Below are 144,179 nucleotides of genomic sequence, written 5' to 3' on the forward strand. Positions count from 1 at the left end.
CTTTGTATACAAATTAGTATGTTAGTATATACAGTATATCTTTTTTGTCACTGTGTTCATAGTGAAAGCATTTAAGACAGTGTGTTTTCCCAACTCGTCCAACAGATGGCAGTGTAGTTTTATACATTATTCTGATCAGTTTCACAGTGGCTATACAATCACCAGTCTTTTTAATTGGAACACCAGTACACCTACAACCAGTTTGTGAAATTCCCAGGAGATCAGAAGTTTGTAAAACATTCAAACCTTCCGATCTGGCAGCAACAAACATGCCACATTTAGTCACAGAGATCCGTTTTCTGCAGTTCTGATGTCTGATATGAACATTAACTGAAGCGCTTGGCCTGCATGATTTAATGCCTTATGCTGCTGCCACGTGATAGAAGAATAGATTACATCATAAATGAACAGGTGTGCAGGTGTTTCTATTAATGTAGATGGTGTGTGTAAGTATACTGTAGCATCATTAAAATTAAATTTACTGATTTAATTTATTTGATAATTGAAAATGTTACATTGGCAATCTGATTAGATGCACAAGAGAAAGGAAGGTTGGCCTAAAGTACTCTTTTTAGGTTCTAGGTTTGCTGAAGTTGTAACACTATTGTGATGCGTGCAAACATTTTAACAAATTTAACAACATTTAACAAACATTTAACAAATGTCTCTATTAAGGTCTGTTACTATCCAACTCTAAACAGTATTGAAGGAGTAATTTGAACCAGAGACTACAGGATATGGATGAAGCTCAAATAGTGTGTTATTTTTGTTCCGGTAAGTGCCATGACCTAATACTGGATTACTGTTTGAATTTTCTAATCATTTAGAATTGTGTGTGTGTGTGTGTGTGTGTGTGTGTGTGTATATGTTTAAATAATAATATATATATATATATATATATATATATATATATATATATATATATATATATATATATATATATATATTGCATCAATTCCTAGCAAAGGCATTTAATACAGTGCTTTTTGTTTTTTTACACTAGTCAAACTGATTGTAGTGTAACACTTAACTACTTTTAAACACTTAAACTAGCTCATCTGGCAGCAACATCCATATAGGCGTATATACGTTTGCTGAGCCTGCAACACTACAGTAAAAAACTATAATCAAATAATCAGCTCTGTCTTTGTGATTAGAGCAGCTTACGATTTGCTCTGCTGAAGTCACACACAGTCTTTTGGCCTAAAGGAAAAAAAGAAGTGTCTTATCTCATCTTTTTTAAAAGGATGCTAGTTGGAGACAGATTGTGTTGTGATAAGTGAACAAAACTGTATGTATGTGTTAGTTTACAGAGACACACAGAACAGGGCATCAGCTTCTCACTTCATAAGCAGCTTTTAATTAACTTCAGTTTCTTGCTGTTAATAAAACAGAAATCTGCATACTTTTTATCTGATACAGAGTGCAGATACTTTCTATTAATGGACATCACAACAAAATTCAGAGTTCTCAAGGCTCTTATTTAAACAACAACTGTGCAAATTAATGGAGAGTGTGTTAGAGAAGTGAAGAAATGATGCAGTGTTATAAAGGAGGAAAAGAGAAGGCCAAGGAGGAGGTTTATGTATGTGGTGAGGGAAGACATGCAGGTGGACGGTTTGAAAAAGATGGATCTACAGGACAGAATGTTATGAAGACAAATGATCCACTGTGGCAAACCTTAATGGGAGCAGCTGAAAGAAGACATTTTTTTCTGCTTTTCTCCCTTATACGCAGACCACACAGCCATTTTATATAGTACAAAACCTTTATTCCTTTACAGGAGAGATGTACAAAAATAGAGTCTACATGATGTTTTACAGTGAAATTGAAGACACAGTTGAAAAAGAATAATAATAATAATAATAATAATAATAATAATAATAATAATAATGGCTTTGCATATTAAACTGAGTTATAATAATAATAATAATAATAATAATAATAATAATAATGGCTTTGCATATTAAACTGAGTTTTGATGCATTACAATATAAATTACATTACATTATCCGTGTGTGGATAAATCATTTGTTTTGCATTGTGGTGCTTAAAACCTGATACGAACACATTGTTCCTTTTCTTAACTGTGTCAGTAATGTTTTTTCCCTTATGTATATTTACAGTCCTTAAGAAAACATGAGTAGTAATTTTAAAAACAGACAACTGATAAATTATAAGCATCTAATAATTATGGAAACAAACATACAAATATAATGATAAATAGATAAGTTATATCTAATAAACCTTTCTCCATAAATAAAGCAGGGGATGCATAGCATCCAGTGGAGAAGAGGTGGGCATCATTCAGACTGTTTTGACACAAGAACAACAATTAGTCGTGCTCAGAACAATCCAAAAACAACGAGCATGTCAATTACATCATCCTTTACACGTTCACAGGATCCACTCTCACCAAAAGTATTTTTAAATAATTTCTTTAATTAATTAACTTATTTAGCCCTGTAGCTCCAGTGTAAAAACAGAGCAAAACTTTGGACATTTGTTGACTAATTTGATTTAAGGAAAATTCTGTGTACATTTCTTTTTAGACCAATTCTTTTAAAACGGGATAGAAAAATGTAGAACGCAGCACAAATTCTAACCTTCAGCATGCAAACAAACCTTACATGCAAATAAAAGAAATGGATAAGGTTTCTTCTCATGGACCACCTATATGCTTTAAGTTATAATACTGTTATTACAATCCCTTGTTTTTAAAAGGACATTGTGTAAATATATATATATATATATATATATATATATATATATATATATATATATATATATATATATATATATATATATATATATAATTTTTACAGTGTAATTAGAAAATGTAGCTATATTCTTTATAAGCAAATTAACATTCTCGAATATATAATCAGACTGGATGACAGCTCATTTGCATGAAATTAAACTTTTGCTGAATGTTTGTGGCTGATCTGTGTCACAACCTTCATGCACCACACAGACCAGGCAAATTGGACCCATACTGAAAGTTGAAGCCTTCAGTGATTCTGACATTTGAGACTTCAGTTGTGCTCCTGAAGCTATGGAATAGTTCACAATATGGTGAATGGAAGCAAGAGTGAACTGACACACATTGGTAAAAGCAGTATTATGCTGACATATAACAATTGAGTCAACGTTGCTTGGATTTTTCTTTTGATGTCTATATGTTGGACAAGTCTGCATGGTGAGACCACCTAATCACATCTTTAGTTTCCAATTCCCTTCATGTAAATGTAAATGGTTTATATAGAAGTAAAGCACCACAATGTGGATATAACATGAAGAGAAAGTGAGCATGGCTTGTTTAATCGGTGTGTTCCGACATGAAATGAACAGTGAACATAAAATACTGTCGGTATGCAAATGCTGTTGAAATTAGATTTGCATTCAGCATTAAAAAAAAGCTTTGCTTTAAACTATGAATGGGTTGATGACACACCCCTCACTTGTTACAGCCTCATCAATCCGATATCACAATTAAACCTGTTCAAAAACATTGGAGCGGAATAACATTAGGTTTAGTAATATTGATAAACAAATATCTCTGACTTTATTTAACTTAGTTTGTTTCAACTAGCACAAATCAAGTCATGTTTCTACTGACATACTGACTACTCAAGATTTTTATAAATATCCTGAATGACAGGTACACATCTCTGGGACACGTTCTTATTTTACCATGAATAATAGTAGTGACACAAGCTATAAAACAATGATCGAATTTTAGTTTAAATTAAATTCTTCAATTATGCGCTGAGGAATTTCCTTTCCTTCGAGGTTAAAAAAAACAAATAAAATCACCCAAATTAAAATTTTATAGCTGCATCTGCACAATTAAAAAGTGAACTGTGTCTTTTAGATACACAAACTAGACAAGCCATGTAATGCTTCATTTTGAACATATGTATATAATGCCTATTGGATGATTTAACTGTGAACCTGAATTCATAGTCATAGACAAACCTTTGTAGAAACAAGAAAAAAAATATAATGCATATCATAATTAGATCCAAAGCTGTTACAATAATAAGAGAGCTGTGATTAAATAAAATCAACAATGCAGAAAAGCCACTGAGGTAATAATGTAAGGAAATAAGTATGTTACTGGTGCTTCAACAAGTTCATTGTTATCAAACCACCAGAATCAGGACTGACCTTTAAAAAAATAAAATAAAAAAATGAGTAAAATATTTGCTAATGTAGCAATACGTGAGCCTATGCTGATGTGCATCCTGGCTGAGGTGAAGAAGAGGCTGCATGTGTCTTCTAAAAAGCTGGACTCATTTCAAAGTGTAAACCACCCAGACGAATAGCATGCTTTAGCATACTCTACATGTTGCATGTGCTGACATGGTAGAGCTGTCCTCTAAGGTTTCTAAAATAAAATAAAATTTGATGTGTTCTTATTTGGGTCAACATTTAATACGTTTTACGGTTCCTGGATAAAAAGGTTAGGCAATTATCACGATAAATATGTAATATCATGTTGAATATTTAAAATCAGCCCATGTCTCATAAATACTACAGACATATGAATGACTGTTTAATAACTTAATGACAGAGGCTGTTATTTTATGAAGGGAAGGTGAAATGTAATATACTGTGTGTGGTGTGTGTGTGGTGTGTGTGTGTGTGTGTGTGTTATTCCACAGTATAAACCCTTCTTCAAGTCTGTGGTTCCTAGTGTCCAAAAATATACTTTTCAGTACATTTTTTCCCCGTTACTCTTAAGTACAACTCTTTTTGATATATGATGCGTTTCATATTGCATTCTCAGGTACTTTCTCACATGAATCAGTTCATATTCCATACAGTATCAGATGTGCATCCTTTCCACTGTGACAGGAAAGCACAATCGCTTGCACCATCATTATTATACCTTTATCTTCTCTGTTGCACCTTGTTCATGGCACGTAAGCTGCATCTGTCGCATTGCTCCTTATAAAACAACCAGCTCAGCTCTCGATCTGAGGTGCCAGAAGAGATAGAACTTCGACATATTCTTGTCTTCGTCCTTTCTAGAGTTTTTTTAGTTTGTTTTTTTTAACTTATTTCCCAGTTTTGCCCAGCTGCTCCTCCTCTCACCCCACACAGCTGCAGTTGGCTGCTGAGAGCCACCGGATGGTCTGCCAGTTTGTTTGGGTGTCCATGAAAGACACTGCCTCAAAGCGTGTAGGCCTGCAGCATGGATGAGTGCTTACATCACGGCCCAAGATGTTGCCCTTCTCAGTCAGAATTTTAAGCGCAATGTCATAGTTCCTTCGCGAGCTCATGCACGTCCCCACACAGTATTTAAAGAGCACGATTTCGTCTGAATCATAGCCGAGGCCCAGGTCACGAACACGCATCTGTTTCTTCTCAAGGTGACAGTCCTGCTTCAGATTTTCTCGCTGACGCTTACGGTTCTTGCGTTCTTTGCGGGATTTTCGATAAGCTTCAGAAACATCTGCTAGAGATCGATGCCATCTGGCCCTGTATTCCTCTCCTTCCTCTGCCAAGGATGGATCTATATATTGAAGGAATGAAACACAAATGGTTTAATAACACCCCAAAAAGTTTTCGAAAATCAAAAATGGTCTAAGCCTTTTAAAGTTTTGCTGTACGTGTTTTTCCTGAAGTGTACATGTGAGGATGCACAGGAAAAATTGTTTTTTAAATCGTAGATGAAATTATATTAGTATTGGTTATATGGGTATTATTATTAAATGTGCAGTATATAACAATGCTTTTTGTATCTGTAAAATCTCATTGTCTGTTTATACTTAAAATATTCCTAAGTGCATGTTCCATTGATATATTTTGATGTTGATGTAAAAAGTATAAAGGATGCTGAAGATATTAGATCTTAGATTAGAGCTTCTCTTTTATTTTGTTACATAACGAACTATATAAATTCATAGATCACATAAAGAAATCTAGTTTTAAACACGATGGAAGTTCTAATGTTTTTTCCCAGTCCAGCATTTTTTTCATTATTCAAAGTATTCATTATTTCACTACTTAGATACCAAACCTTTTATTTTACATCAACATTTTTTTATTGTATTGCAGTTTATAACATCTTTTTTTAAATGTGCTTAAAATATTTGCACAATTCTGTATGTAATTAGAAGCGTGAGTAATGTCTGGCCATCTGGGATTTTCAGGCATTAATAATTTATGGACAGCGGCATACAGCAGAGGAGAAATAGTGAGAGCAAGTCAAACTATGCATGTCAATGACATGAAGACATGAATGGTGAAATTCACACAAGTAGCCATGTTGTGTCAGAATAAGGAATACATCTTTATTCATAAAATTTTTTTATATTGAGCTCAAATGATCTGTACCCTCAGGTACCATATATTCTAGGGCTGCACCTACCAATTATTTTAGCAATCTAGTATTCTACCGATTGGTCCAACTTTTTCTTCATTAAAAAGCAGTATTTAATATAAAAGGAGAAACTAAAATAAAATAAACAAGTAACTTGTTTCCTTTTTAGAAAAATTTACATTCGTATTGCTGAAATCGCACACAAGAATATCTTTAAAAAAAAAACTAAACTTGTTTGGTGCATTTAATTGCCATATGACATAAAAATACAAATATATAAATTAAAATGTTTTATTTCAAATTACTTTAAAAAAGTAAACACACTGTATGGTGTTTTATTTTAGTTATTTTTTAATTTTAAAATTATCCCAAACTTTGGAAACTTTCTGTTGTGTAGATATTTGGTCAGCTTGTGATTCACGCTTCCACAGCTAATATGTGTAGAGCATAAAAGTAAAATTAGTGTGAAGTTCCAGCACTTAGCAACTCTTCCATGGAGGACAACTATCTTAATGTCTGATATAATAAACCCCTCTTCTTGCTGAGAATTCACATGCTTTGAGGACAAGCCACATCACGCTTTAGCACCTAATGACAGGAGGTTAAAACATCGGTAGCTGAGGACAAAACAGAAATATGAATCAGAATTCTCCCCAAGGCAGAAATCTGAGTAATTTGCTTTCCAGAAGCAATCCAGAGAGCAATTTGCTGTGTCAAAACCTGTCACAAACAAAATTCAAGTCATTCTATTTATTCTTTCTGAGAATACATATATATTTAACACTGAATACATGACATATATTGAATAATATAAGGCACTTCGAATAATATTGAATAATATAAGGCTGACTATGGTAGTTGAGGGTTAAAGATCTAATTTACCTGCTTACATCATTGTTATGTATATAGATCATTTTTACAAATCAGCTCTACAGAAATCTGGATATACTGTAGATGTAGATTTCTAATTATCAGACTGTGACGGTGGAAGTGAAAACCTGACATTCAGGGGTTCACATTCAAGTAACAACAGCAACGACATAAACTCTGCAGTCCAACTCTACACAAAGTCCCCATGGTGGCACCAGAAAACAACAGTATAAATCTTACATGAAAAATGCACTCAGGTATGTACGCATTTACTAGAGGATCAATCTCACAGGGCTAGTGGCTTTCCAGTGTCCTGGCAGTGTTCCTTTCAGATCTAAAGTAAGCCCGAGGACAGGGAGCGGCACAGGAACTGTGTAATTGCCGTTAGAGAGATGCAGCTTAGAAGTTTTTGTGTAACAATTATTGTTTTTTTAATACAAAATTAAGAAATCTAGCACAGAACACAAAGTACTTAACATCAAACAATTAGCAGGAAAGAGAAAGCTTTTACAGGTCAATCAGGTTATTCTCTCTCCTCGTAGCTTGCTGCTGCTCAGCTGTCTCACCCTCCATCTCACCCTCCGTCTCACCCTCTGTCTCACCCTCTGTCTGGCTCTGAACTTGAACTTAATTCATAATAATTGAAACAAGGTATTTTGTTATTTTTGTGACAGTTTAACAACTAAAATTTAAAAATGTTTGGAAACATTATGAAAGCGAGTCAAAAGTGTACATCAAAGTACACAAGGGTGATTTATTTTTTTTGCTTAAATGTTTCTCTTTGATCTCCCAGGAGAGACATAATCCTGATTCTTGGCTGAGTTTCATATTATTTTGTAATATATTAGTAATAAGACTTAATGAATATGCCCAAATAATTATCCTAACCCAAATGCTAAATGTAAAAGTTAACCAAAAGTTTAATTTCCACCTAGTGTACATCTCCACCAATGCCTATTAAACACACATTCATTTTAGTTTGTCCAATATACTTTGACATAATTGTACAGAAAAGTAAAATGCACATCTCTTCGAATATACACTAAAATGTTTGTTAAAAAAAACAGAAAACTTTGGCAGTATATTTGAATAAACTTATTTAACTTGGTAGCTCTTAGCTACAGGTCGACCGATGTGGGGGGGTTTTCTTGCCAATGACCGATATTCTTTTTTCCCCCCTTCATCTCATAAAATGTAATAGTTAACAAATAAGACATGATACAAAAATTAGTTGCTCAAATTAAACATTTATTAAACAACACAAGCCTTTCCAATAAGTGCACTTGTTACTAGGTTTTGGTCCCAGAGCCCACGTGTAGCCTAAACTACAGCTGGTTGAAGGATCTTTAACAAAACAGATCCAAAAACTTCTTCTTCTCTCTTCAAAAATGTTATTCTCATTCTCTCTCTCTCCAAATGTAATTCTTATTCTCTCCAAAAATGTTATTCTCATTCTCTCCAAAAATGTTCACACTCTCTCTCTACAAATGTTATTCTCATTCTCTCTCCAAAAATGATATTCTAATTCTCTCTCCAAAAGCAGTACCATATATAACCAAAGAAATATTAAAGGCTAGATTAGGAACGAATGATAAGAACTTAAAGCCCAGGACACCCCAAGCTGACGCTCTGCCATCGGGGAATGTCATTGGTGTTTTGAGTGTCGGTTGGCTTTAGTTTTATTGCTCGGACGGCATCAGCTGTTTTTTGGCATTTCTGCATGTTGAGCAGCGAAGCTCGTAGGCCAGAAAGAGAACGCTGATTAGCTATTTAGCTTAGCTGATGCAATTCTTGCTCTTGTCTATGCAAATTAGCAGACATGATTGAAAAGGACTACAGGAATCCGTTAGTAACGATCGCGGCAGGTGGAAACGCTGCTTGCTTTATATTTTCTCAGTTGTAGCTCTTCTGGTTTCCCTGTTTGGATGTGGAATAGAGATTACTGCCCCGCACGGTTCGGTGTGTCAGATGCACCCGCCTAATAATCAGCCTAATTTGCAGCACAATTGGCAGATGCCGATTAATTTGAAAAATCGGCCCGAATGATCAGCAAGCATTTTCAGATTAATCGGCAAAGGCCGATTGTGCTGCAAATTAGGCTGATTCTCCACCTCTACTCTAAGCCCTGTGTGTGATTTAACTGAAATCAATGATAAAAGGAAATATAAAATACTGGGGCCTTTTGTTTTAAAAGACAGGAGAATTAAGCTCAGGTCTTTTTATGTTTAATTACTTTGATTAGAAACAATTAAAACAACGAGGCGATACCTAGGGGTGAACCTGCTTTTAAACACTTCCTTGGTCTAAGCCCATAACCTTTAGATATTATAAAATTCATAGTACCTAATCCGTGTGGCTAGAACTCCCTTTGTCCTGCGTCTTAAAATGGAAATACCACAGAAAAGTCGTAAATAATGTCTATAGAACTTGGAACTAAAATTAGAGTACCCTCACAAACATCTGACCTGACTCAGAAGGGAACACAATGTTACATTCATACCTTCTTATCATAATCTGATCATGTTTGAATGATTTAACATATTGGCTAACAGCACTGAATGCCGATGGCAACAAAACAAAATTGTCAACAGCATCAAAGAACAAGATCCGTTTGAAAGATAACAATCATGCGGTTCAAAACATGGGTTTCGGTTACCTAGGACCACCTGGTCTTTTTGCAGGCCCTTGTAATGTAACTAAACCCAAGCATGCTGCACTGTTTTTTTTTCCTGAGATTTCCACACAGATGAGTCACCAAAAGTGGTGGATTCATGACATTTATATTCAACTCTTCAGCAGACATAATTTACCATAAGCTGCAGTCTTTACATAGTTTGATTCTCAACCGCTGAGTGACCTTACTGATATACAGCGTATTTATAGATCTTTAGTCATTTTACATTACTTAAACAAATTGGTGTAGTTTCCACTGCAGACAGGAAGAACATGTCCACACACATTCTTAAATCCAGTTTTGAAAATCAGCCCGCCCTCTAAGAAATTCGGAGTTTAAGTTAATCAATTACATGTGTATGGTAGAGCTGTAGAGGTGGAAAGTGACAGTTCAATTTATGAATTTATCAAACAGAAAGTTTACAAAGTTACAAAGTCTGCTTTATTACTTGCACTTGCTTAAAGTAATTGTACTTATTTTTTAACTTTTTTAATTCAGAAGAAAAAATCTCTACCTTGGCATTCATCATTTTTATCATTGGAGTTATCATATCATCATCGTAGCGCAATAGACTAAGCTGCCACTCCTGGGGCTTTAACAAGATTGTAAGTTGCTCTAGGATAATTGTAAGCCACTCTAGGCAAAGGCGTCTGCTAAAAGAGGCCCTAATTTACCATCAGTAACTAGTAACAGACAGTATATTTGTATACTTATAAATCAAGCAATACATTTACCAGAGTATTAATTCACATCACATATTTCATACCACTGTAGAGCTAGGCAATAAGACAATATGATCTTGCAAATGATTCTGTGAAATAACATAAAACCACGGGTTTTGTCAAAGCCTAGTGATGTTACTAATGTTTAAGAATAGCATGATAGCAATTATTTTAGTTGTTTAAGGTGGTACAGCTTTTCTGCTAGCACTTTAAAATAATATACTACATAGACTGAGCTAAATACAGTGCATTCAAAAAATATTCAGTATTTTCGAATCGATGTTGCAGCCTGATACTACAATCAAATCCACTTGTCTTTCCTCATTAATCTACACTCAGTAGTCCATAATGACAACATAAGTAAAAACAGAGTATTAAAAATGTCTAATTTATTCAAACGAATGTACATAAATATTCAGACCCTTTACTCTTTTCACTTTCTCAAAATCGGGTACCAAGTGTAGATTAATGAGAAAATGAATTTAATTATTGAAGTATTTGGCTGTAACATAACAAAGTTGTAAATACTGAAGGGAGTCTGAATACTTTCTGAATGCACTGTACTGTAAAACATATGTATTCAAAAATACCTTCATGCATTTTAATATAATAGTATTTTTTGCTGCACACCATTAATATATGTTAAAAAAGTAATACATAGTGCATTCCTTATACAATATTAGGTACAATACAATATAATACAGTATGGGGTGATTGATAAAAGCCTTTTACTTAAATACTGTACATACATTTTCAGTTGTTCAATGCTTTCTGAGCAAATGCAAGCTCTGGTAAAAAATAATAAATAGTTTAAACTCTCAATAAAAAAATGGAAAATCCAGAAGCTTAATTCTCCAAATGTAAAGAATAATAAACAGTAAGCATCTAAATGCCTACCATGTGAGTGTCACAATGTTCCACCACCCCAAAATACAAAAAACTATGATGATATAGAGGGTGTGGAAGTTTTTGCTTAGACTTGGGCCTTACCATAAAGTGCAGCCCATGTTGGTCGTTGTTCTTTTTGGGCCATCAGTGTAGTGGAGTGTGATTCTTCTCTCTCCTCCGCAAGTCTTTTCCCATCCACAATCTCCAGCAGACACACAGTCATTAGGAAAAATACCTGTAACCACATGAAATTACACATACATATGACTGTATTGGAAAAAAAAACATTAAAACCAGAAATAAACAGATGAAACAAAATATTTATGGCATACGACTACACAGTTGGGATGTATGAGTATAGCAGGTAGCATATTTATGGAACCATCATGCCTCTAATGTTTAGTCAGCTAATTGTTAAATTTTTAGCAGGTGCCATTTTTTTGCATCTGAAACGTTCAAATGTTTAACTTTTTTAACCTAAACAAACATTTGATCAACAAATAGCACAACTTAATTAAACTAATGATTTAAACTATTTTATGACAGCAAAGTAGCACTGATTATCACTGTATTGTTTAATGTTTTGATTTATTATTGTTTTATTTTTGGATTTCAATTTAGCAGCTCATATAAAAAAAATATATCACCAGCTGCACAGCATTTTTGTTTTTCCTCCCGCAGCTGGAACAATTTTAGAGACAAAAGATGTTGTCACTGCAGTGTGATTGTAGTAAGTTCAATTGGATGTGGACTGAAACCACCTCTCTCATATTTACTGTGTTCTCACCTCGTTCGACATACTATAACGAGATGTAAACACTGCCTTTCCAGCATTTGTATGTGATAGCAAGTGCTGTGTTCTTTTTAGTTTTTTTAAACATGGAAGATCTTGGATTGCAGCTTGTACCATACAAATAGTGATTGTCATAAAGTGTTCTTGATCATATTAGCAATATTAAAGTCAGTCTGGCAACCTGCCCACAATATTACAAAAAAACCCTCTTAGAACACTCTTGTAAAATCAGCTATAACAGTTATATGCAACACGATACTAGACAAGGGTTTACTCCGTCATCATGAATGACTCAATCAGTTTATTGTGGATTAGGTACATGATAATATCTGAGTAAAACAGAGTATGAATTTCACAGAGTGTAGAGTGTACATAAAAAACAGAGCAGCTCTGTATTCCATAAAATATAGTCGGTTTAAAGGCAGCAGCCCGGCTAACGTATCGACAGACAAGGTCAGACAGGAGAATCCTTGGACTATGACGTTCGCAGATGATACTGTGATTCGTGGTGAGAGTAGGGAGCAGGATGAGACGAGCCTGAAGACTTGGAGGTAGGGAAGGCAGGAGAAAAAGAGAAAGGCAAAGGAGGAGGTTTATGGATGTGGTGAGGAAAGACCTGCAGGTGGTTGGTTTAAAAGAGGCAGATGTAAAGAACAAAGCGATATGATGGATGAGGAAGAAGAAGTCAAGCTAATATAACACTAATAAACTAAATAAAGTTCCTGAAAAGAACAAATGTATAAATAAACACAAAAGCCTGATTAGCTATAATTCAGGGCAACAAGCTTTAAAGTCGAGCTTTAGAGTAAATCCTAAATTACTACACAAATATTACATAATTAACAAATCCTAGAATAATTCAAATAAATAAGCCAATATGTTTTGTGTGGACCGATGCTGTAACCATAGAATATATAGGTTTGATGTGAAGCTTTTGCCCTGCTTGTGTGTGGCAGTAAAAAAAACAAATAATAATAATAAACAGCCCAACAACTTTTTGGTGTTATCCAATAAACAAACTGTTTACACTTTTGTTAGACTTTACCACTGATATCAAACTGATGTTTGACATGTCGTCTGGTTTGTGTTTATAGGTCTCTCCTCATTCAAGTAAATAGTAGCCTGATCTTGTATGAATAGAATTAACTGTCTAGGACTGCTGCCAAGGCCACCAAGTAGACATGCTTTACTTCTGCCAAAATCACCTTACTAATGTTTACATGACACTTACTATCTTGTTCTGCAGTAAACATTTGCCTATTTTGTTTTCCCACGTTGTGGGACATTTTTTCCACTATCACGTTAATGCACTGTTCGAGCCTAATCTTCTGTTCTCATTTTCTATAACTTTGTTTTATTATTTTTCTTTCAACTTTTCTGAATTTACTAATTCAGTCTGCAGGTGTTTTACAATAAGGTACAAAAGTTTTCTTTCATTTCTTTTTATTTTAATTTGTATTATATAAGTGTGTTTAGCTGATGTGAAGAATTAGTGAAATATCAGCATTGATTCAGACACTCTCCATCTCCATCTGTCTTTATTTGGCTTATAATTTCTTTATATGGCCAAAGCTTCCTGTCCCTCTGTTGATCTTCAACTGATTGTGTTCACCTGTTGTTAATTTCTCCCTTTAGTTTTTCAGAATTATATTCTTTGTGTTTCCTTATGTGGTTATGAAGTTGTGCACATATATGTTTATGTCACAAAGCCATGTGTTTTCTGGTCTTATCTTTGCTTCTATCTCCTTATGTTTCGCTTTTTTTCCGGTCTTGATCCTGGCCTGTTTATCTCTGTTTTTGCCAGTGTGTACTCCTTCCTAGTGAACTGGTGATGATTATTAAAACAGATCTAATAAACATGTTTTGTGTAGGCCCATGTGTCTCTCCCACATCCTCCCCTTACAACAGGTACATTACACAATCAAACCGGTCTGACAGACTATAGAATTCCTTAATCCTCCTTAAAAAGGATTTAACTCATCTCTGATAGCATGGATATGATGAATAAACATAAAATGTCTTAAAGGCACAGCTAATACTTTGATCATTTGTTACATGCACCAGTAAAATTATGATTTATAGCAGTTTTCCTTGCAATTCTTTGTGATAATTCCATCATTCGTTCAGCATCGTTAACCGCTTTACTCTGGTCAGGGCTGTGGTAACATTCGTCTTTTTGAATGACATTCTGGATTATTTCATGACATGCTTGGTTGGCATGGGGCATGTTTTTAGGTTTGGAAGGCTGCCACTTTGTGCTGCCAAAGCATGCAGATGAGAAATAATGTAAAGAATAATTATATTATGTTTTATTCATATGCCACCTGTGAGATCAATAACCAGAAGTAGCTCTTTCACATCAAACCCAATGCTTCACATCCGTTGAAATAACTACACAATAACTAAAAACGTACCATTGGGTCTTTTACAGAAAACAGTGATATAGAAGTGATATACGTATATATTTTGTATAGACGACAGTAGTACGACACATACTGTGTATACTGATGAACCACACACTAAGAGAAATGTCTCAGTGTTCGGTTCCTGTTATTTAAAGTAAGCAGCACGCCGCCTGATTAGCCACAAAAAATTAGCCTGATTAGCCTGGTTCATCAATTCTTTTTTAACATAAAGTGTACTGCTCAGCTTACTGTCTGGAACAGAAAATGCACTGCTTTAGCTAAGAAAATCATTAGCTGTTCTTTACACCACTTGCCTACACCAAAAGCAAGGCCACCAACATTGCAAAACATACTGATCTTCCATGCCACCATCACCAGACTTGACAAAAAGACTACTCAAAGTAGTTTATTTTCCCCTCAAAACTAGTCATGACCATTCCCAACATTAAGCTTCGAATCATGCATACCATCACACACCCGCACTTAATAATAATTCTAAAGACTGTATTGTGGCATTACAAAAAATCTAAATTTGTTATTATGCACATTGCTCCTATTTTTTGCCACTGAGACAAATTCTCTCTCATACTACTGGAATGGTTTTTTTTCCATTTAAATTACTTTGGTCTACACCGGTACACTGGATTCTAGCCATGCTTCTCTGATGACACAAAGCAGTTCACCTCTTCTTCCATGCCATATATTCATTCACTATTCATAATTCATCAACAGGGTCCGGATCATGAATCATGAATCCACTCCTGGAAGCACTGGATGCAATTCACACTGTGAAATACATTCATCTATTTTCTAAGGGGCAGTTCAGAATAGCCTATTACTCTACCTGCATGAGTTTTTACAGTGAGAAGTAACCAGAGAACTGCACACAAACACGAAAACATGTGAAACACCACACAGATAGTAACCTGAGCTCAGAAGCAAGCTGGGGTCCTTGGAGTTTTGCAAGTGCAACACTACCTGCTGCACCACTGAGCCACTCCTCATGTCATTTCATCCATCCAGTGCTGTTCCGTTGTCCGTTTTATTCCGCCCTTTGTATGACTCCTGTGTGTTTATAGTCATGTTTTTAATTTCTTTGTGTATGCATTGCCCTGTGTATTTATTATCTTGGTTTAATTTTTAACACCTTTTACAGATATTTACTTTTTTATATTAAGTATACTAAGAACTTTCTTAAGGCACTGGGATGTACCATTGTAAAGTAGTGAACTACATGAACGTTGAATAAACTTGTTGCACACTTGTTGAGTTGCTACACTATACCATGTACACTATGAGTCCAGGCTCCTTCATAATTACTTAACTAACACCCAAAACCCCTGTGTGTGTGTGTATATGTTGAGTCAATATTTCAGAGATTGCATGGTCAAAAGGATGTGATATGCAGGGGACAGGAAACACTCTGACCCCATTATAACCCGGCAACAAATTGAACAAATGAGTGTTTTATACATATGACATTATTATATGACTGTATAAATACTAACCTTCCAGTAGGTCAGGTGACACTGGGCAGATGCTGCAATGGGATCCTGCTGATTCCACCACCTCTTGCCATCTGAAACACAACAACGGAAACATGTTATACCACAATGCATGCTGCTAACCAGTTCTGTGGTTGCGTGATATTTAACACCCCAGATACTGTTAAAAAGCATAGGAGAAGTGATCGAACTGTTAGTTCTGTGTTCTGGAGGAGGCTGCTAACAGGATTTATGTGCATTGTTGGTGAGCCTCATGATTTTACCCAAAATTTTTGTATTTTATTAAATTGTATTAAATGTTATAAAGTGTAACAATATTACAAACAATTACTGGAATTATTATAATGTGATTATCATAAAATGAATACTGGCAGAAGCCGTCTGTTATTCAGTACACAGGTAGTCCTCTACTTACGTTGGAGAGGAGTCAAAATTGTCATAAGTCGAAGATGGTGACTGTGACAGTTTTTCCTGCATCAAGCTGATTTATATTTTTTATTTTTTTGCTCTAAACTGATGACTTTCCTCTTCTTTTTTTCACTACAAGCAGTAGACATACTTGTTGATGTAAATGGTGAGTTCTCCACACTCTCTGAGGTAAAGTTTGATGTTCCTCAAGGATCTGTCTTAGGCCCTCTGCTTTTCTCTTTATATATGCTGCCTCTTGGTGAAACATGGGATTCGCTTCCATTGCTATGCTGATGACACACAGCTGTATATTTCAGCAAAGCCAGATGAAAGAGATCAGCTTAACAATGTTGAGAAGTATGTAAAGGACATTAGACAGTGGATGCTTGATAACTTTCTTCTGCTCAACTCAGATAAGACGGAAGCACTTTTACTAGGACCACATGCAGCTAGAAGCAAACCTTCCGATTACGTAGCATCTCTGGACGGTGTTTCTGGTTCAGCATGTACGGCTGTCAAAGACCTTGGTGTTATTATTGACCCTAGTTTTTCCTTTGAGGCTCACGTGAATAATATTACCAGGATCGCCTTCTTTCACCTTAGAAATATTGCTAAAATTAGAAATATGTCGTCGTTACAGGATGCAGAAAAACTAGTTCATGCTTTTGTTACTTCTAGATTAAATTACTTTACTGTCCCCGCTTTACTGTCTGGGTGTGCAAATAAGTGCATAAATAAGCTTCAGTTAGTTCAGAATGCAGCAGCAAGAGTCCTCACTAGATCTAGAAATATGACCACATCACCCCTGTTTTATTCAGTCTACACTGGCTCCTGATTAAATCTCGCATTGATTATAAAATACTACTACTGACGTATAAAGCACTTAACGGTCTCGCACCGCAGTATCTGAGTGAACTTCTGTACCAGTATGATCCTCCATGCCTACTTAGATCAAAAGATGCTGGCTATCTGTTGGTTCCTCAAATAGTGAAGACTACAGCAGGGGGCAGATCTTTCTCTTATAAAGCCCCACAGTTATGGAACAGCCTTCCAATCAGTGTACGGGACTCAGACACAGTCTCAGTGTTCAAGTCAAGGTTAAAAACATATATTTATTCAGTCAAGCCTTTGATCAGTAGATTTTATTTATTTTTTTCTTAGGTAAAGGTTTAGATCTGGAGGGAACATGGATATAGAGTGTTTGGTGAACTGGGATATTTGTATGCTGTCGTCCCCTCACTCTCACATGTTCACTCAGGTTTGTTGACGGTGGTGTGGTGGGTCGTCTCTTATCCCAGAGATCCCTCATGTCTGTATTACCTTCTGGTTCTCCCTTTTAGTTATGCTGCCATAGCGAGTCTTGCCGGAGTCCAAACTGCACAGTGACATTAACTTTCATACAACAATAAGGACACTTAATAATCCATATCCTTCTCTTCCTGTCACCCTCTTTTCTCTCCCTCTCTCTCTCTCTCTCTCTCTCTCTCTCTCTCTCTCACTCGGTCGAGTTAAACTTGCTCCTGAGGCTCCAGTGACCATTGTTCCTGCCCCTCTCCCCTCCATGGATCTTCCCACTTCGTCCAGGCCTGCCTCTGGATAGTGTTCTCTTCGACTGGAGGCCACTCTGTGCAGCTTGGGACAGTTTCTCATCAACGCCTTGGGTGGTTCCATGAAATTCCGGAGTAGGAACGGGCGCTTTGAGGATGGATTGGACTGTAGTTAATGTCAACAGTCTCCTACACTGACTCAGGACTACAGTTTGCTTCTGATCACCATCACTGTACCCCGCAACATTGTATATCTGCTTCAAATGGACATTCGGTGCAACCCAGATGAGGATGGGTTCCCTCTTGAGTCTGGTTCCTCTCAAGGTTTCTTCCTTATGCCATCTCGGGGAGTTTTTCCTTGCCACAGTTGCTCATCAGGGACAAACTTACTTACAAAGAACATATTTACATTCAATCACCACATTATCTGTGTAAAGCTGCTTTGAAACTGTTCATTGTTAAAAGCGCTATACAAATAAAAATGAATTAAATTGAATTGGGTGCTTGGAAGACATGCTTTAATCTCTAATATTGCTGTTTGAAACAGAAAAAAATACACACTGAGACAACTTTACGTCGACCGCTGGTGAGAGTAGGGCATCTCACCAGCCCCAGTTTCGTACATCATACGTTGCTGCCTGTGACTTTTACGCAAAATGTAAAATATTTTTACAATTTTGTCATATCGCTATCGTCATCGTAAGATCGAAAAAACTTAAGTCGAACCATCGTAACTCTGGGACCATCTGTACATCTAAAACAGAGATACAATATACAACATGTATATTAAACATGTTTATGGTGTATATGAATATAAATAAAAAAAAAACAGAAGAGTCAAACACCCACTGCTTTAATTACCATAAGGCCAGGGTTACACTTGATGTGCGACTACAGCTACAATATGGGCATTATGGCATCACATGCTCGCCTGTATACATTTGGCACATGTGGAGAATTTAAAGCGCTACTATGGTGCTGATCAATGCTGAACCATACACGTGCACTTTAAAACTTTCTCCTATTTGCAGAACAGGATAAACAGTGAACATGACAGGAATCTAGAAGTCTGTAATAATTTGAATCAATCACATGGTATATTTTTCTCATCCTATCAAAAGAGTAAGTGACGTGTCACTGCATTGCACATTTAAAAAATTTAAGATTAGACATAGTTTAATGCTCATAAATGATAGCAAAGTTGAGTCAAAGAAACAGCCAATAGTTACAAAAGTCGTCTGTTGTTTGCACACAAAAAATCAAGTCTAACTCCTGCTTAAGTCCAGAAAATAACCGAACAATTCCCAGAACTTTAGATAACAGTGTTTGTTTGATCTATTTAGACAAAAGTAAATTCGCAAAAAAATGATTTTTTTTTTTTTGTTCTCAAAAATTATAACACAGCTCTGTGTATCTTTAATTGTGCTTTTAAATCCTGTGAATTCCACAGCTGTAGTTATTTCTTTCACCAAGACTGAATCAGCAATGACTGCAGCAGCTGTGGATGTGTGCTTGCCATATTAGCTGTAAATTAATGGTATTAGGTGTAATGTCCACATATTTGGCAGATTCTGCACAATGTATCTTTCTCAGCCATCAACTTCATCAATTGCAATCAGCATCATAGCATACCAGGAACCATGTTCACAAATACTAGACTTTAAAAATGTATGGGAAACTTCTAATACCAACAGAGCTTCTACTGAATAAAATGCTATAATATGACATATTGTTGCTGCACTAATAGCTGGACATGTTATTGGAAAAAAAAAACTAATTAATTGAGTGTGTGTTTTAGTAAATAAGTCTGGTGAGAACATGTTGTGAAGGGTGAATAAACAAATGAGTGAGGTGACCCACAATCTAAGACAGCTGGAAAGTTAAAAAGTTGAAAGATTGTCTGCTGTTTTTCCTGAGCTCTTCACCCTCCAGAAATGTGTTTACTTTGAACAAAAATTTAATTACAAATACTGAAACGTGAGTTACAAAATTTGTATTGTATGTCTTCTGTAAATCAGGGCAATACTCACATAAATACATTACACCCAGACACGTGTGTGAATGCTGTAACGTGTGGCATCGCAGGAGATTTAAAGCATGCTGCAATAAAACCATTTGATAACTCAAACAGGAAGAGACATAAATAGCAGTGTATATCAGCAGAGATAAAGTGTGATGAGCTATCTCAGGCTTTAAATAGTCCATGTTGTTTAGAGCAGTGTTGCTAAAAATACCATGGTGCTGCAGAAATCTAGAAAATATTCAAAAGTTTCACTGGTAGCAGCAGGTAGTTTGTATTATTGCTGTTATTGCTAGATTTGTTACAGGTGCATGGTTAAGATCCATCTCTCTTAGATGTAGATATACAGTGCCAAACAAAGTACTGTATTTGGAGCTTAACCTGAAACCTTCACATGAAGAGAACTCTTGACAATAGTCCAACTGAAATGAGGATAAAAGCAGTAAAAAAAAAGGGTGAATTGATGAAGACTCTGCACCTAAAACCTTTTATAGAGTTTGAATTGAAAATGACATTAACAACTATTGAATTTGTGCTTAATGAAATCTTAGTCAGTGATAGCAGATTGACTGTGATCACTGAGTTGGGGGGCATTTAGCCTTTGGAAATCTTTGGAATTATATTTATGGCATTTGGCAGACACTCTTATCCAGAGTGGCTTACTGTAATCTCATTTATACAACGGAGCAGTTGAGGGTTAATCATTTCCAAACAGTAATTAATGGTTATTAAATGATCATTGCTAAATGATGAATCATTATTACATTGTTTATTTTTTACTATTTTACAATTTAAGTAACAGGATTGTACAATCAAAGTGGCCTTATCATTCAGTAAATCTACACTGAAAATCAGTGGTGGGTGGTCAGGGCCAGCAAAGCCTTCTCTGCTGGCCTAAACTCTATCAGAAGCACTGACCTACATTTACAACCTAAATTCTAATATTTGTTCGATTAAATTGTATTAATTTATTCCCAACAGTTTATTTTCTTCATTTCATAGCGTTTCTCTTGGCTGCACTGCTTCCAGCACGTGCATGTGGATGTTAGATGTTTTGTCCAGATTTCAGCCTCTATGTGCTGCCATGTCAATCTAATCTGCCCAGGGCCTTCAAAGTCTGTACTCCATATTCACCTCACAGGGCAGCTAGCTGGCCCAGAATAGCGTCAGCATTTTTCCATCCTCTGATTGGTTGGTCAGAGGGAAACTGTTACAGCCAAGTTCGACTGGCAAAACACATCTGTAGCTCTGCACACATTAATACATCTGAGTTAAACTTTTTATGCTTACGGAGAAGGAGAAATTTATTTGGTCTGGGACATACTTTAAAATCTATTTTCAAGAAAAGCTAGACATCGTGAGGAGGGCCAACCCCGAAGCTAGCTAGCGTGTCTCAGCCCGGGAGAGGGTATGTTCGCTACGAACGAGCGGTACCACTGGATTACAGCCTCTGAGGAGCGGTACACATTATGAGTCTGCATCTCTGGTGTGTAGGTTGTATTTTATTTACATTTTAATGTTTTTGTCATGTTATTAGACAAATATTGATTCTGAACTGCTCCAGATGATGTAGGTGCACAGTTGTGGTTGTAGTGTAGCGGTTTGGAGTCTTAACTGGGTTTCTTGCTTTAGTAAAATGGTATTCACCCTCCATATGTGAAATGCCTCTCTCTCTGTAATGCTGCGCATTGTTATATTGCGTTTTTGTATAGTATTGATGGTTTCTATAATACTTGTATTAGGAGGTGGATTAAGTCGGGTAAGTCCTCACTGAAGGTCCAGGTACCAAATGCATGGCCACCACTGCTGAAAATAAATAAATAAATAAATAATAATAATAATTTTATTATCATTTATTCTACTTATCATCTTCTATCAACAATTCTGATACAATTCCATGATTGGGATGCATAGATTATATTAGTTAGGTAGTAAACTGACTAGCTAGGCTACAAATAATTGCCTAACAGCCCCAAACACAACACATTTGTGATACTTATAGATGTTTACGTCAATGTGACAGCATGTTCACTGTCCAACTTTTTACCCCTACATATGACGGCCCTTCTTAGTTCACACTGCAGAGTGTAGTCTATGCAGGAAGTGGGGCATACCCATGATCACTTTAAAAAGGCATGAAGTCAGTGTCTCCAGCCAGTCAGAGCAAGTCTGATGAGAGAAATAATCCTGGATGGTTCAGCACTGCAACCAATGAAAGTAGTGAGGAAGTGGTTAGAATCGCTGCTTACTGCTGACTATGCCGCTGGTGTTTAATCCTTTTGCATACATTTTTATTCAGTGTGTTTAATGTGTGAAAAGTCACCAATACAAACTCCTCTTGAAAACAAACTCTGATAACAGTGATTCGGATTCTGAAAAAGACTTCAGCATGAATTATTTATAATTATTTATAAATTATAATTGTCTGATAAATCTTGTCAGGGTTTGTTAAAGAATATTTGTTACAATAGATATTCTTTTGTGAAACTCCAGTGCGACAGTTTAGAGTTTATCGAGTGGTGTAAAAGGTGGACCAGAGTCTTGTTACAAATCGTACTGTAATCTAAGCCATGTGACAGACATGTGAACTGGGCTCATACCATTACAAATACTACAGTTCCCCTGAGATCTGAAAACACACCGAGACAAGGATACAGTATCATTCCTACCCAATTACTCACACACTCACACACACACAACCATTTACACACCTCAAGATGTAAATGGCTTTAGGCATTATGATAATTGACAATTTTTGTGCAAGTCAAAACCTATAGCGAGTACAGGTGGGAGGGAGACATTAGGAGGGGTTAATTTTGATAACAACTGTCATTATCAAAGCACTGTTCATGTTCGACTCATGTTCGAATAAACGCAAAATAACGGTTTACTGCTTTTTAAAATACTTGATTTACTTTATTTAACTATATTACTTACAGATGATATTAAACATAAGAACAAACATAAGAATATATTAGTTGATTTAAGAAGATAGCTACCATTATAGATGAGTAGATTATGTTAATGCACCATGAACTTCACAATCATAAAATGATTGTGTTGCAAATGTATAAACTGTTTATTGTGGATTCAATTTAATCATGAATTCGGGCACGCACAATTAACAATTTACTCAGCATTCGAAAAAACAGGTGGTAATGACTCTGATATGGTTACTAATGGTCTATTAACTAATGCAGCAAATAATGTGTAATTAAACTGTGTGTTTGTCTATGCAATACTTAATGACATGCTTTATGGTGTGTTTAATCACTGTATCCTCAGAAAAGGTGCACATGCTTAGTTTCTTTACATGGAAGCGTAAAGGAGAAGGAAATGTGCCAGCATATGCTGTTTATTTACCAACAGATGGTCTCCATTAGATTACCCCACCCTGATGTACATAAACAACATAGACACAGAGGGAGAGGGAGAGGGAGAGAGAGAGAGAGAGAGAGAGAGAGAGAGAGAGAGAGAAAGAATGTATTACTGTTTCTCTAACTCTGTATGCTCATTTGTAATTTTGCACAAGGTTTTTTTGCACAAGTGCCATATTCTTTTTCATATCAGATAATATAATAAGTAGTTGTCTGTAGCAACATGCTTTTGATGATGTCTTTTTTTGCATTTTTAAGTGTTGTTTTACTGCAGCCTTGAACAAACACACACACCTGACTCTAACACTCAGCACTCAGCCCCTGGAAGGCTTTGCCCTTTCAGCTCTCTCAGTGTGCAAATCATAAAAATTTGCTCTGTGTAAACTTGTGTGTTATAAATGTACAGTGACACTTCATTATAAAATTAGAACATTCTGAAGGAATGAGCCCTTGTGCCTAGGAAGAGATCACCCCATTCAGTATACGGTAAAGGTGATCAGTTGGAATACATTTGTATTGATTTACAGTGGCTCGTCTCTATGGGGAAATCATAGCAGCAAAATGCCCCCTACTGCTTCACAGAACCATCATGGAACTAAGCGTGTTCTCTACTTTTCCAAATGATGAGGCCTCTGGATTCCCCACTAAGGATCGTCTTTTGCTATGACAGCGCAGGACCAGATGTTCAGCTAAACTTCTGTTTTTTTTTTTTTTTCCTGGAAGAATCTAATATATCCATCTCTCCCATACAATGTGTTTTTTTTCTGATGTTCTTTCTAATTCAGTGAACAAATCTTCTTTAGACACTGCTAATGGACTGTAACGTGCATGCATGAAGATGCATGTGTGTTTGTGTGTTTGAGACGAAGTAATCGGTCATTCACGTAGGAGTGTGCGAGTCTCTGCAGACTCTGTGATCTGTCAGCGAGACAGCACTGAGGACGCAAGTGTCCTGTGCTCAGACTCTGTGTGTGTGTGAGAGAGAAATGAAAGAGATTAAGATGCATTCTTGCAGTTGTGTGTGTTTACTCTGATGCGATCCTGGAACATTCCAGTGTTGTGTTTGTAACACGCAGACTGAATGCATGCTCCTCTGACTGCGAAGCCCTCTGACATTTGAGCAATAACAGAAAAACAAGGTGCTTCCATACAAAGCTGTTAAAACTCCTTACCAACAACCTGAATGTACAATGTTCTCTGCAAGTGTGAACGAGTGTGTGTTCACATGTGGCACTGTTTAGTGCTGATGAATAAAAGCTGCTGTTGGAAATGCTCAATATTTAACGGTCTATTCTGTTAACAGGTAGCCACATGGTGTTTTACACAGAACTCATAATTACTTAAGAAACATGGGTGTAATTGTGCAGAAATATTTTTTATCTTATCTTATTTATGTGTTTTATTATAGCTAAGCTGATTAAAAATTGTTTCAGTGTGTAAGGTTTACTGATTTTTACTATCGCATCATTATCATATTTGGAATGATGTAATGGACATTCGGTGCCACCCAAACGATGATGGGTTCCCTTTTGAGTCTGGTTCCTCTCAAGGGATCTTCCTCATACCACCTTAGGGAGTTTTTCCTCGCCACTGGCTCGCTCATTAGGGATAAACTTATAGGCACTAGACATTCTTTTATACAACGTTATAACCACTTTATCTCTGTAAAGCTGCTTTGAGATAATGTCCATTGTTTAAAACACTATACAAGTAAAAAAATTATCGAATTGAATAATGACGGATAAGTCGGTTCGTGTGCAAGTGTTTCACAAGTCATTGTGGATAAAAAAATAATAAAAATAAGCCTGGCCAAAGGTGCCAAACAAACAAGCCAAAAAAAATTGGTTTTGCATTAAAACCTAAAGCTTGAAACTAGTAAGCTAACAAATTCACAACTTCATAAGCATACAGAGTATTTCTAGCATCAGTAAATCGGTCTGTAACTTTTCTATATTACTATAACTGGCCAAATAGATTAAATAGAAAAAAAAGCTAGTAAACCAGCTAAGCTAATTTGGATTTACTATAAAGAGACAGAGATTTGTCCACAGGTTTGGCAATGTATTAGGGATTGGGGAAATGAGTAAAAAATCTTACCTTGTAAAAGACATAATAAGAATCTGGCTGATCCATATACTGCCAAATTACCACCTACTGCACTTGCACAGAAAATGCAATTTGATTGACATGGCACATGATCAATCGTACACCTTTTGCTGTAGCCTGTCACCAAACAAACTTTTTGTTTTCGTGCCACTCAGTGCTTCAAACGAAATTTTAAAGAATTTATTTAGCCCAGTGAATAGTTCTTTCTAGCTGTCCCTAGCAACACTCAGATATACTCAGTTCTCACATGACTATTTGTATAAAGCTGCTTTGTGAAATTTGTTTAACATATTATACAAATCAAACTGTAATGAACTGTATATCTATTAATTTATCTTCAATATTTAGATCTGGAACCTATTTCATGAATGCTGCATAAAAGACTGAAAAACAGTCTGGATAAGGCACCAGTCTTATGCTGGGCAATCATGCACACCCCAGGCAGTTTGGAGTAGCCACATATATGTATGCATGTTCTGGGGTTTTGGAGGGCAACAAGAAATCAGTGTTTAAAGCTGTGTTGTAGAATTCATTTATTGAGCAGATTGCAAATGTTTGTGTTACACATTGAGCCATTAGGCGATCGAATATATATTTTGCAAGATAATGCATTCTATGTGAATGGGACAACATAATTAGTTGTACAATTGCATCTGCAACTGCATCTGTTGATATATAATCAACCAGCCTGCAAGATTGGTTTCCTCCTCAAAGGTTTCCAGTAAAGACAACAGAGAAGCGCAATAATGAGCTCCACACCGACTAAACTTCACAAAGACTCTTCTGAAGCACACTTTATTCCGTTAATGCCAGAAGTGTTTAAAGGTTCTCTGTATATGCACACAAAGACGAATAAACACAGAATGTCACAGCGGGGAAAAATCTTTTCCAGAGTAACATCTGTGTGTAAGATTGCTCAGGCAACTATCTCGACAGAACTAAATATATCAAACCGGGCCCGATTTAGACGCACAATTTGGATGACGCTAAAACTCTAGCTACAAGCTTCCTGTTTTTTGTTAGATACATAGATCTAGTGCGATCGAAAATTGTAACTAAAGGGAATGTAACATTTTTTTTATATTTGATATCAGCCAAGCCGTTTCTTTAAAAATCAGATGTCAACTTTTTAACTGTAGAGTAAATAAATTGAACAACATGCAATTTAGCAATAAATATTATCACTCTTGATCAATAGCAGCTAACTGTGAAGGACAGTATTTTTTTTTCTCCCTTTGCATAATATATTTCCTGTTAGAGTAAATACAAGCTGTTCATTAGTTATCTCTACAAAAAAGGGGAGAAAAACCTAGCTCACACTCATCACGCATTTACTTTTGAGAGCTTTTTATTGGTCAGTAAACGTCAATGTGAGCACATTAATGGCCACAGATTTATTTTAGAACTGATGCAGGCTAAACAACACTTTTACTATAAAAGTGTGTTTAAGAAGCGTCATCTGTCTCTTGCCACTTTTGTAACACCTGTACGAATGCTGCTATAAGACATTAATGCATTTCAGAGCCTGGACTTTTTCTGAGGTGGCAATACCTATATCCTGTCTACTGCTACATAAATATATTTCTTTCTAGCCACTGAGCCAAGCTGATGTTGTAAACATAGGAGTAGGCTAGTGTACGCCTGCTCCTTAACATGGCACTATATAATCAAAGGAAAGAAAACACACTTGCAAAACACAATTACTAAGTTATTATTAGTGTGGCAAACCCAACAGGATTCCCTAAACACACCCCTGGCTTGATCACAGCCAAATCCGCCATGAGTCCATCACAGTGAGAGAACCTCTGACTCAGAGTGAAAGCACTCACAGATACTGGCTGACTTTACATCAAGCTGAAATGAGGTTATGTTTTGTCCAGTGTTAGTTATCACAAAGACCAATGCAACCTGAACACAGATCAAGCAATACTGATCACAGCATCCAATACAGCATTGATACAATACAGCAATGTGCCTATATTAAAATTCCACATCATGACGATGAGGAACGCTTATGAGGAAGCGTCCTTGGGTGTCTTATTTTTCTTTCATTATTTACGACCAGCAAAGAAAAGATAGAAGACATACAGTTAAATGACACAGCCAAAGCAGTAGTTCATGTTACACAAAACTTTTTTCTGGGATACACAATGATCAGGTTGCCTCCTGTCTTTATGATGCCGACCAAGTTGGACAGACTTCATTTAATGCTCTGACAACCTGCTGTTGCTCGAAAAAAACTGCCAGTGTTGAAATGTACAAACCAGTAGGACATGGCTAGTGCCTATTTTTGCTTCAATTAACGTTTAATAAACTTTTTATTTATCTTAAAGTCTAATGTCTAAAATATACAGTTTTGTACTAATACCTGCATTTAAATAAAAAATTGATTTATTTCAGGCACTGGTGAACTGAACAGAAAGCTGTGAGGGTCAACACCTGGGGTGGCAGATTGGCCTCTGTGGTATCCCTGAACAATGCTTCATCCGACTCTGCTCCAAGGGCACTGTATCTTAGCTGCCCCTGAACTCTGACCCCGGCTTTTTGGTTTATGCATAGCAAAGAATTTCACTGTATTGTATTTGTACATGGGACAATAAGCAGTGCTGTAGTCAGCAATTAATCCTACAGCTAAGAACTTTTACACCGCACACATAAATTTCCTCAGGTCAGTCTATAGGCCGTTGACCCCTTTCCAAATCGGCAGAACTCCGAAGCACATGTGATTCAGAGGGGCGTTTTATGGTCCCTTAAATGGAAAACATCTACCCCAGGTCAAAAGCATGCACATAAAAATCTCACTTCGCAGAGCGAAAGGTGCCGCTCTGTGCGTGTTGATTTGTTCCAGCTCTGCGAAACCAAGCGGAAAATGAAGCGGTGCACCTGGACACCTGGAGTACGAAAAAGCAATTCAGCATAAAAATTCAGCGTTCAGCTCCGCCGCTGCTCTACCAGTGCATGCAAAATCACAGCCACAGAGCTTTTGATCATCAAAAATAAAACCTCACATATAACACAAAAAGTCACATTCAGTTAAAATTGAAGACTTCTTTTTCAGTCAAGCGGGCAAAAAAAAGAATAAAAAAATGCATGCAATCTTTAGTCCTTGATCAAGATCTCATGCACCTGTGCTACATAATGACAAAATACATGAAGTGAATCATGCAGCTATTTCATATCAAATTCTGAACTTTCTACTTTGTGTTTTGTTTATTTTGAGCTTTCTCTTCATTTTCAGTAGCTGTCTTTACTATCTACATTAAGTTTATGTATTTATTTATCCAAACTTCATTGGAAACTGTGTCGAGTTTACACTGTAGACATAATGAAAAGGAAAGGGTGGGGAGGGGGGAATAGATACAGTATAATACACTTTGCACAGACTCTAATGAAAGTGTATTAACCGCAAAGAAATCAAGCCAAGGATTTCATCATTTCCACTCTGTAGATAACTCAATGAAGTGCACGTAAAATTGATCATACATTTTTCTAGTTGATTTTCTAATATCCTACTCGACTTTACACGTTTAAATATGTTATGTAAGTACTAGGCTATAATACACTGCTGTATAATATGGTTATGCATTTCACCCAGGTGTATTTAACTGAAAATATAGTGTATACTATATTAAGAAACATGTTGTATATGGAATATTAGGTGGACAAGTCTAGTAATAAAAACACTAAGCTCCAGTAATTAAACAATGAACTAAACCAGCCTGGGAAAATTCTTACTTAATAATATTGATAATAATAACAATGATCAAGTCAAACACTACAGAATTGTATCCACTGATAGTCAGATATGTAGTGGTTTTATAGTAGTAGGAGTGTGGCAGAAGAGTGCAGTAGAACTAGTTGTGTGTGTGGTGGTACCTTTTCTGCGCCCTACTCGCGCTCCTCTCATGGACCTGCGTGTAAAAACGCACTTCTGCACGAAATGACAGATGCGAACAATCCGGACAAAATGAGTCCCAGACACGTTTCCTTCGGCTGATCCGTCTCTGCTTCTTCCCTCCAATACGGTGGCATAGTTTTATACTCCGAATCCCAATGAGGTTCCAGCGAATCTATGGACCACAGAGTGGGGAAAAGCTCAGTGTAGAGCACGCGCGCGGACACAGACCCAGACACACACACACACACACACACACACACACTCATGCACGCGCGTTCAGCCAAAGTCCCACACACTTGCAGCCCAAGTCAGTATCAGTGCAGTAATAATGTGTACTGGAGGCGCAGGCTGGCCAAATTAGACTAACAAACAGGGTTGCCACGTTGGATCCGATTCCCCCTGTAAAACAGGCTGTTACTTCACCAACTGTAAATGCATTTATTACAAGAGAATAATAATATTATTATTATTAATAATAATAATAATCAATTAGTTCAACGGGCTTATGTAACAGGGTAGTGAACAGATTTCTCCCTGAGCTGTGACACTGCTGAACTCTGCTTCTCTCCACACAAGGACACATTCAATAGAACAGCCCCACTATAAGACATAACCTATAAGACATAACCATAACATTATGAGCAGTGAAGAGAATAACACTGTCTCGTCATCTTTTCTCCTCATCATGGCACTTCTTAGTGGATGGGATATATTACGCAGCATGTGAACATTTTGTCTTCAAAGTTGATGTGTTGAAAGCAGGAAAAATGGGCAAGCATAAGGATTTGAGCATAAGGGCCAAATTGTGATGTTCTGATGACTGGGTCAGAGAGCATCTTCAAAACTGCAGCTCTTGTGGGATGTTCCTGGTCTGCAGTGGTCAGTATCTATCAAAAATGGTCCAAGAAAGGAACAGTGGTGAACCGGCGACAGGGTCATGGGGAGCCAAGGCTCACTGATGCACTTGGGGAGCAAAGGTCACCAGTGTTCCTAGAATTATTTTCTACATTTACATCCCTGGCATTTAGGAAGACGTCCTTACGCAAAGCAACTTGAAATTATCTCATTTTATACACCGGAGCAGTTAAAGGTTAAGGGCCTTGCTCAAGGGTCCTGCACTGGGAGCCTGGTGATGCTAAGATTTTAATTCAAGGTCTTCCAATCAGCAGTCCAACATCTCTACCACCTCCCCATTTTTGGATCCACCACAAACTAATAAATAAAAGGACACAAATCTGTGTACATTCCCACCACAATCAACTATGCTTTCAATCAATAATATGTATAATGATTAAAAAACATTTGACATCGACTTTCACTATGTTAATATCCACCAGCTTCGGTTGAGCCAAATGTATTTGAAAGAGGGATTTTCTGCAGCCTGGCAATCTGAGCAGGATCCAGCCTCTTTCTGTGCAGGACACTTTTTAATGAAATAATTTCTAGAGAACAGAGTTGTCAGAGAGGTTGCTCGATACTGTAAACTTGTAGCAATATTTGTTCAATTTCACATTATATGACATTTTCATAAATTACTACAATTAAATAATACAAATTTATACAATTAATGCTGGGAAGTGATTACTTTATGGGCAGTAATGCTGTTTGTTAAGTAGCTTCAAAGTTGCAGAAATAAATTCAGTAATTTGTTTTCCTGCTAAAAACTTGTGCATTCTTGATGTCAGAAAGGAATAAGGAATTTCTTGGTGTTCCTGTGTATATTGGACCATGATTAATCATTGTCCACAATTGGTTGCATTTAAAAAATTTTTTATGCAAAATTCACATAGAGCAACGTTTTACTTGACAAGGAATAATAAGTACAAAAAACCGACAGTCATCAACTCTTCAGATTTGGTCTCATTTGCAGTGCAAACTGCTGTAGTATAATATTAGGAAAAGAAGAAAAAATATTATTTGTATTATTACTATGGTGTGGGATTTTGATACCCCAGATGGCATTGCTTTTCAATATTCTATGAATGATGATGATGATGGTGATGCAAAATTTTATTTAACTGCTGCAGCTGCAAAAAAAGGAAAAATGTGGACAAACGATCATTGATCATTCTAAACACACAACTTCTGCCATAACTGATACCATTCATCAATACACCATAATAATAAGTATAGATAACATTAAAAAATTGCTATTTACCCTAGCATCATCTAGATAATTGTAGATCGTCTGACTGGTTAATCATAATAGTGATCTCTGACATATTCAAGCTAAAGTTATGTGTTTCATAATAAACCTGGACTTCAGTCTGAATGCAACTATCATTTTTCTTCTACTTCTTTGGTTTCAGTACCATATTAGGATAAAAAAAGAGCGTGTCAAAAGTTTTAGTTTCTAACAGACAACGTTCCCCACAGGATGCATTAGTGGCCTGGCTAAACTTTGCTCTCGGCTAACCTCCTCATGTAACTGGAGCCGTTTGCACTGGGCACCCTCTCATAAATTGATTATTAGTCCTTACAATTCAGATATAAACCAGGTGAGTTACAGAGATCCTACAGGCTATAGGATTTTCATATAAAATTATCATAACACAAAAAATGATGAATTCATTTGCAGTCATGAATGAACTTAATGTGTTGACTAAATAGTACTTTTAAAGAAAAAAAGCTTATACCTGGTGTCAGGCCAATAAGTCCTCAGGATGAAGATTTTAAGATCTGACCATTTGGCACAATCATGTCATGTATGTTATACAGGATACTGCTGAGAAATGTTCCTGGTTAAGTTATATCAGCCATGATATTAAAACCACCTGCCTAATATTGGGTAGGTCCCACTTGTAGTACCAGAACAGCTCTGATTGGCTGAGACTGAGACTCCACAGGACCTCTGAAGGTGTGCTGTGGTTTCTGGCACCAAGACATTAATAGTAGATCATTGTGGAGCCACATAAATCAGACTTGTTTGTTCAGCCCATCCCACAGATGCTTGATTGGATTGAGAGGCAGGAAATTTAGAGGCCAAGTCAACACTTTAACCTCTTAGTTAAGTTCCACAAACCACTCCTGAACCATTTTTGCAGTGTGGCCAGGTGAATTAGGAATACTGGTGCCATGAAAGGGTGGTCTGTCACAATGTGTAGGTAGGTGGTCAGAACCAAAGTAAAAGCCACATGAATTCCAGGACCGAAGGTTTTCCAACAGAACCTTGCTCAGAGCATCACACTGCCCAAGCTGCCTTGCCTTCTATCGTTTGTACATCCTGATGCATCTGGAAAGTTAAAACATAAAAAACAACATTCAACTGACTGTGACCTCTATTGTTAAAAAATGACCTCACCTGTAGATTCTAGAAAATATTTCTGTATCATTTAATATATATGAACTATAAAAAATAAATATATTTTAAAAAAGGGCTTTTTAATTTCTAATGACCTTCAATGGGTTATTTTAATTATAAATAAACAAAAAAACATGCATCATGGACAAGGATGTCCATTTGTAAAATCATGAAATAATCTGCCTGTCAGAGAAAAAGAAATGTGACTTCAAGGTTAAAAGCTAAAATAATTGGCCAAATTAAGGCGTTTTGTTCTGTCAGTGATTATGTCCAACAGTACATACCACTGATACTCCCAATTGCTCTATCCAAACCACTGGTGATGTGAAGGACAAATAAATAAACAGTCCAAGTGAGGGCTGGTGAAATGCTCCAGTGAACCAGTGACGGTTTTCCCACTACCAAAGTGGAGAAATCTTTGGACTTGCAACTTATCAAGATTGGCATCGGATCAAGGTGGTTTCAGAGCACGATTTTCTTTTATTGTCACTGTGCTGTATCTTTGCCTAAGAGTGCAGAACTTCTGAAACAGTATGCCAGAAAGAAGATTAAAAAAAACTCTCGCAGGACTACAATGCCTTCTTTGGGCAGAGCTGCTTGAGTGAGCGCTGCTGAAGCTTGACCCTCCGTCACGCTCTTGACCGAATGCTGTGGACATGTACTGGGCTAGAAGAAGAGGAGGAGGAGGAGGTGTGTGTGAGTGGAGAAAAGCTTAACCACACAAGGCCTGCTGTTGTCAGAGAGAAGCTCATTGCTGAGATATACATGATAAAGTACATTTGACCAAATTAAATGCATGGCTATGTATAGTTAATCGTGTGAGAGCTGCAGAAGGACTTGGGTAAGATTACCCTGTTACACATGATGCTGTGATTTCTACTGTGACGTACCAAATGAAATATATATCTATTATTAGTGTTTTTACAGTGTGTATACTTTACAGTAAACAAATTCTCCAGCATGTACATTCATTTTAATTTTAAGAGTGTGTTAGTGTTGATTGATTCATTCATTCAGCTTTAATAACTGCTTTATTCTAGTCAGCTTTGTGTTGAGATCGGAGGTTGGGGAGGTGGTTGCTTAGTGGTTAAAACATTGGACATTGAATCTGAAGGTCATGAGTTCAAATCCCAGCCACACCACACAAGCTCCTGGGCCCTTGACCTAGGCCCTTAACTCCATAGCTACTCAGTTGTATGAATAAGATGAATGGACAAGCGTGTCTGCCAAAATGCCATAAATGTAAATGAAGCTTATCTGGAAACACTGAGAGTGAGCTGGGGACTTCTGGATGAGACATCAGTCTATTGTAGGGCCTACTGTGGGTGTACACAAGCACACACATTCACACCAATTTAGAGAGGCCAATCTCTTTATCAGGATGTTTATTTGACAGGTGGAAGGAAACTAGGGAGCATATGAAATGGCATTTATAAAACCCATCCTGATATATAAAAAACATATTAGATTGAAGCCTCAAAAATACGGAGAAATGACGCCTATGACTGACAGCTCAAAATTGAGCTTTGAACTTTCATATATTTAAAACCACATCTTGCAGCTATATTATTCCTGCCAGCAAACCCACACAGAATACAAGCAGAAACAATGAGACATGCTAGACTTTCCTCATGGAACTTGTTTCGGTGCACCACAAAGAAAAGAAAGGCCGTAAATCACATCTAAGTTATTATTTTATTAGTTAACAGTTAAAGGCTGACTTCTATCTGAAACACATCCATCCTTATCTCCAATCTCGCCACACTGTTTCTGTCCACAATAATATAATCACCTGGAAATCAAGGCAACAGTCCACATAAAACATGTGAACCATACACGCTCAGTCTCTTTGGGACAGAAAATATGCTCAGGGCGATGGAGACATGTTTCGTCTGTCTCTAACACAGTAATGCACTGTGTGTGTGTGTGTGTGTGTGTGTGTGTGTGTGTGTGTGTGTGTGTGTGTGTGTGTGTGTGTGTGTGTGTAAGAGAGTCTCATGGAATTTTTCTCATCTGGGGGAAAAGAGTGCTAAATAATGGTGATAGCAATGAATTGTGTATAAGTCTGTTGATAGCGACCAGATTTGGTTGCTTTTTTTTAAGCTAAAAACAGCCAGTGATGTCTTTTTTTTTCCTTTTCTAACCTAAAACGTATTTTGTATTTTCCAAAAAATTTAATCAATTCTATGATTGTCATTCTTTCTGTCATTTGGATATGTGGGTTTCGCTTATTACTCCAGGTGGTTACTAAATGAGGGAAACCTCTATCAAGTTCATCTAGAAGTATTATTGTAGTTTTCTTCTTTTTTTGTATTTATTTTTTACTAATGGTGGTGTTATTCAAATTAATGTTGGTTTGAAGAACACACAGTAAATGATGCCTACAGACATTTCAGAGATGAAGAAACTTCAAAAGACCCTAAATAAATTGACAAAATATGCTGCAAAAATATCACCATTTTTTCCTGGCATTTCTAGTGGCTTTTTACCTGAAGTGTTTAAACCAACCTGGTAGGATTCTACTGCTGATTGGATGCTCCCTAAGTTGTCTGGAAAAAGTGTGTGAAATACATACTGAAACTGATTTTGTGTTCTGATTTTCACCAGCAAAACTACAGCCTGAAGGGTTTTAGTCGATACTGAAACCAAAGCTGCATGTTAACGCCTAATGGAGGCATTTTTCCCCGTATTGAAATAGATTGCTAACCAATCCAACATGCAATTTCAGTTCTTATTCTCAAACTGGCTTCTGTCAAAATGATTTATATTCAGACATTTAATATTCAGCTGAAATAACAAGCCACTTAGCTCGTAACAACCTGACTTGGTGTGAAGGAAATTTGGTCCCTGTGGTTTGGATCACAAGGTAAAAGCTGGTCATTGTGTTCAGGCAGCTGTATGGAGGTGAGGCCTGTTGCCAGACTGATTCGTGCTTTTGCGACAATGGCTTCATATTTCATAATACCAAAAATCCTGCTTGGAAAATATCTATTTATTAAGCTGAAACAATTGAAAAGGTGTTTCTACAAGTACACAGCTCTTACAGCCAAACACTTAAACTAAAACACTGACTTAAACCAAATTTTAGCATTTAAAAGCAATTACTTAAGAAAAAGAAGGAAAAAACCCAGTAAAGATATACAATATGCATGTGGTAATTGGAAGGGCTCACTTTTCAATGAATCTCCCCATCAGAGTGTGTCCATGACCTGGGAATTGACCCTTAGCTCCAGGTCTTTACCTCCTAGGGAGCTCCATGTGTGTGTCCTGATAGTTCCTCCCTGTGTATTGCCAAATGTATCTTTTTTAAATGAATAAGTGAGTTAGAAGTCAAACAGGAGACTGTAGTGAAGAACAGGACCCTTTTTTGTAATTGTACTCAATAGGAAAATGACTGGTATCTATTATTTTGTTAAACACACTTAATACAAGTAATTAATTAAACAATGTGACTGTTGGTCATGAACTATGGATAAACAAAATTAGGATGAAATATTCAAAGATCAGAAAAAGACTAGTGTACCAGTTTGATGTCATAAATCATAAATAAATTATAGGTCATATTTTGTGCATTTATATGTTTATATTTATATGCTGGTTTGTGTCACTAAAATACCCTTAGAATTGTCATTCAGATTGTACTAGACTGTAATTACTCTGTAGAAATGAAATAACCATGTAACTCAACAGATATTATTTATGAGGTCAAAACAGGCTTTTTTTTTAGAACATTGAATACATATCAAATGTTAAAAATACTCAAGAAATGTACCTTTTTAAGAAACAACAAAGGTCATTTTAAATGTGATGACTACAGCACATCTTAAAATCTGGAACAAGGCTCTATGTGTAGCATTGCGTGTAGCATTGCGTCTTCTTTTTACCACAGTCTTTATACATTTGGGAACTGAAGAGATCGGTTTCTGTAGTTTTTGAAGAAGAATATTGTCCCATTCATGTGTGATGCAGGATTCCTTCTGCTCAACAGAGTCTTCTTTGTCGTATTTTTTGCTTCATGGTGTACCAAATGTTTTCAAATGGTAAAAGTTCTGGACTGCTGGCAGACCAGTTCAGTACTTGGACTCTTCTGCTTTGAAGCTGAGCTGTTGTAATAGATGCAGTTTGTGGTTGAACCTTACTTTGTTCAAATGTGCAAGGCCTATCCTGAAAAAAAAGTCTGGATATAAGAATGTGTTGCTCTAAAACCTATGTATACTTTTCAGCACTGATGGTGCCTTTGCAGATGTGAAAGCTCTCCATTCCATAGGCGCTAATGCACACTCCATACCATCAGAGAAAACAGCCATTCTCCACTTTTGTCTGGAGGATGCAGCATACTGAGCACTTTGTTTCAGTATTTCTGCATCATGCATTTCTACGATCATGTTCACATATAGCTTCTTCTTTGCATGATAGTGCTTTAACCTGCATATGTGGATGACATGGTGAACTGCAGTCACAGATTGTGATTTCTTAAAGTGTTCTTAAAGAGTCCATGCATTGATTTTCAAAATCATGCCTGTTTTTAATGCAATGCCGTCTGAGTCTAAATGATATCAGACATCCAATAATTTATAGATTCTCCGAATCTTTTAATAATAATACTGTAGATAATGATATAGTCAAAGTCTTTGCAATTTGATGTTGAGGAATATTATTCTAAAATTGTTCCACAATTTGTAGATGCAGTTTTTTGCAGACTGGTAAACCCATCTGCCCATCGTTACTACTCAGAGATTCTGCTTTTCTGAAATACTATTTTCATATCAAGTCATTTTACTGACATGGCTGCCAATTAATCTAGCTAGTTGCTAAATGTTCCTTCAGCTGTTTCTTTTCAGTAACACTTGCTTTTCTAGCATTTTGTTTCTAAATATTTGACATGTTTAACTAAGCTAAAGTATAAACATTTCACATTTGACATTTCTATGTTCTATTGTTAAGAAAATATGGGTTTATGAGATTTCCAAAAAGAATTAAAATTTTCGATTTATCTGACAACAGAACAGTTTTTCACTACTGCATTATGGGGATGTGGTACATTAGTAGTTAAGGCATTGAACTTTGGAGCTGAAGATCATGAGTTTAAATCCCTGTTCTGGATCGAGCAAGGCCCTTAATCCCATAGTTGCACATAGTTGTATGAATGAGACAAATGTATTTTGTTCTGGATAAGGGCAGCTGCCAAATGCCATAAATGCATTCTCTTTTTTATTTAAATTTTTTTGTTTACTTTTTTTAAATTAGGGTTGAAATCATTCGGACAGGTGGTTTTCTCATTTCATGTGATCCCACTGACTTCTGTGAAATCTCTTTTTTTTCCTTTTAACTGAAAAGTTTTACTAAATAAAAAGGTGATATCAACACAAATTGTATCAGTAGAAATAAACTGGTCGATGTGATCTGAATCAGCTGGCAAGTGCTGGCAAATTGTAATGACCTCTGCTAATGCGAGAGGCTGTTAGACAATTATGGACTCATTACTTTAGTCACTTAATAGGCAGACAGACTATGATGTGACCACCTTGGCCTGTGTTTTAGCATGTAAATATAGCTGGTTTAGTCTATTAGAGAAAAACAAAATTCTCAGGTTTCTCCAGGAGAACTTATGCATTAGAGCATACATGCATTAGAAATGTTTTTTATACAAACCTAGTTGCACGCTTTGCTAGTGAATCGTTTAGCTTATAAACAGTCTGCATGCAATTAATTAGTATTTATTGATGGAATGTGCATCAAAAGATTCCCCCTAAAGAAACAGCACTTTTATTTAATGCAAACTAATTAAAGTGTTTGTGGGTGGTCAGTGCTGGTCAGCAGACTCCCTGCAGTCTCCATCGTTCAGATGTTCAGATATCCTGGAGAGAAGGCCAAACTAGTATAGGATGCCTCTTGCGCTCTGAATTCCTGAAAGAGAAGATACAGATTCCAAAGTTGATTTATTCAAATAGAATTTCTGTGAATCCACACAAATCATATCCCGTGTTCCAGTATCGCTTTAAAATACAGTTAACATTTAAGAAAATAACGATAAAGCAAGACCGATGCAGCTAAAGTATTTTCCACGCTGAATTTCCTTCATTGCTTACTAGCAGAATAAAGTAATTCAGTGCCATCTGCTGTTATCAAGCAGCTCAAATCCATTTCCATTTTCTCAACCTTCAAGACAAATCCCATACTTTACATAAGTGCTGGGTTTTTTTTATAATTATGATTACTTGAGTAATTTTTGATTATATGTGTATATGTGAAAATGAATTTCAGCAGATTTTTGCATATAAATTCAAGTGAACACAGCTGTCATCATGCAAATTATTTATGTATTTTGTGCTCACATCTGAGAATAAATGACAAAAATATTAATGAAATAAAAAAAATTATAATGAATAAATACAAAAATATTTGGATCATATATTAACAAGAATGAACTACATGAAAAAAGTTATTTTACACATTTTTTTTCCATGTAATTCATTCATGTAAAGTTCATGTGACTTTTTTTTGTAAGCTCTCAATACCTTCTGGGACGTTCTCCAAGAAGTCTGCTTCACTCTGCCTTCTTGCCTTGTTACCCCGATTCCCCTCCTCTGAATCCCCGCTGATATATTTGAAGTGTCGTGAAAATGATCAGGTCATTTCAGGACACAGAGCTGATATCACCAATCTGACACACTGTCCTAGAGAAGCACCTCTACTGCCTAAGACAGCTCACCTTTGCTGGATCATCTGATGTTTCCAATCCACGCTGTAAAATGTGTGGACATCAAACACTTGTAGATTTTTTGCATATTACAGCTGTTTATTTACTTATTTAATTATGTTTTACTGCTGAGCTGAGTAACATTATTAAGCTTCACTAATCAACATGAGAAGAACATTTTGTGTCTGGTTCCTCTCAGGGTTTCTTCCTGTTCTTCCTCTTGCCTTTAACTTACACATTAGAAAGTTTCCTTTCCTTTCCTTTGTGTTAGACACACTAAAAACGATTGAATCCAATTAAATTGGAATTAGTTCAAATTAGGAGGACATGCAAGTTCATATTAGAATCATTAGAAAATACAAGACATTAATATCTAGCCAGGATCTAAGCTAGTTCAAGGATCCACAGAGTGATCGAGGATTATATATAGTTATATAACAAACAGAAACACTACAATTAGTCTTGAGTTGATTCCTGGATGATACAAATTAAAGCAGTTTGTTTAAACCTAGTAACTGTGTTGCACTCGTGTACATGACTTTTCAGCTAACACGGTTTCATGGCAATGTCACAGGCAAAGGACACAGTGGCCCTTCTTTACAGTTAGGGTCCTTCATATATTTTGTGTCAGGAGCAATCAAGGCACCAAGCAGTGACTCCTGCACAGACACAAACAAATCTCCAGATAAAGCCTCCAGATAGAAAGACACAGTGGACCAAAACCAGTCCAACTGCTCCTGAAAAACAAAAGAACGACAGCAGAATGCTTTGATGCTAACTGGCCACCTACATGGACACACACCTGCTGATGGACAAGCCCCTGCCTCCCCACACAATGATGTCAGAGTTCCCATATTAGGCTCATTGTAGAGTCTGAATTTATCATAGGGTGAGGAGTCATTTTAGTTCGATTAGTGTACAGTACACCACTTGATTTGCATTTTTTCGCTATGTGTATATATATATATATATATATATATATATATATATATATATATATATATATACAGTACAGATCAAAAGTTTGGACACATCTTCTCATTCAAAGAGTTTTCTTTATTTTCATGACTATAAAAATTGTAGATTCACACTGAAGGCATCAAAACTATGAATTAACACGTGGAATTATATATGGAATTATATACATAACAAAAAAGTGTGAAACAACTGAAAAATGTCATATTCTAGGTTCTTCAAAGTAGCCACCTTTTGCTTTGATTGCTGCTTTGCACACTCTTGGCATTCTCTTGATGAGCTTCAAGAGGTAGTCACCTGAAATGGTCTTCCAACAGTCTTGAAGGAGTTCCCCGAGAGATGCTTGGCACTTGTTGGCCCTTTTGCCTTCACTCTGCGGTCCAGCTCACCCCTAAACCATCTCGATTGGGTTCAGGTCCGGTGACTGTGGAGGCCAGGTCATCTGGCGCAGCACCCCATCACTCTCCTTCTTGGTCAAATAGCCCTTGATGCCTTCAGTGTGACTCTACAATTTTCATAGTCATGAAAATAAAGAAAACTCTTTGAATGAGAAGGTGTGTCCAAACTTTTGGTCTGTACTGTATGTACACTATTAGATTTTTCAAGAGTTTCAAATGAAAAGTCCGGACACACATTTTTACACACATTTTCCACATTTTCTGTATTAAACACATATACATAAATATATATATATATATATATATATATCATATAGTTTAGCTTCTTCCTAATATACACATGCATTCTATGTATTGCAGCCAGGGAGCTTTTTATTTGTAAAATTTCTGCCAGAACATTTTCAACTTAATATTATTCTTCAGTTATTGTGCTTTGGATTACTGTCCATCTAAAGTGGCTGATAATCAAGAATAGAACTATATAATAACTGACACTGGTCAGTTGTGCTTGCCAGCACTGTAACAACAAGGAACAAGAGGTCACAGACCAGGGGGCCATGCTGAGGACCACTGATCAAGACATTACTTCATAAAGAAATGTGATGTGCTGAGTGTGACAAAAGAAAGATGTCAAAAACTTCTATTGTAATGTGGATGAATAGAATAGAACTTAAGAAAAGAATAATTACAAAAAATGTTAGAGAAAAATGAATATTAAAAAGAAAATACATTTTCTACTGAATATAGAATGATGGGTCCATGTACGAGTATAAAATGCTTAAAATCACAATTTCTAAATGAAATGTACTGAATTCAGTTCTTTATCGGTTGTAAATGGGTTGTCACAGATCAGTGGCTAAATCAATCATAAAACTACACACCTCTCACTCCTCCCTCCCACACACACACACACACACACACACACACACACACTCAGCGTGCACTCAGGTCAAGGCTCTGTACTGAAATAGGATCCACCTGCTTGTTGTGTCCATACTTCAACTGTCTCTGATCTCACACCACTTTCTATATCAGTATATTATTTACTGCAGACGACACTCTGGGCACATTAAAGGTTTCATTAGCTACAGAGCACGGAGAACTGAAGGGGAAGAAGAGGCATGTGGAAACAGCGGTGTTGCGTGGTGTACATTCTCACCCTTGGGATTTATGTTCACACCAAACCAACAGATTGTTTTACAATTTCATATCCCGACATCACACACCCCTGGTTTTAACCAACACCTGTGCATGTTACAGTACACAGTTACGTTAAATAATCCATTGAATAATATGATTCAGGATGCAGTTGAAGGAATAATTCAGCAAGATAATTTTCCCATTACCCCATTACGTGTCTTGTCTATCAGCCAAGACACGTTTGGGCTTTAAAGTTGATTAGCATCGCATTGGAGCTTCAAGGGCTGTAGCTTACAGCTCGAGGGAGTTTATATATATGTATGTATAACACACACATACATTCATTAACACACATGATGCTAAATTAATGTGTACATGTGTGTGTGTGTGTGTGTGTGTGTGTGTACACATTAAATTAGGAAACTGTACATTCAATTCAGAGTTACAGAAGTAACATTAGCCTGGGTTTCCACTGCATTAAACCTGATTGACTTCCCTTCATACACGACACATACACATGAGCATGTACCAGATCCTGCTGAACATAGTGATGCTGTGTGATGATCTAGACAAGCATTTAGCATGATGATAAATTCATCTATGTGTATGTGTGTGTGTGTGCGTGTATGTGTGGGTATATATATATATATATATAAGATTTCTTGCAAATAGGAGCAACAGAAGTAGATCAGGTTTAATGCAGGCTAATGTTACTTCTGTAACTCCGAAATGAATGTACAATTTTTATTTGACTTACACTCATATAAAAGGTATCAATAATAAAACTTAACAAAATGCAGTGTCCTTTACATTACAACTCTGGACATTTCTGACAATCTGTCACAAACTCACATTACAGGATTACTGTTTGCTTTAATAATATTTAGTTAAAAAAAAAAATGTAAATTTTATTTCATTCATATACATTTCCAATTCATTTTTATATTACGTTTAACAATGAACACTGTCTTAAAGCAGCTTTATACAGATATTGTGGTGATACAAATGAATAAGATGTTCTTTATCAGTGTAAGTTTGTCCCTGATGAACGAGCTGGTGGTGACTGTGGCATGGAAAAACTCCCGAGATGGCATAAGGAAGAAACCTTTAGAGGAACCAGACTCAAGAGGAAACCCATCCTCATCTGGGCGGCACCGAATGTCCATTTATTACAGCCAAACGATGTTGAGGTAGAGGAATGGTGATCAGAAGCAACCTGTAGTCCTGAGTCAGTGTAGCAGACTGTTGACATTAACTACAGTCCAATCCATCCTCAAAGCTGCTGTTCTTCCTCTAATTTTTAGTAAGGCAGCACCTATATTGCACTTAAAATGCAGTCATTCTGATACTTGCCCCATATAGCAATATTGGTAATGCTTTTATAAAGCTTTTATATAAAGCTTTGCTACCACCTGAAGAAGTATTCAGTTATTCAATCAGCTAAATAATTGTTATATGGCATTATATTATACTGCAATTGGATTTATGTGATTGAATTGAAATGTTTAACCAAACACTCCACATTTTTGAAAGCGCATATTATATATATATATATATATATATATATATATATATATATATATATATATATATATATATATAAAAAAACACACCGACTCTGTGTGTGTGTCTCACGTCAATAACAAGCCATTCACCACGTTTATGAAAGCCTGACCAGTGAGTGGGTATTTGAGTTTTTGAGTAAGACTAAACCGACCACATACACACACACACACACACACACACACACACACACACACGCATTATAAACAGTACTGTGCTGTTTTATGCAGGTGTGAGAGAAAGAATGCCGTAAAGTAAAAAAGCTTTCAGAAACTGAAATATATATATTTTTTTTTATCAATTACCAGAATAGAAAGAAAATCAACAGGGGAAAAATCCAAATTAAATTAAAATATATGGTATGATGCACCTTGCCTGCAAAACTGTAGCAATTCTTCTATGTACACTTGCACACTGATTTGGATTTCTATTCTATTCATTTTCTTTCCATATTAACACTTTCTCAAATTACAGCAGTTGTTCAAAAACTGCCAAAACATTTGCACAGTACACACACACACACACACACACACACACACACTTCAGACAAGAAGGTAACAAATTCTTAATACTTTTATTGTAATTTTTCCATATACTGCACCAGACAGAATCACAGGCTGAAGTGAGAGAAATGCAGTGATTTCCACTCTGTAACACAATCCCAGTTAATCCTGCTAGAGCATAGCAAAGTACACTAAGGGAAAAAAAGTCCTGATCATCTGCGCTGTAACACTTAAGACTGCAAAGAAAGCAGCCCGATATTGAGGTGAACACCATTAAAGCTCCGTATTGGATGGAAGTACAACACATGACAGTGTGAATCAAAGAATCCAACTTAAACATTGCATCCATAAATTAATGGTAATAAAAAATAAAAAACACAGACACCCTCTTGTGTACACATATGGATGGCTGCAGGGACGGTTAAGTGTGAACAGAATCTGTTGTGTTTCTCTACTACAACAACCCCATTTCAATCAGTACTATGCAGGTTTTTGTGTAACCTTGTTTTGTATTTACACTATTTAATGAGCTTAACCCACCACATAACAAAGTGCATGTTTTCTAAAGAAGTTTTAAAATGTTTTAGTGTGTAACTGAAGTGGCCCTATACAACAAACTGAAAATCACTTAATGTAAAAGAGGACAATATAATTCAAGTTTCAACACTCTTACCACAGTCCATACAACTGATTTCTAGAAACTAAACTGCCTGTTTATCTTTCCAACCGAAGATTTGTTTAAATATACTCACCATTTACAGTTGGTCAGCCTCCACCCATTCAGTCTACAGCATGTTGGCCCCACCCATTCCAACTTGGTAATCTATTTGCTATTTCTGTACCTAGTCTAGTCATCAATAACAATTACAAATTAACATTCGCTATTGACTTTTCTTTAAATCCTTGTAATCTATTTCACCAGAAAATGTAACACTTTTTAGCACAAATGTTGAAAACGAGTTTCTGTTTATGTAGATAAAATACTATATATAGGATATAGGACCTTTTTTTTGTAGTATGCATAACCTTCTGTTTTACTGCTGTATTAAAGTTGTTTTGTGGTCCCTGCAGCCATCATTGCTTAACACAGCTACTAATAAGTGGAAAAACTCATTAAAAACAATGACAATCATTTTGCATTAAAAAAAAAGAAGAAAATTATGATAATTATATGCATATTATATATATATATATATATATATATATATATATATATATATATATATATATATATGTATGTATAAAACCGGGAGATTCTGAAAGATTGATATAGTAAAAGTAAGTCTTTTTGTGTCTTACATACTAGTGTGTTGACTGTAGCCTCAAGAGTTGCAGTGGCTGGACTGTCAGTATCCGTGCTGAAATATCCGCTGAGCGAATACGTGAGTTCCGCACACTCAGGTGCTAGGTAGAAGTAAGTCAGTAAAGGCATTTCCATTTTTGTGCAGGTGTGCAAGAGACTTTTAAATCCCATTGGTCAAATCCTGAATCACACCAGCAGCCACCAACTTCTGCAAAAACTCCTTTTCTTTTGATATGTTGTGTGTCCATGACTGCAGAGACAAAGGGAGAAAAAGAAAGAGAGAAATGAACATTCAGGCCCAACAGTGTGGCAAATGCTATAGTCTAATATGCTTCTCTGTTCACTCGGCTCTGCCGTCAGGTCAGTCAGCTTTATTGAAATGAGTGTGTACTGAATGTATACACATAAACAATGGGAAAACTGATCGCTCTGTCTAAAGTAAACATGTTACTGGAGCTGGGAAACAGCGGAGACATTATGACCGGCTCTCTTTGTGCTCTGCGGGCTTTTAATGCTGGACACGAGAGACATTACAAAAACACATTACAGGACAATGACGTGTAGAGTTACCTCCTCCGTGGGAAAAGCACTTACAAGCAGATTACAGAAAAGGCAGGTGAAACAACATCTACAGTAACAGTAAAAGTGAATTTAGATAGAGTTGGACACATTTTGCTGTTCCATTATAGAAAAATGCAGATCATTGGAAAAATCTTTGGAAATGATGTACCCCAAACAAATACTTTGTAAAAGCCTCTTTTGCAGGATTTGTGAATAAGTCTCTATTAACTATTTGTTATTTCACTCAAATAATATATTTTCAATTATGAAATATTAGGGTTTCCCCCCCCCCATAAAGGTGCGTAGACTTTTTATATCGACTGTATATGGTCTACCAAACAGTAAATACTTCAAGAACTGTAAATAAGGCGAAAGAAAAGAGCTATAAATCTGCATTTTATATGTTGTGATTATAATGCTTTTATGGATAAAGGCTTGAAAGATGGCATACGTGACAGAGGATCAATTCAGGGAGTGCAGTGTGGGAGATTGGTGCTTTATTACAGTTATACCTCTTACTAACTACTCAAATCTGAGAGTGATGCCAAAGTACTGCACAAAATAAGAGAAAGAGAAGCACAAAACTGCACTTTAGTAATAACACAAATTGCCATGAACTCGTTGATTATGTTAAATGTTTCAAGCGAAAAAAAAGTAGATGAAAGTGGTATTACCTACACATCATGCATATTGTGTGTTTAATCACACTGGTTATCAAAGTGAAAATTTCATTGGGCACCAAATGTTTACTGTGTATGTGCACCTCATATCTCTCCCACACACACACACATGATTGACAGCTTTGGAACAATGATTCTCTTAATAATAAATGTTTGGAGGTGGAGGGGTGGCAATGTCTCTGCAGACTGATGGGTCACTGGATTCTGACTCAGCATTGACTGCTGCTGTGACCTGGCTGTGGAATGCAGTCATAGTCTCATTAACACACACACACACACACACACACACACACACACACACAGAAAAAAGTGTGGAGTGCATTACATCTTTGATAGCAGACATCTTGAGCTTCTCGTAGTAATGCAGCGGTGAATGAGGGTTGTTCAGGTCGTAGCCGAATCCAGCCACTGCCACCTCATCACAGTTATGCAGTGCCATCGTGATCGCTACTGTCCCCAATGTCGGAATATTCTTAAAAACATACACAAACATTTGATTAAACACTGGATTCATCTCTTAAATGTTTTCAATTGTTTAATTTTTGAGTTTTAAACTGCAGAAAAAAAAGCAATGCAGATTTTTTTGTGTGAAAAAAAATCTCAATTACTTACAAATTAATGCTGCTTATCCATGCATTTTTTAGTCTTTAAATACAGACTGATGCATAGCACAGTCTTTAAAATTAGGAATGTTTGCCCATATTGGATTCTTTCAATACTAATAAAATGAAATCTAAATGAATGACATGATCTTAAAAAAATAGCCTCCCCTCACCCCTCGACCCATGTGGCCATTGTTGCGTGGCAGACCGATGAACTGAAACGCTGCCTCCTGAATAAAATACGGGTTCAGTATCCTCACTTCTGCTGCATTTCTGGGCACGACACGCGCCACTGACTTCCAGAATCCATCTGTCCCACGCTGAGACCATATAAGAGACAGTGATGGTGAGGGAGAGGAAAAGAGAGAGAGAGGAAGAGAGACAGAGAAACGAAGAGAGAGAGAGAGAGAGAGAGAGAGAGAGAGAGAGAGAGACAGAGCAAACAAGAGAGTGAGAGAGAAAGAGTGTGAAAAAAAAGAGTAAATGAAAGAGACAGACAGACATCAAGAGAGAGGAAGAAGTAAAAAGAAATTTGGTAAACTGTCAAAGATCTGTAACTAGGTAGAGAAAGGCGAAAGCGCTCCACAAAAAAAAGACAGAATGTGACAGAAAAGGAGTTAATAGAAAGGAAAGGAAAAAGAAAAAAGCAGTCGAGAGGGTTTGCATATTTACCCGTTTTACTGGCTATAGCATTAGTATGATTGATAGCATTCATGCAAATAAAGAATTGGGAAGGAGAAAGAATTGACACAAAGAAACAGATTAAACCATTTGAGGGAACGTATGTGGATGTGAGAGAGAGAGAGAGAGAGAGAGAGAGGGAGAGAGAGAGAGAGAAAAAACGATTCGTTACATGTTCATCTAATTATATTATAAAAAAAAAAATATACACATTTTTGAAACCAAGTATAATTTATTCGTAACATGTGAGTTGACTGGTTTCCTAATTCCCCTTTATCACACCTGCTCTTTTATACCCGTGAATGAGTGTTCAAGGTGCCAAGACTCTCAGCTGTGTAAATATGCCCCTCTGCCTGCCTTTGATGAGCAGCACTGAGTATTTCTGACCCACTGCCAAAAGCCAGCTCACCTGTCCATCAAACAGGCTACTCATGTTCCTGTTCATCAAACAGCTAACTGAAGTGTGTCCCGTAATTGAGAGCTACTCAAAAAAGATGGTTTCGGGTTCGCCTTAAATGAAAAAGCACTAAAAAAAAAAAAAAAAAAAAAAAAAAAAAAAAAAGGAAAAGTGCTACGCTTTCTGAATGAGTGTGAATAATTCTCTTGTGTTTTTACAGCACTTCCCCTCTGAACATGAAGCTGGTTCACGTTTTGATTAGGATCATAAATCATTTATACGGACAAAACAGAACAGAAGCATCGGCATTTGAACATGAGAATCGGATTGAATTCATAAATCCATACAACAGCTCGAACATTACCAAAAATTCTTTCACAACCGTGTGACAAATTGTTCGGTTTAAACATCCACACCTGTACCTCACCCCAACACTGCATCAGGGAGTCAGAGATAGGAGTCATTAGCATCCCAGCACACAATCATACATTTAGGAATGAATCAGTTGTCGTGTATTTTTAGACGACTATAGAACGATTAACAGGTGATATACTGTGCAGCCTGATGAGTGATTCTACACCAGTCTATTATTAATATGAATAATGCTGCTTTGTTTTTATTATTTTATGATGGACTACATGCATTCAACACTATGACAAGTTTCCATTTCAAAACACTGCATCTCTCGCTTTCCCACGCATTCTCTACATTCAGCAGTACAGAAAGACTCGTCCTTCAGGTTTCCCCAATTATTATTCACAGATCATAAAGGCATTTATAGAAGTTATGTATAAACACAAAATAGGTATTTTAATATTTTTGTAGAGCTACCTTTGTGGTACATGCATGACAAAGCATACATTTTGAAGCCTTTCAAATCTTTAGGGAAAGCAAGAAGTTTTTACATATCTGATGAACATTACTGACTTTCAACTTTGAAAGCTCTCAGACACTGACTTCACTGACGATATACCGCCCCTGTCAGTGCAGTCAAAGAACTGGAAACTCAGGTGCAGCTCTAAGAAAAACATGGAAATGTTTTGTGCAATAAAACCCATAATTGCTAAATAAAAATCGAGATTTTAAACACTTAACAGTAGGCACGTGATGAATAAAACAAGGCTGGGCATGCTATTATAAGAAAGTAATTGAGGGCTGTCTGGTTTTATGTGGCCTGGCACAAAGCAACTGCCAACACCTACCATTTATAAATCAAAGATAAACATGTGGTACTTTTTTTTTATTTGGTTAAAATTACATCCACAAACAAGTAAGTTCTTATCATTTTTTTTGAAAGCCAGCCTCTTATTTTTTTTTTCTGCTCTGTTTTTACATTAGTAAGACAAACTGAACATGGCTTGTCATGCTTCCAAGAAACTGAAAAGCACAAAGTCTGCTGTCCTGAAGAGAAGACATCCTGTTTTGGAAAATACCTCTGACCACAATGGAGAGTCATTCCAAAAACATGAAATAATCATCTCTGAAGCTTTATGTAAATATCAAATGCATGTCGTGAAATCCAATTAAGTGAAGTATCTGCCATACAAGTCCCTAAGAATCAGTAGTTACTACAGAAATGATAAGATGTTAGGTGCTGTTGTCTTGAAACTAGCACTATTGTCCATGCCCTGTCATTATAGAAAATTATTCAGATTAATAATAATAATAAAAAAAAAAAAAAAACACACCAACCGATCTGATTAACATTTATTTAGCAAAACAAGATTGGATGGATATTGTATATAATGGAAAAAAATTACTTTCTTCCTACAGCTTCAGAGAAATTACATTTTGGACTAAGTGGGTTGAATATGAAAGGCAATTTTGCCCAGCCTTTGTGGAAGTATAGGACAAAATGTCCTTTAATTTTTGAATAAGGAATATTATTATTAATTCCCTTGCACACTTCACCCCTATTACCTATTGGAGATTATGCGTTTTCCTACAGCCTCTACTACATCCTGATTACATACAATAAACAACTTTTATTAAGGTAGTATAATTATAAAATATATCTGTCCCCCCTCAAGAAATTATTATCTTTTCCTTTTTATTTATTTATTTATTCATTCATTCATTCATTCATTCATTCATTCATTTGTAGTTTGTTTGCATCATGTACATATTCTAGAATAAATGAAATGGGGGAAAAAATTAATTCTATAAAATTGTACAGCAGATAAGAATGTTACTATCTCTGTTTGGGAATAGGTATAGCTGTTTATGTTATGGCGCTAAAAATAAAGACCTTAAATAATAATGCACTAAAGATGCACTAAAAATAAAAAAAAGAAAATCAAGAATTCAACAAATACTGTTATATTCGATAACAAATGAACCCAAAAAGAACATTATATAAAAGTAATTCATTTCTGCTACTGTTCGTATAAACTCAAGCAACAGAAACGTACAACCTATGTCAAGCCAGGAGTAATGTCTAACCCATGCCATTGTTCAGACACAGATGGCTGTACAAACTGTTATTCCTATAAAAGCCTACAGTAAAACAAGAGTCGCTGCATTATCATTAATTGCACAAGACAATTCAAGAGGAGTTCAAAGGGCTAATAACAGAAATAGCAGACAGACAGATAAACACATTTGGCTACTCAAAGCTTTGTTAACCAAGAATCTAATTAAAGGTCGTTTACAAATTGCAGTGTACTAACGCACGCATTTTCTCCAGATGAAACCAGATGTGTGGGTTTATGGAGGAGACTTGAATGAGTAGAAAAGATCATGAACAGGTGAAGGGTTGTGAGTGGAAAATGTGATGGCGCTGGAATGGATGAAAACAATACCGGCAGCAGTGTGATGGAGTGGCCTTTTACAAACAGCCGATGAAAAACAAGAAGGGCAAACAAAGTAGTGAACCGCAGGAAGCCCCTGTATCAATATCATTGAGGCCATTAGAGTAATCAGGAGAGGGGGGTGACGTGCAAAGCTACACTGCTAAAGAGGAGTTACCTGGATACCTGCACCTATGCCGCTTTAAACGGCCACAACAAGGTGACAAAATTCTGGATAGATAGAAAACAATTAACTACAAATACGCCATAGGGTTTGTACAAAACAGAAAACAACTGTATCCTAGCTTAGTGTTATACTGAAAACGGAAAATGACAGAAAACACCTTTATTCTGGTAAGTTGAGTACTGAAGCACAGTCCCATCATCGACATCTATTAAACTTTTTCACCTTACATACTTTTTCTCCAGGTTTATATTCATCGCATGCGTCTAGCCTGTGTAATGTGCAAAAAAAACAAAAAAAAACAAAACAAAAAAACAAAGCCATTTTAATTATAATGATCGAAACATCATCCTTACGTTTAATTAGTTCATCTTCAGCTTTACTGCTTCTTCTGCAATTCAGTTTAAACAAAAGGTGCCACGTGTTTGGAAACAGAAAGAGTAAAATCTCCTCTCATTCATCCTTATACATGCTTGCCTTGAAGCGCTTCCACTATGCCTTCATTCATCTGCAAAGAATTCTTTCCTTGTCACATTTTTATGTAATGATGCTGCCCTCTGATCTCCTTGCCTGATGAGGGCGTGGCTTCAGAGTTTACAGAGGGAGCTGCAGAAGAGACGTCTGCCCTGTAACAATGACTGCAGTCAGTAAGAGTTTATCTCGGCCCGTATCAGCTCTCACAGTCAGTTCTTCATTGTCAGGGACAGAATCTCTTTATAGTTAGGGGTTTGAGGAAGGGGGTGTGGTGGGGTGGGACCTCTTCATCCCACCTTTCACTTTACTTTTAGTCATGATGCTCTCTTTTCAACACACCAATGTCGACAGGAAATCTGCTTCTTGTGATCTAAATGTTTTCTTCATTACAGTTTGCTAAGGTTAAAAGTACACTAATGGTGGATGCCCTTTATGGGTGTAAAGCAGGTTTTCACAGTTTTTATTCCATTCCATTCATATACATGTGAATGCTGGAAACTGGAAATGGAAGCTTAATGCAAAAAGTTTTTGCATTTCAAGCTTGATGAACTCTTACTTAATAGAAGATTGACATGTCATCTTCTTTTTAGAAAATTCAAGATAGAGGAAGGACTGATGACAGTCGTGTCATAGCATTCAGTTTTATATTACACAACATGATAAGAAAAAAAGGGTTTTTAGAAATTGTATGTGATGTAGTTAGTGCCAGTGCTTAGAGGATTAAGGTGACATATGGGGTTAGTGTTGGGGTTCAGAGAAAAGAGCTTGAATGAGGTCATTTTGGGAGCTAATAGGACCTGTTTTGGGATGGAAATTAGTGTTGTGGGGATAGAGTAGTGTGTGTATCTGTGAGGAAGAGATGTTGGGAATAGAGTAGTGTGTGTATCTGTGAGGGAGAAGTGTTGGGGATAGAGTAGCGTGTGTGTGTGTGTATCTGCGAAGGAAAGGTTTTGGGGATAGAGTAGAGTGTGTGTGTATATCTGTGAGGAAGAGGTGTTGGGAATAGACTAGTGTGTGTGTGTGTGTGTGTGTGTGTGTGTGTGTGAGGCGAGGTTTGGGATAGAGTATATGTGTGTGTGTGTGTGTGTGGGGGCGAGGTTTGGGATAGAGTAGTGTGTGTGAGGGAGAGGTGTTTGGGATAGAGTAGAGTGTGTGTATCTGTGAGGGAGAGGTGTTGGGGATACAGTAGTGTGTGTGTGTGTGTGTGTGTGTGTGTGTGTGTGTGTGTGTGTGAGGGAGAGATGTTGGAGATAGAGTAGTGTGTGTATCTGTAAGGGAGAAGTGTTGGGGATAGAGTAGTGTGTGTGTGTGTGTGTGTGTGTGTGTGTGTGTGTGTGTGTGTGTGTGTGTGAGGTGTTGGGGATAGAGTAGAGTGTGTGTGTTTGTGTGTGTGTCTGTGAGGGAGAGGTGTTGGGGATAGAGTAGAGTGTGTATCTGTGAAAGAGAGAGGTGTTGGATAGAGTAGTGTGTGTATCTGTGAGAGAGAGAGGTGTTGGGGATAGAGTAGTGTGTATATTTGTGAGGAGAGGTGTTTGGGATAGATGTGAGTTTGTGTGTATGAGGGAGAGGTGTTGGGGATAGAGTGTGTGTGTGTGTGTGTGTGTGTGTGTGTGTGTGTGTGTGTGTCTGTGAGGGAGAGGTGTTTGTGATAGAGTAGTGTGTGTGTGTGTATATCTGTGAGAGAGGTGTTGGGGATAGAGTAGAGAGAGAGAGAGAGAGAGAAGAAGAGTGTGTGTGTGTGTGTGTGTGTGTGTGTGTGTGTGTGAGGGAGAGGTGTTGGGGATAGAGTAGTGTGTACATCTGTGAAGGAGAGGTGTTTGGGATAGAGTAGTGTGAGAGAGGTGTTGGGAATAGAGTAGGGTGTGTATCTGTAAGGGAGAGGTGTTGGGGATAGAGAAGTGTGTGTGTGTGTGTGTGTGTGTGTGTGTGTGTGTGTGTGTGTGAGTGAGTGAGTGAGTGAGAAGTGTTGGGGATAGAGTAGTGTGTGTGTGTGTGTGTGAGGGAGAGGTGTTGGGGATAGAGTAGAGTGTATCTGTAAAAGAGAGAGAGGTGTCGGGATAGAGTAGTGTGTATCTGTGAGAGAGAAAGGTGTTGGGGATAGAATAGTGTGTATATTTGTGAGGAGAGGTGTTGGGGATAGAGTAGTGTATATCTGTGAGGGAGAAGTGTTGGGGATAGAGTAGTTTGTGTGTGTGAGTGTCTGTGAGGGAGAGGTGTTTGTGATAGAGTAGTGTGTGTGTGTGTGTGTGTGTGTGTGTGTATCTGTTAGAGAGAGGTGTTGGAGGTGTTTGTGATAGAGTGTGTGTGTGTGTGTGTGTGTGTGTGTGTGTGTGTATCTGTTAGAGAGGTGTTGGGGATAGAGTAGTTTGTGTGTGTGAGTGTCTGTGAGGGAGAGGTGTTTGTGATAGAGTAGTGTGTACATCTGTGAGGGAGAGGTGTTGGGGATAGAGTAGAGAGAGAGAGTGTGTGAGGGAGAGGTGTTGGGGATAGAGTAGTGTGTACATCTGTGAGGGAGAGGTGTTGGGGATAGAGTAGAGTGTGTGTGTGTGTGTGTGTGTGTGTGTGTGTGTGTGTGTGTGTGTGTGAGGAAGAGGGCCATCACCACCGAGGTTAGATATTTCCAATAAATATTACTGCGCTAAAATTGTGCCAATGCCTATGTCCACCTGTTCATGTCTTATGTTACACATAAGAGACAGCAAGAGAGACAAAGAGTACAAAAGAGAAGCTGTAGCATGTCTGCCTTTTCAACAGCTGCAATGATTGAAGACAGTGGACCACACAGGAACCTCTCTAAACAACCTGAATCCATTCAACCCCCTTTATAGACCATCATTTTTAAGTCAGCCATAAAGCCTGTCCTTGAGAGTTTTTCCTAAAAGTTTCCAATTGTCTTTTAGTGTGCTCCTTTATCTTCAAGATGAACGTTACTTCTAAACTATTTGATGTGAACAGCAGTGAAAGTAGTGCAATCTTTCAGGAGGAAGGGCTTTTGGAAGGGAGCTTCTGCAGATGATTGAATTCTGATGACTGCCAGACATCACATCCACATTTACCTTTTTATCTCCTAATCATCCTCATCTGTTTTTTAAATAAAATAAAAAAAACAATATATTAAGCTTTCAAACTGGAATACATTAAAACCAGTCAATGAAAAAGTTCCACTCCATTTCCTGCACAAATAACTCTTCTGATTACAGTATGGAGGAGGATATGAATATACAATGGTTCAACTAGAAGGTTAAATGGGAGAGGGCATTCTGAAATGGGTGAGGACGTCCGAACGGAAAACAGTTATCTCATAAAAACGCTTCATTTATTCGGCATTCTTTCGGCTGCACAAAAGCAAATCTTTGTTTAATGATGGCACTTTAAAGAAAAACAACGACTCGTTCCAGTAAATCGACACAATGCATCAAATTTGGCATTCGGGTAAAACCGATGTTGGATTGATGAACGTTCTAGATTGGTTGCATTCCAAATAAGCAGCTACATACAAGGGCCATGTCAAAATAATGCACTGCAACACACACACACACACACACACACACACACACACGCGTGCACGCTCCTTCTTCTCCCTGGAAACATGTATGAAAGTTTCGGTGCAATTGAGGATAATATAATTTGAACGTCTTGTATTCAGGGTTGCCATACTAAAGCAAGTTAATTGGTCTGAGCTGTAACCGACTACAGCTACATTCAATTTACCATCCCAAAACACTAAAGCTATTTTAATTGCTCTTAGGGAAGAATATCCACCCAATCTTGCAAACAATGTATGTAAGACATACCTCTTTGCTCTAGCAAGTGTAATAGTAGATGAAGCGCTGACTTATCTTATTGCTCTCTTAATTGAAAAGCGCAGTAACCCATGTGAAGTGCTGTTAAAAAGCTCTATGAATCTGCCCCACTAACCTTATCAGATTATAGCGATACTCCATTTGTCTGGCTCGTATTAAAAGTTTTTCTTTGAGCTGTGTGTGGGCTTTGTGTGTGCTCACTAAAATGGCCCAACCTCTTTCGGGAGACCCGCTCCTTATCCCAGCAACTTTATCTACTTAATTTACAATCCTTGCTGCCATTTGATGAGTCTGTGTTGTTGTTTTTTTTTTTTATTCAAACAAAAGTAAAAGATGTGTTTGATCATCCTAAATAGTCACATGGTATATATTTCCATTACTGTAACTAAATTAGAAAACCCTCTGGCTGAGCAGTGTGGAAGCCTAGCATTTCCCCAGGTCATGATCAAATCTGCTTCAAACATATCAGAAAAAACCCCTAAAGATGTGCAAGATTTGAGGCTAAAAGTATGCGTTCAACCAAAAACACACAAACACACCGTTAACATTTTCCAATACTATCTTAAAGATATAGAGAGACTATTTTTCTTTTGATTACGGATAATTAGGTACAGTGTTAAGTGCCTGTCACTACATAGTGGCAGTCACATATTAGTGACCTCTTAAAGTGCAGTCACACATGCCCCGATTTATCACACCAGGTACACTACAGATTTTCTTCTATATTATACCTCCATCATGTGGGAATATCAAAAAACAGAAGCAAGAAAAACAAAGCAAGTTATATGTATGTACAGGTACATATTTCTTCATCTACAGGTAAAAAATGAATTGAAATAAAAAAAAAAATGTAATATGAAATATGGGCTAAACGCTTACAGAAGCAAGTCTTTTTAATAGACAAGGGCCAGGTTCCAATTTTGTATAACAAAATTGCTTATAAGTAATTAAAATAAAAAAATACATTATTGCTGAAACATCTTTGGGATCTCTATGACTGTCATGAGAGTCTTTTTCGGTGAGAATTATGACATTGCCTTCTCTGTGAAGGAGACATGCAAAAAGCCTCCACAGTCAGCCAAAAATAAAAACACGTACCCGTCATTATGACGCTACCTGAATACTTTGTCTATACAATACATTTGCTAGCTGAAAATGCTGAATACAGAGGCATCCTTTGGTTAAACTGACACTCGGATAGCAAAGATATTCTGAGGTGTTAATGATGTGTGTGTGCTGCTGCAATAACTGTTTAGCACCATAGGCTTTCTGTCGAATTGGTATCATTTTTGATGCGGTCATGTCGGATACTTTCTGAATTTTTAAAGGAACAGCAGCCAATTTGAACATAACTCTGGTTTCTTTTGACCGCTATGCAGAATCCGTCTTTGGACGGATAATTAACTGGAACGGCGAAACTTTCCGTCTTTGGCGAGCGTGATAGCCCGCAGACAGCTTCGCTACAAAATCTCCCTGTGACAGATCTGTAATTACTTCATTGTAAGCATGCTGGCACTTGTCCTAGATGTTTGAGTGGAGCCCTGAAGCAGCTCTCAATTAAGAAACTTCACGTCACCAAGGCCAGGAAGAAAGCTGAAAGGATCGTCATTGATCCCACACACACAGGAAACCATCTGTCCCACATACCCGGCCTCAGAAAAGAGAAATGCTACTCAGGAAGTGCCTTCTCCACAATAGCCTTGTCTCTGTTCACCAAGCCTTACTAGTAGAGCCTAATTGAAAATGACATTTCTCTTTCAGGGTGACGTGCAAGGATTGCACAGAACAATACCGACTCAATATTAATGAGATTACAGTGTCCATTAGGTCAGTTGCTTGATACTTGTTTCTCACCGTGTTCTGCGAAATGTTTTTAAATATACCGTATAAAATGACCCCTATAAATAGCACGGCTATAACAGTGAACATCATGACCTCTATTTGACATTTAAAACGGTCAACACTCATCAAAAGTTCTTTTCCCTTTCCAAAATCGACATGAAACGCTCCACTGCTGATATTTGACGAGTGTGATGGGACACACTTTACGCTCCAAAATCACTAGTGAAAATTGGATTATTAGATATCTATATTATATAGAAACACCTCTAAATACATACAATTAAAATGACATAAGAAATTCAAGATCTGTAAGACACTGGTGTGTTTTTTAAGATAATTATTACGTTATCATTATCATGTCATCATATGTATTATGTTTTTGTTATTATTGGTTAATACCCAGCATTTAAAAAGGTACATGTGCAACTATATTTTTGAGGAGCTCATTATAAGATATGGTGGAAATGAATGCACCCTTATTTCCTCTTCAGTGACCTACCACTTTCTCCTTGAACACTATGTGCTTGAGCCATTTGAGGTCCGGTGGTTTGAAGGCAGAAAAAACGAAGAGAGAGCTCTTCTCGTAAAGATCGGGTTTCTGAATGGCTCCTTCTGGATATGTGATGCGCATGGTGGTCTTAGTTCCCACGTCCTTCTCGTAGCCTTTTACTGGAGCCTCGTTCAGTCTGCAACAGCAAATCACACAGTGACACTCATTAGGGGTTCACACTAATACATCTTATTCATTAGGTCACAAAATTGGGTGGCAAAAAGGAAATACCACTAAACAGCAGCTATATTTTATCTTGTATTTATCTTATATTTTAAAACAGTTATGAGCACATTTTAGCCAGCGATTCTCTAAACACAACTGAACACAATAACATGCATATCACGTTATGATTCAGGGCCTGGTCTGGTCTGGTCTGGTCTATGGTTGTGAACCTTTGCTCTAAAACATGCTTTTCATACACACACACACACACACACACACACACACACACACACACACACACACACAGTATTAGGTCACCTGACCTTTCGTGCTCTATGTGGTTCTTTTCCAAACTGTTCCCACAAAGCTGAAGGCACTCAATTGTACACGATGTCTTTAGATGCACTATAATAAAATTTAGCATGTTCCAGCATGGCAATGAAGAGGAAGATCTTGAGTGGTCTGCTATAGAGCTCTGATCTCATCCCTACTGAACACCTTTGGGATGAATGTGAATGCTGACTGCACCCCAGGTCTCCTCACCTCACCTATACCAGTACCTGCCTTTTGTAATTCCCTTGTGGCTGATGAACACAAATATCCATAAGCACTCTCCAAAATTTGGTGGAACATCTTCCCAGAAGAGTGGAGGGAGTTATAAGAGCAAATTGATAATAAATGTGGAATGCAAATGCTCAAAAATCACATACAATACTTATGACCAGGTGAACCATATATATATATATATATATATATATATATATATATATATATATATATATATATATATATATATATATATATAAAAGCAACACAAATCAAATTCTATGCATCTATGACTTACCTTACGACCACATCGTATTCATCAATTTTAGAGCCTAGAGACTTGTTAAAAAGGATCCCCCCATTGCCAACGATGATGCACCTCTTACAGCTCAATCTGCATGAGAAACACAGCAGACAGACAGCAAAAACAATGTGAAATCAACACCCATTAGGAAAAGGACAATATGTAACTGATCATGCAGCTTTATCACAAAGAGTAGGAAAAAGCAAAACCTGTCAAGTTCATCTCCAAGCCCGTAGTTTTTTGTTTCATCTAAAATAACCGTGATCATATTTTCTGTGGAGAGAGAACAATGTCCAGAATTATGAGCAAAAATTATTCCATGCAGACATGTGTGAGTAGAGTCCTAGATCTCTCCCTAACATTCAAGCTAACTCCAAACTCCCAACATTAGTTATTATTAAATTAAGTTCAAAATCATGATAAAGTAATTATGTAGGTGATATTGTTTTATTGCACAACAGGCAACAGTGTCGCTGTATTCAAATGACTTTTATAGCTCCTTCAAAAGAAATTAACGATAAGCTCATTTTCAGAAGATGATTGCTGAATTCAGTCTTTAGTGGTGGGTGGAAATTACTGACAGCGCTACATTGCAGGACATTATTACTTAAAAGAAATTATGAGGTTCCTGTTCTTTGCATTTCAGAACACTAGACACTCTCATGGGGTCATTGACTTGAATGCCTCACTGCGGTTTAAATGTCACAGAGGAACTAGGCTAATTAAAAACACAATTTTACGCTGAGTGCACACTACATGATATTCACACCATTTTGAAGCTGCTGACTATTTCACACTACACGACTTCCAATAAGTTGCTTGCACTTAATGCTGAGATGCACACATTATATGTCACCTGGAGATCCCCCAAATCCTGCTTTCTCACAGAGATAAACTTAGAAGCTGTCGATCCTGCGAATGAGAATATGTTCGGAAACAAGAAAAAGGGTGGAGGAAATTCTGCTTGGTGAGACATTTCCAGTGTCTAGTAAAAAGAAATAGAGCTATTTTTAAACGGTGTGCTGGAAAAAATCATGTCAAGTTTGTGTTTATTTTGTTCTGTTCCTAACTACCGTTAGGGGAAGACATGCCAAATAAGTTGTTTCAGAAGTGATAGTACTGTGGATAAGAAGCTTGATACAGGGTTCTAAGGCACAGGAGAGCGGATGTTTACAGAGGGATTCACACGGCACGATTCATTGTGGAAATAGAACTGAAATGTGCTTAAAAATGTCTGAGGCTACACGTCTCTTGCAGACAAGGAACGAGTCACCTGAAGACGCGGAGCACCAAAATAACATGGTGACTTGATACTCATTCATAATAGACTTAATAAATGACACACTTTATTTATACTGTAATAATCAATATTGCACATACTTGATATAATAGCCTTCTTTTTTTGCACTCTATCATTTTGCACATATGTATATGACCCTTTTCATAACACACTGTATACAAGCATTGCATTTATTGCACCATTAAAGACCATTGTACTCATTTTATATATATAATATATAATCCCCTTTCTGTGTACAGTTTATTAATATTCATATTATTCATACATTTATCATATTTATTCATATACATATCATAACCTAGCCTTACCAAACTGTACATATGTAAATATTTTATTTACCAACGTACTACTGGTTAGGTGCGAAAATCTATTTGGTTGCCTTGTACCATAATATGTGCAATAGCAATAAAGTTGATTCTAATCTAATCCAATCTAATAATCAGGGAAACAATCTTGCAGAATGCACCAAGCAGAAAAGGACTAAAACCATTTTTATCAAAGAGTTTTATTTAAATGTTTATCTTACATAGGATTTATACAGATTAAAACGTTGAACATTGATAATTACAAACAGTTTGTAATTGGTCAGTGGGCATCTATTAATGTGTCAAAAAAAAAAAAATAAAAATAAAAATAAAAAAACATAACCAAAAAAAAAAACCTCTTTCTTTCACTCACTCACACCCACAAAAAGACCCTTACTGCAGGAGCTCTTAACATCATTCAGAGCTCTTTTTAAACATTCAAGAACAAACACACATTACAATATTTGTATATATATTTAATTTTAGATCCCATATAAATGGCTAATATTATGCAACATGTAATTTCAGTCCACTTACACTGATCTACAAAGAGAAAGCCTCAGAAATTAAAGTAGTAAGTTTACCAGAATTGGGTCACTAATAAAGGGAAAATCAAGTCCTGAGTATTAATTGCCTCCAGTTTCCAAGTCTCAGCTTCAGGTCAAAATTGCATCAAAATAATTTAAAACTAGAAGGGGGCTGTGCGATTATGCGCCACGACTTTTCTGCAAAATGTGAAATTTCTTTGTAGAACTGTTGTATAAAAGCGATAGCACACTTGCAAGCGGACGGTGATGCTGAATATAAGCACATCTGCAACAGATTTACTGTCTTTGTCAATTTAACTGCCAACAAAAGTGAGTACACCCTAAGTGATAACAGCTGCATCTTGTATTAGAGCAGTTCAAACTTGGTGTTTTGAGTACAATGTTTTGAGGTCAACTCATATTTACCACTGGATGTTCAACATGGCACCTCATGGCCAAGAATTCTCTGAGGATCTGAGAATTAGAACTGTTGCTCTCCACAAAGATGGCCTAGGCTACAAGAAAATTAGGAACACCCTGAAACTTGGTTACAGTACAGTAGCCATGGTCATATGGAGGTTTTCCAAGACAGAGACAGAGGCATGAGTGCAGCCAGCATTGCTTTAGAGGTTGCAGAAGCAGAAGTTGTCAGTGCTCAGACCATACTCAGACTCAGTTTGCATGGCTGTCGTCCCAGAAGGAAGCCCTTTCTGAAGCTGGCTAACAAGAAGACAACTGGCCAACAAGAAGACAACCTGTCCAAGAGCACAAATTACTTGAACCATGTCCTGTGGTCTAATGAGACCAATATAAACTTGTTTGGCTCAGATGGGGTCCAGCATGTGTGGTGACGACCAAGAAAATTGTGTCTTGCCTACAGTCAAGCATGGTAGTGGTAGCATCATGGTCTGGAGTTGCATGAGAGCTGCGGTTAAATGAGGGCAAACATGAATTCCAAGATGTACTGTGACATTCTGAAGCAGAACATGATGCCCTCCTTTCAAAAACTGGGCCAAAAGGCAGTTTTCCAACATGAAACCTACCTAAAAACACAGCACCAAGATGACAACTGCCTTGCTCAAGGGCGATTGAGTGGCCAAGTACAGTGCATCCAGAAAGTACTTAAAGCACTTCACTTTTTCCACGTGTTGTTATGTTACAGCCTTATTCCAATTTGTTTGTAGAATTTCCTCAAAAGTATTCACAGCTTTGACCATGATACAAAAAATTTAGCTCAGGTGCATCCTGTTCTCACTGATCAATATTGAGATGTTTCTACAACTTGATTTGGAAAGGCACACCCCTGTCTATATATGGTCTCACAGTTAACAATCCATGTAAGAGCACAAATCACGGCAATCGACACTTCACTTTTTTTCCCCCAGCTATTTAGACAATAATGCTGTGGTATTTTCAGAGGACAGTAAATCTGTACTGCTATACAAGCTGCACACTGACTACTCTAAAATATATCCAAGTTTTATTTCTATACTACTGTCCCTTGAGAAGAAATACTAAAAGTAGCAGAAATGTGGGGGGCGCTCACTATACATGCTACACTATACATGCTGTGGGGAACAACACAAAGGAGAGAGAAGTCACAATGCCAGTTCTTATTTTCTGCATGTAAGGCCTGCGAACCGTGAGCAGTGCATGAAATGAAATAACAGAAAAATAATAATTCAAACAAAGATCTGATGGCAGTAGCTGTTATTTCCTGTGTAAGTAGCGTGAGATTAAAAACAATTGGTGTAGAAGTACACACTCCTACCTTGTGTTTTTATCCCGAAAGGTGGGGGGTAGTTGCTGATCTTCGACATGCGTTTAAAATTCAGGTCAAGGAACATGGGGGCTGGTTTCACAAACCTGCAAAAGCACAGGAGGAATTAAAGGTAAATAAGAAGGAAAGAGGCAGAAAGAGAGAGAGAGCGAGAGAGCGAGAGAGAGAGAGACCGCAAATTAATTTTCACCACGTGCCGGTTATATATATATATATATATTCTCCAGGATGTTGCATCTAGAACATTTCTTGTGATCACTACCTCTGTTTTTCTCAGTGTTCACATAAGAGCATGTTCTACAGGCAACATCATCGCAGCATGATGGATAAAAACCATAACCATTTGTAGCCGTAGACACAGGTGTGCCTTTAGAACATGCTCTTATGCTGGATCCACAGAAAAATTAAGTACTGTGACATATATATATATATATATATACACACACACACACACACACACACCCCACCCACTCTTGTGTTAAAAATGTACTTGTTAATTAGTGCTCTTACTGGATGTTTGTTCCATTTGATGCGCATGAAAAATCAACAGTAACGCACGTTTTCATAAGTTTATGTGAAACATTACCCATACGAGTGCCTGAAGAACATATTTCTATTCTATTTTATAGTAAAAGGTACTGTCCCTGTTTAAACACATTTATAAAATGTTCAGCCAGAAATTGAGACACTAGGATATAAAAGCCCTGACCAATTATTATAGCTTTTCGTAACCAACACTCCCTCTGGTACATACTGCTCAAGTTGAACAAACCTGATTAAACAAGTGTCGCTGACAAATGAAATCCCATTATTCTGTTCACAAAAAAAGAGGGGAAAAGAAACGAAGAGAAGCACAGCAGAAACTGTCATCAATACAGCACTACATTACACTAGCGTACACTGCACACGTTTAGTACAAGGCTGTGTTTTAAACTGTGTGTTACTCGTTTATTCGCCATACAGCCTCTGTGAGTGATTATCACTCTGACCCTTTTAATCAGGATTGAATCGGTACCGATTGTCCACTTCGCTCAAGCACGACCACAATTATCCAACACCATTATGAAACCAACGACTTGTTGGCCTAGAGAAGTCCTGTCAGCACTTTAGTTATGATCCGCAGAAATCCGGCCGACACATAAGAATGTGGTAATAACGCAGGTGCTCGCTGTCCATTCCCACAAATGCTGAGAATTAAACCCCAGCGAGCAGCTCTGGAATTCCTCACAGCTCTGTGCTTTAAGTGAGGCGGACAAGGGTTCACCAAGCGCCCCGTGACCCTGAATATCACCTCCACACACACACAAACACGTACTTATTACTGCGGCTCCTGGTCAGACATACTAAGAACAGATGCAATGCTTTGTTCTGTAAGTAGAACATGCTTCTGGAACAACCTTATTTCCATTTAGTCAATGCAATCAGATATTATCAGCGTGCGCCATCTTACTCCTCTCACTTCTGAGCTGGTTGGAAATTCCCTCAAGACTCCCTAGACAGAGAAGCTATTATGTAGCTCTATGTTTCATGTCATGATTGGAGAAAATATACGGATGCTGCACCTCCAACAAACATTTAAATAACAACACATAGCAGTGCACAAAAAAACGATATGAATATAGGATTTATTAGTTTAACAGCCTGAAAAACTTAAACTACGATTAAAGACCGATGCGATTGTGTGCGTGCGCATTGGGCAGAGAATGAGTTTTCACACAAGAATGTCTTCCAGTACTTAAGAGCAGACATCCCTCAAAAGTGATGCTTTGTCACGTCAGTGCATCAGTAGGTTGCTAATGCCGTGGAATCTCAGCAAACCATTGTTATAACCCAGGTTAAAGAAACGAACGAGTGAGCAACTTCTCGTTTTTTGAAATTATTATAATTATTGGTGAAAATAAAGAAATAAATTAAATAAAACCCCGTATTAGCTGTATACTTGAAAAAATAAAAATCCCATTGTGCACATTCACTGTGAGCAATTAGTGACATCTGATGATAACTTTCCCTGTATTACATTTTGAAACTGACACAGCGACACAGGGAATTTCACGCATTCTCGTACTTCTACTTGTATATTACTGCATCTAAATAAAACTGACTGCATTACCAGTCATTATCCAACTTAAACCTCAACAACCAACACCACGTTGGTCATATTATATTCTATTTATGATTATGATTCTCAGTCATGCAGGTGCGGTTTTTTGAAATGTGATTCGTTTCAGCTAATCTATTCTGTTCTATACTGTTGATTCAAGTCCTCTAATCTATTTGGTCAAATTCTTTTTTTTTCCTCAAGAACCAAATTACTATTTTTACATCAACAACATTTACATGTTTTCTACACTTTATATACTTTTCTCCAAGATGCACGTTTCCCTCTAGGTGCCCATTAGGGGGTGCTACAATGTCCATAGCAAAAAAAATAAAATAAAGCTCATTATTGATTTTTTTGATAAGTAAAGGATGGAAAGGCACACCAATACAGGGTTTGCAAAGCACTTAAAAAAAACCTGTGAAAGCCAAAATCTGCATCATCACAGCATCGGTGATTTAACATCCGCCTCCACGTCAGAATCATGTGGCTTAAGATAAGGTAACAAGGCGAACAATAAACTCTGCATGGTTATATGCTCTCTTTCCTGCTACATTCATACATCTTGTACAAAAAAAAGTGCAGTATCTGCACTATATGGACAAAAGTATTGGGACTGTTTCAGTCACGTGTGTCTTTTCCCCGAATTGTTACCTCAATGTTGAAGGCTTTTAATTATGTCTTTAGGTGTGGTGGCATTACATTTGTCCTTTACTTGAACTACGATATGGTTTGCATGAATTGAAGTGGAAGATCTTGACTTGCTGCAGAGCTCTGACCTCAACCCTATTGAACACCTTTGGGATGAATTGAAACGCTGACTGCACCCCAGGCCTCCTCACCCTACATCAGTACCTGCCTTTACTAACATCCTTGTGGCTGAATGAACACAAATCTCCACAACCACAGTTCAGAATCTAGTGGAACATCTTCACAGAAATGTAGAGGTTATATACAAATGGGGACTCGGTATGTGGAATGGGATGTTCGGAAAGCATGTAGAAAGTCTTACGGTCAGGTGTCCACAAACTTTTTTTTCCTATAGTGCATGTTTTTGCAATGCTCACAGTTCATTAAAGTGCATATTTCACACCAGACAACATGGTGGTGTTGTTCTACCTCTAAAACCGCTAAATTAAATCATCAATAATCTCGCTCAGCACAATCAATGATGATGAATAAAATGTACACAAGTTGACATACGCAGTGCAACATGCAGTGTAGAGTGCAAGGAAATACTCATTAGCAGTCACGGCTCTTTATGCCCTAAAGGCTTTATGGTTAATCTAGTTTGTTTTTCCACGTCCTCGGCTCACGTCTGAAGTCAAACTCAGTTAGAGCGCACTCGGGGCACGTTCAACTACGCGTGTCAGATGTAAATTACATGGCTAACTAAGCTTTGTAGGTTTAGTGTCTCAACAAACATTTAAGATGTAACGGCCTATTTAGTGTTACCATCTGGATCCACTACACTCGCGCCGACCCGAGTCACACGCCCCAGCTCCCGTTTCTGAGCCAAGCTGACATCACCTGGCATTCTTATAAACTGTGGGAACGTTTGGTGCAAGGTCTAGTTGTAACAAAACTTAATAATAAAAAACCCTCAAGTGACCTTAAATGCTGTTGTAGGAAGTAAGGAAAGCATTCAGCCAGCTATAGACGGCCAAAAATAAATAAATCCTCAACGTGGCAGCAAAAGAGTGCGTCCATTATTACTGTAGACAATATACAAAAATTAAGATCATTCATTGACCAGTGTTCAGGGTTTCTGCAGGGTTCATTAAGTCAAATTTAAGACTTTTTAAGACCTTTTTAAGACACATCACGACATCAAAAACACACCCACACATATAGAACCCTTTTTTTTTTCCAAGCCAAGTCTCGCTAAACTTGCACTTCCCCATAACTGACAATATAAAATCCGTTTTACACCTGTGGTACAATCCAGAGAGATTTGTGCCAATAACAGTGTTGCATTGGGCGTAGCATGTTGGGCTCATTTGTAGTCGTAATACATTGAAATATATTTGGACTGGCGAAAGTACTACAACTACAAGACCACAGAAGTACACGCACAAAAAAAGGAGCATTTCAATGAGCATTAGAGGTAGTGTTACATGGACATCAGATAATCAAGACCAGTTTAAAACTATTAAAGACCTAGCACAGCGAATTTAAGGCTTTTTCATGTCTAAACTTTTTATTCTTTTTAGATAATTTTTTACTTTTTAAGACCCAAAAACCCTGAGTGTTGTGTTGCTCACATGCGCTCTAATACCATAGGAGTTTGATTATAAAAGACATACCAGATGATAATATCTTAACCTTTAAACATAGTTGGACCACAAATATACACAGAAAACCAACCAAGATGTTATCTGAACATCTCAAAAGAGACAGTCACATCTTGCTTGTGTTATTAAAAATAAAAATTAACAACAGAGGAACTACTGTAGTTGTACCTAATACAAAGGTATGGCTTATGGGCAAATAAAAATGTCATTATTTCATTTCAGAAAGTCATTAGGAAAAACTGCAATCTGATTTTGTACGCTTATGCAATTCCTTTTAAAACAGAAAGTCGGCGTGACATCATGCTAAATAACTGTGTGTTAAGTGTTTTGATTCAATCGTTAGAATCATTATTACTAATTAATTAATATTTCATATATATATATATATATATATATATATATATATATATATATATATATATATATATATATATATAAAATTATATGCAATTGTATTATCAATTTTGACTGAATATAAGAGTTTTGGCCATGTGAGTTTTGTGTATGTATGTGCTTCTGCAGATCTGTGCTATTTTAGCGCATGTTTTCATTAGAAGGCTTGATCATGACGTGCAGAAAAAAAGCGGGGAGTAAAAAAAAAACAGAACAAAAACTTACTTTGGATAGAGTGAGATCATCTTGAACTCCGAAAAACCAGGCTTACATTCTCCTTTACTCAAATTTCCATACTTGTACTGTAACTCCAGCGGCCTGCATAAAAACAAAAGGGAAAAAAAAAGAAAACAGAAAATGTGAGGAAATCGCAGAAGGCCTCATTTTACAATTTGTTGGTCAGAATCCCAGTGGCAATAAAAGAAAATGCATCATATAATATCACAGCAATATTAAAAACATTATTAGGCTACACTGACTCTCTATAGAAGGTGTCTATGATGACCTAAGCTATTTTTCCTCTTGTTTTTATTCCTACTTTTTGTTTTGGAAAACAAAGTGAGTGTGTAATGAGGCGTTATCGAATTGCTAACAAGCTTGTATTATCTCTAAATACATCAACTTGCGTAAACCCTTCTGCCTTGTTTAGCAGTATTAATGAGGTTATTGGCCACTTTGTAAATCATTCGTATAGACTAAAAAGATCCCAGCCTAGAGATTCGAATTAGAACAATGTTTAAAGACATTAAAAAACACGGCCTGTTAACATTATTGATTAAACGTTTTTAAAAAGTGCATTATACACACCTTCACTGATTCACACCTTCATGGATCATTACCATCAATACAATTTTTTTAAAAAAAGAACACGCTATGCTCTAAACTAATAGAGAAATAATAAAAGAGATGTTTTGTTTTTTTTATTAGTCACATGTTGAGGTTTTGGGGTCAGTGCGACCTGAGTGTAGAGTTAAATTATTGTGGAACCAGCTGCAATGTGCTCCCACAATCCCTCTCCTCTAATTGGTACTGTCTCTACAATAATGAAGCCTAAGTGGCTGAGGTACTGTTTATTTTGCATTAGTCGCCCCGAACGTCTCCTGATTTCAAGTGAGATCTCTCATTAATACTCAGCAAAGCCCTGCGCAATAAGGCAACTTGTTGATGGACGCGATTTGTACAGGTGGACTTCACAGGGGATATCACTTTTTTTTTTACTTTAGGCCTAGAAGACCTCACATGGAGGACTGTAAGTAAGAATGCAGAAGAATTGAGAGGCGAATAAAGAAATTGCCAATTTATCAACAATGTCATGCTGCAAACAATATTCAGCTGCTTCATTTATAACCTGCATAGCTCTGTACTTCTCAAACAAACAACTGGCCAAGATAGAAAATGCCATATTAGCCGTTTTAGAGGTCACACTGACTAAACACGTACTGGCAACCAGTGACTCACCAGAGTTTCACTTACTAAACATTACTTTAAAGACAAAAGGATTATGATTAAAAAAATAATGGTGGTGGGGTCCTGAAGTTTTACATACATAAACACTGTTATTAGTTGTACATTGTCGTGTGTAAAAACAAGTCTTTAGGGACATGGCCATTACACCTATATTTAGCATAATTATCTAAAATGTCTTTGTATGCTGTAGTACTATGAAATGAAAGTCCAGTGTGCTGCAGCCTGCACAGTGTCTGATCTCACTAATGCTCTTTTGGCTGAACTAAAACAGTTTAAAAGTTAGTGGAAAGCCTTGCCAGAAGAGTTAAAGTTATCTTTCTAATGGGATGTTCACCAAACACACATTACTGCCGAAGTTAGACTTAACACTGATTATCTGTTCTTCATGGCACCTGTTAGTGGGTAAAATATATTAGGCAGCATGTGAACATTTTGTTCTCAAAGTTGATGTGTTAGAAGCAGGAAAAATGGACGAGCCGAAAAATTTTAGAGTTTGACAAAGACCAGATTGTGATGCTAGACGACTGGGTCAGAGCATCTCCAAAACTGCAGCTCTTGTTGGATGTTCCTGGTCTGCAGTGGTCAGTATAAATTAAAAGTGGTCCATGTGTGGTCCTTATCCAACAGACAAGCTCCTGTAGTTCAAATAGCTGAAGAACATAATAATGTTAATGCTTGACGGGTCAGGACTGTTTTGGCAGCAAAACAGGAACCTACACAATATTAGGCAGGTGGTTGTAATATTATGCCTGTATGGCGTGACACACAAAAACAGCAATCACCTTCGCCTTCTGCATGCACAAGCTCAAAGGATGCTATGATTAGAGAGAGAACATTTACAGCTCTTCTACCCAGAATGCAAGGCGATTTTGCTTTATTGGACTCATAGCCTGTGGCATTGCAAGAATTTGAATTTGTGTAAGAAATACACAGTGATGAAAAATACATGAAAAAAGGCTGACTTCTCAGCAAACTATCATTGCAGAGCAGTTAACAGTTCACTCGCCATGGCATACACTCTTGGCCTGTGATTGAATTGTTCATCCACAATGCCCACCTGCAACTGCAGAGTTATGCATGTGTGAAGGTGATTTTGTTTTTACAGCCTTGCAGAGAAGGAGCAGTTTTGGCCACCATGTGGCCTCACACATGGTCCGAGTTCATTTGTTATCTAGCTCTGTAATCAAAGTAGTCGAACAGTCTGAAACACAAACTCACTATGTCATCGCTTTAAACACAATCCGTCTCTTGATCACGTCATCGCTTTATCCACACAAACCTACACTGCTGATATGATGGAATGTTTTATTTAAATAATATTCACACACACACACACACACACACACACACACACACACACACACACACACACACACACACACACACACTTAGGATTAGAGACATATAATCTCACAACAGTATGTTACTTACAGCTTTCCATCAGGCTTAATGAGGAATCCCTGCTTGTCATACACTAAAGAGAGAACAAACGAAACAAATCAGCAGAGTATACACACCCAAAAAAAGAAAACACAGAACAAGCACAAGAGGCAAAAAGCATAATTTCATATTCAGCGTGCCTGAGGGAAAAAAAGCAAGAGATTCATAGGATTTGTTTTTTGCCACCCAGACGTGTGGGGATAAAGGGGGAGGAATGGCACATGAATGTTTAGTTAATGCAGAGCAAGACATGCAGCATCGCCATGCTTCAATATCTCCGCACTTTCAACTGAAGCGTTCTTATAAATACCCTGGTATAGGATACAATCAAAAGGCTGGACATTAAAACAGTTTTAATTCATAAAACAGAAAAAAATATATGTTTTACAAGATTGTACATTAAGAACACAAAAAAGGAATTAATGCAACAGACATGTAGCAGCAACTTAAATGAGGCATAGGAGTCATACATTTCATTTTGTGAATAAAAGCATAACAAGGATGCAGTTCTTAGTCAATATCAATATAAAGCAGAAACGTACAGAAACAACAAAGCCTAAGCGCATTGTTCATATACATATTTGAGTTAGAACTCAAAGACATGAGTAATGAGTTTACACAGAAAAGAGTATCTAGTATTAAATTAAAAAAATTACCTTTAAAAACCATACGATTCATTAATCAGTGAAGCAGTTGATAAAACAATCCAGAAATAAATGACATTAAAAATAAAAAATGTAGGACCAGACTTACTGTTCCTTGGTGTTTAAAGGGGATTAAGCAATCATAAAAACATACAATTGCAAGATTAAGCATTCTGACAGGAGAGAAAAGAAAATTGGGGCAGGGGAAATGGTGCTGCTGAGAGCATCAAGCCATTTAGCAACTGTGCACTGCGTATTGCCATCATGGCTAGGAAATGCAGCAGGATGTGTGTTCGGGTTAAAAGCAGCGAGTGTCATTCTTACAAAGGTTACCGTGCTTCTGTCAGTACAGTAAAATAGGGAAATGAGTAGCAGTTGTATGAAAGCAGCTATAAAGCTAAGCTAATACATCCGCTTTCTAGAAAAGACGCCACGGTAGCTCAAAACATGCCAGCAAAAAGACATTCTATAGAAACATGCATTGCAAAAAAAAAATTAAAAAAGCCTTGCATTTATTTGGATACTTTGGGGGGATGTATGATGTAAAAAAAAAAAAGGTTTCTAAACCAGCTAAAAAATTAAGCTAAACTTTAATGAAAAAAGGAAGGAAAAAAAAAAAAAAAAAAAACCCACAATTCTCCCCTTTACCCTATTTTTAGGTTTGGCACAACATTGTAGCTCACACCAGACAATGAGCAGATAATCAGGGTAAAGGGTGCACAACAACCTGCAAATATCCTTCCTGCTCTTTTCAGACAGATAGTTTATTGTTGAATAAGTAAAGCATGGTCAGAACTGGGACTGAAGCACTGTAAGCAGCTTTGTAACTGGGAGAGCATTAGCTTGTGTTTCTAGCAGTTGAATGTTTTACAGTGTTGGTGGTTAGCAGGGTTGGGTGACAAGTGAATCCAAATTCTAATTCAAATTCTAATAGTTCTTATTTAAAAAAAAAATTATTAATAATAATAAAAAAATAAATCCTAATCTTACAATATTAACACTAGGGTCCAAAAATCTGAATTTATAAGAAATGTTGTTAGTTTCAGAACCGTTACTCAAACGTCATTAGATTTCTTTAACAAATTTCCCCAAAGCAAACGATAAAGTCCAATGCGGTTAAAAGCAGTTTCCAAAAAAAAAAAAAGGGGTGGTGGGTGGTGGTATCTTTTAGGGCTCCTATTTTTAGGTACACAATTGTGGTAAATGATTATGTGATGACTCTGCATTTAAAAAAAAAACAAAAAAAACAAAAAAAACAAAAAAAAAACGCTCTACTGGGTTTTGCTAAATTTTTTTTTATTTATTTTTTTTTTATGTGTAAGCAAAGGGGCCTTACAGCAAATGGCGACTTTCTTTTGTTTAATACAGTTTACTGCTGTTTGTATTCTTTTATTTAGATATGTTTCGTTTCTTTCTTTTTGAAAGTGCATTTGTTTTATAGATTTTATTTTGTATAGCCACTGCATTAAAAAATTAAATACAGTGATAAAGTTTAACAATTAGGCTTTATGATAATACTGATTATTTATATATATATATATATATATATATATATATATATATATATATATATATATATATATATATATATATATATATATATATATATATACACACATATATACACACACACACACACACACACACATACATCAGTTTTATTAAATAGAGACACACACACACACACACACACACACACACACACACACACACACACACACACACACACACATTACTGATAATAATAATAATAAATAATAATAATAATGGAGTCAGATTTTTGGACCCTGTTGTAGAATAAAGTCTATTTGAATGATTAATGTCGATCAGCCTGGTTTGATCATCAGAGAGACTCTTCCACATGACCACTCAGTCCTGACTGACTGTTTTAACTACAATATTCAATTGATAATTCGGTTTCTTTAAAACAATTTTGCTTCGATACTCAGCCTCGATACTCGCGGGGGTTACGTTCTATGACCCCATGCGAGTAACAAAAAAAAAAATGCAAGTGTACTGTATTGAAAACAGATATTATAAATTACTTGTCATAAATGTTTTATTTAGTACTTTATGATCAAACTCTTGATGTCACCCAAATGAGGATGGTTCCCCTTTTGAGTCTGGTTCCTCTCAAGGTTTCTTCCTCATAACATCTAAGGGAGTTTTTCCTTGCCACAGTCGCCATGGCTGCTCATCAGGGACAAATTCACACCATTCACCTTAACTGTTGATTTGTGTAAAGCTGCTTTGAGACAATGTCTGTTGTGAAAAGCGCTATACAAATAAACTTGACTTGACTTTAAATGGATAATACAATAATATCATAATATCAAACTCTGTTTTGAAATGCAACTCTGAACCTCTGAGCACTCGCGAACTATCAGATTTTTAGCGAGTTACTCTTAGTCTCGTTCCAAATGAAAAGTCACGAACTACCGAGGTTGCTATACAGCCATTTAAAGAGAGGCTGCGGATAGATAGGCATCACTTATTCATAGCACCTCTGAAAAAGACAGCATTTACAGTTAGTTGTCTTTCTTTTCCTGATAGCGAAACGTTACTCGCTATCGCTATAAAAGCCAAACGCGCTCTAAAAATAGAGATGTGGTTTTATCTACAAAGAACCAAACATTTTCAAGCAGTAATGAGGTCAAGGAAATGTAAAAAAAAAGGTTCACATTGAATGCAGTCCAAATTGGAAGGGGAACTCATAACGAATTTATATAGCTGTAAGATTATACTATGACAGTTTTCATGACTTTCAAAAAAAATGATATTTCCAAGTGGAAGCTGTAAAAGATCCCATAATTCAAAGATGTCAAACCAGGCTAGATCACTGCGTTTACCCTAAGGATCTTGAGGAAATCAGATTACCTACTAACCGTCCCATGTCCCAGAACGAGATGTCCTTGTCCACCTCTGAAACACATAAATGCATGTTAAATCCAATCCCAGTGGCTGTGAGACCTGGGTTTTGTGCAGGAACTCCTGATGTTCGTGACACTTTACACGCACTGCCTTCACTATTTCCAGGTGAGGGCTGCTGTGGATTCCCTGTGCCATTGGCTGAAATGATTCCCAGCATCCCTTACACTTATCTTCAGATAAAAGTATCTCACAAAAGTGAGTGCACCCCTCACATTTCTGCAACCATTTTAGTATATCCTTTCAAAGAACAATACTGTAGAAATGAAACTTGGATATATTTAAGAGTGATCAATGTGCAGATTGTGTAGCAGTACAGATTTACTGTGCTCTAATAATAACTCAACATAGTCATTATTGTCTAAATAGGAGCAACAAAAGTGAATACATCCTAAGTGATAACAGCTGTATGTTGTGTAACCATGCAAAGCCACATGTCCTACTCATCATGTTCATGTTTTTGTTTGCTTGACAGGACCATACACATTTGTGTATCTTGTATTAAAGCAGTTACAATTGAATGCTTTGAGAACAATTCTCTCATACTGACCACTGGATTTACAACATGGCACCTCATGGCAAAGAACTCTCTGAGGATTTGAGAATTAAAATTGTTGCTCTCCACAAAGATGCCAAGGCTACAAGAGATCAGTAACCTCCTGAAACTGACTTACAGTACAGTGGCCAGGGTCAGGTTCCACTCAGAACAGGCCTCGCAAAGGTCGATCAAAGAAGTTGAAGCTTCTTTACCTCCATCAAACTATTTTATGCATTTATGTAGACATTAATGGCTGTATCTTGAGGTATTTTCAGAGGACAGTAAATCTGTATTGCTATACAAGCTGCACATTGACTACTCCAAAATATATCCAAGTTTCATCAATTGATCAATTAATCTTTATTTATATATGCTCGTATGTTCAAACTAATTTTCCCTATAAGAATTAATGTAAAATGATTTGAACCGTTCCAAGACCTCATTTGATTGCTTATTTCTGCACTTAAAAGTATTTGTAGCCCATTTTAATAAACAAATACACCACAAATTTAACACTTACCCACGTGGTAGTGGTTGATTGCGAGTGTGAGACGCGCACTACGCTCGTACTTTTCCACTATTTCCTTCTTGGTTTCAATTGTAATTCTATTTACATTCTTTTTTCAAAGCACCATCACTGATTTTCTTGAGACATTTTTCAAGATTTCTAGTGAAATTAAAATATAAAACTAAAAAAAGTTAAGCTTTTGCTGCACTAAACAACGAGAGCGACCGAGCGACACAAGATCAACTAAGCGACTGATGCTACCCTCGGCCGAAAGCGGGGAACTGGCAGCGTGGGTTTGCTTGTGCCTTCGAAATTTGGTCAAATTTTGCGAGTAATTCGTTTGCTTGTACTATTAGTTGCTTGTACAACAGGGTTTTACTGTACTAAAATAGTTGCTGAAATGTGAGTGGTGTACTTACTTTTCTGAGATATTGTAATTGATGAATGCATTTGCTATGATTATTGTCTCTTTATCTCGTTTACATTTGAAGAAATAACCTTGAAATGATCTGCATGGAAGCTCAAGAAGTGCATCTGAACTTGATAGATATTAAAGAAATTTAACACGGTAGCAAGAGTTTTATTCCTGTTAATATGAATGATCATTATTATTATTTATAGGCTAGCCAGTCAATCTGAAACCTGTGTTTGGCAGAAACAAATACATTACTTTGATAAAAAACTGTAATGAAAAATATAAAAAAAAAAAATATTTTTATCAAAAGACATCATATTGCGCATGTGTTAGACATATTTATATTTGCTCACTTTTGGAAGGAGGTGCAAATAATTAGAGAAGAATAAAAAAAATAATAAAATAATAAACTATTGTGCTTGAAAAACTAAATGCACCATATTATATCAAAGCATTTTTGTGAATCAGGGGAGCAATCGGTTATAACCTGCCACACTGAGCATTAAATAAAGACAGCATTTTAAAATAGTCATAGTTAAACTCCTACACCAACAACATATATACATTATATAGGATGGATATAAATATCCAGATAGAAGATATAAATATATATATATATATATATATATATATATATAAAAAAAATAGAACACACAAAAACATGGGGGAAAAAAGAAAGCAGACCTTCAGATCAGTAACGAAGTATGTGACGAGAACAAATTTGTTCAGTAAAAAAAATCTAAAAATAGTGACTAATTAAAAGACCTTTCACTTTATAATGAACACTAAATCTTAATCAGAAGAGAAGATTTTCATGGCAAGGGAAACGTCTACATTGGACCAAAGGAACGCGGAGTGTTTGCTTTTCATAGCGGCGGCCGATTTCATGACTTAATGAGCACTGATGTATTGCTCGTTCTACCTTCGCACTCTCTTATACTTTTACAACAGCCCTCTTCTCAATGTGTGCCCTAGTAACCAGCTTCACAACTGACTTAAATACTCTCGATAAATTCCTCACCTCTCAGTAACCTACACGGACTATAAAACTGTCAAAACGTCTCAATGATTTCACAAAGCAACCAGAAATACACACACAAAACGGTTTGATTCTGGAGAATCTTACAATGAAAAGATGCAAACTCCTTAAGTAAGGTCAGAAATCTGTTGAACAAATGGTATAGGGTGAAATGAATGCATGATTCGGTGAAAGAAAGTGTTTTGACCTCATCAGAGTCCAGAAATTCTCCACAGCGGCTTTTTAGGGTTGGATTCAGGGGCCTGCCTTTTGGAAAGAGGCCATGTTTTAGACAGCTGGCTCTATGAGACCTGGCTTTAGAAGCTTGAGACCAGACGTGGCTTTCAGGGACTGAGCATCAGCAACGCCTTGCTTTTAGCAATCAGATTACAGAGAGGCCCAGCGCCGAGGGGCCCCACTTTCTTTCAGAGGCCCGGCTTATAGGGCTGCCATTTTGTGGCCTCAAATGAAGAACCCAGCTTTCTCTCTTATTTTAGAGGACTGGTTTTCTGTTGTTATTTTAATGTTTTCTTCACCAGGTGTTTGGTTCCAGACTATTATCTTTCCAACAGAGAAGCAGCCACCAGCTTTATGCTAATTTAAGGAAATTTAAGGAACAATGACAGGCATCTTGACGGTCTTACTTTAAAAGTCCAATGTTTGGATTCTTAAAAGAACAGGCCAAGCTTTCCATTAGAGGCCTGTCTAGATCTCTTCTGCTGGCCAGGTTCTAAAGGTCTTACATTTACACCTCCCCACACACAAGCATTAAGCTAACCAGCTAAAATTAAGCAGATTAGGGTTAAGGACCTCACTCAAGGGTCCAGCGGAGGCGGTTTGGTCTTCACAACTGATGATATAGAGGTGGTATAAAAGGTAGCATTAGAGCTTTATAAAACATTATATCTCTAAAGCGGTTGGCAACACAGACACAAAAAAAATGTTGCTGTGTAATATTTATAAATATGGAAGCCCGTTTCTGCCACTGAATAAAATAAAGTTATTGCGAGCGTAAGAGTAAAAATCAAGAGTAAAAATCAGAAAGAATATTTGAAATTGGTTCTAATAAGACTAAGAGTGAAGGCTGACATTACAAAATGAGAATCAAATACACAGAGACTGTCGATTTTGCTCTCTCATTGTGAAATACGTACACCGCTCCGGTCTTAGCATGGCCGATTTCTCCGCCGTCCTCCAAATAACTTCAAGATCAGGACAGAGGTTAACACACAGCAATCTGTAAGCAGTTTGTGCTCCGTTTTCATATTGACGGGAAGCTGGCAGCAGTTTCAATGCCCAGAGGCTGTGAATGCCACAACACAATGCCAACAAACATTACAGTTGTAATTGCAGGCCAACACTGATCGATGAGCCTCAGTTACAGCAATCACTTCCAGCTTTACCGAAAGCACCTATTAGAAACATTTGTTTGATTAAAAGATTAAGAAAATTCAAAGATTCTTCAAAAGGACTTGTTTGGAGGCGAACATACAACATCCGGGGCCGGCCCCATCAGCTAAAAAGTAAATTTATGTTGATGGCACCTTTAGGAAATGGCATGTAAAGAGCCTTGGCGTTTCTCACAGGAGAATTGAAATCTGCGCCCCAGGCCTATGTTGTAGTTGCTCACATTACATTATTATTGTATTAAGATTAATGACCGTTTCCTGTGTGTTTCTCTCTCCTCACTGTTATCACTTCAGCTTTGTTTTGAAATGGAGCAGAGGAGACATTTCTTTCTCTCTACTGATTGAGTTATGTTACAGAGGCTCATGCTTTAAATGCTCTCTGTGCTTCATACAATTACACCGCACTTGTTGCCAGCCACTCTGCACCATTCACACTGATCCAGGTCAGAGAAACTGATCGAATTCAAAACCTGGTACCACCACACAGCATCCTTGAGCAAGACCCTTAATCCTCAACTGTTCAGCTCTTACAGATCTGTACTCTGGAATGGATTCTAATTTATCGAGAGTTGCTTTAAATGAATACAACTGGAAACATGAATATATTGATGTGGCAAAAAGGAAACAATAAAACCTCATCAGTAAAATAATTTGAACATAAATAGGTTTTTTATAAAATATCAGGATAAATCTGTAGTAAGAAAGTATTTTATTATTTGTAAGATAAGAGGAAAAAGGGATTATGAATGAATAAATGCACTAAATGGGAATAATAATAATAATAATAATAATAATAATAATAAATCATGTTTTTTTAAAAGCCATTTATAAGTAGAATATAATAATACCCTTGCTAGCCCAGACATGCATGTCTGCCAGGTAACTGTTTATGTAAAAAACCAACAAAACAAATTTCTACACAAAGTCTTGTATTATTGGAGTACAGTTTTAAAACAAAATACCTTTGCAGAATTGCATTAAATCACTCAGTGATTAAAGCCAAACGTCACTTTGGCCATTCATTTGTTTTACTAAATTGTGTGATTATTATTAATAGGGAAATATTTGTAGAAGAACAGCCCGGTTTTTCGAAGAAGCCTTCAAGTGATGGCGGCTGAGCTCCCTCCTCTGGTCAGTGCCAGTAAACTTGAGTTTAGAAAAGTTTAAAAATGTGCAGATTACCTGCATAGATTATTAATCTACAAAGGCAATTAAACCTAGAAAACGCTTATTTCCGTCCTATCTGACGTTGCTTCAAAGTCTGTGTCTTGCAGTTTATCAAATATGTGAAACCCGCCTGTTGCTTTTACTGCATACTACACTGCTTCACAACACAAAACTTCTGTCAAATCATTAACAGTCGGAAAAAGTCTATTTTTTTCCAAATATAAAGGTGAACATTTGCTGTGCTCACAATAAGTTAATCTACGGGTACAATAGTCCGATTTCTAGTCTGAATCAGGGGAAAACTGTGCTTTGTTTGTTTGGACTTTGGTTTAGTTTCACACTGTACATAATTAAACAGAATACAACTGAAACTGCAAAAACGGTTGAATCTGTTTAACTCATTCACTGATTAATAAATATATAGAAAACATTCGTAAACACGAGTTCAGCAAATGCAAGAAAGGGAATACAGAGCAGGCACTGAATTACTCCTGGAAACTATTGCCGTATGGCAAACAGGCTTCGTTTTCTCATTTTGTTTCGGTACTTATTTCCAGAACACATTACAGTTTCCCAGTGTTTTAGCGCTGTTTTATTTTTTACTCCTCCGTTTGAAACTTGCCACTCATTTAAGCGATGTGCATCATTTGGAAAACGTGCTTCCTGGAAGTCAAAATGCACAGCGTGTTCACTTCACTTCCTGCACTTGGGTTGATTCAGGGTCATATTGATTTTCGAAACCTGAGTCAATCTACACTTAAGGTCACTTGGGTTCTAATCAAACAGACACTGCATATGTGCACTGATATTGGTCCAATTTTGAGCAGCATTTTATGTCCTTTCTTACAGCAATAAGCACAATAAAAAATTTCTAAAAGAAACAGCAGGCTAATGCAGTATCAAATTCAACATTTCTAACAAAATTAATCATTTGTTCCACAAATGGCTACACAACAAAAAGTGAAGGGGAAAAAGAAGTTTCAGTTTGATTGTAGAACTCTGAGTTAATATACCAGGGCTGAAAGCAATTCAGTTCAGGATTAATAAAACAAATTAGGGTGAATCCTTTTAAGCCACTGTTCTCAATGTAGCATGTCCTCAGCTTTGCCCATTTAAATATAAGGATATCAGGTCACTCAGCAGACACATTGAATAGGCAAGAAATTATAAAACAAAGAAAGTAAAATGTTTAAAAAGAGAGATAGATGTACTAACGTGGTCTTTGGCCCAGGCTGCGCAGGTGCAGTTTCCCAGATGAATAGTAGAGGAAGCCGAGCACCAGCATGGGACAGAGTAGGAGCATTACATTCCTCGAGGGCTTCATGGCTTTCATCTCTCATTCGTCATGTTCAGACGATCGCCTGACACAGGAACACACACATACGTACCCATTGCTGTCAGTGTTTTTCTTTTTTTTGTCAGGTTGCCGTTAAAAAAGGAAATGACAACCAGAAGGAAGAAAAAAAAAAAAAACCAAACACAGCATGCAGATCATGAGCATGAAATTAATTAAAATGATCCTAATATTAATTCTTACTTACAAATTATATACAAAAAGGAATGCTTATTACAATCTGCTCGGTTTTGTGCAGCAAACATTACTGATCTCATACAAATAAATAAAATGTAGCCCCTTTTTTTTTTCCTTATATAAAGAATGACAGTAATAAATACCTTACTGATTGATCCTTTCTATATTCAAGGCTTGCGCAAAGAACGATTTTATCCCGTGTATATTATATTACGCGGCAAGTTCACGTGCTCTCGCCCTGGCCTTGGGCAGTGTCTGCTTACTTTCTGTTCATTGTTTCAGTGGGGTTATTAATGTGACATTTACATTTATGACATTTGGCAGAATCCCTTCTACAGAGCACACAAAGTGCTATAAATACACTCCAATACTGGTTCATTAGCACACACACTAAGAATACCAGAAGTCTAAACTGCTGACTACGTATTTAATCACTTATGGAACTGTGTGAGGACAGGAAAAGTAGCAGCTACTCAGGCATACGATGTTTCACTGAAAAACAAAAGCTCCAGATTGCAGTTTCTGTCATGCTTTTAGAGCACAGCTTTCACACTCAATATTATCATACAAAATGTGGGTTATAAGGGTTATATAAACATTTGAAGATTCGATGCTTTGATAGAAGGAACCTGATTAGGGGATCAATCACACAGTCGAATCTGCATGTTATGAAATGAGGATCATGCTGGTGATTTCGGTGAGAGATTTTATATAAAACTACCGGTTTTCTTTAAATATTATAACAATATTGCTGTAATTAAAAATGTGAAAAGAAAATAATCTTATAAACCCTTTAGTGGTGGAGATTTAATTATGTATGTCTGATTTCTTTTGATTTGCCGACATTGTAGCCTTTCTGCTGACATTTTCTTTGTTTATTTTTAGGTATTTTTTGTATATAGTGGCTTTAAATTGTTAGCAGGAATCGTTTTACCAACGGTTATCCACATTGACTTTCATTTCTACATTAAAAAGATAAAAACGCAGTTTTGACAGGCAGTTTTTGGTCGCTTTATTAGAAAGTCATTTCCTTGGGCTGTGCCTGAAAGGAAATAAAAAGTTGCCTCACCAACTTGACTATCTTGTGTCATCGTGTCAAACGACGCCCAACCCGGGCACATACATGATTCAACTTTCAGTCATCTATAGTCAAGACGCGACTATTTTAATTTTGACTATGTAAATCCTTAGTCGTGGGCTGCCTAGGCATATGAAAATATTCCGAATAGCAGCTGATATTACGGCTGAACATTTTTAAGACTGCTATTTTAATGTTCACATTTCACTGGCGGAATCTGTACAATAGACAACACGAAATTATTTATAAAAAATAAAAAATAAAATAAAAAGCCTGTTTAATAAGAAATGGTGCAAAATTATTACTTGTTTGGCTAAACAAAATATTGTAATATTGTAAGAATTTTTCCTCCCAAAAAGTGAAGGTCAAACGTTCTCTGGTTCTCTTAAAGTGATGGGTGAAGACCGGCCTCTTCCTAAAACACTTAAACCAACACTTTCCAAGTTTGTTTTGTTAAAAAAATAATAATAAAAAATTTGATTAAAGTTAATCTAGCGTACCAGTGTAGGTTTATTCACTGCTAGTGACTCAAAGCACTTTTGTACGTCGCTCTGGACAAAGGCGTCTGCTAAATGCCGCGAATGTAAATGTCGAACGAAAACACTGAGAAATAAAACAAGCCTATGTTTTACACACTTATCTTTTATTACTACAAAATTGATCTTTTTCAAAATATGTTATATTAAATTAATACAAAGTGTGAAATGAACCCTCAATGGCAAAGTGTTCAACACTTTGGTTGACTGGGTTCTAGCCAAATCTGGTTAGGGGATGATGGGAAAATAAGAGGTTAGTAAACTCAATGAGGGCGTAGTCGAATTGGAAGGTTTTTCAATTCAGGGGTAATTTGTAAATGTCGAACTGCATGAATTTTCTTAATTACAATCCTCCAGATAAGCAAAGCCTGAACAGTGATGACTGTTTTGTTACCATGAATGATTAGTTCACAGTAAGAATTGCAAAACGTACAGGTGATTGTTTTGCAGTTATACGATATATTACCAGTTGTTTATATTAGTGTGAATATTAAGAGGGCCTCAATCCTTTCTGTGTAGCATCTGTAATGCCTTTTACAATAAGAGTATGTGGCTTATGCAGTATACATAACCTTATGTCTGATAACCTGTTCTACCTTTTTGCTAATGAATATAGGCACTAGAATCTGCATGTGTGTGGTTAGCTTAGTGAACAGAGTGGTAGCTTGGTTGTTAAGGCATTGGAATTTGGATCAGAAGATCACGAGTTCAAATAAGGAAGCTCCTTAACGTCATAGCTGCTCAGTTGTATGAATGAGATAAATGTACGTTTCTCAAGCTTTCGGCGTCTGCCAAATGCTAAAAATGTAAACATAACACAAATTATACACGTGCAGTATATACCCATCTTCCTCTTTGATAAACCCAAAGAACGTACGCACCCCACTGTGTACTGCGCACCCACATGAGGACGATTCCCCTTTAAAGTCTGGTTCCTCTCAAGGTTTCTTCCTCATAACATCTAAGGGAGTTTTTCCTTGCCACAGTCGCCATGGCTGCTCATCAGGGGTAAATACACATCGTTCACCTTAACTCTTAAAATTCTATAAAGCTGCTTTGAGACGATGTCTGTTGTAAAAAGCGCTATAGAAATAAACTTGACTTTCTAGCTGATATCCACCGGAACATTGGAGATCGCGTTGGAGAGCTCCCCTAAACCTCCTGATTCAATTTCAGTTTGGTTCTGATCAAATCTGACAAACATAGAGGTGGTAAAGGTCTACTTATTTATCCACATGAAGAATTCTCATCATTAGTCAGCATTAAAAAAAAAACTATATTCCCATGCAATCACTCCAGTAATCCAATCTCTCAGGAAGAGCAAATAATAAAAAAGAAAATACATGAAACCTGATCTGCATCCAACCCTGTAACCAGTGTCTGGCCTAATGGGTTTCCTGCTGCTAAATATCTGAAAAATGCTTTGCTATTGTATTTTCTTCAACTACATGGTTGAATAATGGTCCATGATCAAACATCATTTTTCTGTTATCCTCTTTATATCGGGACACATAACATTCGTGAGGCATCCTCCTGTATATATAAATTTAGTGTATTGATTCCTCCTTCACAATTAGTAGAGCACTGGAGAAATGGTGGCTGAGTGGGAACGCTACTGAACGCGAAGGTGCGAGTTGCTATTATTATGTCCAGCACTGCTGCTGAAAACCACTTTAAACGTTAACATCAAACTTGCATCCTGTTTACACTGCAGATCGTTATGGATGTGAGCGAATGGCTAAATGAATTGCACGTGAAGAGAATTTACTATTAGCGCATATGCATTACAACACAGTGAAATTCTTTCTTCTAATATCTCAGCTTGTTTGGAGGCTGGGGTCAGAATGCAGGGCAGGAGGCAGCTATGATAGAGCGACTACGACGCAGAGAGGGGTTAAGAGCCTTGCTCATGTGCACAACAGTGGCAGCTTGTCGATGCTGGGGGTTTATACCCTCAACTTTCTGATAAGGAACTCAGGACCTTCTACAATAACATCCTACATATAATGTTTCTGCTTCATTGAACATTTAAAGGCTGTGGAATGGGGATTTATTGGTGTTGGATCAATAATGATCTCGGATGTTGAGCTATTTTATGAGTTGCTCAGGAGGGTTCCACAACTTCAACTGACTGTATAGGATTGTAGAAAGGAGATTACGGACACTCCTGATATGGCGCATGGTTTTTCTCTCTTTCCAGTGTATTGTTTTTATGATTTATAATCACACTCATGAGATCACCCACATAAGGAGGGGTTTGCTTTTGAGTCTGGCTCGTCTCAAGGTTTCTTCCTCATACCATCTAAAGGGAGGGTCTGCTTGATACCGTCACCCCAGGCTTGTTTATCGGGAATAAATACACACAATTCACTTATATTAACATTTTTTTTGCTCTAAAATTCTTACAATTTGTAAAGCTGCTTTGAGGCAATGTCTATTATAAAAATTGTGGGAAGTGGAAGGTGAAGCATGTGGAAAGTGGTGCAGTGGATAAGATCTTCTGATAGGAGGCCTTTAACCCTCAACTGCTCAGCTGAATAACTGAGAAAACTGTAAGTGGCTCCGGATACGGATGTCTGCCATAAATGTGGATGAAAACTAGTGTTGAGAAATTAAGAGGGTTTCTTTAAATACAGATTTAAAAAAAAAAAAAAAAAATACATATATAAATAGTGGATTGTCCCAGAGGTTCAACAAAGGGTCAAGAATATTACTATCATTATTAAAATCATCATCATCATCAATAATAATCATCATGATCATAACAACAAGAGTAATAGTGGATGAGCGATGCTGGTTATATCTAGTGAAAAAATTATTTATTTATAAAGATAAGTGAAATGTGATTGTGTCATACATTGTTAAAAAAACACAATGTAGAATTGATAACACCTTTTAGCTACATAGCGAATAACTGGTAAGTTACAGACTCTATCACCTCGTCTTCGTGTGTATTACAATTATTTACACGCTACTCGTTTTTCTTTACTTCGATGCAGGGTACAATTCCAAACGCCGCTATCCTGCCTATCTAGGCGCACTCGACCCATATAAAACGCAACCGTTCGACGCACACTCTAACGCCATTGCGCAGCTTTTTGGTATAAAACCATGCAACCGTTAGCTGAACATTACAGCGGCTAGAAACTACTGCGTTACATTTCCAAAGCGGCCGAAAACCTGTTCGTTAATATCATTTTGTATATTTTATCTTCCTGTTTATTTATTGATTTAACACAAAGCGGGACTGTTACTAAAGCACTAACACCCCCTCAATAAAACAAGAAGTTAAAGGAATGTTAGCCAGGCTTTATCGCTTCGTGGATCTGAACACAAAACCATACACACGGAGTCAATTTTCAAGAACACACCTTGTAAAAGCCACACAGTCATATCTTGTCCTCTAGCGGTCACCATCCCCGTGACAAAGCCGTGATCTCCATTTTCACAAGGTTTTACCTCCGTCTTCTTGCGCAAACACGAGATACACCACGTCCTAACAATAACAATCTTAACCTCCAGATCCAGTACCCCCTTAAAAACAGTAATGGGCATGCGCTATTCAGCGCGCATGCGCATGGGGTCTCGGAAACGGTGTGCGAGTGTTTTTTTTTAACTGTGGATATGAGCAACGCGTTGTACAGCTGTTTCTGTTTACACACACAGCTTAAGCTTTAAACTGTAGCCCGCCATGAGAAATTGACCTTAATTACTAGTATTAAAGTAGAATCAAGCGCTGTGAGGCAGTTATGAAGCTATGGGTGGGCCCGGATAGACTTGGGCCCACCCGCTTTGCATTGTGGGCCACCCAATCAGAAATGAGTGATTTTCCAAATAATAATTTAATTAACAACAATAATAACAATAACTGTCACTTATCACATTATTACCTTATTTAATTCATATATGAAGTACAATTGAATGCAATTTTCCAAATATGCTCGTCAAAAACAAAAGTTAAATATTATTTGTCAATTTCAGATACTCCCCCCACTGTGCTTTACGTCGTAAAGACATAATAGCAGTAATCGTGCATTTAAGTTACATTTTTTAAATGGTGAAGCAAATATCAATTAGTCAACAGTTTAAAAAGCCTAAATTGTATATACCAATTGTACCGCAGCAAGAAACCAGCTGCAAATGAACCTTAATCTCCTGCTAAAGAGCCCGTCGTCATCAATTAAACACGGAGCGTTCTTTAATGAACCAAAAGCATCAATGTCAAATGATCTGAAACTCCACCGCCAGGAACTGCTTCGTCTCGGATAGCAAGACCCTATAAAGAATAGTAAGGATGGCCAAAAAGATAATTGGAGTATCTCTCCCCTCAATCACGGACATTTACACCACACGCTGCATCCGCAAAGCCAACAGCATTGTGGACGACCTCACACACTCCTCACACACACTCTGCACCCTACTGCCATCAGGAAAGCGGTTCTGAAGCATTCGGGCCTCACATCCAGACCCTGCAACAGTTTCTCCTCTCAAGCCATCAGGCTTCTCAACAAATAACTGAACTGAAACTCACGCACACACACACACACACACACAAACATACACACACGCAACTGTGTTACTGATCAGCACAACCCGGACTCAAACACACAATCGTACTCGCTTCGCACATCCATGTTTTCAGCACCACTCATACCTCATTACTACAAACTGTTTGCATGCTGTTTTTGCACATCTGACTGCTGCTATTGCTCTTTTGCACATTTTGTTTACATTTTTGTTTCATTACAATGTTCACTCGCAGTGTGGAACAGAGGTGGCACACATAAGTAGAAGTACAGCTACTCATGTTTTAAAATACTCGGGTAAAAGTTAAAGTACTGATTATACCTTTTTACTCAAATGGAAGTAAAGAAGTTTTGGCTCTGACATGTACTTAAGTAAAAAGTAGTTATTACTTCTACCTGTTTTAGTGTCACGCTGGTAACTGGACCTCACATCATATTAATATTAAGTCAAGTCAGGTTTATTTGTATAGCGCTTTTCACAACAGACATTGTCTCAAAGCAGCTTTACACAAATCAACAGTGATGGTGAATGATGTGTATTTATCCCTGATGAGCAAGCCGTGGCGACTCTGGCAAGGAAAACTCCCTTAGATGTTATGAGGAAGAAACCTTGAGAGGAACCAGACTCAAAAGGGGAACCCATCCTCATTTGGGTGACATCAAGAGTTTGATCATAAATCTTTCAACAATACAGAACACTGGAGAGTGAGAACTAACATGAGTACTGGAGTATAAGATTATAAGTAATGTTTTTTCTACAGTCTTATACAGTCTTTATGGTTAGTAGCTCCTAGTTTTATGAGCTCAACATTTGTGATCATCACAGATCCAGCAACAGCTTCTCCATGCCAGAGCCTTTAAACACTCCAGGAGGTCCAATGTCAAAACCACAAATGTAGCGGGATCCAATTGGCACTGGTACGTCTCTAGATGGTTCGGGATGTTTGTGAGTTCGGCATTTACTTCTTCAAAGGTCCATAATCTTCTAATCTAATATTCGGGCTGTCAATCAAATTAAATATTTAATCGCAACTTAATCGCACTGTTCTAAATGTACCATATATTAATACTTCCTGTTTTTAATACGTTAAGCAACATGGACATTAAGCATAGAGCATGAATACAAAAAATTATTGTAAATGTTTTAAATTAATAATGGTGGTTTAAATTATGTAAATCATCAGGACACCAAACGGAACCGTTGTGTTGTTTCCACACGGACAGTTAATAAGGTGATACCGGAGAAACTGCACCTCTTTAAGTCAAGTCAAGAAGCTTTTATCATAATCATACCGATTACATAATCAGAAATTATTTTTATTCAATGTGAATGTGCTTTATGTAAAGACATAGGTTTCTATACATATATTTATTATGTCCATAATATTTTTTTTATTTGTGAGGCAAATATTCACTGAGATTCAGGTGGTTTTATTGATATGTTTGTGAAGGGAGATGACACGGCAGAGAGCACACACTGTCTGTTTACTTTATTTTACAAAAGTACAGCGTTTTGTTGTTATTATAAGTGTATACAAATAAAAGTAGACATTTTACAGATTCGAATGATGTATTGTTCTTAATTGTGTGAATCATGGTGGATTTGGTAATAAATAAAACAAATGTTTACTGATTTAAAATATTTTTCAGTGGAGTTTATTTATTTATTTTATATCTAAGTAAAGAAAGGATGTCGTGAATAAATGTGTTGTGCTGAAGGTTTTATTTTTTCGCTTTTTTTATATTTAGTTATTTATGTATTTATATTTTTTATAAAAATGGTCAAACAGAAATGTGCACTGAATTGATAGCGCGTTAATTAAATTTTGTGCCGTTTAAAAGAGTTTGCGTTTAAATTTTGACAGCCTAATTTATATATTAATGCAAAACTAATTAAAAAAGTTGTTACCTAGTGAATGTTAGGTAACAACACATAATGATGATAATCAGGTGATCAGAATGTTTCTGTTCTCAGTCATGTTTACATCACTGACTCCCTCTGTCTCATCCACATTAACTTTACTTCTTGCTGCTTTCTGCCCTGCTTTAGCTTTAGTTTTTAGTTTTTAGCTTTGTAAACTAGTCTACATCTGTGGTGTGAGAACCAGGACATTATACACCAGTGGATTGAAAAAGACGCGCAATTACAAGAAAATCGTTGGTATTAGGAAATATTAGGAAAACCATGATGATTTTCTTCACACTGGTATGAAAGATTCAGCTGGTTAGAATACAGCAAAATGTACACAGATTGGAAACATCTAAGTCAAGCATGTAGAAAGCATCAGGATAGCAAAGGACACCTGCATTCACAAACGAAACTAGCCGCTTTACAGACAAAGTCACCAGCCGTCACAGTCACAGAAAAAGCAAGGCAGCATTAAACATGGGAATTCGTTTGGAATTGTACCGTTTGCTTGACCAGCCACCTAAAAATGCAACGGCGATGAGTTTAGATATTCAGAATGATTTACTAGAAATCATCACACCAAAATGACACCAGGCACGCATTATATGCCGTTATGGCAGATAGATGTAAAGATCTCTCGAAGCAAGAACTCGTTGCAGTTTGCATTCAGTACTTGCATGGAGGACTTGTGAAAGAAAGGACCATTGGATTTTGGGATACATGCGACATGACGGCTGATGCGATTTCAGAGAAAATACTTCATGTGTTTATGCCACTTGACCTGGACCCTGAGTTATGTGTGGGATTTTGTTTTGACGGTGCCTCTGTGATGGCATGTGCAAAAATTAGGAGTGCAGACTATCCTTAAACATACTTTTCTTCACGCTGTGTATGTACACTGTTTTTCTCACCGCTTTAATCTCATTTTAAGCAGCATTGCAAAAGTACCTAGACACGTAAATACTTTTTTAAAACACTGATTTCTGTTCTTGGTTCTATAACTGGAAGTAGTCGTTGTGCAGTATTTATGGACATTCAAAAAGAGTTGAATGCAGCTGCAGAGTTTGGAGTTGGAGCAGTCAGTGGACACAAGGTGGAACTCTAAATCAGGCTTGTTTCATTAAGATCCTGACACTACTTGATGCGATCTTAGAAACATTAGCTGAGTATTCTGAAACCAGCAATGGTCTAACGAAACTAGAAGCTGACTGTCCTGTTTTGTTTGTCAAATGCAAATAAAAAAGTTTCTGTTTCTTCCAGTAACATTTGAAAAACATTTTAAAATGAGCGCTTTTGCAACAAAAGGACTACAGTCACCAGCCGTATCTGTCACAGACTGCATTCATTTAATTTAGGGAACTGAAATCCAATTGTTCAAAAACAGCACAAATCATGATTTTGAGAAAGTGTTTATAAATAGAAAAAAACATGACTCACACAAGAAGGATGGCGCCTCCACCCGAAAAAGGGAACTTGATTTTTAATTGTCTGCTTCCTTAATAACAAGCTTTCTTGGGAAAAGTGGCAGCATGAAAAGTGATGAAGATCTGAGACATCCGTGGAATGAAATGTTGGATCGACCACTCAGGGAGCTGAACAGGCTTGTTTAAATGAATGCATGACCTGATGGAAAAACATGACTCACAAAAGAAGGATGTCGCCTCCACCCGAGAAAGCAAACTTCCCTTTTTAATTGTCTGCTTTCTTAATCATAAGCTTTCTTGGGAAAAGTCACAGCATGAAAAGTGATGAAGATCTGAGTCATCTGTGGGATGAAGTCAGGGAGCTGAACAGGCATTTTTGTGATAACACCTATGGCTTCATGAGTGCTGCTGTTGTCTGTTTACCCGGTTCAAATACTTTAGGAGACAGAGACTCCCGAACAGTTGCAAGTAAACACTATAACATAGACATTGGTGATGCTGAGCTCACAGTGTTCATGCAGCAACTAAAACGGAAGGCAGATGCTGAACAGAACCTCCCATCACTTATGGAAGTGCTGGATAACAGTCCTGAGGACATCTTTCCAAATGTCAACAAAATGATAATGATAACTTATTACTATCCTGATAACATCATGTAGTGTTAAAAGACTGTTCTCCACAACAAACAGCATAAAAACATGTCGACGGTCCTCAATGCCTACTGTTCGTCTAATTAATTTGTCGCTGCTCTCATTTGAAAGTGAACTGACAGAGACACTTGATTATGACGAGATCATCTCCGTGTTTAACCGGAAGCCCCTTCTTCTAAGACTAATATTGTAGGAGGAAATGTAAACGTACGTTCAACTTCTCATTGTTAATAGTTTGTTTATTTATTTATTTATTTTTTCCATAATTTGGTGTGCAGCTTTTATACAATACTTTTAGTTTTGCCCACCCTGTTTTATGAAGGCCCACCCACTTAAAAATGTCTGGCCTTGCCCCTGCTGGGAGGTCGAAAGTATACGGACATCCTAACATTGCAACTAAACCCATGTCGCACAGAAAAGAACTTTGCTTCTCACAAGAACCAAAAGCATCAAACGTGTCCCAGTATTTTTTCGGGGATTCTTGTACAAAGTAAGCGGCATGAACCCTGTGCAAACCCGCCCCAGAAAGTCTATTCAGTTTTCACTACAAAGACCAAAACTTTGGAAACATAGAGGTAGCAAAATGTAATATGCAAAATGGCAACGTATTTCTGAATTCAAATTCACATTCAATATTAATATAAGTTTGGTACCAAAACAAATATAAAATTATATAATTTATATTTGCCATTTCCAACAGTGCTTGAGTAGCTTCCCACAAACATATTGATGAGTCATTCATGAATGATTCGTTCATTTTAAATCGCAGTTGAAAACTCATTTATTCAGACAAGCTTTTAACACGTAGCCCTGATTCAACTGCTATTTTATGTACATTGTGTTTTTTTTATTAAATTTTTATTTTAATTTATTTCGTAATTTTTATTTTTTTATTATTCATTTTTTACTTTTAATTAATTTTTAATGTCTATTTTTTGCTTTTCTGGAAAGCACCTTGTGCTCCTTTTGGTGGTTGTAATGCGCTTTATGAATAAAATTTGATTGATTGATTGATTGAGTCTTTTTACGTGTCGACTCTTCTAGTCTGAGTCATTCGTTCTTTCATCACGTGACTCCCATTTAGTCCCATATACAATATATATTTAAATTTTTAACACAATGTGATATATTGTAAAACAATTATATACACACACACACACACACACACACACACACACACACACACACACACACACAGAGTATATATGCATAGCATATATGGGAGAATTGAGTAGTTTACATGTCAACTATTCTAGTCCGAGTCGTTCGTTCTTTCATCACGTGACTTATATACGCTATGTATATATATATATATATATATATATATATATATATATATATATATATATATATATATATATATCAAATAACATGTGAATGATCTTTTTTGCTACATTTCCAGCTTTTTTATGTTACACATAAATAAATTTTGCAATGTATAAATTGTTACAACTAGTATGTAATTTACATATTAAAACTTCTTGGAAATGGTAATTGTAAATTATATAATTTTATTTTCTTTTGCACTAAACTTTCAGCACATACGGTAAATGTAAATTTATATACAGAAAAACATTACCATTTTGAATATTGCGTTGCCATTTAGCATATTTACATTTTAAATAGAATCTTGCTACCTGCTTCCATACAATACAAACTATCTGCTGTTAAGCATTAAACCCATTAACAACTGTTGTCTACCACATACTGTGTTTATGTATCGGTTATTTTCATCAACCCAAATAACATCAACCCAAATAATACACTGTACTGCCGTCTGGATGATGTCGTAATGGTCCCTTCTGGTGTTCAGTAGATACCAACGTGAGCTACAGGCTGCCGAAGATGTTCTATCGGTCCAGAATGGTTTCTCCTTGACAAACTGTAGCAGGAATCAAACTACCTGTAGACACTTACAGGATCTATACAGTTTTCCATTTAAACCAATACAACTCCCATTATAACCATAAACAGTGTTGAGTGTCATAAAAGCATTAATGGTTGATGCTTTGGGAACCAAAATGTTGCACATTGCTGAGGTGAGAGAGTTTGACAGCGATTAAAGGACTAACATTGCATTGTTTGCGTTAGATAAAGATGAAAAAGGGATAGTATGCTACTGTTCCTTCTAGCACCAATATTAGATTTAGGTACGATGTGTATGAAGTCAAAATAAATCAACAGATTAATGAAATAATAATAATAATAATAATAATAATAATAATAATAATAATAATAATAATAACTTACTGCAGAATCTTCTGAACGCTCTCTGTCTCTTCATTGTAGATTTGTTAATACACACATTTGAGAGCAAAACCACCATAAAAACATATGAATGTTCTGTCATGCCAGCGAATAGTGTGTTTTGAATGTAATTTGATTACTGTTATTTGAGCTGGTAGGAGTGTGTGAACTCTTCCTTTGTCTGCACTGCATTGCTCTGTTATTACTGCTTCAAAAGTGTTTTCAATTGTTTCCTAATATATAAATCCCTCCTAGAATTTTGCTTTCACTTGTTTAAATTAGGGATTTTTTTTAGGACTACAGAACACCCCCTTATGCAATCACTATATTTTGTAATCCAGAAGTGCCCAAACCTTTTTCCGCAAAAAATTGCATTATGCCAATTGTTATATTCGATTTAAAGTTGCCCTGGTTCCTCTCGTTTATGATTTATGATTTCTTTTTTTTCTGTAATATGCTTAACTAATGCGGTTTAATTTGCATAGTTGTAGTTTAGTGAAACGTATAGAACAATGAGATATGATCCAGTTTATTCCTACAATAGAGTTCAATGCCTACAGTTATTCAGTGACCTCAAATGACAGACATTAAGCTGGTCTTTCAAAAGTGTTTCCAAAAGGCAGTGTCATCAACCCAAAGAACACTTTGAGAATGGTGTTATAACGGTGCCTACTGGTGTCCAGTAGATACCAACATGTGAACTACAGGCTGCTGAAGATGTTCTATTGGTCCAGAATGGTTTCTGTTAGACAAACCGATGCCACCAATAGAAGGCATTAAATAAAAAGATGCACAATTTTTTTTTTTTTTTTTTTTGAAAAGGCACTTTTTTCACAATTTCTTCTGGTGGGTCAAACCAAAGGTCACCACGGGGAAACACTGGCCCACAGGCCCTAGTTCGGGCATTTGGTGTAATTCATCTGTTTTTAACCCACTTTCCTAACCAGCCAACTTTGTGATTTAGCATGTGTTTTGTGTTTTAAACTTACCAAGATAATCATTTTGCATAGTGTTATGTAGTATTTGTGCTGGGGTGATGATGGGGCTAAACTCTCAATCTTGGTCACAAGCTTCGAAGATACAGGTGGATTTCAGCAACCCCAGTAGAGCTGGTGCAATGTACCACAAGACACCAGAACAGCTTCAAGGTTGTTGAGAGTGCAGTTAAAAGGTGCTGATATCTCAGGGCTTCCTCATACCTTGTGCTACCTTCAGCTGCTCCTGCTTCTCTGTTTTAGCAGGGTGTGTTGGAGCTCAGCTCGCTTTATGATTACACATTCAGTTGGATGTCTAATCTAAAACAAATCAGAAAGTGATAGAGTACAGCTTGGAAAGGCCAGATATAGCTTTCTTGGCACCAATCCTTCAATGCATACTGTTGAATAGCAGTGGTGGACATTGAAGACGTAAATTTAATCCGTAGCTTTTTCTAATATCTGTACTTTACTGAAGTCTTTCTATGTGAGGAGACATTTTACTTGATCTTCACTACATTACAAAGTGAAATATTGCACTTTTTACTCAACTACATTTTGCTAAATTAGTCGTTCCTTTTTATTTATAAGTCGATAAAAACCCAACTGGTCAAACACACAAGTCACCAATCTGTTTTAAACTCGTTTCGATTGGCGCTCGCTGGTATCTACTTATCACCAACCTACAGTTCAGCAGCAGGTCAACAGCAAGCAGAACATTTTTATAGGAATAAATGATGGAAGAAACTCCTCACTCGAACTTGCCACAGCACCCGGGGACTAATTTTTTTGATCTCAATGTTTTATTAGATATCAGTGTTTAACTCATTATCACTCTACTAATAAATCAGTGTGCTGTGAGTAGCAAAGCTTTTTACATAAACGGAGTTGATTAAGCAACAGTCCTTTGACAAAAATGATGATAGGAACATTATAGCCATAATAAATCCTAGTACTTAAATACTAAGATTTGAAGGCAAATACTTTTGTACTTTTACTCAAATGAAAGTTTTACTGTATCTCTACTTTTACTCAACTACATGCTTTGTGTACTTTGTCCACCGCTGAAAAGACGTTCCTGCAGCTGGCAGCTTGATGATGATGATAATGGTAAACGTAAAAGGTTCTAGCAGGTCAGTGACCTCAGTTTCATACTCATCAAGCCATTGAGTGAGTCTTTGTGCCGTGTGGGTGGGGAGGAGTCCTGCAGGAAGGGGATCGCTCTGTTCAGAACCGATATGTAGCATCAGAAGGAAGCCGATCAGTCAGAAGAAGAGTATTCAGTATTTATTTGCAACGAGTGGTCAAGTTGACCACCAAAATTCCTTCACCCATTGACCTTTTTAATTCATTATTTAGTTATTATAAAGTTTCTTCCGAATCAATTTTTGTTTAAAAATCGAGTTTTGTTCCAAATCTGTTATCTTCTAAATCATTTGGAAAAGTAGCAGCATTTTAGTCAGTCTGATCAACAAGCAGCTAACATTAAACGCACAATATTCGAGGAGAACTGTAACATGCACATAAATAATTTCAAATAGAATACATCAATATAAAAATGATTAAATTCACACACCAAACAGGATTTAGATGATCAAGTTCTGATGAACAATTCTACATTTAAATGTCTTCAACAGTCTCTAAAATCTTTTGTACACACAAGCGAGTCTGTTTGAGATTTGGTTTAAACCAAGTGTTATTTAAAGATGCACTTTGCCAACCTGATGCCTACAGGTTTCCCCTACCGGTTAGATACAGTAGACTAGTCCTTGTACAAAATTAATCAAATCAATCATCGGGTTGCAAATGGCTTTTAGGCACTTAAAATGAAATGAAGGCTCGTAGTAGAGGTGTGTAAGCCCACATTGTTTTACTGACACACACTGATGATCTTTACAAAAGACAGGAACAGACAATCTCAGAGCCTCAGGTCTCAGTGTGACTGAGGATTAAGCTTAAAGAAGCAAGCTGGGAAAATACACTGCCAGTTCATGAAGTCTTTAAATTAACTACATACAACACTATTTCTCACAGCATATAAACATTAAACACTTATTATAAAACAAAGCAACAAAATAGACTTCTTAATAATAAAAAACATTTGTAATTTTTTTTTTTTTTTTAAGTGGTGATACATGTAGGTCCCTTCCTGCTGAGTGAAAGGGACTTCAAAATCTGACAGCTGTTAACTACAGACACACACTGCACCCCATATCACAGGCTTGAACAGGCCTTCATGAGGGAGTGGATGTTTTAGAATCTTGGCTAAAAGAATCAATTTATTAGGAGTACAGCAAAGTGCAAAACTAGCTTTTATTTTTTAAAGCATGGGGATTAGGCATATTCTGATAGTCTTTATTATCATACAATATATAACGATATGAAATAGGCACCCTATTATCAAAGTGGAAAATTCAGATTATTATTATTATTATTATTATTATTATTATTATTATTATTAAGGTTGTGTCTTCCATTAGTGAAGAAGCTGCCTGGGTTGGCAGTATTGGCTAGGCAGCATTTGTGCTCATAAAAATGTATTTAAATCAATATAAGGTCAAGATAAAGACAGCTGTGTTGCTTCATTTGATTAACTGATTAAGCTGAAAACATCTGTCCACCAGACTATGAACAGTCACTTACAGTCCGTCTGACACCTGACCCTTAAGAATTGCATCAGAATGTTCAAAGCTCAACTTGCTAGTACAATAACAGCATCCGGTTAATGGCCGATAATCAAATAGAAGATACATTTGGAAGATTGATGGTGCCACACTACAAAGCTAGCCATTTAGCCACTTTTTCTTTTACCCAAAAATGAGCTAGCTTGCTTGTAAAAAGCTTTTATGTAGCCATTATCCAGCTACATGTTTAGGTATTCCAAGAACAGACTGTAGCTTAATAGCAAAAGAGCAACACGAGCTAGCTAGTTTGAGTTACGTATTCCCCCCCCCGACTGAAATCAGATGGCGCAATGAGGCTGCCCAATGACACGTGTGGTAGTTCAGGGACAATCGATTTCAACCAGAAGAACAAAAGTTAAAAAGTGTTGCAGGGGGATCACTAGGACTTCCGTTAAAATCTTCAATGGTCAGCCCACAAAAATGTATTTTATTAATGCAATACACAGAAAGGATATTGTGCGTGGTGATGAAGGCTAGAGATTTACCATGATATGTGACCCTTAGTATCGTCTTATGAGTTACGATTAAGATTGCCAAAGCTCATTAACATAACACGCCTGATTGAACATCAGTGCAAAGCGGGTTTCGAAATGCTTCATATAAACAGGGCTGTGCAAAACGAGAAGGAAATCCGTGGCGTTGTGAAATAACCTCTCAGTTAAAATCAATACCACATCCGTCCGCCCAGATGACAGCACTGTTAGAACTTAGGCAATTGTATTGCAAAGGCTACTTTCTGAAAGCACCATCTAATAAATAGACTGTTATTTTTATATATATATATATATATATATATATATATATATATATATATATATATATATATATATATATATATATATATATAGACCACACAAAACAAAAAGAACAAAAATTCATTATGCAAATAATCTACAATATTCAGGAATGCAGCTGTACAATTTGAACAGTGTGAAGAAAGAAAAAAAAAAGAGGAGGTGTTCATGTTGATAAAATGGCAATGTTTCCTCCGTTCCATAAAAATATACAAGGGCAAGTATTAGCACCCTGAACTCAGAGGGAAATAAATTAATGCAAGCTGAACAACAGGAGGAAACAATGAGGAACTGTATAAAACTAGTAGAAAATCTAATGCTTTCTGGCCAAAGTGTATGCATAAGTGGCTCATTTTCCAGTAAGGATATAAAAACTACATCATGTCTCAATTTATGTGGCACAGGTATGTGTGTGTACTTTAAAAATGCCTTCCCTAACAAACAATTCAGAGATCAGAGTGATGGCATTGCTCTTGGAGCCATTAAAACCTTTTTTTTTTTTTTTTTTAAAGTATGTATACAACGTCACACACAAAAAAAGAAACATTCTCACTTTGCAGTGTGAGAAGTGTGTGGGAGCTTTGCTTGATCAATGCTGGTGCTGTGAGGAGGAAGAAGATGATAATGCTGGTTACTCCATTATGGTTCGGTAGATGACTGGCTCGATGTAGTCGCCTCTGTATCTGGAGTTAATCACACGCTGCCGCTTGCTGTCCTGCAGCTTCTTCTCTCCGAAGATCCCATCGAAACGCATGTCCGAAGCCTTCGACTGCATGACGCACATAAAAGGGGAAGAAAAATATTAATTCATACAAACTATTCAGCTGTTTGTGTAAAACAGGATACACCCCAAACTAGGACATCCGCTCTCAGAACTGTGGTAACAATAGTGCGCGTCAGGATCGGTCTTCACTTCCCCAGTTTGACAGGAGAAAGCAGAAAAATCATACCCCAGTTTATATTACGCTTTGTGGAAATCATTTATTCTTCAACAATTATGAATTCTAGCAAGAATCATCATTCATCATACGTTTGTTCTTTACCCATATAACCTGATGGAATTGGTCACAACAAAGAATTTACACAGACATCAAGCTGGCTCATGTTTAGAAAACTAAAGTTGCTGAACTAGTTCAGTTTGGTCTGCAGAAATACAATGCTGGCTCTGGCTCGAGACTGTGAGGCAGGATTTAATGACCCATGGTACCCAAGTTTTTGAAGAAGAAGGGGAAAAAAAAGTCTCTCATGTTCTCCACGATCATTACCATCTGTCCTCCAGAGCCAATTGTCCCCAAGTTTGTTTCATTTGTCACTACTCCAAAGAACAAATAACATTATTGATTCTAACACGTGTGGAGCATGCATGCGATGGTATCAGTATAGTAATGATGTGTATTTGTGTCATTTCTGGGCAGACCACTGCATATACTAATGACACACACACACACACACACACACACACACACACACACACACACACACACACACACACACACACACACACACACACACACACACACACACACACACACACACACACACACACACACACGGGTCAGTTAAATACACAAGCTCAGGATTGCCCACATGCTCGAATAACATCTCTTGTGTGACAAGCTGTTTTAAAAATGTGTCTTTGCAAATAACTGGGAAAGATTCTAATAAATTATAGACAAAGGAATATTTGAGTTTCATGACCAGGATTTCTGAAGGTTTCTCCAAGTCAACTGTAAGACTTGTTAAACCTTGTAAAGACAAAAAAGAAAGACCATTAAGAATGAAATTTGAGACGTACATCATGACACCATAAACACAAACAAATACCGGCCTGAACCAAGCCCTAAATTCAGTTTTTACAAGCCAAGTTATCGCTAAACTGGCACTTTCCCATAACTAAAAAAAAAATACACATTTTACGTCTGTGGTACAAATCCAAGAGAGTTTCCAACCAATAACAGAAAGCTGATTGGCTGTTCATGTTGGTCTCATTTGTAGCTGTAATACAGTGAATTATATTTGGACTAGAGAAAGAAAGAACTACAACACATAACAAAACAAAAACATTCTAAAGTGCCGCAGGAGCATTTTAATGAGCATTAGAGGTAGTGTGACAGACATCAAAGAAATAAAGACCTGGTTTTAAGGCCTAAAATTTTGTTTGACATTTTTTTTTTTTAGACTCCACTGAAAACCTGTAACCTGGAAGTGTGGTGTTGACTAAAGTGCAAATGAATGATTTGCAAATAAAACTACTATGTAATTCTAAACAATTCAAACTCATGGTAAGTGGCACAGAATGTTCAGCTCAATATAATAACAAACAAGATGGTTCTTCACTCATCTTTGAAGTAATTATGTGTTTGTGTGAAAAGTGGGAACTACCTACTTATAAGTCTATAAACTTTCTTTCGGCTTCTCCCGTTAGGGGTCGCCACAGCCATCCTCCGCATGTTTGATTTGGCACATGTTTTTACGCTGGATGCCCTTCCTAACGCAACCCTCCCTGATTTATCCGGGCTTGGGACCGGCACTAAGAGTGGCTGGGGTTAGTTCCCTGACCTGGGATCGAACAACGGGCTGCAGCGGTGAGAGCGCCGCATCCTAACCACTAGACCACCAGGGTTCCTATCACCCAAAGTCTATACCGCAAGCAAATCAGAAGAAACTGAATGAGTAATATTTACATGTGGTTTTCACAGCTAAATGTATAGCTTACCAGTCTAGATTTCACCCTTTTTGGCAGTTCTTCGTCTAACGTGTAGACATCGTCTCTCTTGGCTGTAAGCTGTGAGCCATCTTCGAACTCCACCTATGCAGAAACAGATATGATTTTATCTTTGTTCCTTGTAAAACCTGCTTTTCCCCAATTTTGAGCAAAATGAACGACAAACAATATCTTCTTTTTCTCAAAACTGCAATTCTAAAACAGTGCAATGCTAATCATTAATACATTTGATTTTTTAACTGTAAACCTTTAAATCCTACAGCAACAAAAGATTTTTCATGTCTAATTCAACAAAAAACTACAAAACAGAACTAAAGTCCATTAACAAAAACACTTTTCGGCCACACTAATCCGTTTTCATTTGAAAATGCATATTTTTCTCGCTGTTTCTCCAAAGTGGATACATTTAAAAACGCTTTAGAAAACGACAACACGTTTTTAGTCATTGCCGTGACGTTGCAAAGAGCCAGAGAATAACGCAAGGTGGAAATGATGCATGTCGAAGCGTTTTCAGACGTTTCAGAGTGAATGAGCAACTTTTGGGAAACAAATAAAAACGAAAGTGTGAACGTGGCGTGTTTTTAGACGAAAATGCCGTTTTCAAATTTATCTGGATTAGTGTAGATGTAGACTTTGTTGTTTTTTTTTATATATAAATAAATACAGGGCCATGTAGTTTTGGATTTTGTTTTCCCTCAATAATAAAAAACCTTTATTTGAAAACTCATGTTGTGTTTACTTGTGTTATCTTTTACTAATACTTAAATTAGTTTGATGATCTGAAACATTAAAGTGTGACAAACATGCAAAAAAATAAGAAATCAGGACGGGGGCAAACATTTTCACATCGCTGTATGTAAATATATGTAAATGAGATACATTTAAATTTTATCAACCTTTTCAGTTCTGTATTCGTGATTTATTCAGAGGATGTTGTGGTGTTTGCTTACATGGTACATTTGAATGACGTGTGCTGCCACAAACTTGGCTCCATAGATGAGTCCGTCTGTCCAGCGCACTTGCACAACCTCTCCTGAGGGTGGGGGACCCAGCTGGGCACAGTCACGACTCTGCACGTGCACACACACACACACAAATTACATTAAAACACCACAGTAACAAGCAGTATGTTCTGTACAGAGTAAAAGATCTACACACCCATGTTATTGTAGCTTTTTGCAATGTAAAAGACACATCGTTGATTCTTTTCATTTATAATGTGGTTAAAACATCAAGCTGAGTTAAAAAAGAAAGAAAAGGGAAAAAAACCCAACAAAAAAAAACACGTTCTCACACTTTTATATTGAGGCAGCTGAGATAATCAAAATGAATTAGTCAAATTCAAAATTAATTATATTACGCCCACCATCAGTAAAGCCATTTAGATTAAACCCAAATTTAGAACAGCTGATTCTGTAAGGTTTTCTTGATATCAGCTTGGTAAAGTCATAATATGCAAAGAGCTTACAAAGCATTTACAATATGTGATCGTTGTAAGGTGCCACCATCAACAAGGGGAGATAACTGAGCACTACGGTGACATCAGCAAGAACAGGTCTCATAAAAAGAAACAAAAGTAAAAGACTTACCAAAGGAGGCTTCCAACAAACCCATTTCACTATATAATAGCATTAAACATGAATGAGGAACTGCATGTCCCTGCAGGATAATGACCCAAAGGATACATCCAAGCTCAAATCTAAACCTTACTGAAAACATGTTTAATAAATTGATGGCTTCACACAGGAGATTCTTTTATAATTTGGCAGTAATTACTTTTTTCCTTGTAATTAATGCTTTAATTTGTTGACTTTTACCCAAAAAGCCAGACTTACAAGCAAAATAAATAAATAAATAAAAAAAAAAATAATTATATATACACATCCGACATGATTCAGCTTGGTGCAAATTTTTGTAAGATAAGTAGATAGGCCTTGCTTGATTTATTTGTTTCTGTTAATATATTCTGGGAAAAGTAGTGGGGAAAAGAATTTCACCCACTAGATTTAATCAAATGCTCTCTGCAACACAATGTCCTGCCCATGTGAACTAACAGTTGGTATCACTCCAATGTAGTGCTGAACGCCACCGAATTCATAGTGTGGCTTTTAGTAATTAATTCTAATTCCAAAGCAATTGGAAATGTAAGTGGACATTTTACGTATGTGTTTGCATCAAACAATTACATCACTCAAAAACATTAGGGACTGTGCGTGTGGGAGAGAGACAAAGATTACTTTTCCTTTTACATCAAGGGAGGGCTATTGCTCAAACTGCAGCAAGGTGGAGGGGAAAAAAATTAAATAATAAAAAAAAAAAGCAGGATGATAAAAAAAAAAAAAAAAAATGAGCCAAGACCTAAAAGCAATCTGAGGCGCAGAAATTGGAAGTGTGCGCTCTAGGATATCAAATATTTCAAAGTCCCAATGCACAAACTTGCAGAGACAAATACTTTCAGTTGAAAACAAACTCTATTTTAACTCTCAGCTGCACTGTCTAGCTTTGCTAAGCCATTGTCTAATAAAATTAGGTACAACAGGAAGGGTGGTGTATCTCGAGTGTTGCTAGAAATTAGTCAAGAAATCAGCACCCCTTACTGAAACTTCTGGATCAGATATATGTAAAAATAAAATAGTTCAGAAAAACGTTTCACAGCTATGCATAGTAGAAAATGTCACCCTTAGACTCTTTGCTCAGTTCAACTCAGATTATGTGAAAAGACACGATTGTTACTCTCAGCACACTGATCTATTAATAGAATGATATAAATATGAGTTAAACACTGATATCGAATAAATGATCCTGAGCCCAAATCCTTTTCAACGGCTTTTAGCATGTTTGTGTTTTTAGCAAGTTAAAGCCAGGAGTCTCTTTCATCCTTTATTTCTCTCTAAATGTTCTGCTTGCTGTTAAACTGATGCTGAACTGTATGTTGGTGGTAAGTAGATACCAGCAAGTGGCAATGGCGGTTCTAGTTTAAACGAGTGAACCACACGATGACCCAACGTCTCACCTATTGATTAGTTTCAGCTTTGAGAAGCTCCTCTCTGCTTCAGCTACTGTCACTGGATGAGTAAGAACATATTCTCAGAGCAGTCCACAAATTTGGATACCTTTTTGAGAGCTCACTTTCATGTATAAATATCATCCTAAATGCATTTATTGCACAATTAAATACACGTCACTGTGCACAATTTATTAAACTCGCAAAACCAAGAAGCACACAAATCCATGAGTAATTGTAGCCATAAGAAACAAACAACATCTATTACGTATTCGTATAACACGTGTCTTTTAAACGAGCCTTTTAAGCTGCTCTGGAGATTCCCACCACTGAACTATATACATATTCAGTACAATCACAAAAAACTTTTATGACATCAACTTAATTAAAGGTAACAAATCTATAAATGCTGTTTAAATACAATCATTAAAACTAGACTAGTTTGGCTGTAATTATTTTGTTGCTACACACATTATAATTAATTACACACTATAAATTATAATGTCATGCAGCGGAAAGAAATATTGTTTAATGCGTAAAAGCACAGCAGGCAACATAACATAAGTGATATACAGTTATTAGCCTGTTTCATTAAGTGCTTTAGCCATTTCTATCCTGATAACAAGATAAGCTGCATACACACCTTTATCTTTTGCACGTTTCTCCCCCTACTTCTTTCCATTTTTTTCTGAATTGGGCTCTTGATGGGTTAGGCCATTTTTTTTTTTTTTGGTCATCCATAATCCTTGTCATCTTTACTGATGTGAGGTAACCCAACCCCCGCACAAGACACAACGGTGCAAATGAGCGTGGAAACATTTTTGATAAATAAATCGATACTTGCCCATGCCGCAGTAATCCACTACTGCCATGTGGCAATCAAAACGAGTTTATAACAGAGCACACATTCTACACTGATTGGTGGCTTGCTGTGTGTTGGACCAGTTAAGTTTTTATCCACCCATAAATAAAAGGGAACGACTGATTTCGCAAAATGTAGTTGAGTAAAAAAAGTCGAATATTTCACTGTGAACTGTAGTGAAGTTAAAGTAAAAGTCTCCCCAAACGGAAAGTCACAAAATGGAAGGTTAGCCTATGACAGGAAACTTTCAGTAGTTGAAATTTCAGTTAAATTAAACTTCAGATGCAATGCAATTTCAATTGAATAACTATGTTGCACATTCATTAATCACAAGCACATTTGGTGCAGGGTTTTTGAGGCCACACCCCCTACATGCACCGTGCATTCCTACAGATAGCAGATCATTTCTTGAATCCTGCACATAAAATAATGTACAAAAATGTCAATCTTGGTGAGTATTCACGAAAATTACATAAATATTACAATATAACATTTATGTTTAAAACTTGCTTATGCTGTGTAAACTATTGTGCAACAAAATTGTACTAACAATTAAATCAGTCAAAAATGTCTTTTAAAATCTGCATTAGTTTGGATGCACCTCAGCTTACGACCAAACAGAATGTTTATATTTACGTTTGTATATGATGCAGTTTATATACATTTCTCCGAATGGCTGGTTAATTCCCAGAAATTTCCATAAATTCCAGTTACGTTTCCGCCTTGGAATGTTTCTAAAATTCTACAGGTTGAAGTTCCCATAAAAATATTTAGAAAATTTATCGGAAATATGTTACCCCTTTGCAACCGTACTCATTAGTGTCACACTGGTAACTGGACCTCACATCATATTAGTATTAGGGCTGTCAATAGATTAAAATAATTAATTCGCAACTTAATCGCACATTTCTCTCGGCTCTAAAATGTACCGTATATTAATACTTCATGTTTTTAATGCTATAAGCAACACGGACATGGAGAAATATGGATGCTTTATGCAAATGTATATTTATTATTAGTGCAACCAAACTCAACATAGAGCATAAAGACATTTATTGTAAATGTTTTAAAGTAATAATGGTGGTTTTAATTAATTATTGTATCATCAGGACACCGAATGGAACCCTCGCTATGTTTCCACACGGACAGTTAATGAAGTGATACCGAAGAAACGGCACCTCTTCAAGTCAAGTCAAGAAGTTTTTATCATAATCAAAATGATTTATGATATGGTATGGTTTTATGGTATGATTCATACAGATTTAGGTAATCATACTGATTACATAACCAGTGAATATTTTTATTCGAAGTGAATGTGGTTTATGTAACAGACATTGTGTCCGACAGTAATTTAAGTTTGTTTCGCCATTATGAGGGAAAAACCCACAAAACGCCACCCAGAGGGTTAATTGTGTGAATCATGGCGGATTTGGCATTTGATTTGAAACTTGGCGCATAAATAAAACAAATGTTTACTGATTAAAAAAGTTTCAGAAGTTCAAGAAGTTCTTTTCTCTGTTCTACTGAAAACCTGACCATAAGTTTGGATCATATTGTGTCCTAACTGTAATGTAAATCTAGGGGTTGAAATACAATGCAAAGAAAAAGGAAATGTAAAGTGGCAGTCAACACTCAAGGCCTCTCACCACAATGTCCTCAGGAAAAAGGTTGTCGCTGAAGGAGCCATCGTCAAAGTTGACCTCGTAAAATGTCTCTTTCGTCAGCTGAACCACATCGCACTGGTAGTAGCGTCCGTTTTTGTGTTTGCAGATCACTTTCTGGCCAGCGCTGATATCCCTCATGGCTTCCTTGTTCCTCTGTTGGAGAAAATGAAAGCATTAAATTTACCCACAATTGATCATAACCATATATGACACACACTTTTACATTTTTTTTTCGTTTTTTAATTAAACTTGAAAACATACGCAACAATGCCAGGGGTATACACTACTCACTCCGTACTGGAAATACGATTTGTAGTGTGCCGAAATACGATTTGCGTTTTAATGTACAGCTTTAAGAATTTTTGGAAAAATCCCGACAATTCTGCATAACGAGGGAGTGAATGAATAAAGGAGGAAAGGAGTGAAGACATTTGTTAAAGTATGCTGGAATAGAACAGTTAAGTAGAACATATCTTTAGAAAATTTAATAAACACATGCACACACACTTACACATCTGCATTACCCAAACAGGGTCTAACAAATGCAAACTGTTTAACTTAATTTTCCCATTTATTTTTTGTTTAATCAATTTAATTTGGACCAATTTAGTTGATTAATCAACTGAATCAATCAATCAATCTATCAATCAATCTATCAATCTATCTATCTATCTATCTTGAATAAAATATTATTTAACATAAAAAAAAAAACTATAGATGTTCACAAATGTTAATAATTAACTGCATTAATAATAATAATAATAAAAAAAAAAATAATAATTTAAAAAAAAACGTTATGAACCGTTAATTTAGTTGTACTACACATTGTCATGTGTAGCCAAGTGTAATGTGGAACAATATGACAACTAATTATATGGATGAACCAAGCATGAATAATTTGGTAAGTAAATTTCACCCTCACAGACAAGGGAATGTAATTGAGGACAATGGGAAGGTGATACCTCATGACTTGGACAGCATACGACATATAAACACATAACTGCCACAATTAAAAGTCACAGCACTGAGTTGCAGTGATGTCTGTGGGATTGTGATCTGTCGTTGTTTCACTGGAATTAATTAGAAGAAAACATTTTCTGGACCATAAGATGTTTTGCTGCACTGTATAAAGTGAGATAATATACAGGAGTCATTCTTACCATCATGTTATGTTTCTGCATTGGTACTACATACATTAGAAAATCCCTTAACTACTCTTTGCAAAGATGGTAAAAAAGGCTTGTAATTATGTACCTCTGATTGGACAGGGCCTTTATGACGGCAGCAGGTGACATAGACGATGAAAGGCCAGTCATCTGGGTGCATAAGCACACCTGCAGCCTGGGCACAGGTAGGATGGTACGAGGTGGGGCAGCGGCCATGAGAACACTGCACGCAGCAGCCTGTTGTCTTCTTCATCCGCCTCTTACAGTAGTAACATTTCTGCAAAACACACCTTTTTCGATGAGGGACACACATTCGACTTTACAAAGGGGACACGGGGAAAGTAGGGTAAATTTGATTTAAAACTTGATTTAAGACTTGAAAGACGTACATAAGAAACGTGGTTTATAAGCAGTGGTGGACATTAAAGACTTAAATGTAATTCGTTCCTTGTACTTAAGTAGCCTTTTCTAATATCTGTACTTTACTGAAGTCTTTCTATGTGAGGAGACATTTTACTTGATCTTCACTACATTACAAAGTGAAATATTGCACTTTTCACTCAACTACTTATCACCAACATACAGTTCAGCAGCAGGTCAACAGCAAGCAGAACATTTTGAGAGGAATAAATGATGAAAGGAACTCCTCACTCCAACTTGCCACAGCACCCGTGCCTTATTTGCACAATTTTATTTTATTTGCAAAAAGAAATTTTGGGGCTCATGCGAATTTGATCAGATATCAATCAGTGTTTGACTCATTAATATCACTCTACTAATAGATCAGTGTGCTGAGAGTAACAAAGCTTTTACATAAACTTGAGTTAATCAAGCAACAGAACTTTGGGACATTTTGGACAAAAATGATGATAGGAACATTATAGCCATAATAAATCCTAGTACTTAAATACTTAAGAAGATTTGAAGGCAAATACTTTTGTACTTTTACTCAAATGAAAGTTTAAAGGGAGCAATTTTACTTTTACTGATGTAACATTTTACCTACTGTATCTCTACTTTTACTCAACTACATGGGTAGTGTACTTTGTCCACCACTGTTTATGAGGAGTATGATTTTTTGACTCAGTATTTTGTCGTCATCACTACTGACATCTGAGTTTGGAAACAATTTATCTACTCAGGCCTCTTGCTCACCTTTTTTTATATTCTATATATTGTTTTCTGCTTTTGGTGCAGCTTATCATTGTCTTATTATACAATCCAAGCATCAATGTTGAAAAATAATGAAATACTTACATTACATTAACAGCATAAATGCACTAAATGTTATTATTGAAACCTAGATCTGTTACATGCCCAAATCAAATCATGATTTATTTAGTAGTGTGGCTACTTACTAGTGTTTGGCCTAATATTTACAAATAAATAGAAAGTACTCATAAGCGAAACATAGTCTTCACAGTGTATTTTCACTGAAATCTGAACATTGTTGAATAACACAGTGTTTTTTTTTTTTACCAGTTTAAATCTCTGTAGGGGAATTCCACTGAGATCCACTGGCGATCTCTCAGTGATGTTCACGAAGCGAGCTTCTAACACTGCCACCGCACACAGCACGTGCACCCACCTGCAGGATCAGACACAGTATATGCCACAATCACATGTATGTAAGCAGAATTCAAAGTAAAGCTAACAATACTGAGATACAGAAGCTCATCAGTCTCAATCCAGGGCTGCTGCTTAGTAGAAGGAATGCTCACTTGTCATTGTTGGCTCTGTGTAAGGCTCCACCTCTTAATGAGCATAGACAACAACTCTGTAAAATCGAGAGAGATGCCAAAGTTAGACTCATTGAGATAGAAAACAATGTGTAAACATTCTTGGGTGAGTAATTAAAACAGCAATAAACAGTTCTACTAGACTAAGAGGTAATATATCTGAAAACAGGCCCTAAAACCATCCAGCTGGAACTGTTTAACACCTAACACCTAATAAACTAGTAGAGGTCGTGTTGACGCTGTTATATGGACATGATGGTGCGGTCAGTTTTATACATCATAATGGTAGCGTGAAGCGTAATGCAAAACACACTAAAAACAAACAAAACCAGAAATTTCTGTTTGTACTCATTCAACAATCTATTTTAAAAAGCTATCCACACTGACCTCAGTGAGGGCATTGGCTTTGCAACGGGCACATTTCCAGTCTTTTGTAACTCTTTCCAAGGAAACGCCATAGCAACCTAGTGCAACACACACACACACACACACACACACACACACATACAAAAAACACTTTAAAAAGGACCATTAATCGTTTTACACTGTTTAACTGCAATCAGAATTTTTTTTTAATTTAAATATTTTTAAGATTATTACTTGTCACACAATAAGAATTAATCACAATAAGGATTATGCAACAGACGGTTTGATAATATGTTCTTCATTTAGTGAGAAAATAAATGCTCACTGCTTTCACATCAACAAACTGTGTGTGTTGTGTAACAAGCAGTATGTGCTTATTAGTGTGTGTATGTGTATTAATTAGCAGTATGTGCTTGCTGGTGTATGTGTGTGTGTGTGTATTAATCAGCAGTATGTGCTTGCTGTGTGTGTGTGTGTGTGTGTGTGTGTGTGTGTGTGTGTGTGTGTGTGTGTGCGTGTATTAATCAGCAGTATGTGCTTGCTGGGGTGTGTGTGTGTATTTTTTTTTTTTTATCAGCAGTATGTGCTTGCTGGTGTGTGTGTGTGTGTGTGTGTATTAATCAACCCAGCCATTAGGGAGGCACAAGCCAGTGCACTCTTAGTGCCAGTCCCAAGCCCAGGTAAATGGGGAGGGTTGCGTTAGGAAGGGCATCCAACATAAAACGTCCCAAATCCAATATGCGGATCAAAAATAAGAATTTCATACCGGATTGGTCGAGGCCCGAGTTACCAACGACCACCACAGGTATCGTTAGCCAACAGGGAACCGGTGGAAATTGGGCTACTGTTGGCTGAAGGAGGAGAAGGAGAGGAGAAAGACTTCTACAGAGACGGCAGGAAAAGGAGAAGTGTAGGAGAGTAGAGGTTAGGGTGGGTACTTAAAATGTTGGCACTATGACTGGTAAAGAAAGAGTTAGCTGATATGATGGAGAGAAGAAAGGTAGATGTGTGTGTTCAGGAGACCAAGTGGAAAGGGAGTAAGGCCAGGAACATTGGAGTGGTGTGGATGGAAAGAGAAATGGTGTAGGGGTGATTCTGAAGGAAGAGTACAGTAACAGTGTAGTGGAGGTGAAGAGAGTTTCTGATAGGGAGATAAACATGAAGCTGGAAGTTGACAGGGTGATGATAAATGTCATCAGTACTTATGCTCCACAAGTCGGCTGAGAGATGGAGGAAAAGGAAAAATTCTGGAGTGAGTTGGATGAAGTGGTGGAAGGTGTACCTAGGAATGAAAGATTGGTGATTGGGGCAAATTTAAATGGGCATGTAGGTGAAGGGAACAGAGGTGATGGGTAGGTATTGCCTTAAGGAGAGGAATGTGGAGGGGCAGATGGTGGTAGATTTTGCTAAAAGGATGGAAATGGCAGTGGTGAATATATATTTTAAGTAAAAGGAGGATCATAGGGTGATATATAAGAGTGGAGGAAGGTGCACACAGGTGGATTATATTCTATGTAGGAGATGCAACCTGAAGGAGATTGGAGACTGTAAGATGTTGGCGGGGACAGTGTAGTTAGACAGCATCAGATGGTGGTCTGTAGCATGGTTTTAAAGGTGAGGAAGAAGAGGAGGAGAGTAAGGACTAAAAGAAGTATAAGATGGTGGAAACTGAAGGAGGAAGAGTGTAGTGTGAGGTTCAGGGAAGAGGTCAGACAGAAGCTCGGTGGTGGTGAAGAGGTGCTGGAGGACTGGGCAACTACTGCAGAAGTGATAAGGGAGACAGCTAGAAAGGTACTTGGTGTTTCTTTCTTTCTTTCGGCTTCTCCTATTAGGGGTCGCCACAGCGGATCCTCCGCATGTTTGATTTGGCACATGCCCTTCCTAATGCAACCCTCCCCAATTTATGGGGGCTTGGGACCGGCACTAAGAGTGGCTGGGGTTGGTTCCCTGACCGGGGATCGAACCCGGGCCGCAGCGGTGAGAGCGCCGCATCCTAACCACAAGACCACCAGGGAACCTTAGAAAGGTACTTGGTGTGACATCTGGAAATAGAAAGGAAGAGATGTGGTGGTGGAATGAGGAAGTGCAGGAGAGCAAAAGGAGAAAGAGGTTGGCGAAACAGGATTGGGATCGGCAGAATGATGAGAAAAGTAGGCAGGAGTACAAGGAGATGCAGCAGCAGGTGAAGAGGGATGTGGCGAAAGCCAAGGAAAAGGCACATGAGGAGCTGTATGAGAGGTTGGACACTAAGGAAGAAGAAAAGGATTTATACCGGTTGGCCAGGCAGAAAGACCGAGCTGGAAAGGATGTGCTGCAAGTTAGAGCAAAAAAGGATGGAGATGGAAATGTGTTGACTAGTGAGGAGAGTGTGTTGAGAAGATGGAGGGAGTATTTTGAGCAGCTGATGAACGAGGAAAATGAGAGAGAGAGGTTGGATGGTGTGGAGATGGTGACGCAGGAAGTAAGAGCAGCTATTAAGAGGATGAAGAGTGGAAAGTCAGTAGGACCAGATGACATACCATCAGAAGCATGGAGATGTTTACGAGAGATGGCAGTGGAGTTTTTAGCCAGATTGTTTAACAAGATTTTGGAAGGTGAGAGGATGCCTGAATGTGTGTGTGTCAATCAGCAGTATGTGCTTGCTGGTGTGTGTGTGTGTGTGTGTGTGTGTGTGTGTGTGTGTGTGTGTGTGTGTGTGTGTGTGTATTCATTAGCAGTATGAACAGGTACTCACTGGCATGTACTCGCACACAGCACTGGGAGCAGCTGATGAGCAGGCTGGTTCCGTCTTGATCCAAGTACGGCGTGGACAGGAGAAGTTCAGGGCACTCTTCAGTGGTTGTGCTGAAGCACATCTCAGGGATCAATGGCTTTGTCCTCATTTGACGTCCAACCTGAACTGCATTCTGCTCACAGTCGGCCTCTTCAGACTGGACAGAAGACAAGTGTGTGGTGATATGCAGGTGTAGCAGTGGTGCTACTGTCAAATAAGTCTACACCTGCATAAGTGCAGCTGTAGTAGATGCGTCTTCAACAGCATGAATTTGGTGACAAATTCTAGAAAAACACTCCACCGCATCAGACAGCATCTTGAACTTCCACTCCAGAAACACATTCAGTCTATTCAAATAATGCAGCATGTAGACAAAAAATTTATATAAACAAAATAAAAAAGATCCACCAGGGATCATGTAGCTCATTATAGTCTTTATATTTCTCTGCAAAGAAAACTGGATATGAAAGCCCCAAAAACAGGATAACACATTACCTCTTTAAAGCCTTACAGTGCAATGAAGAAGCAGATCAGATAGTTCTTCAAGTCATCATCATCATCATCTATGAGTTTTTTAACTGTCTGTGATTGAGAGCTTTTGTGGCTACAAAACTAGATCTGTGATCTAAGTTCAACTTTTTAGACACCAACTGCTCGTGATGGACAATACAGTGAAACATCCAAAATTTTGAAAATGATTGTCAGCTTTACAAAGCTCTACAAAACCTTTCTGGCTGAAGCTCCATCTTTGGCTATTGCTGTTATTTTTGAGAACTGCAGATTTTCCTCTTCAAAACCAGTCTCTTTTTGGTTGATGCCATGCGATCTGTCTTTCACTGGCACAATGTCAAGCTCTTCCTTAACTGTGCAGGTTTCTAACACAAGCTGTACAATATATCGCCAGCTGTGCGTAATCTTGTATATTGCAAGACTCATCATCAAATCGATGAAATACCGCCATGTTCACCGAGACACTTTCTAACAAATTCCCTTTCACGACATGGCATTTTTCACAATGTCACTGAATTCCTGGTAAATTCCCCAAAAGCGGAGTCTGCTTTTCTGACTGATGTTTGAATGTGTTTACCTTGTGCTTGCAAAGTTCACTGCTCTTGGGAAATTTTCAGGGCCATGGTAGGACGGACTGAGGTGCAATTTGAAGCTTTAAATAAAACTATTTAAAAAGTCGGGCATATCAAGCAGAATGGTTTTCCCATTCTTTTAATAAAATAGATTTGGATATAAATGTTTTGTGTTCATCTTCAAATATTTGTGCTTAGCTGTACACTTCCCTGACTCTACCTTGCTAAAGATTCATATTAACCAACTTTACATCAATCAGGGAGCGCTAGCTAATAAAAAATAATAATGAAATCCTAATTAGATTGGGCAAAATGTATACTTGAAATCTAAAAGATAAATCCTGTAAACACAGAACATAGATTGAGGAGCCACAAAAGAGCAGTCAAAGAGCTACTGGATAAATCACCAACCTGGATAAACATGCCTGTGTGTGTACAATTCATTTTTAATACAGTCCTTGTTTAAGGTGGAAAAAGGAGCATCCGTATATATGAGGGTTTACAGTAAACACTCAAGTACATTTGGGCATTTGGACACCGCTATCTAGAGCGACTTCTCTAATTCATACAACTGAGTTGGGGTTAAGGGCCTCGCTCAGGGGCCCAGGAGTGTCAGCTTGGTGTGGTTGGGATTTGTACTCACGAAATTACAGAGCTATTACCTATATCTAAAACAGACAACTGGCATTTCTGCTTGTGTGCATAGGAGTCCAGTGAGCTGCTAAAGCTCCATTAGTGAGAATACATGTGTTCATGCTATTTAGACAATTTGAACTATGAACTTGGGTTGATCTTTCAGGAACTCCTGCAGGTCAAATGTATGTTGCCTTTTCTGTTTTGTAAAGTGCAAACAGAACAGAATATTTTAAACACCTAATTAGCTACTGTGGGTTACCTACCCGTTGGTGCGTTTGGAAGATCATGCAGATGGAGCAGTATGGTGGCTGGAGGCCCATCTCTCTGTTGTACTCTCTCTCTCGCTGTTCATTATAAGGTCTGTTCTGCCACAGCTGAGCCAGAGGCTTAGCCCACAGCTCACCCTCTAAACCATCCTCCTCAATTAACGACTGATCCTGAAGCTCTAAAAGACACACACACACAAACAGGTAAGAAATCATTTTATACTTTGAAAACACGAGTATTAATACACATATCAGCCCGAAGCCATAAAACTCCTCACCCTCATCACTGATGCTGTCCTTTATTAACGGATGATGTTTGGGCAGCCTCGCTAGACTGTTCAACGCCTCGTAAGAGCAGTCTTCTGCCCCCTGCTGGACAAAATAAATTCAACAAAACATGTTACACCATCATCATCTACATCCTGCTTTAATCCCTGTTAACCCAATTTACTGCATACCAACTAGAATCTTTGTCTTCTGTTTCCAATGTAATTGTTATCAGTGTCAAAATATCTAAACGTGACAAAAGTAGGGCTGTCAGTTGCTTTAAATATTTCATCGAACTCGTGATTAATCGCAACTTCATCTCACATTTGTATCTGTTCTTAATTCACCTTAAAATTAAACTTTTCAAGTTTTTAATACACTAACTAATTGTAACAGATGTTATAAATATATATTTATTTCACTCAAAATCTACATTTCTTATGAACTATTTTGTATTTATTTAATTATTTTACACTCTGAAAATTATTCTTTTAATATTAATTTCTTTTAAGATCTTTCTATGTTTCTTTTTTGGGTTTGTTTTAATTGTTCATTTGAAATGGTCTGTGAAGGCAATACTTAGTGGTCATAAATTATTTTTTGTGAAGTTTATTAATTAATTAAGTACCTTTTATGTACGAGTAAAGAAAGGACGTTGGGAATAAATGTGTGTTGCGTTGAAGGTTTTAATTTCGCTCTCTTTTGTATTTATTTATATTTTTAATAAAAATGGTCAAACACAAATGCATGCTGCATTAATACAATTATTGCTGTTAAAATTCATAAGCTTTAAAGCGTTAATTTTGACAGCCCCGGACTAAAGCCAAAAGCTGTATTTTATACAGAAAATCACCTTGCATACTTCTTAATTCTGAATTTAGTATTCGGTTGTACTCGCGGGTTACAAACGTGTCTCAGATGTAGTCATTGATAAGTTGCGCAGCGTCTGAACCTGTATATTCTCACTTTTGGTAGTGTATTGAAAATGATAACTACACCTCCACCAATAAATTACCGTTAGCTAATGTTTGCAAAAGGATTTAAAACTCTGAGATGACGAAACTTAAAAGAGAATGCTTTAAGAGACATACTCTATATCAAAGTACATGAATGAGACAGCTCCTTTAGCTGCTTTACTGAGTGGTATCCTAATATTGGGCAATTCCAACCACTAAATATACACTTTATAAACAAAAGTATTAGGACACCTGACCTTTCCTGCCATAATGTGGTTCTTTTCCAAACTGTTAACACAAAGCTGGAGGCACACAAGTGTATAGGATGTTTTTAGATGAAGTATAATAAAATTTTGCGTTCACTTGAACTTGGAAACCTGTTCCAGCATGGTAACATGCACAAAGCGAGCTCCATTAAGATATGGTTTACATGGTTTGGAGAGGAGGAGCCTGAGTGAAACATCTTCCCAGAAGAGTGGAATGAATTATAAAAAAAAATGAATTTGGACTACATGTGACTACATTAAAGGGATGCTCAAAAAGAACACACCACACTTATGACCAGGGGTCCGCAAACTTTTAGCAGTATAGTGAATCTGGCATCTGAACCCCAAATACTCTTGTTAGCTAGCCTGGGACAAGCACTTGTATAGGTACACATGTCTTGGTGAGACAGTTTGGCCACGATTCTTCATGACTTATGCGATTCGTGCCCTAAATATATGGATTAAAATAAGATTCCTTAAATGGGACAACCTTTATATTGAGAAGCACCAGAAATGTGCCTACCTACAAGCTACCTTCAGATTTAAACATATTTGGTGTGTAAAGGTTTTCAGTTTAACACTTGAACACAGACAAGCATTCTCAGAACTGAACTACAATATTTTTGTGTTTAAAAAGCAGCCCGTAGTAATGCACCATTTTACACTCTAGAATGCATATGAAAAAATTGTATGTGACCTGTCCGTACTCCTGCATCTCTGTGTCAGTGTCACTGTCCTTTTGTTCTCGGTCCAGCTCGCTGTAGTCTCCTTTAGCGTAGCTGTGTACGTGTAGCACCTCAGCTGGACTGAGTGTCCGTTGGAAAATCCGCTGAGCTGAGCTTCCTCCATAGGCAGCCTTAAGCTCATCAGCGTCCTCGTTGCCGCGACTCTCCCTGGGCTTGGCGTCATGTTTAGGGCTGGCTTTCCTGCGTTTTGGTGTGATATCGACTCGGTGCCTTGAGTTACTGCTGGGTTTAGCCTGATGTCTGAGGTCACTTGGGTCTGCAATGGTGATGCTAGATGGAGAATGAACGATGGTTTTGCTGGGTTTGGTGATTACTGCACGTCGAGATGGAGAGGTGCTGCTGTTAGGCTGAGGGCGCTTAGTTCTATGATCACAGCACGGAGTGGATTCTTTGGGCCGAGAGGCTGCGCTGCGAGGCTGGGAAGGCGCAGTGATATGGCAGGAAGGAGAAGTGCTATGGCTTCGGTTAGGAGTTTTAGGAGTGTTTGGCTGTTTATTTGATGGAAGGTGAGGAGATGGAGTCTCTGTGTGGGAGTGGTCTGGCTTCTTTTCCCGCTTCAATGCTGGAGTGACTGCTTCTATATCCTCCTCATTGTCACTCACATCTGAAAAAGAAAGGAATATCAGTAAAAAAAAAAAAAAAGGGAAGAAAAAACAGAAGAGAGAGAAGGATTAGTACTTACAGGTCCTACCCTGGCGTGTTAAAGGCTGACTGAGTCTGGTTCTCTTTCGTTTGACCTGCTCTACAGGGTCGACAGAACCAGCACTGGCTCCTCTTTGCCTTTTTATCCTCACCTTCGGCTTGGAACTGCTTCTGGTAAGACGGTTAGAGTCAATTTAAACAGCAAGGGACCGAGTTTAATCCATCAATTCACCATGGAAGGGTTTAATAAGGCATGATGCATAAATAATAACTGTGAAGAATTGTATAAGCTGTTGAGCACTGAGAGATCTGTTTACTATCGATAGCATAATTGCACAGAGAATTTCTGTGTGTGAAGTGACATGATCTCACCTCTTCCTCTGAACAGAAGTTCTTCTGGTCTTCGTCACTTCTTCAGTCTCTGTGACCTCTTTTTCTCTTTCTGTCTCCATCATTTCTCTCCCTCTCTCTTCTACTTTTTCTGACTTTATGGTCTCTGCAATGTCTGTTTTACTATCTTCTTCATCAGCCTTTTTTAACAGCACCTCATTTTCTCCTGCCTCAATCTCCATTTCTTCCTTCAGTGTTATGTTCTCCATCTCCCCTGTCCCTGTCTCACTCTCCATGTCTATCTTTACTGTTATGTTCTCCACCTCCTCTCTCAATGTCTCACTCTTCATCTCTTCCTGCCCTATGTTCTCTACCTCCTCTCTCTCGGATTCACTCTTCATCTCTTCCTGCACTATGTTCTCCACCTCCTCTCTCTCTGTTCCACTCTTCATCTCTTCCTGCACTATGTTCTCCACCTCCTCTCTCTCGGATTCACTCTTCATCTCTTCCTGCCCTGTTAGGTTCTCCAACTCGCCTCTCTCTGTTTCCCTCAGGTCTTCCTTAACTGTTATGTTCTTTACCGCCTCTCCCTCTGTCTCACTCTCCATCTCTCCCTGCCCTGTAATGTTCTCCAAATCGTCTCTCCTGTCTCACTCTCCATGTCTTCCCTTACTATTATATTCGCTACCTCCTCTTTCCCTGTCTCACTGTCCACATTTTCCTGCACCGTTATATTCTCTATCCGCCTCTCCTGTCTCACTTTCAATGTCTCTCTGCCCTCTTATGTTCTCCATCTTCCCTGTCCCTCCTGTCTCATTCTCCATCTTTTCGTTCTCTGTAATGCTTGCGATCTCTTCACTCATGGTTTCACTCTTCACCTCTCCCTTGCAGTCTCCACTTTACCTGCCCTTGTCTCACTCTCTAGCTCACCTTTTTCTGTATCTCCTGCCTCACTCCCCAACTCTTCTCTACTTATCTCACTCTCTATATCTCCTTTACTTTTGTATATATCTGCTGTCTCACTCTCCACATCTTCTGTCCTGTTTTTTGGGCTCTCAGCATTTACTTCTCTCTTGTCCCCATCATTGTTCTATCTGCCTCTCTTGTCTCACTCTCGATCTCTCTTACCCCTGTCTCTTCTGTATCACTGACCACTTCCACTCTCCTTGTCTTTTTGTTTCATACCCCATTTTTCCACTTACGTTCTCACTTTGTAGATCTCTCCCTGTTTCTCTGGTCTTACACTCCACCTGTCCAATCTCCATCTCTCCTGTTTCACTCTTCATTTCTCCTCCACACATCTCTCTATTCGTACTCTCCATCTGTTCACTCCCCATCTTACTCTCATTTTCTCTTTTCCCTGTCTCGGCCGTCTCATTCTCTAGAGTTTCACTCTGCATTTCTCTTTCCAGCTCCGTCGTGCTCTCCATCTCTCCTCTCCCTGTCTCTCCTCTTTCACCCACTATCTCTCCACTCTCTGTCATGCTCTCCATCTCTCCATTGTCACCCACTATCTCCCCACTCTCTGTACTGCTTTCAATCTTTCCTCTCTCACCCACTCTCTCCACTCTCTGTCGTGCTCTCCATCTCTCCTCTCCCTGTCTCTCCTCTTTCACCCACTATCTCTCCACTCTCTGTTATGCTTTCCATCTCTCCATTGTCACCCACTATCTCTCCACTCTCTGTACTGCTTTCAATCTTTCCTCTCTCACCCACTCTCTCTCCAATCTCTGTCGTGCTCTCCATCTCTCCTCTCCTTGTCTCTCCACTCTCTGTCGTGCTCTCCATTTCTCCTCTCTCACCCACTATCTCTCCTCTCTCACCCACTATCTCTCCACTCTCTGTCGTGCTTTCCATCTCTTCTCTCCTGGTCTCTCCTCTCACCCACTATCTCTCCATTTTCTGTCGTGCTCTCCATCTCTCCTCTCCTTGTCTCTCCACTCTCTGTCGTGCTCTCCATCTCCTCTCCCTGTCTCTCCTCTTTCACCCACTATCTCTCCTCTCTCACCCACTATCTCTCCTCTCTCTGTCATGCTTTCCACCTCTCCTCTCCCGGTCTCTCCTCTCTCACCCACTATCTCTCCACTCTCTGTTGTGCTTTCCATCTCTCCTTTCTCACCCACTATCTCTTCACTCTCTGTCGTGCTTTCCATCTCTCCTCTACCGGTCTCTCCTCTCTCACCCACTATTTCTCCACTCTCTGTTGTGCTTTCCATCTCTCCTCTACCGGTCTCTCCTCTCTCACCCACTATCTCTCCTCTCTCTGTTTCATCTTTCTCACCCTCAATCTGTCCACTATTTGTCTTGCTCTTCATCGTTCTGCTCTCTGTCTCAATCTCCATCTCTCCTCTCTCTGCACTGGCCATCTCTACATCACCTGTCTCTTGCACTTCTTTTATCTTTGCCTTGTTAGATCTGTCTGTCTCTTGACTGTCCATTCCATTCTTCTGTATTTCTATCACTGCTGCTGATGTGTCTGTCTCTTGTGTCATGGACAGATTCTCTTTTTCAGTCTCTAACTCTCCACTATTTGCCTCAACCATGTTTTTCATCATCTCACTGCTGTCCAGCTTTTCTTTCCCCCTTTCCATTTCTCTCCTTGTAGACTCTGTTTTTGTCTTTGACTGCTTTATTTCTTCCGTCTCCATCTCAGCTGTACAAGTCTCTTCTTTTCCCCCAGTCTTATCCTTCTCTCTGCTCTCTGTGCTGTCATTTTCTGTCTTTATCTCCATTTCCTCTATTTCTTTCTCAGGTGTGCTTGTTTCTATCAGCCCTGCCTCCTGATCTGGTATTTCCATTTCTGACTCTCGTCTTTCTGTTTCAACTCTCTCTTTATTGGTTGTTTCTGTCTCAATGTCTATTTTTTCTGACTCGGTTTCAGTTGGTGTTTTCTCTGTTTCTCTATTGGTTTCTCCCGCTTGTGTTTCTGTTTTTCTTTGTTGTGCACCTGCATTTTCTATCACTATGTCTCCTCGCTTTGTATCTGCTTCGTTTGCTTCTGCTACCCCCTCTTCTGTCTTGCTCCCCCCTCTATTTTTATCTGCTCTTTCATTTTCCCTCTCTTCTTTGGTTTCTGCGGGACTGCTGTTGCTGAGCTCTCCTACTTCTCCCGATGTCTTTCCATCCTGCAGGAACTCAGCTGCTTCTGGTGTGGGTTTGGAGTGGTCAATTATCACGCTGTCCTTTCCTGCCTTCCACAGTTTATATCGCTCCGGCTGGAACCTTCGCACAAACACGTCCATGGAGATCTTCACCATGTCTTTACGGCATGAACACTGTTAAAGGGAAGAGGATAACAAACACCAGCAGTCACTTTATATAGCAAACAGCCACTTAGTTCTAATCTCTCAATCTTTAAACACAGGTTTCTCATTTAGTTATTCATTTAGGCTATTATTTGGCAACTACTTTGAATGATCAGAGATCACAAGTCGATGCTCCAGAGCCAAGCAGAATTTGGGGGGGATTTTCAAGCCCTCAGGAGGCACTGCATTAAAAATGATTCTGTAATGGAAATCACAGCATGGGCTCAATAACACTTCCAGAAATCATTATCTGTGAACACTGTTTGCCAAGTTATTCATAAATGCAGTATAAATGTCTATCATGCAAAGAAGGCGGCATGTGTGAACATGATCCAGAAACGCTGTCATCCTCTCAGTCTCAGTACATTTTAATTGAGCTTTGGCCTAAAGTGAAAAAACTGTTTAAATCTAAATTTTTTATTGCTTTTTGGAAACCATGGACACCACGTCCTCTGGACTAAAGAGGAGAAGGATCATATGGCCTGTTAGTAGTGCTGAGTTCAAAAAGCAACACCTCTGATGGTACGGTGCAGCCGGAAAGTATTTACAGCGCTTTACTTTTTTCACATTTTATGTTACAGTCTTATTCCAAAATAGATTTAATTCAACAAACAGTACCCAATAATGACACCATGAAAGAAGCATGTTTGAAATAGCTTTCAAAAAATAAATAATTAATAAATAAATTACATGTACATAAGTATTCATAGTCTTTGCTCAATACTTTGTTAAAGCACCTTTGGCACCAATTACAGCTTCAAGTCTTTTTCAGTATGATGCTACAAGCTTTGCACACCGATTTTTGGGTAGTTTTTTCCATTCTTCTTTGCAGAACCACTCAATCTCCATCAGGTTGGATGGTGAGCGTTAGTGCACAGCCATTTTCAGATTTTTCCAGAGATGTTAAATCGGGTTCGCGTCTGGGCTCTGGCTGGGCCACTCAAGCACATTAACAGAGTCGTCCCATAGCCGCTTTTTTGTTATCTTGGCTGGTTGCTTTAAGTCGGTGTCCTGTTGGAAGATGAACCGTCTCCCCAGTCTGAGGTCTAGAGCACTCTGTGCAGGTTTTCATCAGGGATACTGAGGAGTCTCTTCCATCTGGCCACTTTACCATGCAGCCCTGATTGGTGGAATGCTGCAAGATGTTTGTTCTGTTCTTCTCTACAGAGAAATGCTGGAGCTCTTTTAGAGGGACCATCGGGTTCTTGGTCACCTCCCTGAATAAGGCCCTTCTCCTCTCAGATTGCTCAGTTGGACAGGCGGCCGCTCTAGGAAGAGTCCTGGTGATTCCAAACTTCAATTTACAGATTATAGAAGCCACTGTGCTGATTGGTACCTTAAATGCTGCAGAAACATTTCTGTACCCTTCCCCAGATCTGTCCCTCCATACAGTCCTCAATTCCTTGGAGTTCATGACATGATTTGTGCTCTGACATGCACTGTTAACTGTGAGACCTTTATTTAGACAGGTGTGTGCCCAATCAACTGAATTTACCACAGATGGACTCCAATCAAGTAGTAGAAACATTTCAAGGATGATCAGTGGAAACAGGATGCACCCGAGTTCAAATTTTCGAGTCTCATGTGAAAAGCCTGTGAATACTTGAGTACATGTGATTTTATTTGTACTTTTTCTATTTTTAATAAATTAGCAAATATTTTAAAACACACTTCTTTAATGTTGTCATTATGGGGTATTGTTTGTAGAATTTGGAGTAAAATAATGAATTTAATCCATTTTGTAATAAGGCTGTTACATAAAATGTGGAAAAAGAGAAGCATTGCAAATACTTTTTGGACGCACTCCTATACAGTGTATCCAGAAAGTATTTACAACGCTTCACTTTTTCCACATTCCATTAGCGCCTGTGAAATGGGCATCTTGCACATTTGGAAATGCACAGTCAATGCTGAATGGCATATACAGCTTTTAGAGTAACAAATGAAAACTTCATTTTCAGGGAAGGCCTTGCAGATTTGAGCGAAACAATGCTAACTGCATACTGCATCTACTGCAAAGCATGACTTTGTAGTCGAAGAGTCTGAGTGCTGAAATGACACGCACATTTGGGGTGTCATGAAACGAAAAAACACAACAAAGGATAGCCAGAACTGTTGAGCAGCCAGAATCCTGAATGAGACTCATATGGGACAACATGCCTCAGTTCTAGGAGTAAAAGTGGTGATTCTACACAGTGGAAAACATGACCCTGTCCCAACATTTTTGAGACCTACAGCCATCAAATTAAAAATGACCTTATTTTTTCCCTAAAATGTTATATATTAACAGTTTAAGCATTTTATGTTTATGTATTGTGAATAGAATATGGATGAATGAGATTTGCTAATTATTGCATTCTGTTTTTATTTACATTTTACACAGTGCCCCAACTGCTTACTAACTGTTCATTTGGTGTAAATGTTCAAAAGCAAATGTGGTTTACAGTGTTGTGAAGCACATCAATACTTTAAGTATAGCACACCACCACTGCACACTCCTGCCAAGGTACTGTCTCTGTAATGATATTCACTACACAGCTTAATCAATGTGCAATCAGATTCGTGCAAATACGAGGAAACGCTGAAAAGCACAATCAAAATAGAAGCGTGCACAGTGGTTATATAACACTCCTGTTTTATGAGCTCGATATTCCACCTTACATTTAATTCAACTATTACAAATGAACACAAGTTCATACTCTTATTTATGTCTTAATCACCATTATATTTAGTTACTTTTCGCCTCCTGAAGAACCAAAATATGAAACGGTATGTATGAAAAATGATATATTATATTTTGCTACAGATCAAAATCTATTGAAGACGTGAAAAGACATTCCCCATGAAACAACTGCTCTCTCTACATCACCCTCAGCTGGCAATGCTGTATGCTTAACCCCTTTAACTACTAACTTATTATTGCCTTATCGCTTAAGGATCCACAATAAAACTGGTAGGAAGCGTAAACTGGTTTAAAAGTGTGGAATTCATGCTAAAATGTAAATATTTAAACAGCTGCAATCACACTAGTTCAAAGTCATAATTGATATTTTGAAATTCATATTATTACACAATAAATAATATTCATTAAGAACTAGAATTTCTGAACTGTCTGATATTGGCTCATTGTGCCAGTCACAGTGGGATGGACTTCCTCTGCTGAGTTTTGGTTCCTTCTCCATTAACACTATTTCAGGGATTTTTTTTTCTTTGCCTTTGCAGTAATTTTCTTGCTCACTAACAGTTAAACTAAATCCCCATGCCCAGTGTAGTCTAGTTTAGGTTCAGTGAGTCACAAGTGAAGGTACACGGTAGACATGAGCATGTCCGAATAGTTGGCAAAACACTGTCCCTTATCTCTGTCCCTTTCTCAGAACTACACTTGGATACACTGACTCACAGATAACTTAGCAATTGCGCAAATTTCTCACAATTCTGAAATAATAAACTGTGATGAAATAATAAAAGTGACTCTTTAATCACAACTGCAGACAGCAACAGTGATCGGACGTTTAAGCAAATAAAGTGAAGGATGAGTGCAGGTGCGGGTGTAAATGTTTAATATTAGCGCATCCTCACACTTACTAATGCTGCCTGCTTGCCATAATCGATCCAGCGCTGAGTGGCGAAGTTTGTGGACTCTGCACAGTTGAATCCATGGTTGAATCCAGCATGATAGGCGTAGGGGAAAGTCACAATGAACTGACCTGCTTCCTGTGCAACCTAACAAAAACAAAAGATAAGACTTAACACCTGGGTCTCAACCACAGAAATCATTCTGAAGAAAGACGGTTTTTCTGTGTGCATGGCAGCTACATGCAAGTGTGTTTACAGTACACTAGTACACTATATGGACACAAGTTTGTAGACACACAACCATAAGATTTGTATGTGCTTTTTGAACATCCTATTCCACATTTAGTCCCCATTTGCTGTTATAATAATGTCCATTCTTATGGGAAGATGTTCCACTAGATTTTGGATTGTGTTTGTGGAGATTTGTGCTCATTCAGCCACAAGGATGTTCGTAAAGTCAGGTACTGATGTGTCAGTCCTGGGGTGCAGTCAGCGTTTCAATTCTTTCCTAAATTGTTTAATAGGGCTGAGGTCAGAGCTCTATAGAAGTCCACTTAAGATCTTTTACTCTAATCGATGTAAACTATATCTTCATGCAGCTTGTTTTGTGCACAGGTCATACTGGAACAGGTTTGGGTCTACTAGCTCGAGTGAAGGGAAAATGTTATGTTAGCACACCCAATGACATCCTATACAACTTTGTGCATCCAATATTATTTATCATTCTATCATGGTAGATAGTTGTGCCATCTCTAACATTTTTAGATTATTTTAATTTGTTAAAAATGCTATCTTAAAGACTAATTAATAAAAAAAAAAAAAAGTAAATAATACAAAAAAAAAAAAATATATATATATATATATATATATATATCGTTAATATATATTACAATTATTTACATAAATGCAGCTCCTTCTGTGTTGCATCTTTTCAAATCTATAACATGTATAGTGAGTGTAAGGGTGAATAATGTTAGTTTCTGGAATTACAACTTCTGGTTTGTGTTTCTTCAATTAATTTGTCTTGTCGAATTAATTAATACACAAATGCAACTAATCTTACTGTTGTTGGTAGTCAGTGAGAGTCTGAAAGTTAATTAAAGCAGCTTACACACAAACTAACCTTCTCAAGAGGGATGCCATATTTTCTTAGTATTGATGGAGAGATCAATGTCATTTTGTGTCGTAAGAAGGCTTCACAACTTTGGGCGCTTCCAGGAAAAAAGCCTGCAAACACAATCGTGATAAACAATCAGTATGCCTGAACAGTTTCTCAACTGCAAGACACAACAAGTCCTGGGATTCATGGAAGAAGTCAACAAAGAAATAAAATGTATTCACTGTTTTCTTTAACCCAAATATTTGGTCCCTCAGGCTTGTTTCTTTAGTTTTGGAGCTATGATACTAACAAAGAAGACGGACATAAAATGGACAGTCTTTTAGTGTTTGTATAAACGGTATGCCTAAATCAATACATTACAACTGTGCAGAGTTCTTCCTTATCAAATACTCATTTATTCCTCTATGTGCAAGCTAAAATATGTTGGATATAGTCTCCGTCATAACCAAATTCACCTTCAAACAAGCAGCAGATTCAGAATTGGAGGTCTAATGGGGATTAGCCCTGTATCATTAGTCCTTTATCTTTTTTAAAATTGAAGAAAAAACATAAAACAAACAAAAAAAAACCAAACACTTTGTCTGATTGCGTTTGGGATTTTTCTTTAGTGTAAAATACTCCTTTAACAGTGAATCAGTTCTTATGAGACACAACCAAAAAAAAAAACAAAAAAAAAAATCATACATTTAACAAATTTGCTCCAATATATAGACAAATATTTGTATTACTTCAGCAGTGGTAAATACAGAAATATGTATTTTTTCCTACCTTTAGCTAGACGCTCTAATCGCTTTCCATGTTCTGGAGGCACGACGTACCTGCACAGGTGAATGCAGTAAGTTAGTCAGTAGGCAGTAGTTTAAATGCAATGATTAAAAGAGCTCTCGGAACACATCACAGAGGTTTATGATTGTGGTCATCATTCTGTTCTATCAATATAATTAAATTTCAACAGTATTCACAGCATTTGATCAAAATTGTAAAATATTTGTCACAAAATGATTGGGTTCTTAATGGCTAAGGACATCAGCTTACAATGTAAAAAAAATAAAATAAAGTTTCCTTTTAAAATTGTCCTTCACAACAAATAAAATATATATTTAATAATAGCACCAGGACATTGCTACTTGAAATCAAGTTGAGGGAAAGATCTTTTTTTTATGTGACAATGACCTCACGATCTAAGGGGTCTATCAACATTGACGAAATAAGAAAATAAATTATTACGGAATTACTGAAATGTGGAATATTTCTTTATGTCCAATTCACACAAAAGTATAAGTCACTATGTAACATAATCACAACAGCTTTCAGTCAACTAAAAAACCACATGGTTTTGAATTCGTAATTGTGCTTGTATAATACAATGTAGTGCACTCAGACTATTGGATGTGAGGAAATTAGAACTGTACCAGGACTTGGGTTCTCCAAAGTGCAGATAGTTGATACTGTAGAGATCCATGTCCTCGGTGTGCCAGGCAAATGTACTCTTCCACATCCCAAAGTAGAGATATGGTGTATTTACCCCTTTAATCCTGATGCCACTCTCTTTCTCCACTGTGTCCAGAATAGTGTTCAAATGCCCGATGTTCCACTCATTTACATCCTGCAATGAATTGTAAAATGATTCATATGCCAGTAGGGAGCCAGTGCATCATGAATCTATTTCATATTATACATAAATTTATGTTATATTACATTCGTTTTGTTTTATTTATTGTCTCCAAACCACACTGAGCCTGCAGACAAGGACACATGTAACCCATACCTACGATTACAAGGTCATGAGGTGTCACACTCAAGTCACATGTTTACTCGTAAATTATAAAACAAACACTAAAATAAAATATAGCAAAGTAACTGTCTTGTTCATTGTAAGTTGGTGAAATTGTATTTTTTGTTCTTGAAGAAAAGCAAGTTCTGAGGGCAAATGTTGCTCATTTCCTTTTCCTAATTTCAAATTACACACATACACAACTAGCCTGTGAAAAGCTGATATAAAAGACTGGTCACTCACTGGATCATAAAGCGTTCCATTGACGTCTGCGCCATACAGTGGAGGATTAAATGTAAGATTCTTCCAGTACTTCCTCTCTAGCTCATCAAAATCTGCATACCGGGGGCTACAGAACCTGCAACATAAGCGTCAGTGAACAACGGCCTGCAGGACAGAATATTCCTAAAAAAGGCATATTACAATGTGTATCAGAGGTGGCGTCATTTTTAAATGTGATACATAACCTTTAAACATTTTGTAATAAAAGTGCAAAGTTTTTTATAAAAATAAATAAAAAACCTTTCTTTGATGAATAACCACTGTGTGATTAAAAAGTAGATAAATAATACCTTTGTGGCAGGAATATCTGAGACAAATAGAAACTGTTCCACTCAAATAGCTGAACTTAAATAAAAAATACAAATAAAATAAAAATGGGGGGGGTCCAATAAAATTTTTTCACCTGTCAGTGTTGGCGACTTTGCGGAACTCGCGGACAGTCATGGGCTTCTTCTGGATGTTGTACTGCGTGAAAAGCCCGGATTGACCAGTCACTACTTGCTGAATAGGCGCAGGAATGACCAGGTCATCAATGTCATCGTATGTGCGTCGAGGCTTCCAGTCCTTAGGGGGCACCACCTGTGACAGAAACAACAATCTGTCCGTGCACTTTTTACGTGGCTGTGAATGTGCGGAATTCACGAGGAACATTAAAAAAAACGTTGAATAGACTGCAAAGAATTTTTCAACAGCAGTTACACAGCCTGTTTAGCAGCATAGGCTACAGTTTATGTGTGGTATTATGACCAATATATAACTACAAGCCTGTAATTATGGGCTACAAATACATGTTCATAATCATGTAATCCTCCCAATCAAATGTATTTTTATAACAAACTTTTTGGCCAGTGGATAATGTGCTCATTCAAAAATGTCATTGCATGTAAAATTACACAACCAGTGTGTAAAACTCTTTCAAGTCTGTTAATGTGACATATAACTCATTTCTTTAACAAGGAACAGCATCCAGAAATGTAAAACTTTAAGCTACTTGTAGTACAGCTGCTAATATAGATATCCATGTATAGCCATATCACTACTGCCAAGTGCAAAATCACATGGTTTTGCAATTGTAGTTGTGCTTGTAAAATAAAAGTGTTTGTGAGAAAAAAGATCATCTTACTTAAGTGTAACCAGACTAATGGATGTGAGAAAAATTAGGACTGAACCAGAACTTGGGTTCTCTGAAGTACAGACAGCACTTGTTATTGTGCTTGCACACAGACCAGGCATAACATTATGACCACCTGCCTAATATAGTGTTGGTCCCCTTTTCCACCAAAACAGTCCTGACCTATCAAGCATTAACAACTTAATGAATCAATCAGAATTGGCCGCCCATGACCCTGTCACTGGTTCACCACTGTTCCTTCCTTGGACCACTTTTGATAGATACTGACTGCTGCAGATGGAAACATCCCACAAGAGCTGCAGTTTTGGAGATGCTCTGACGTCTAGACATCCCAATTTGGCCCTTTTCAAACTCTCAAATCCTTACGCTTGTCTATTTTTCCTGCTTCTAACACATCAACTTTAAGGACAAAATGTTCACTTCCCTTAATAAAGAGATAGTCAGTGTTATACACTTCCCCGGATATAATGTTAAAATGTTATGGCTGCTTGGAATATATGGTGCGTGTGTGTGGGTTCATGGTCTCCTAGACGTAATTTGGGGGAAAAAAAGCACACGGTGTCACTAGAGCTCGGAGCGGCACTAACCTTCGCCATGCCAGCTAAGTGCGCTCCGTTACACTCCATATAAGCAATGTAGCGGCTGAAGTCCTTGAATTCCTCTTTGGTCGGGTGGAAGGTCATGATCTTCGACCCAGGAGTCTGAGCTACTGAGTTGGAGGCCATTCTGTTCCTGAAAGCGAATAGAAACATTTGTATCTGTGAATTATTTTCAAGTGTAGTCTTACTGACTTCTTGTTGCCGTTAATATTGAAAACGTATTTTTTAAAACACATTATAAATAACCTGAATTACACAACAGGATGTAATGCCTATATTTACCAAACAATTTTGGACTTTTTTTTTTTTTACATTTTGGCACTAAACTAAATCTTGTCCTGCTACAGCATTAAGTACAACATTATAATACTCAGTATGTATTCAAGTTGTGTCAAGAATAGGTTTATTTTTTCAATTTTGCTCAAATATACATTCACCTGTTAGACTTCAACTGGAGTTATTATTATTTATTATGAACTTTATGGTATATTTACATGGAGCTTCTCTGCTTATCTGGTTCTCTCTCTAACCTGAACCCAACTGAGTGACGTAAGTCTACAAGTAGAATATAAAAAGTTATCTAAAACTCAAATTAATTAGACAAACTTGCAACGACAACGTAATGAAACGTACTGAAATACATGGATACAATCCGCCGTTTAATTCCAGCTCTAAACAAACGCTGTCATTTCGATGTCAAGGAAAAGTAGCTAGCATGCGCGCTAACGACGCCATCGCTGAGCCGAATAGGCCCCGCCCTTTTATAGTGATTGGACAAAATCCCGGTTAACGCTCGACTTCGATGCCTCTGATTGGCCGCATTGTAAGTCAATCAAAACGAAGTTTTAATTCCCGGATAAATTCATGATGGTTAGCACCCTGAGTTGATCAACAAAACTTTAAGTACTGAGGAAGCAATGAGCTAGTAACTAATAAGCAGTGACATTATCATACTTGGGTGGTGTAAGATTCCCCGTAGCGAGAGTTAAACAACTTGTAACCTGAGTTTTTACCCCCAAACCTGGACATTTGCGAGAGAAAATAGCACTACTACAATGCTAGTTATAGCCTCGCTAGCAAAACAGTGCAGTGTCCGTGTTTGCGCTAGCTCTTACACTCGTGTGACACAACTAAAACTTTCTTCGAAAGGGAAAAAAGTGCGCATGCTCTTACGCGAGTTGGAGCCTTCGCTGCACGTCGCTTAATCCCAATTCTCCACAGTGAACTCGGCGCCCGCGCTTTAATTCACAGCGCTTGGAAAAGATAGTCCTCCATTATTGTGACACACAGAACGCGCATGCGCACTGTACACTTGTTTACAGAGATGGAAGAAGGCGTTCCCTTATGCTTTCCCGGCGCTGTGTTGTTTTGCCTCTCCACCGCTTCTACTGCACGGATACGCCCACATCCTATTCTCTGCGCTGTGATTGGTCAGTTAAAAAGCCTTAGATCTAGTTGCAGCCTTATTCTATTTCATCATTATCATCAATCATCCACTATTATCCAAATGAATCAGAAGACAGGAAAAAATGCTTTTTGTATTTTTCACATACATTATAGACAGTGAAATTATTTCTTCCTATATCCCAGGTCATTTCGAAGCTGCCATCAGAGCATAGGGCAGCACATCTGGAGGAGAGAGGGTCAAGGACCCAGCTGTGGCAGTGCTGGTGCCTAATCCATCGACCCTTAATCCTTAAACTACCACTTCCCCAAGAGCAATGAGCTGAACAAATGATGATTGAAGCTTTCCTTGAGGTCTCATTGTAACTGGGGAGATACTAATAAAGAGAGAAAATAGTTTATTATTATTATTATTTCATCTTGCACAACATGAAATGATGTGTAATATCTTACATTAGGACTATGTTGCAATTGTAAAAAAAAAAAAAAACAAAAGGAAAAAATACATTGCCAAATGCATTCAAAATAATATATTATAAGCCTAAAATGTAAAGACATAAAATGGCTTAAATATAATGACAGGGAATGCACTACACTGTAAATGTAAAATAATAATGCAATGCAACCCATCCATTGCATTATTACACACATCCATGACATTATCCAAATGGATTTCTGTTATCAGTTAAAGCAGTTAAAGCTCTCGTGTGTGGTAATAAAACAAAAACTCATAATAATAAAAGCATGTTATATCCATTTGTAAATAGTCATTTGTTCTGATTACTCTTGTGTCCAATGACATCCAAGCAAAATTCCACTCATAGATGCTAAATAAATATTTTTAAACTTTATATATATATATATATATATATATATATATATATATATATATATATATATATATATATATATATATATATATATATATATAGTGGGGTAAAATAGGAAATATAGATTATGCAGATTGTTCACCATGCAAGTCCATGTGAATAGGTTTCTTCCTTTAGCAACAATAACATAATAGAATGAACACATGAATATAAGGCTGTGATTTATCTTGCAGCCGGCATTAGTGCTGATATAGAAAAAAAATGAACACTTTCTGACCCATCAGAGAGTTCAGCAGCACTTTGGAATAAACTTGTTGAACTAATAAAAGGGTTATTTTTAGTGCTTTATTACTGCTATTACTCAGTGGGACTGCTGTGTTCTGCTCAGGGCAAGGCAAGTTAAATGATTTGAGAAACAAAAGAAATTATTTAAAGCCAGAGGTTATTAAAATGTGTGTTGGAAAAGGAAGGCATAGAATAGTTTCTCTACCCAGTCTTGGAATGATTGTGAAAATGAAAGATGTGCACCAGGGTGCATCATCAGCAAATGTAATCAGTCAGCTATGATGTGACTGCTGTCTGCTGCTTGTTTCTTTGGCTTCACAGTGGAGCTTCAAGGCTAAAGTACGGTGGGTGCCAAATAATAAAAGTCTGTCTCATCCTAAATCATTTTTCCTGACAATCACACACTGAGGTGATCGTCCAACATCTTCCCTGAAGATTAACAGAGATTATTTATGGCATGTATATTCATTTTTCCATGCCAAAAGATGCTAGGTGTATATTTCAACTTCAATGGATATATAAAAAATCAAGTATTGGAAACTAAACATTTGAGTAAAGGGAACTTTGTTTTTCATAAATTCTCAAAAATCTATGAAAAAAGGTTAGCTTTGTAAAAGTTAAATAAAAGATTGTTTAATCAATTAATTGCGATGATTCATTTCTAGCATGTACTGTTATTCAATTATTTTATCACAACATTTCATCCCAATTTCTTATATATAAAAAACTAGGGCTGTCACTCAATTAAAATGTTTATTCGCGATTCATCACGTGATTGCAATGAGTCAACTAGTGATTAATCGCAACTTAATCACATTTTTATGGGTACTAAATGTACCTTAAATTAATACTTTGCACATTTTTAATCATCATTTATTTTAATCAACATGGGCATGGACAAATATTGCAACCCAGTCTCACATCTTTCCGTGATCTAGTCAGGGAATGTAATCTATCCCACAATAAATCTTTATTTTTCACAATCAAAACAGAAACAATTAAAACTGATGGTCATATCATATTGTTGAAATATCATGCACACTTCTGTGTTTATGTGCTGAGAAAAGATGAGGATATCTTTAAAAGAGAATCGGCGGCGGGTCCTCAGGTAGTTTTAGCTGGTGTCTTTACCATTGTAATGGTCGATAAGGCTCATGGTAGGTACTGCAGTATTTACTGCTAGATTTGACACACCAAACCGATGGAAAAATGCTATTTCTCACAATAGAAACGCCCACATTTAGAAGCGATGGCCGTAGCACAAATCTGCAGTCTCATTAATTACTCTGGAGAATATAGTTACTATATTTTGACTGGAAGGAACCACTAAGGATGGTTTATAATAACAAGTAAAACGTATTAACTTTTCGAATCTAAAGCAATAATAACAAGAATAAAACCTCCTTATTAATAAGTAATAGTGCTTAAAAATTAATAACAAATGAGAAAAAAAACAATACAGTGTCTGTGGTGCCCAGTGGCAAAAAGAATAATGTGGCGGAGGCACATTTCCTATTAAAATACATTAAATGGAAAGTCGTGCTGAGTGACACGAAAAAAGAGGGAAATTCGTGTCCATCAACACGAATCAATAGATTCAATTTTCGTGACAATATCACGAAATGCGGTGAGACTGGGTTGAATATCGATGCTTTATGCAAATCTATGTTTATTATTAGTGAACCCATACCAAGTATAAAGCATGAAGACAAAATATACTTGTAAATGTTTTAAAGTAATTATGGCAACTTGGCACATCAGCAAAAACAAATGTTTAACGATCAAAAGTTATTTTTTGGTGGAGTTTTTTTCATATCTGAGTAAAGAAAGGACGTCGAAAATAAATGTGTTGCGTTAATGGTTTTAATGAAACGTCTTTTATATTTATTTATTTATACATTTTTTATGTGTAGAACACAGGTGATGTGTATTCAAATGTATTCAGAAGAGGGTGACCTTTGAGTGACATGGTAAGAAAAATTGTAAAAAAATAATTCAGGCTGCTCCATGATCCACTTTTTTGTCTGTTTGTTCCCCATGTATAGTGCCTTCAACAATGATTGAACTATAATGAATGGACATTTGGTGTCACCCAGATGAGGGATAAATTTATGACACTAAAATTTAAGCTGCTTTGGGAAATATCTAGTGTTAAACGCTACACAAATAATTGAATTGAATTATACCTGGATTTTTTGTCAAAACCAGTCTTTAGTTTTGAAAGAAATCTGTTTTTTCTTTAATCTGACAATCCTTCCATTGCACTTTGCAAACAGTCATTGTTTGTGCCATATCAATGCCAAATCCAACATTTCCATATACAGTACCATTTTTAAGCAAGTCCTCAGCCAGAGGTGGGAAGTAACAAAGTACAAATACTAGTAGATAAATAGAATCTATTAAGTAGATTTTTCTGGTATCAGTACTTCACTATTTATTTTTCAGACAACTTTTTACCCTCACTCATTACATTTTTACACAAATGTATGAACCTTCTACTTCTTACATTTTCAAACCAGACTCGTTACTTCAGTTTTAATCTATTTGGTAAAATGTCAATATTCTTTCTTCTCATTGCGTGCTGTTTTCAGCCCATCAACCGATTTCCTGTCATTTTCAATCTACCAATGGGGTATAATTTCCTGGCTCCCACACACCACAGGCGTGGTAACAAGAGGCAACAAGAAGTATGGGGTTAATGTGGATGAGACAGAGGGAGTCAGTGATGTAAACATGACTGAGAACAGAGACATTCTTGATCACCTGATCATCATCATCTTTTCTCTGCTTGTGTTCTATATGGTGGATGTTCAGCCACATATTAAGGCTGTCAAAATGCAAATTCATTTTAACGGCACTGGTTTTATTAAAGGTGATGAATGCAGCATGCATTTCTGTTTGACCCTTTTTTATAATAAATATAAATAAATAAATATTAGAGGCACGAAATTAAAACCTTCAGCACAACACACATTTGTTCCAGACGTCCTCTCTTTACTCAGATATAAAAAAAAATAGTCATTCGAATCTGTAAGGGGTCTATTTTTATTTGTACACACTCATAACAAAACAGAAAAGTCTACTTTTAAATAAACTAATTCACATCGAAAATATTTCTGATTCTTCTTCTTTCAGCTGCTCCCATTAGGGGTCGCCACAGCGGATCATCCGTCTCCATACCCCCCTGTCCTCTACGTCTGCCTCTTTTACATCAACTACCTGAATCCATGAACCTCCTCTTTGGCCTTCCTCTTTTCCTCCTTCCTGGTGGCTCCATCTTCAGCACTACCTGATAAACATGTGCAAACCATCCCAATCTCGCCTCCCTCACCTTGTCTCCAAAACAACCTACATGCACCGTTCTTCTAATAAACTAATTTCTAATCCTGTCCATCCTCATCACTCCCAATAAAAACCTCAGCATCTTCAGCTCTGCTACCTCCAGCTCCACCTCCTGTCTTTTACTCAATGTCACTGTTTCTAAACCATACAACATCGCAGGTCTCACCACAGTCCTATAAACTTTCCCTTTCACTCTTGCAGATACTCCTATCACAAATCACTCCTGCCACTCTTCTCCACCCACTCCACCCTGCCTGTACTCTTTTCATCACTTCCCTAACACACTCTCCATTACTTTACACTGTTGACCCCAGGTACCTGAACTCCACCACCTTCTCCACCTCTTCTCCCTGCAACCGCACCACTCCACTGTCCTCCCTCTCATTCACACACATGTATTCTGTCTTACTCCTACTGACTTTCAATCCCCTTCTCTACAGCGCATACCTCCACCTCTCCAGGCTCTTCTCAACCTGCTCGCTACTCTCACAAAAAAAATAAAAATATTATCCGCAAGCATCATAGTCCACAGAGACTCCTGTCTGACCTCATCAATCAACCTGTCCATCACCACTGCACACAGGAAAGAGCTCAGAGCCGATCCTTGATGCAGTCTAACCTCCACCTTGAACCAGTCCGTCATTCCTACTGCACACTTCACTGCTGTCACACTGTCCTCATACATGTCCTGCACCACCCTCACATACTTCTCTGACACACCTGACTTCCTCATACACACAATGGAACTGCTTCTGACCCTCTCTATACTTCTCTATCAACATTCTTAAAGCAAATAAAAAATATTCTTTGATTATGTAATCCATATGAAAGTTATGAGGTACAGTTTCTCCGTTACCACCTCATTAACAGTCTGTGTAGAAACATAGCAAAGGTTCCGTTTGGTGTCCGAATAATTGACGTAATTTAACACCATAATTACTTTAAAACATTTACAACGATATTTTGTCTTCATGCTCCATGTTGTCTGGTTTCATGAATAATAAATATACATTTGCATAAATCATGGATATTTTTTCACGTTGATTAGAGTATAAAAAAACTGGAAAGTATTAATTTAAGGTACATTTAGAACGAATAAAATTGTGCAATTAATTTGTGATTAATCGTGACTTCAATCATGTGATTAATCACACTTAAATATTTCAATCGATTGACAATAATATGACTTGAGGTCCATTTACCAGCGTAAAACTAAACAGGTCGTAGTAACGACTACTTTTCACTTAAGTCCAAACTTTGTTACTTTAACTTGAGTAAAAAGTATAGTCAGTTATTCAACTTTGACCAGAGTATTTTAAAACATGAGTATCTGAACTTCTATTTAAGTGAAGATGTGTGTACTTTTTCCACCTCTGTCCTCAGCCATGCTATCTGCTAAACAAACTGAGGAGGAAGTGTGCGCTTTAAACTGCCTACTCTTTGGTTATTATTGGTTTGTTCATCTGTTTGTCAGAAAATATAAGATGGACTGCCAAATATAAGAAATATTTCATATAGTAGTTACATAATTTGAGAAACAACTGTAGTGAATGTTAAGTTTTATGGCTACAACTCAGGATGTCTTTGTAAAAGCAAAGGATAAAGAAAGTACACAGGAATTCTTCTGGACAGTAAAATGCTGTCTCAAGGAATCTTTAGAGCAGATATTCACACACAACACACACACACACACACACACACACACACACAAACACACACTCTGATGACACATGCCTGGGCTGAGGGGCACCAGCTGAATGCCAAATACACTCACACACACCATCTGTTCCCCCTGGCAATATGGGGAACAAGTAAATGTGTTTGTGTTGTTGGGGTAATGAGGTGTGTTTTTTTTTTTTTTTTTTTAAACACTACACCACCCAGTCACAAGAAGAGACAAAACCATCAAATATACAAAACCCAATTATTCAACTTTATTAACATCAAGGTATTTGGAACATATTTCCTCTCTTTCTCTTCTGTTTTTATTAACAAATAGAAAACAAACGGCATGTCCAACAGAGCGATTGCAGCCTCTCGCATCTTGACTCAAACGCTGAGCGGGTCCAGTGTGTTTAAATCCACCTCACTTTTAGCCTTCAGAGAAGGGAAGCGCTTGAGATTCTTTAAACCGGTGATTCTTCTTGGTTATGTTGTGATATTGTCCTTCCGAGCCACAGTGACATACGATCGTGTGATGATTACGGTAGGTGAAAATACCACGTGTAGGGGACTTCAGGAGCAGTAGAATCTGCAAAACGGTTCCATGCTGCGGCTTCAAATCAACCATGAAATTATGCTGATAACAGCACAGTATGAAACATTGGATTACCCTGCTAATATTTTGCACACTCTAAGACATACGGAACATAGAGTCATGTCCTGCTGTATTACGTTTTTTATTATGTGTTGGATTCATTGTGGTGTACTTTTATGTTTTGTATCACTGTGCTCTGTGGTCTTGTGTGTGTGTGGCATGTATGTAGTGAAAACATCATGATAGACCTGTCCATCTCAATTATGATACTGTGTTAAGAAGCCATGTCGTTATCTTGGTTCATTTTAACAGTTTTTTTTTTTTTGAAGGTTCTGTCAGCGATTTTTGAAAATTGTTAACAAGGACATTTTATTCCCAGCGGAGGCTTGTGCTCACTGCAATACTAGTGCAACCGCTAACAGTCATTTCCGGATTACGTTCAGTTCTTTTTAGCATATATATAAAAAACCAACATGGACATTTACTCATACAGAAGTTTTGTACAACTTTTTGTGTTTAGAGCATTGTTTGTCCTTGTTGATCTTGTCTGAGACATTGTTTTAGATATTTTATGACCAATTGTGTTTTAAAGTATTTCCTGCCTATATGTTTTGGATTTCTGCTCGATCGGCCACAGCTTTGTGTAAATGGATCCTCAACAGATAGCTAACACTACCTGTTGTGAAACTTCCAAACAAACACAGCACATCTGCTATGCATTCCCTCCAAGTATCTTATAGGCAACTGCTTGAATGTGAGAAGGGCTTCATTAAAGTGTTTCGACTTTAAAAATCGCTGACTCAACCTTTAAAACAAGAGGAAAATTCCTGGTACATGTCTGATCCTTTATTTCTTTCTTTCTTTTTGCCTAGATCCCTGCAAACTCGCAGTTTATACACTCTTCATCATTCCCAGATCTCGGGTATCACTGTTCACTGACTCTGGATTCACATCATTTAATATCGTGATGAACACACATAATTTTGTTCTAAAAAGGTGCCAGAAGTAAAGGTTCGTACCCTCTCCCCTGCTGAATAATCTCAGTCTCATTAACATAACAATGATAGAAACAAAGAAATGATCAGCAGCTCAGTGTGTTCGGGCCGTGTTAAAATACACGCCTATGTACTAAACATATACGACCGTGTGGTGATAAGAATTTCAAATAATAATAAGATTATTTTAAAATATGTAAATATAAAAAAAGGATAAAAAAATAAGAATAAAAATAGACCCATTACAGATACCAGTATAAATGACAACAATTACATAGTTGAGTTGTATATTGTATGGTCATGATAATAATTAATAATAATTATGATGATTAATATGACAACAAGGATTAAAAAGAAAAAAACAAAAACATTAGTAAGATTTTCAATCTCAGCAGGATTCAGAGATATTATTACGCTATAACATGTTTTATAGTAATATTGACACCAGAGCGGCACTTTTGTGTTCAGAAAGAGGAATGGATGCAGGACTAGAAGGAATTGTTAGCACCCTGCTTGCCATTCACATTTTCCCTTTCCTTTTCCCTTCTCTCACTCCCTATCTCACCTTCTCTCTCTTACTCGCTTTGAACCCCTAAACTGAATCAGTGGAGTGTGTATTGTAGCTCAGAATGATCCGCCTGCTCTCCTGAGGGGCGTTTCAGGGATTTCCGGAGGTTTTCAGATGAGCAGTTATGTTGCATAGTGATCGAAGCTGCCAAGGTACTCAAGAGCTGCACGGTAGCACAGCTGATACTGGTCCTGCAAACACACACACACACACACATTTAATTTGTATGTCACAGAAAGAAGGAACTGTGCTATTAGCAAATAGGCAAAACATGTATTTAAATAAAACTCCACTGCTCCGTGTGTTTCATCCTCACTAGCCACTTTTACATGTACACTTTTTTGTCATTAAAATCATTCCAATTCAAAGATTCAGGGAACAGTTTCCAAGACATTATGTAATCCGATATGGTGTTTACATGTGCCGGTGCTTTCAATCGGAATGACCTTGTGACATGTGCACATTAGCCTCTGTCCTGTTTGCCACCTTTTATTCCTGTCAACATGGAGGATTTTTTATGCGCACTATTTTTATGTAAAGTGTAGCTCTTAAACAAGCAACAGCATAAATTTGTAGGAATTATACTGCTGGAAGGTATGAGGAAAAGACGGATGCAGGGAGCTGAGCTTTTTGGTGGCGGTGCGTCTCTAAGGAGCGTCTCAATACCACCCCTCTATGGAGGCCCGTAGTAAAAACTGGTGGGAGCAGATTGTATTGCTGGAATTTAGTGACCTGAAATGGAAACTAAACTTGCCGGTCATTCACACGTTTGTGTGGACTGGTAGAGGGATTTATGCCCCCAGAAGAAATGACAGTCAGAAATCCAATTCCCCTGATTATATGTGTCGCAGTTGTTTTGTACAAGTGTTCACAAGGGCACAGTTAAAAAGTTCATGTATATATTTTGCAAGGGAATAAAATAGGCCGATACAAGATCTGATGCCAGGTGAAGAGGAAGCTTCCGAAATCACATGGAGATTTGAAGAAGCGCATTTTGTCCCTTATTTATAGAAAGGTTTATCGCACTCCTCTCAAACCGATTGCAATTTCATTCAGTTTGGGCATTTTTATTCCAATTGAGGTGTTTACATAGAGCATTTCCATTCGGATTGGACTTTTAAACAGATTACAATGCTCCATGTAAACGCACCTACTGACAACACAATGTATGTTTTCATGAAAAGTACAAATTGTTAACTTTTATAAAAAAATTTCAGAGTTGACCACATATTTCTGGTTTAGAAAGTTCAACATCTTTCACAGAGTCTTGCTCTCCTTACCTCGGTCTGTACCATGGCTGGCCTCTGAGTGCGCAGGGTTTTGATGGTTTGGAACAGATCCACCACGCCCTCATATCTCATCCTCTCCAATACGATACTCAGAGTGATGAACACTCCTGTACGACCTACGCCGGCACTGCAGAATACAAGTGTTTACAAGTCAATCCATACAAAACTTACACTGACGTGTACAGCTACAAATGTAAAAAAACACACACACACACACACACACACACACACACACACACACACACACACACACACACACACACCTGCAGTGAACAGTAATTGGTCCATCCTGGCCAAACTGCTCCTTGGTTTTGTGCACCTGGCCAATAAAATCAATAAATCCCTCCCCAGTCTTTGGCACACCCTGCTCTGGCCAATCAGTGAACTGGAATTGCCGGATAGTCCTGGACTGGCCATCCTGAAACAATGTTACGGAGTTATACACACATACTAGACTTTACCTCAGTGTTAACACAGTAAACCCTAATACAACCAGTAAAACTCAATCAGAAGACACTAACAGATCCCAATCATCCCAATCAATTAAACCACATTTGGAACATTAAATGACAAGCAATTTAATTTGTACTCAAAAATGAACTCCACTATCAAATCCAATGAGGACATGAACTCTAAACTGAACTTCATTTCTAATGAGAACTCGAATCTGAAATTTAGTTTGAACTCCAATATGAATGATTTGAACTGCAGATTGAACTCGAATTTGAAACTATAATATTAATTTTATTCTGAACTCCAGTCTGAAATCCAATATGAACTTTAACAGTGACTGAAAATGGCTACAAAGCACGTTGCTTATAATCCTGTCATTTAAAACTATTAACTAGTTAATATTAGCTAATATTAGCGAAACTGTCTAGCCAGTTTGTTTAACAAAACTCTACTGTACAAACCAATAAACATTACCGTGGCTATTACTAGTAAACTAATACTAATGAACACTTTAGAGATGCAAGCTGAGTAAACATGCATGTTTTTTTTTTTTTATAAAGTGCTGCCTTTAAAAGTTCAATTAAAACTCTTCCAGCTACGGAAGTATTAACGATCAGACAGCTCCACTTCCTAAACACAAACTCAGAGTGCTGAATAAAACAAAAGAAATGCTGTACCCTGGCATCAGTGACTTTGAACTCTCTCAGGATGTACTGAGGCATGTTGTATTCAGCCATGGGGTCCACCACAAAGTACTGATAACGTGCTGAGCGCTCAGCTGGCCAGTACTGATGGCACTTTTCCTGCAGGGCAACACACACACACACACACACACACACACACACACACACAGAGATTTGAAGTGTGTAGGTGTATGTCTGTCTTAGTTCAAGACATGATACTTGGATTTGGTTTCATATAAAGCTATACACTGAAAACGTAGCTCTGCATCTAAATTTCTATTCAGAATGATTGTCTCTGTGGAGATACTGTGTGTCATAAATGTATTTAGATAACAATCAATGAGTTTGATCTCACAATGTTCCACATTTTTTCACCACTGCACCACAGTTGCTATGTCTATACTGCTGTAATTCTACAGGTACATGTCCACATCCATTATATTGCCTTGTGACATTTCTACTGATTTGGTTATGTACCGTTATATCCATCTAAACATTGCTGAATGATATGGAACTCCTAGTTCAAGGTTTGAGGTTGCTCCATTTGCTATATTATATTTTAATTCAGTATCAAAGCTTACAATAATGACAGCATTGTGCTAAAATTGTAGGCACATGTATAACTTTGGCAGTACAAAGGAACCACCAAATAAATGAAATAAAAAGCTTCCATCCTTCTATTGCTTTTACTGTAAACTGCTAAAATTAAAATCTATTGAGTATATGGTGTGAACCCTTCTGCATTTAAAAGTGTGCCAGTTTCCATAGCTACAAGCTGAAGAGCTTTTATAAGTTTTTCCAACTATCTCAGAGAACTTGCATTTCTTCTGCAAGCTTTGCCTGTACTTTCTTCTGTGTCTGCAGGTAAAATCCCAGACAGCTTCTGTAATCTAAAAATGGTTCTGTTACCTAATACCGTTCTTTGTTTAATACGATAGAAATGCAGTATTCATGCAGTTGAATTTTTGCAAAGTCTGAAATTCGGACGTTGGCAGTTTTCTACTTTCTACTGACACACTCATGCAGAAGATGTATAATAAAAATAATATTTTGTCTTCACCATAAGACAGAATTGATAAATAAAAAAAAAAAATGTATTAAATGTTATCAGAAGGTAATTTTCTATAACATCAACTCCGGCTGTTGATCTGCTAATCAGTGGAAAGTTCATCATCATGATTCTTGTGCCTCACAACATGTTGGATGCGCTTGTGCCTCCTCTTTATCTGACAGAGCTTTTCATTGAAACAAATTGGATGCGACTCATTGACCTTCCAAGTGGTCTCCTAATGGCAATCTCTAACTTTCAGTGGAAACAAATGGATGTCAGCTGCTTTGGTGCATGATGTCACTGCCATGTGAGACTTACCCTTCCCATCTCTCGGAGTTTGGTCAGCATGACTACAATGGTGGAGTTGTGCTCCCAAAGCATTCTCCAGAAGTCCTCTGTTGTCTCTGCCAGAGGACCCTGTGTCGCGATGTACGCCTTCTGCTGTCTACGCACACACAGAACACAAATAGTAATAATGAATGATGTTGAGTAATGGAGTAGAAAAAGATGCAATGTCAATAATAGCAAAATAGAGGAGGCGAAAAGAGTGAGGAGGAAAGACAGGAAAAACATAAAACATAAGAGAAGGAGATAAAGAAAAGAAAAGAAAAAATAACATTTCCAGATCGAAGAGAAAAGCAACTTATGTACCGCACACAGTGCTGCAGTAACTGTGAATGAACGGCAGAGGGCGATGTGACACTGCAGCAATAAAGCAAGCACGGTCAGAACAGTTACTTCTGAGGACAAATCTGAACCAGTGATGTGTTTTATTATAGCTGAGGTCATCAGTTTTATAATAGGTAGTGAGTAGGACACCACACACACACACACACACACACACACACACACACACACACACACACACACACACACACACACACACACACACACACAAAAAGGCTAATCATCTGTTCAACCAATGCATTCCTTCTTCATTAACAATATGGCAGTTATGGTGGGCGTCACCGGATCAGGGTTAAAGATGCAGAGTCACTGAACCCTCATTACTACCACCACTAGTCCCCCAGGTGCTGTAAACTGGCTTACACTGCACAGTTGGCAGGCAGGTTGGCAGCTTTCAACATCTTGAAAGTTGCACTCTAATTTGCTATTTGTACAGCTACAATATGCATGCAGTGGTAGCTCATTCATAGGAGCAAATGGCCCCATATATATATATATAGTATATATAGTATACAAAGTGCACGTTCACAACTCACATTTTATATAGTGTTTATTACTAATTAACACTCATTGTTTAACACTAATGGATTTTTATTTTATTTAAAATTCTTCCAATGTCTTACCATTTCACTTGTCTTTCTTAAAATTGTGCAGACCAACACTACTAAAGGCCCAGTGGACCAGGAATCACACTTCCCCATTCTTGAGGAAACACAAGGGACTGTTAGTGACAGGATTACCAGATTGGACTGGTTTACAATGCTCCAAGAAATCATCTAAATAGAACATCTAACAAGTTATATATAAGTTATAAACAGTGTTATAATAATTGTTTATTGATATTAAAGCTGTTTGTATGACACACACACAAAAAAGATCCACACCATCTATACTGAACATAGGTCGAGTTACATCTTAAATTGTGTACATCAGGTGTGTCCAATCTTTTTCAGAAAGTGCCAGTGTGGGTGGCAAACCAACCAAATGCCACATCTGTTGATCAGCCCTTTGTGGAAAGGATTGAACCCTGATCAACATCTAAAATGTCAATACGTTTGGAACATCAAGCTAATATATTTGCAGTAGAAACACTATAAAAATAGTCATCTTTTATATAACTAAAGTTGGGGGCATTACAGTATCTATATACACATACAATGTTTTCTGGGATATTGGGGCAGTTAGTTTAGTAGGGCTATAAGGTTTCTTTGTGTTACCTGTTCTTTGGTCTTTTGGCAGACCCATAGACTGTCCTTCCAACATATTCCATTTATACTGACACACAGCACTGAGAGAAACACCAATTATTTTCCTCCCACAGGGAAAAGAAAGAGATAGATGAATGATTAAAAAGAAAAAAGAAAGAGAGAAAAAGTATAGAGAGAGAAAGAGAGAGAAATATAAAGAGATTAAGTAATGAGAATGATGGGTGGAGTAAGATACAGGTCAAGAAATAGACAGAGAGAAA

General features: G+C 37.3%; 5 protein-coding genes across 29 annotated transcripts in view; all 5 read right to left on the reverse strand.

Moving 5' to 3' along the window:
- Positions 1 to 2,837: 2,837 nt before the first annotated feature.
- Positions 2,838 to 29,840, reverse strand: LOC124386799 (neurturin). Of its 2 annotated transcripts, XM_046850781.1 has the most exons (4): positions 29,523 to 29,840; positions 16,192 to 16,262; positions 11,588 to 11,720; positions 2,838 to 5,521 (listed from the first exon to the last, which is right to left on the reverse strand). In XM_046850781.1, exons 1-4 carry the CDS (start codon positions 29,551 to 29,553, stop codon positions 5,097 to 5,099), a joined length of 660 nt encoding a protein of 219 aa, XP_046706737.1. In that variant the 5' UTR covers positions 29,554 to 29,840; the 3' UTR covers positions 2,838 to 5,096. The 2 variants fall into 2 exon arrangements, with proteins under 2 accessions (XP_046706737.1, XP_046706731.1); XM_046850775.1 differs by lacking the exon at positions 29,523 to 29,840 and having other exon boundaries at positions 16,192 to 16,732.
- Positions 29,841 to 44,176: 14,336 nt separating this feature from the next.
- Positions 44,177 to 85,939, reverse strand: st3gal3a (ST3 beta-galactoside alpha-2,3-sialyltransferase 3a). 4 transcript variants are annotated; one of them, XM_046847460.1, is made up of 13 exons: positions 85,753 to 85,937; positions 80,452 to 80,597; positions 74,131 to 74,175; positions 70,601 to 70,643; positions 67,928 to 68,020; positions 62,909 to 63,003; positions 59,215 to 59,278; positions 59,000 to 59,095; positions 57,940 to 58,126; positions 47,943 to 47,954; positions 47,444 to 47,590; positions 46,994 to 47,140; positions 44,177 to 45,677 (listed from the first exon to the last, which is right to left on the reverse strand). In XM_046847460.1, exons 2-13 carry the CDS (start codon positions 80,567 to 80,569, stop codon positions 45,588 to 45,590), a joined length of 1,137 nt encoding a protein of 378 aa, XP_046703416.1. In that variant the 5' UTR covers positions 80,570 to 80,597; positions 85,753 to 85,937; the 3' UTR covers positions 44,177 to 45,587. The 4 variants fall into 4 exon arrangements, with proteins under 4 accessions (XP_046703416.1, XP_046703424.1, XP_046703431.1 ...); XM_046847468.1 differs by lacking the exon at positions 47,943 to 47,954 and having other exon boundaries at positions 85,753 to 85,939; XM_046847475.1 differs by lacking the exon at positions 74,131 to 74,175 and having other exon boundaries at positions 85,753 to 85,936.
- Positions 85,940 to 97,654: 11,715 nt separating this feature from the next.
- Positions 97,655 to 117,700, reverse strand: kdm4aa (lysine (K)-specific demethylase 4A, genome duplicate a). 3 transcript variants are annotated; one of them, XM_046847427.1, is made up of 14 exons: positions 117,122 to 117,700; positions 116,790 to 116,917; positions 116,059 to 116,711; positions 114,151 to 114,244; positions 113,870 to 114,051; positions 111,850 to 112,045; positions 109,137 to 109,213; positions 108,732 to 108,787; positions 108,490 to 108,598; positions 107,099 to 107,287; positions 105,827 to 105,997; positions 101,265 to 101,384; positions 100,306 to 100,398; positions 97,655 to 98,358 (listed from the first exon to the last, which is right to left on the reverse strand). In XM_046847427.1, exons 1-14 carry the CDS (start codon positions 117,685 to 117,687, stop codon positions 98,221 to 98,223), a joined length of 2,772 nt encoding a protein of 923 aa, XP_046703383.1. In that variant the 5' UTR covers positions 117,688 to 117,700; the 3' UTR covers positions 97,655 to 98,220. The 3 variants fall into 3 exon arrangements, with proteins under 3 accessions (XP_046703383.1, XP_046703375.1, XP_046703367.1); XM_046847419.1 differs by having other exon boundaries at positions 114,151 to 114,241; positions 116,790 to 116,920; XM_046847411.1 differs by having other exon boundaries at positions 116,790 to 116,920.
- Positions 117,701 to 118,617: 917 nt separating this feature from the next.
- LOC124384508 (lysine-specific demethylase 4A-like) lies at positions 118,618 to 130,184 on the reverse strand. Of its 2 annotated transcripts, none has more exons than XM_046847449.1 (10): positions 130,041 to 130,184; positions 128,856 to 129,000; positions 127,540 to 127,715; positions 127,098 to 127,212; positions 126,493 to 126,686; positions 125,849 to 125,898; positions 125,084 to 125,187; positions 123,970 to 124,107; positions 119,040 to 120,354; positions 118,618 to 118,827 (listed from the first exon to the last, which is right to left on the reverse strand). In XM_046847449.1, exons 2-10 carry the CDS (start codon positions 128,991 to 128,993, stop codon positions 118,631 to 118,633), a joined length of 2,427 nt encoding a protein of 808 aa, XP_046703405.1. In that variant the 5' UTR covers positions 128,994 to 129,000; positions 130,041 to 130,184; the 3' UTR covers positions 118,618 to 118,630. The 2 variants fall into 2 exon arrangements, with proteins under 2 accessions (XP_046703405.1, XP_046703396.1); XM_046847440.1 differs by having other exon boundaries at positions 123,964 to 124,107.
- Positions 130,185 to 136,638: 6,454 nt separating this feature from the next.
- The window catches only part of ptprfa (protein tyrosine phosphatase receptor type Fa), a 212,469-nt gene continuing 204,928 nt past the window's right edge, over positions 136,639 to 144,179 (reverse strand). For all 18 annotated transcript variants that reach the window (XM_046859634.1, XM_046859609.1, XM_046859588.1 and 15 more), the window contains 5 exons: positions 142,343 to 142,469; positions 140,968 to 141,093; positions 140,101 to 140,255; positions 139,829 to 139,964; positions 136,639 to 138,739 (listed from right to left, as the gene is read on the reverse strand). In XM_046859634.1, coding sequence (XP_046715590.1) covers positions 138,671 to 138,739; positions 139,829 to 139,964; positions 140,101 to 140,255; positions 140,968 to 141,093; positions 142,343 to 142,469 — 613 coding nt within the window. In that variant the 3' untranslated portion in view covers positions 136,639 to 138,670. The remainder of the gene's footprint in view (positions 138,740 to 139,828; positions 139,965 to 140,100; positions 140,256 to 140,967; positions 141,094 to 142,342; positions 142,470 to 144,179) is intronic.

The sequence above is a fragment of the Silurus meridionalis genome, chromosome 1, assembly GCF_014805685.1.
Source record: "Silurus meridionalis isolate SWU-2019-XX chromosome 1, ASM1480568v1, whole genome shotgun sequence".
NCBI lineage: Eukaryota > Metazoa > Chordata > Actinopteri > Siluriformes > Siluridae > Silurus > Silurus meridionalis.

Excerpts from the sequence above, each read along its gene's own strand:
- st3gal3a (XM_046847460.1), bottom strand. The coding sequence starts at position 80,569 with ATGAAAGCCATGAAGCCCTCGAGGAATGTAATGCTCCTACTCTGTCCC. Across the intron at positions 58,127-58,999 it reads GAATACGATGTGGTCGTAAG|ACTGAACGAGGCTCCAGTAA; the intron begins GTAAGTCATAGA and ends TTGCTGTTGCAG. Across the intron at positions 45,678-46,993 it reads AGATGTCTGCTATCAAAGAT|TCATGGACACACAACATATC; the intron begins GTAATGCACTCC and ends TTGTCTCTGCAG.
- LOC124384508 (XM_046847440.1), bottom strand. The coding sequence starts at position 128,993 with ATGGCCTCCAACTCAGTAGCTCAGACTCCTGGGTCGAAGATCATGACC. Across the intron at positions 126,687-127,097 it reads ATGGAACGCTTTATGATCCA|GATGTAAATGAGTGGAACAT; the intron begins GTGAGTGACCAG and ends AATTCATTGCAG. Across the intron at positions 120,355-123,963 it reads AGCAGGCAGCATTAGTAAGT|TGTTCATGCCGTAAAGACAT; the intron begins GTGAGGATGCGC and ends TCCCTTTAACAG.
- LOC124386799 (XM_046850775.1), bottom strand. The coding sequence starts at position 16,362 with ATGCTTTTTAACAGTATCTGGGGTGTTAAATATCACGCAACCACAGAA. Across the intron at positions 11,721-16,191 it reads GTCACCTGACCTACTGGAAG|GTATTTTTCCTAATGACTGT; the intron begins GTTAGTATTTAT and ends ATGTGGTTACAG. Across the intron at positions 5,522-11,587 it reads AACATGGGCTGCACTTTATG|ATCCATCCTTGGCAGAGGAA; the intron begins GTAAGGCCCAAG and ends TTCAATATATAG.
- kdm4aa (XM_046847411.1), bottom strand. The coding sequence starts at position 117,687 with ATGGAGAGTGAGACAGAGGGAGAGGCGGTAAAGAACATAACAGTTAAG. Across the intron at positions 116,921-117,121 it reads ACTTCTGTTCAGAGGAAGAG|AAGCAGTTCCAAGCCGAAGG; the intron begins GTGAGATCATGT and ends CCGTCTTACCAG. Across the intron at positions 109,214-111,849 it reads CTGTGTGCGAGTACATGCCA|GTTGCTATGGCGTTTCCTTG; the intron begins GTGAGTACCTGT and ends GTGTTGCACTAG.